General features: G+C 43.6%; 2 protein-coding genes across 7 annotated transcripts in view; one reads left to right on the top strand and one right to left on the bottom strand.

The window, feature by feature from the left end:
• Positions 1 to 10418, bottom strand: part of LOC128694183 (uncharacterized) — a 204651-nt gene extending 194233 nt beyond the window's left edge. The window contains exons 1-2 of one of the 5 annotated variants that reach the window (XM_070093782.1): positions 10266 to 10418; positions 8972 to 9046 (exon numbers count right to left, since the gene is read on the bottom strand). In XM_070093782.1, coding sequence (XP_069949883.1) covers positions 8972 to 9024 — 53 coding nt within the window. In that variant the 5' untranslated portion in view covers positions 9025 to 9046; positions 10266 to 10418. Of the gene's footprint in view, positions 1 to 164; positions 447 to 8971; positions 9047 to 10142 lie in introns of those variants that run through there. The other 4 variants (XM_070093783.1, XM_070093787.1, XM_070093786.1 and 1 more) reach the window with 4 other exon arrangements.
• A 23745-nt stretch (positions 10419 to 34163) lies between these two features.
• Positions 34164 to 102658, top strand: LOC128694182 (uncharacterized). Of its 2 annotated transcripts, none has more exons than XM_053784161.2 (3): positions 34164 to 34312; positions 49630 to 51956; positions 95090 to 102658. In XM_053784161.2, exons 2-3 carry the CDS (start codon positions 50001 to 50003, stop codon positions 97250 to 97252), a joined length of 4119 nt encoding a protein of 1372 aa, XP_053640136.2. In that variant the 5' UTR covers positions 34164 to 34312; positions 49630 to 50000; the 3' UTR covers positions 97253 to 102658. The 2 variants fall into 2 exon arrangements, with proteins under 2 accessions (XP_053640136.2, XP_053640137.2); XM_053784162.2 differs by having other exon boundaries at positions 34307 to 34425.
• Positions 102659 to 144179: the final 41521 nt, after the last annotated feature.

Here is a 144179-nt window from a genome sequence, read left to right as displayed (position 1 = left end):
TAGTAAACAATGGTAGTAGTTAACAATGATAGTTAACATTGGTAGTTAACAATGATAGTTAACAGTGGTAAACAATAAAAGTAGTTAACAATGGCAGTTAACAATGGTAGTAAACAATGATAGTTAATGTTAGTTAACAAGGGTTGTTTATAAAGCACACTTACCGTCTCATAGAGCCCAGGAACTGGAGCTCAACTGAACACTGGGATTAAGTACTAGGGTTTGAGTGCTAGTTAAAGTAGAGCAATGCCAGAGTAGAGCAGTGCCAGTTAAAGTAGAGAGGTGTCAGTTAAAGTAGAGCAGTGTTAGAGCAGAGTAGAGCAGTGCCAGTAAGAGCAGAGTACAGTAGTGCCAGTTAAAGTAGAGCAGTGCTAGTTAGAGCAGAGTAGAGCAGTGCCAGCAAGAGCAGAGTACAGCAGTGCCAGTTAGAGCAGAGTAGAGCAGTGTCAGCAGACAACCAGCGTCTCAGAGTGTTAAGTGGCACTGTCTGGTCAGAGGGACAGTGCCACTACCCCGTCTCTGGCACCCCCCTTCATGACCCCTTTCTCTGCCTGTGTCTACTTCCTATTACCCCCTGCCACCCCACTGCCCCACCTGCCACCCTCCCCCCTGCCACCCTTGGCCTATCCCCAGGCACTCTACCCTTACTGCCATGACATCCTTTCGTGCTGTGTGTTGGTTCACCCCACTGGCACTCCCTTGCCACCCTCCTTGGCATCACTGGCACTAATGGCACCCCTGGCACCTGCCTACCCATCAATATTGGTACAGTAATAGTGCCCCAAATGCCACTTAGTCACTGCCCCCATTGTTACTACCCGTGTCACTACTAGTGTCACTACCAGCGTCACTACCAGTGTTACTACAAGTGTCACTACCAGTGTCACTAAAAGTGTCACTACCAGTGTCACTACCAGTGTCACTACCAGTGTCACTACCAGTGTTACTACCAGTGTTACTACCAGTGTTACTACCAATGTCACTACCAGTGTCTCTACCAGTGTCACTACCAGTGTCTCTACCAGTGTCACTACCAGTGTCACTACCAGTGTCACTACAAGTGTCACTACCAGTGTTACTACAAGTGTCACTACCAGTGTCAGTGTCACTACCAGTGTCAGTGTCACTACCAGTGTCACTACCAGTGTCACTACCAGTGTCACTACCAGTATCACTACCAGTGTCACTACCAGTGTCACTACAAGTGTCACTACCAGTGTCACTACCAGTGTCACTACCAGTGTCACTACCAGTGTCACTACCAGTGTCACTACCAATGTCACTACCAGTGTCTCTACCAGTGTCACTACCAATGTCACTACCAGTGTCTCTACCAGTGTCACTACCAGTGTCACTACCAGTGTCACTACCAGTGTCTCTACCAGTGTCACTACCAGTGTTACTACCAGTGTTACTACCAATGTCACTACCAGTGTCTCTACCAGTGTCACTACCAGTGTCACTACCAGTGTCACTACCAGTGTCACTACCAGTGTCACTACCAGTGTTACTACAAGTGTCACTACCAGTGTCACTACCAGAGTCACTACCAGTGTCACTATCAGTGTCACTACCAGTGTTACTACCAGTGTCACTACCAGTGTCACTACCAGTATCACTACCAGTGTCACTACCAGTGTCACTACCAGTATCACTACCAGTGTCACTACCAGTGTCACTACAAGTGTCACTACCAGTGTCACTACCAGTGTTACTACCAGTGTCACTACCAGTGTCACTACCAGTGTCACTACCAGTGTTACTACCAGTGTCACTACCAGTGTTACTACCAGTGTCACTACCAGTGTCACTACCAGTGTTAATACCAGTGTTACTACCAGTGTTACTACCAGTGTCACTACCAGTGTCACTACCAGTGTCACTACCAGTATCACTACCAGTGTTACTACCAGTGTTACTACCAGTGTCACTACCAGTGTCACTACCAGTGTCACTACCAGTATCACTACCAGTGTTAATACCAGTGTTAATACCAGTGTTACTACCAGTGTCACTACCAGTGTCACTACCAGTGTCACTACCAGTATCACTACCAGTGTTAATACTAGTGTTACTACCAGTGTCACTACAAGTGTCACTACCAGTGTCACTACCAGTATCACTACCAGTGTTAATACCAGTGTTACTACCAGTGTCACTACCAGTGTCACTACCAGTATCACTACCAGTGTTAATACCAGTGTTACTACCAATGTCACAACCAGTGTCACTACCAGTATCACTACCAGTGTCACTACCAGTGTCACTACCAGTGTCACTACCAGTATCACTACCAGTGTTAATACCAGTGTCACTACCAGTATCACTACCAGTGTTAATACCAGTGTTACTACCAGTGTCACTACCTGTGTCACTACCTGTGTCACTACCAGTGTCACTACCAGTATCACTACCAGTGTTAATACCAGCGTTACTACCAGTGTCACTACCAGTATCACTACCAGTATCACTATCAGTGTTAATACCAGTGTTGCTACCAGTGTCACTACCAGTGTCACTACCAGTGTCACTACCAGTATCACTACCAGTGTTAATACCAGTGGTACTACCAGTGTCACTACCAGTATCACTACCAGTATCACTACCAGTGTTAATACCAGTGTTGCTACCAGTGTCACTACCAGTGTCACTACCAGTGTCACTACCAGTATCTCTACCAGTGTTAATACCAGTGTTACTACCAGTGTCACTACCAGTGTCACTACCAGTATCACTACCAGTGTTAATACCAGTGTTACTACCAGTGTCACTACCAGTGTCACTACCAGTGTCACTACCAGTGTCACTACCAGTATCACTACCATTGTTAATAGCAGTGTTACTACCAGTGTCACTACCAGTGTCACTACCAGTGTTAATACCAGTGTTGCTACTAGTGTCACTACCAGTGTCACTACCAGTATCACTACCAGTGTTAATCCAGTGTCACTACCAGTGTCACTACCAGTGTCACTACCAGTGTTAATAGCAGTGTCACTACCAGTGTCACTACCAGTATCACTACTGGTGTTAATACCAGTGTCACTACCAGTGTCACTACCAGTGTTACTACCAGTGTCACTACCAGTATCACTACCAGTGTTAATACCAGTGTCACTACCAGTGTTACTACCAGTGTCACTACCAGTGTCACTACCAGTGTCACTACCAGTATCACTACCAGTGTTAATACCAGTGTTACTACCAGTGTCACTACCAGTGTCACTACCAGTATCACTACCAGTGTTAATACCAGTGTTACTACCAGTGTCACTACCAGTGTCACTACCAGTGTTAATACCAGTGTTGCTACTAGTGTCACTACCAGTGTCACTACCAGTATCACTACCAGTGTTAATACCAGTGTCACTACCAGTGTCACTACCAGTGTCACTACCAGTGTTAATAGCAGTGTCACTACCAGTGTCACTACTGGTGTTAATACCAGTGTCACTACCAGTGTCACTACCAGTGTTACTACCAGTGTCACTACCAGTATCACTACTGGTGTTAATACCAGTGTCACTACCAGTGTTAATACCAGTGTCACTACCAGTGTTACTACCAGTGTCACTACCAGTGTCACTACCAGTGTCACTACCAGTGTCACTACCAGTGTCACTACCAGTATCACTACCAGTGTTAATACCAGTGTTACTACCAGTGTCACTACCAGTGTCACTACCAGTATCACTACCAGTGTTAATATCAGTGTTACTACCAGTGTCACTACCAGTGTCACTACCAGTGTTAATACCAGTGTTGCTACTAGTGTCACTACCAGTGTCACTACCAGTATCACTACCAGTGTTAATACCAGTGTCACTACCAGTGTCACTACCAGTGTCACTACCAGTGTCACTACCAGTGTTAATAGCAGTGTCACTACCAGTGTCACTACTGGTGTTAATACCAGTGTCACTACCAGTGTCACTACCAGTGTTACTACCAGTGTCACTACCAGTATCACTACCAGTGTCACTACCAGTGTCACTACCAGTGTCAATACCAGTGTCACTACCAGTGTCACTACCAGTGTCACTACCAGTGTTACTACCAGTGTTACTACCAGTGTTAATAGCAGTGTCACTACCAGTGTCACTACTGGTGTTAATACCAGTGTCACTACCAGTGTCACTACCAGTGTTACTACCAGCGTCACTACCAGTATCACTACTGGTGTTAATACCAGTGTCACTACCAGTGTCACTACCAGTGTTACTACCAGTGTCACTACCAGTATCACTACCAGTGTTAATACCAGTGTCACTACCAGTGTTACTACCAGTGTCACTACCAGTGTCACTACCAGTGTCACTACCAGTGTCACTATCAGTATCACTACCAGTGTTAATACCAGTGTTACTACCAGTGTCACTACCAGTGTCACTACCAGTATCACTACCAGTGTTAATACCAGTGTTACTACCAGTGTCACTACCAGTGTCACTACCAGTGTTAATACCAGTGTTGCTACTAGTGTCACTACCAGTGTCACTACCAGTATCACTACCAGTGTTAATACCAGTGTCACTACCAGTGTCACTACCAGTGTCACTACCAGTGTTAATACCAGTGTTACTACCAGTGTCACTACCAGTGTCACTACCAGTGTTACTACCAGTGTTACTACCAGTGTCACTACCAGTGTTACTAACAGTGTCACTACCAGTGTCACTACCAGTGTCACTACCAGTGTCACTACCAGTGTCACTAGCAGTGTCACTACCAGTGTTACTACCAGTGTCACTACCAGTGTTACTACCAGTGTCACTACCAGTGTCACTACCAGTGTTACTACCAGTGTCACTACCAGTGTCACTACCAGTGTCACAACCAGTGTCACTACCAGTGTCACTACCAGTGTCACTACCAGTGTCACTACCAGTGTCACTACCAGTGTCACTACCAGTGTTACTACCAGTGTTACTACCAGTGTCACTACCAGTGTCACTACCAGTGTTACTACCAGTGTCACTACCAGTATCACTACCAGTGTCACTACCAGTGTCACTACCAGTGTCACTACCAGTGTCACTACCAGTATCACTACCAGTGTCACTACCAGTGTCACTACCAGTGTCACTACCAGTGTCACTACCAGTGTTACTACCAGTGTTACTACCAGTATCACTACCAGTGTCACTACCAGTGTCACTACCAGTGTCACTACCAGTGTCACTACCAGTGTTACTACCAGTGTCACTACCAGTGTTACTACCAGTATCACTACCAGTGTCACTACCAGTGTCACTACCAGTGTCACTACCAGTGTCACTACCAGTGTCACTACCAGTGTCACTACCAGTGTCACTACCAGTGTCATTACACCAGTCATTCTGTCATGTACTTTTTGCACTTTACCACTCTCTCATCTTACCTCACCTTTGGTATTTGTACAAAGGGTTCAACCACGCCCCGTGTAATACTTGCTGCATTTCTCATTATTAACTTGACGTACATAACAGCGAATGAAATGTGTATTACTATAAACTGCTTTTATTTTTCCTTGAACTCCAGCTTTTTTGCCTTTCATAACATCTGCACCATCAAATGTCTGAGCTATCAGTTTTTTCCTTGAAGGATTATATCTAATTCTTCTAGAATACACTTTGATGTGTTATCCGCAGTTTGATTTTGTGGAATAAAGAATCCCAAAAAATGCTCAAATATTTCTTCATTCAACACGTACTGTAGAACAATGACCATCTGAGTGTATTCCAAAACATCTGTTGTGTCATCAGCCATGACAGCTACAAAGGAAGCTTCTCTAACTTGGCTCACGAAATCGTAATGGCACGATAGCAAACAAACCATACCACGGGCGGGATTTGAACCCGCGATCAGAGAGTCTCAAAACTCCAGACCGTCGCGTTAGCCACTGGACCAGCTAGCCACTGGACCAGCTAGCTAGCTGGTCCAGTGGCTAACGCGACGGTATGGAGTTTTGAGACTCTCTAACCGCGGGTTCAAATCCCACCCGTGATATGGCTTGAAGCTTCTCTAATTTCTGTCCTTATCTCCTCATGGTATACTTGTAGCTGGCAGTCAATCATCTCATCCTGAATGATCTTACAAACACCTTTGAAGGCCATACTGGTTTCTAAGTGATTCTTCAAATCTGGATCTAATTTAGAGCAAAATTTATTAATCGTCTAATTACCCCTGAATTTACTGAATCATCTTTTTCATCATGTCCATATAAGGGAGTTTCAAAGTTTCCATAAAAGAAAACACAGTCTATGTTTTTGTATCATATTTCATGGTTCTTTTTAACCTTTATGTTATGTTCACTGACTGAAAGTCTGTATGACTCAGTAAGTTTCTCCTTAATATTTATGTTTCCTAAAAGTGACAGTGAAACCACATTTTCAACGTGCTTCTTTGACTTCTCATGTTTTTCAGTTTTTTCTTTCATTTTGTTTATATTTCTAAAACCGTCTTTTGTCAAAGTTATATCATCTCCGAACAGCAAACACGGGTAGCAAAACAGCTGCAAAGTCGACTTTTCCGTTGGTACAATTCAGAATTAAAGCTACGAATATACTTCTTGTTGTTGCTTATTCCTGGCCAAGATATTTGAATATCATGTGTTGAACAGCCTCTTTTCTTAACTGTAACTTTCTCATGGAGAGACAACTGTGAAAACTTAAGCTGTTGAAGTTCATTTACAATCACAGAACTTATTTCTTGGGGATGCAAGGAGGCCATGACTAAATTATTTAAATTTTCTGTAAAATAAAAGAACCAAAAAAAAAAACTATGAATTAAATAAAATAGCTGGAAGCATGATAATCACCTAATACTACATTTTATCACATTCAAGAACACGATACATGGTTTATAAGCACAACGCTTGCACAACAGAGTCAGCACTGCGTCAGTGACAGAGCTCTCTTTACCTACGTGCAGCGTCTTATCTCGAACATGTGCACATGCACACAAAGGCCAAACACTGAGTCGCTGTACTAGGGGATGGCTACTGACATTAAGCTTAAAAATTATATAATGTTAAAGCATAACGAAAGAATTAAAGAAAAAAAGACTCATTATATTGAATGTTATCGATAATATCAAGTGAAAATAGGGGTTGCTGCAGTTCCACGGTGCCTATACAAGAGCCACCACTGTCCGATACATTTTTAATGCCAGTGTCACTCCCAGTGTTACTACCAGTGTCACCATCAGTGTTACTACCACTTAATATTGTATCGTACTATTAACACATCGGCCGTTTCCCACCAAGGCAGGGTGGCCCAAAAAAGAAAAACTTTCATCATCACTCACACCATCACTGTCTTGCCAGAGGCATGCTTACACTATAGTTAAAAAACTGCAACATTAACACCCCTCCTTCAGAGTGCCGGCACTGTACTTCCCATCTCCAGAAATAAAATCCGGCCTGCCAGTTTCCCTGAATCCCTTCATAAATGTTTCCTTACTTACACTCTAATCGCATGTCAAGTCCTAAAAAACATTTGTCTCCATTCACTCCTATCTAACACGCTCACGCATGCTTGCTGCAAGTTCAAGCCCCTCACACACAAAACCTCCTTTACCCCCTCTCTCCAACCTTTACTAGGCCGACCCCTACCCTGCCTTCCCTCCTCTACAGATTTATACACTCTCGAAGTCATTCTATTTCATTCCACCCTCTCTACAAGTTCAAACCATCTCAATAACCCCTCCTCAGTCGTCCGGATAATAGTTTTAGTAATCCCGCACCTCCTCCTAATCTCCAAACTATGAATTCTCTGCATTATATTCACACTACACATTGCCTTCAGACATGACATCTCCAATGCCTCCAGCCTTCTCCTTGTTGCAACATTCACAACCCATTAGCAATCATCTCTTTTTTATCATCTGCACTACATCCACGCACATTCAAACATCCCAATTTTATAAAGTTTCCTTTTCCTTGTTTTTTTAGTAATTTATACAGAAGGGGTTACTGCCAGTGTCATCATCATTTTCAACATCATTGTCACCATCAGTGTCACCATCAGTATCACCATATGTGCCTTATTTAACCCAGGATAACCCAAGAACAAGCCTGGCTGTCTGAACAACACACCAGAGTTGACAGTTTGAAGTCAACAAGAAGAATCATTCTCCAAGTATTATCACACCAATTCCAATAATTCTTTTATAAACTGTAGCATGCTAAGAGTACGTTACATTTTATTTGGTGTGTAACACACACCCATATAGGCATGCCCTCCTGACCAGTGAACCAGGTGATAAGGGTATAACAAGTAGGGGCCCCATTGTTATGCTAGTACCTTGGTTCAACCAACCAATCACAAGGAAGCCTGCCAAAAATGCGAAGCGATGTGGGGTTCTCGTGAATCAACTTTGGCAAGCTTACCTCCCAGTCTGGTCACAACAGTTCTCGCTGTGTCTCTTGCTTGCATTTGCCTTATTGTATACATGTATATCCGCTGTATGTATCATACATACCTGATTACTATTTGGTGAAGGAAATGTAAGTATTTATTCTCTCTGCTGCCTTGTTGCACATTCCTCAATGATTTTGTGCTACAGCCAGGTGTGCAGGCCATTAGACTACACCTGTGTTCATAATATAAACTATCCAGGGTGCCATTCTAGGCACTATTCTGGCACTAAGATGCACCAGGCACTATTCTACACACAAAACAGTCAATTCTAGATTATTTTACACATACAATAATTACCTTTGGACTATTTTACACACAAAGTGTTCAATTTCCCACAATTTTACATAAAATATACATCATTTGGAGCTATACAGCAGAGGCTTTTGCAGACTATCTAAGCAAATACACGAAGCTGGAATCAGGGGTCAATAACTTTGCTCTTAGGGCACCTACACATGCCAAATTTTCCTAGAATCTAGCCCTAGTTACCCTAAACGAATGCTAAAAATTTCAAGCTGTGTAGATGAGGCATTCTCAAGTTACAAGAACTGGAACTGAACAACACTCACCTTTCATCTCTCTCGTAGAATTCTCTCTTGTTGGCTATACTGGTCGATGCCATTGTGACCGTCAGTGCCAACAACCTGCACCAACATGTATATTAACCAACTTTATAATAAACCAGCTGTATAATTAAACAACTTTAAAATTGACTAAGTCTATAATTAACCAGCTTTATAATTAACCAGCTCTATAATTAACCAACTTCATAATTACCTAACTTTATAATTAACCCAATTTGTAAATAACTTTATAATTGTAATAAAGTTGGTAGAACTACCGACAATATGTAAAGTAAAAGGACACAAGTGCAACTAATGTGACATTTTATTGTGGCAACGTTTCGCTCTCCAGGAGCTTTATCAAGCCATTACAGACTTATTGTCTGTAATGGCTTGATAAAGTTCCTGGAGAGCGAAACGTTGCCACAATAAAATGTCACATTAGTTGCACTTGTGTCCTTTAACTTTATAATTAGCTAACAATTTAATTAACCAACTCTGCAAATAACTTTACAATTACCTACCTTTATAATTACCTAACTTTATAATTAACTAACTTTATAATTACCTAACTTTATAATTATCTAACTTTACAATTATCTAACTTTATAATTATCTAACTTTATAATTATCTAACTTTATAATTACCTAATTTATAATTAACTAACTTTATAAATAACCAACTTTATAATTACCTAATTTATAATTAACCAACTTTATAAATAACCAACTTTATAATTATCTAACTTTATGATTATCTAACTTTATAAATAACTATATAATTACCTTTATAAATAACTATATAATTAACCAAGTTTATAATTAACTGTTTTGGGTTATCCTGGTGGATAATCTACATATATACTTCTATGTGTGATAATTTATGTAACTTTATTTACGTGTAAATGAATAAACTTACTAATTAACCAACTTTATAATTAAATTTATGATTAACAAACTTCAAAATTAACTAAATTTATAATGGAAAAAACTTTATAATTAATCATGGTAGATTTTAAATGATTATAGGTAAATTATTCCTGAATTATAGCAAATTATAGCTGATTATTGGTGAATTACAGCTGATTTTAGCTGATCAGAGGTGAATGACAGATATTATAGGTGAATTATTGCTGATTATATCTGGGTATAACTGACTGGGTGACTGTTGACCTACCTAGAGGCGTTATATTATGATGTATAACACGTAATGTGGTGTAATCAGCTGATTATAGCTGAATTATAGCAGATTATAGCTGAATATTGCTGGGAATAGCTGCCTGAGTGAATGCTGACGTACCTAAAGGCGTTATGCTCTGCTCTATAACAGATGATGTGGTGTAATCCCTGGATTATAGCTGAATTATTGGTGAATTATAGCAGATTATAGCTGAGAATAAGAGAGAGGTTGTTGTTGTTATTATGGTTGTTAGAGACAACTAAAACTCGTGTCACCATTGTTCTCCTCACTTACTCCAGTGTTATATACGTATTTTAACCTAAATATTGGAAGGAAATTTTAATTTTTACCCTGGCGGAGCTATCCGCAGCAACAGCACGACAATTGTGTGAGGTGGAGCCCTTGGTTAAACCCAATACAGGAAGATAAGTACTCACAAAGACTGCAGAAAGTGCCTGAGATGTCAACAACAGACTTTAATCTGCCTTAACATTCTCTCTCTCTCTCAAAACACACGACATGTCAGTCTCCAATTTTCACAAGAATTAACAAAAAATATATACAAAAAATTCGCAACAAAATCGTGAGTTCACTTTACCAACAACAATAATTATAATTATATAATTGATACTTTATATAATTAAAACTTTACTTGTATCTAAAAGAGTAATTGAAAAGACTGTTTATATCCTTTACTCCGTATTAAAAACTGACTTGGACTCATCATCATGACTAAACAAAAACAAATTCTAGCGTGATAATACATTATACAGTAGATTGTATAATACATTATATATTAGATTGCATAATACATTATATACTAGACTGTATAATACATTAAATATAACATTGTATAATTAATACATTGCATATTAGATTGTATTTATTTATTTATTTTATTTATTTATTATAAATTTGTGCACACATACAGAGGTACAAAAAAAATACAGATAAGAGCAGTATGCCAAAGCCACTTATACTATGCATAGCATTACGGGCTGGCTTAAAATTAACTTAAGATTAACTATGCATTAGATTGTATAATACATTATATATATATATATATATATATATATATATATATATATATATATATATATATATATATATATATATATATATATATATATATATATATATATATATATATATATATATATATATATATATATATATATATATATATATATATATATATATATATATATATATATATATATATATATATATATAATTCTATAATACAGTTTTTGTCATACAAAGAAAATGTTCACACTTACAACACACATGTATGATACATGAGATAAGAACATAAGAACGAAGGAACACTGCAGAAGGCCTACTGGCCCATGCGAGGCAGGTCCAAGTCTCCTACCGGCTTAAGCCAATGCACCCAACCTAGTCAGGTCAGGTCACATTGACTTAAGGGAGGAACACGGCAACCGACCTGGTAGCTCAAGCTATCAGGTCCAACTCACACCCACCCACATCCACTCATGTATTTATCCAACCTATTTTTAAAGCTACACAACGTTCTGGCCTCTATAACTGTACTCGAGAGTTTGTTCCACTCATCCACAACTCTATTACCAAACCAGTACTTTCCTATATCCTTCCTGAATCTGAATTTTTCCAACTTAAAACCATTGCCGTGAGTCCTGTCTAGGCTAGATATTTTCAGCACACTATTTACATCCCCTTTATTTATTCCTGTCTTCCATTTATACACCTCAATCACATCCCCCTTAATTCTACGTCTTTCTAGAGAGTGCAGATTCAGGGCCCTTAGTCTATCCTCATAGGGAAGGTTTCTGATACATGGGATCAACTTTGTCATCCTCCTTTGTACATTTTCCAGAGAATTTATATCCATTCTGTAATACGGTGACTAAAACTGTGCAGCATAATCTAAATGAGGCCTAACCAAGGATGTATAGAGTTGAAGAACAACCTGAGGACTCCTATTATTTATGCTTCTTGATATGAAGCCAAGGATTCTATTAGCTTTATTGCGAACACTTATGCACTGTTGTCTTGGTTTCAGATTACTGCTAACCAGAACTCCTAAATCTTTTTCGCAATCCGTAATATTAAGATCTACATTATTTAGTTTATATGTGGCATGGTTATTGTCCTGTCCAACATTTAGAACTTTGCATTTGTCTATATTAAACTGCATCTGCCACTTCTCCGACCACTGTATCAGTCTATTCAAATCTTCCTGGAGTGCTCGAATGTCCTCGTCAGAATGAATTCGACGGCCTATTTTGGTGTCATCGGAGAACTTGCCGATGTCGCTGTTTATGCCCTCATCTATGTCGTTTATGTAGATTGTGAACAGCAGGGGGCCCAACACTGACCCCTGTGGAACACCGCTCGTGACGCTTCCCCACTCTGATTTCTCCCCATTTATGCAAACTCTCTGCTGCCTATTTGTCAACCATGCCTCTATCCAGGAAAAAATTTCTCCTCCTATTCCATGTGCTTTAATTTTCCTCAATAGTCTCTGATGTGGGACCCTGTCAAAAGCCTTACTGAAGTCCATATACACAATATCATATTCATTACCATGATCTACCTCCTCAAATACCTTAGTGAAAAAAGTTAATAAATTCGTAAGGCAGGAACGCCCCTTTGTAAAACCATGCTGAGATTCGTTGATTAATTTATGCTTTTCAAGGTGGCTACGAACTGCCTCGGCAATTATTGATTCCATAAATTTTCCCACTATGGAGGTTAGGCTTATTGGTCTATAGTTCGAAGCTAAGGACCTGTCACCTGTTTTGAAAATAGGTATCACATTTGCCATTTTCCACTTATCTGGCACCATGCCAGTTTGTAGTGATATGTTGAAAAGATTAGCCAAAGGTGTGCTAAGCTCCTCTTTACATTCCTTTAGAACCCTTGCATACAGTTCATCAGGGCCTGGGGATTTGTTAGGTTTTAATTTATCTATTTGCCTAAGGACCATGTCACTTGTGACCCTAATCGTGCACAGTTTATTATCGTCCTGTTCTACATAATTTATCATTACTGGAATATCGCTGGTATCCTCCTGTGTAAAAACTGAGAGGAAGTATGTGTTAAAAATTCTACACATTTCCTTATCACTGTCAGTGAGCTGACCCGAGGAACTTTTGAGTGGGCCTATCTTGTCCCTGATCTTACTTCTGTATACCTGAAAGAATCCTTTTGGGTTAGTCTTCGATTCTCTTGCAACTTTAACCTCATAATCTCTTTTTGCTTTTCTAATTCCCTTTTTTATTTCTCTCTTTAACTGAATATATCGATTTCTTAATTGCCCCTCTCCTCTTTTGATTTGCCTATATATGCCTCTCTTTTGACCAATCAGATATTTTAATCTACTGTTCATCCATTTAGGATCATTTTTATTTGATCTGATTTCCCTATTTGGAACATAATTTGACTGAGCAGCTAGAACTATGCCCTGGAAAGCATCATATCGGCAACCATCACCACCTACCTGACCCTTAGTCAGGTCATTCCAGTTCAGCCCACCTAAGTAATTTTTCAGTCCTATGAAATCAGCCAAGCGAAAGTCAGGGACGGAGACTTGAGTGCCATTATTAGGGGAATTCCATGATATATTAAAACTGAGTGATTTGTGATCACTTTCCCCAAGCTCATCATTAACCTCAAGATTATTAATTAGTGTTTCCCTACTGGGAAGAACCAAGTCAAGGGAGTTATTTCCCCTAGTTGGCTCTGTCACAAACTGTTTTAAAAAACAATCCTGGATCGTATCAAGAAAGTCACCTGACTCTAAATTTCCTGTCAAATTGCTCCAGTCAATCTGTCTATAGTTGAAATCTCCCATTAGCACAACATTTTCGTATGTAGATGCCTTACGAATTTCGTCCCATAGAAGTTTACTGCACTCCCTATCAAGATTTGGGGCCCTGTAAATCACACCCAAAATTAGTTTTTCTCGGCCCTCGAGAAGCTGTAACCAAACAGATTCAGTGGCTGACGCTTCTAATTTAATATCTTGTCTAACACAACAATTTAAATTGTCTCTGACATACATCGCTACTCCACCACCTTTCCTGTTGACCCTGTCAGTGTGGAATAATTTATAGCCTTGTATGTGACATTCAGAGGGCATCTCTCTATCTTTCAGATCGAGCCAGGTCTCTGTTATAGCAATAATATCTATGTTTCCTGCACTTGCAATTAATCTTAGCTCATCTATCTTATTTCTTACACTCCTGCTATTAGTATAGTAAACCTTAAGGGAGCTAGTCCCTTGCTGCCCTCTGCTGTCCCCCTTTGTTTGCTGACCTGATCTATTGTCTTTATTTATAACTTCATGCTGAATGCCTTTTATACATTTACTGTTTCCAACCCTAGTGTTGCAACCTGCTTGTTTCCCACACACACCCATACCTCTATCTTCCATCAGTTTAAAATCATAGGCATTTCACCAATGGCCTTCTCAATCGAGTCTGCAAGTACTACCACCCCTGCCCCAGAGAGATGTACCCCATCCCTTGCATACATATCATGTTTGCCATAAAAGTTGTTCCAGTTGTCAATGAATGGGATTGCAAGTTCCTTGCAGTATCTGTCTAGCCAGCAATTTACACCAATTGCCCTAGACAACCATTCATTTCCTACTCCCCTTCTAGGCAAGATGCTACATATGATTGGGATCCCTCCCTTAGACTTAATGAAATCTGTAGCTGACCTGTACTTATCTAGCAGCTCTTCTCTCCTACCCTTCCCAATATCATTTCCACCAGCACTGAGACAGATAATGGGCTTGTTCCCATTACCTGACATGATATTATCCAGCCTGTTGACAATGTCCCCAACACCAGCTCCAGGGAAGCACACTCTATCTCTCATCTTCTTATTCCTATTACAAAAAGCACGGTCAATATATCTTACCTGAGAGTCACCAACCACAAGAATGTGCTTACCTCCATTAGCAGGGGCAGTAGTACCCTTACCTTCACTGGCCACTGAAGTACATTCATCCTGAAGAACAGAGAAGCGATTTCCTACCTTCAGATCTTCACTCTTAACTTTCCTTACTCTGATGCGCCTCCCATTACTGTGAACCACTCGCCACTTGTAGCAAGTGCTGGGCTGCACCTCACTGCTGGTAGCCGTTGCTACCCCCCCCCCAACTACAGCCTCCTCACAGCGAGAGACAGACTGCACCTCACTGCTAGAAGCCTCATTCCCCACAACTCCAACCACCTCACACTCTCTCCCAGACCCATTGAGGTGGACCTTCAGCCTCCTAATCTCCTCCTGGAGAAGCAAGACCTCCTCCTTCAACTCTCCAACCTCAATTTTTAAAACACTGCAGAAGCAAGCCATGCTTTGTAACCATCCACACTAATCCCCAAAGCAGCTCAGGGTCTGTGACCTCACGTGACGACTGACCACTGACCACAACTTTATTGCTTAGCCACTACTCATGAAAAAAAAAAACACAGAACGGATGAGGCTTGAACCCACGGCAAGCAAGTCCTAAAACTCATAGGCCAGTGCGTTGATGGTTACTTGTTGTTGAGCCCCATGCACAAATTCCATAGGTGAGATAGGGGTAAATAAGAGAGTGATATAGGGCCAGGAGGGCTGACTGTGGAACATAGTACCGTATCTTCGATAGTATGCCTACAGTCTTGGAAATTTTCTTAGAAATTTGTTGTATATGTGTATGAAATTTGAGTCTATTATCGAGGTGGATTCCTAGGAATTTTCCCTCTGTTAGCTTTGTGATAGGTGATCTGTTTATTGTTATGTTAAGAGGTACATCTGTAGCTCTGCTACCAAACTGAATGAAGTAGGTTTTGTCAATGTTTAGTGTAAGTTTGTTAGTCCTCATCCAGGTAGATATTTTCTGTAATTCGGTATTTACAGTATTGGCTAGCTTGACTGGGCTCGGGTGAGAGAAGACGTATGTAGTGTCATCTGCAAAAAGTGTGGGTTTGAGTAATTGCGAAGCATTTGGAAGGTCATTTATGTATAGGAGAAAGAGAAGAGGGCCAAGGACACTTCCCTGTGGGACACCAACTGTAATTGGTTGTGCGGAAGAGTTTGCCCCATTTGTGTACACATATTGGCTTCTGTTGCTGAGGTAAGACTTGACTGAGGTACTGACTACCTTCTATCATGACTGAGGTACTGGCTACCTTCTATCATGACTGAGGTACTGACTACCTTCTATCATGACTGAGGTACTGACTACCTTCTATCATGACTGAGGTACTGACTACCCTCTATCATGACTGAGGTACTGACTACCTTCTATCATGACTGAGGTACTGACTACCTTCTATCATGACTGAGGTACTGACTATCATGACTGAGGTACTGACTACCTTCTGTCATGACTGAGGTACTGACTACCTTCTATCTTGATTGATGTACTGACTACCTTCTATCATGACTGAGGTACTGACTACCTTCTATCATGACTGAGGTACTGACTATCATGACTGAGGTACTGACTACCTTCTATCTTGATTGATGTACTGACTACCTTCTATCATGACTGAGGTACTGACTACTTTCTATCATGACTGAGGTACTGACTATCATGACTGAGGTACTGACTACCTTCTGTCATGACTGAGGTACTGACTACCTTCTATCATGACTGAGGTACTGACTACCTTCTATCATGACTGAGGTACTGACTACCTTCTGTCATGACTGAGGTACTGACTACCTTCTATCATGACTAAGGTACTGACTACCTTCTATCATGATTGAGGCACTGACTACCTTCTATCATGACTGAGGTACTGACTATCATGACTGAGGTACTGACTACCTTCTATCATGAGTGAGGTACTGACTACCTTCTATCATGACTGAGGTACTGACTACCTTCTATCATGACTGAGGTACTGACTACCTTCTATCATGACTGAGGTACTGACTACCTTCTGTCATGACTGAGGTACTGACTACCTTCTATCATGACTGAGGTACTGACTACCTTCTATCATGACTGAGGTACTGACTACCTTCTATCATGACTGAGGTACTGACTACCTTCTATCATGAGTGAGGTACTGACTACCTTCTATCATGACTGAGGTACTGACTACCTTCTATCATGACTGAGGTACTGACTACCTTCTATCATGACTGAGGTACTGACTACCTTGTGTCATGACTGAGGTACTGACTACCTTCTATCATGACTGAGGTACTGACTACCTTCTATCATGACTGAGGTACTGACTACCTTCTATCATGACTGAGGTACTGACTAGCATGACTGAGGTACTGACTAGCATGACTGAGGTACTGACTACCTTCCATCATGACTGAGGTACTGACTACCTTCTGTTATGATTGAGGTACTGACTATCATGACTGAGGTACTGACTACCTTCTATCATGACTGAGGTACTGGCTACAACTATCATGACTGTATCCAACAGATACAGATACTAATGCCGGAAAAAAAATCCCCCCCCAGTACCAACAATACCACCAGTCCGAAAACATTCTTCTTTGCAAATATACAGGGTCTAAAGCCAGCAACAAACAACAAAATACCTTTCATCCGTGGACTGCTTGCAGAGGCAAAGGCAATGTTCGCGGCTTTCACTGAGACCCACATAAAGGATCACTTGGACAACGAAATATGGATCCCAGGTTACAACCTATACAGATGTGACAGAGTGAACAGGCAAAAGGGGGGGGTTGGCCTGTACATTGCAGAGTCACTTGTTTGCACAGAACTGCTTAATGCCTCAAATGATGTAGTGGAAGTTTTAGCAGTAAAGGTCGAGAACCAAAACCTAGTCATTGTGGTAGTCTACAAGCCTCCGGATGCAACATCCCAGCAATTCCAGGAACAGCTGTTAAAAATTGACCACTGTCTGGAAAATCTTCCAGCTCCTGCACCCAACATCTTGCTCCTGGGGGACTTCAACTTAAGGCACCTAAAATGGAGGAATATAGCAAATAATATTGTTGCAGTAATAACACCAGGAGGCAGCTCTGATGAAAACTCACACTCACACGAGCTTTTAAATCTCTGCACAAAATTCAATTTAAACCAGCAAATAATAGAGCCTACTAGACTGGAGAATACACTAGACCTCATCTTCACTAACAATGATGATCTGATAAGAAATGTCACCATATCAAAAACAATATACTCAGATCACAACATAATTGAGGTTCAGACATGTATGCGTGGAGCCCCAGACCGACATAATGAGACTAGTCACGAGGGAGCATTCACCAAATTCAACTTCAATAACAAAAACATAAAGTGGGACCAAGTCAACCAAGTCCTAACCGATATAAGCTGGGAAGATATACTAAGCAACACAGACCCAAACTTATGCCTAGAACAGATTAACTCGGTGGCACTCGATGTATGCACAAGGCTTATTCCTCTAAGAAAAAGGAGGAGTAGATGTAAAATAGAAAGAGACAGGCGCTCCCTTTACAGGCGACGGAAAAGAATAACAGAGTGGCTAAAAGAGGTCAATATATCTGAAATGCAAAGGGAGACACTGGTCAGAGAAATAGCAAGCATCGAACTTAAGCTAAAAGAATCCTTTAGGAGTCAGGAATCGCGGGAAGAACTAAAAGCCATAAATGAAATCGAAAGAAACCCAAAGTATTTCTTCTCCTATGCCAAATCAAAATCGAGAACAACGTCCAGTATTGGGCCCCTACTTAAACAAGATGGGTCCTACACAGATGACAGCAAGGAAATGAGTGAGCTACTCAAGTCCCAATATGACTCAGTTTTTAGCAAGCCGCTAACCAGACAGAGAGTCGAAGATCAAAATGAATTTTTTATGAGAGAGCCACAAAATTTGATTAACACAAGCCTATCCGATGTTATCCTGACGCCAAATGACTTCGAACAGGCGATAAATGACATGCCCATGCACTCTGCCCCAGGGCCAGACTCATGGAACTCTGTGTTCATCAAGAACTGCAAGAAGCCCCTATCACAAGCCTTTTCCATCCTATGGAGAGGGAGCATGGACACGGGGGTCGTCCCTCAGTTACTAAAAACAACAGACATAGCCCCACTCCACAAAGGGGGCAGTAAAGCAACAGCAAAGAACTACAGACCAATAGCACTAACATCCCATATCATAAAAATCTTTGAAAGGGTCCTAAGAAGCAAGATCACCACCCATCTAGAAACCCATCAGTTACACAACCCAGGGCAACATGGGTTTAGAACAGGTCGCTCCTGTCTGTCTCAACTACTGGATCACTACGACAAGGTCCTAAATGCACTAGAAGACAAAAAGAATGCAGATGTAATATATACAGACTTTGCAAAAGCCTTCGACAAGTGTGACCATGGCGTAATAGCGCACAAAATGCGCGCTAAAGGAATAACAGGAAAAGTCGGTCGATGGATCTATAATTTCCTCACTAACAGAACACAGAGAGTAGTCGTCAACAGAGTAAAGTCCGAGGCAGCTACGGTGAAAAGCTCTGTTCCACAAGGCACAGTACTAGCTCCCATCTTGTTCCTCATCCTCATATCCGACATAGACAAGGATGTCAGCCACAGCACCGTGTCTTCCTTTGCAGATGACACCCGAATCTGCATGACAGTGTCTTCCATTGCAGACACTGCAAGGCTCCAGGCGGACATCAACCAAATCTTTCAGTGGGCTGCAGAAAACAATATGAAGTTCAACGATGAGAAATTTCAATTACTCAGATATGGTAAACATGAGGAAATTAAATCTTCATCAGAGTACAAAACAAATTCTGGCCACAAAATAGAGCGAAACACCAACGTCAAAGACCTGGGAGTGATTATGTCGGAGGATCTCACCTTCAAGGACCATAACATTGTATCAATCGCATCTGCTAGAAAAATGACAGGATGGATAATGAGAACCTTCAAAACTAGGGAGGCCAAGCCCATGATGACACTCTTCAGGTCACTTGTTCTATCTAGGCTGGAATATTGCTGCACTCTAACAGCACCTTTCAAGGCAGGTGAAATTGCCGACCTAGAAAATGTAGAGAGAACTTTCACGGCGCGCATAACGGAGATAAAACACCTCAATTACTGGGAGCGCTTGAGGTTTCTAAACCTGTATTCCCTGGAACGCAGGAGGGAGAGATACATGATTATATACACCTGGAAAATCCTAGAGGGACTAGTACCGAACTTGCACACGAAAATCACTCACTACGAAAGCAAAAGACTTGGCAGACGATGCACCATCCCCCCAATGAAAAGCAGGGGTGTCACTAGCACGTTAAGAGACCATACAATAAGTGTCAGGGGCCCGAGACTGTTCAACTGCCTCCCAGCACACATAAGGGGGATTACCAACAGACCCCTGGCAGTCTTCAAGCTGGCACTGGACAAGCACCTAAAGTCAGTTCCTGATCAGCCGGGCTGTGGCTCGTACGTTGGTTTGCGTGCAGCCAGCAGCAACAGCCTGGTTGATCAGGCGCTGATCCACCAGGAGGCCTGGTCACAGACCGGGCCGCGGGGGCGTTGACCCCCGAAACTCTCTCCAGGTAAACTCCAGGTAAACTGACTACCTTCTATCATGACTGAGGTACGTAGTGGAGCCGGGGATGTATTACCGTTCAATTCTTTGTTGGGTTAAAAGAAAAGAAACATCGAGGAGCCGGGGATGTATTACCGTTCAATTCTTTGTTGGGTTAAAAGAAAAGAAACGTCGAGGAGCCGGGGATGTATTACCGTTCAATTCTTTGTTGGGTTAAAAGAAAAGAAACGTCGAGGAGCCGGGGATGTATTACCGTTAAATTCTTTGTTGGGTTAAAAGAAAAGAAACATCGAGGAGCCGGGGATGTATTACCGTTAAATTCTTTGTTGGGTTAAAAGAAAAGAAACATCGAGGAGCCGGGGATGTATTACCGTTTAACATCTTATGGAGAGGGAGCATGGACACGGGGGTCGTCCCACAGTTACTAAAATCAGCAGGCATAGCCCCACTCCACAAAGGGTGCAGTAAAGCAACAGCAAAGAACTACAGACCGATAAAAAATTTTCAAAGGGTTCTAAGAAGAAAGATCGCCACCCATCTAGATGCCCATCAATTACACAACCCAGGACAACATGGGTTTATAGCAGGTCGCTCCTGTCTGTCCCAACTACTGGATCACTACGACAAGATCCTGGATGCTGCAGAGGATAAACAAAACGTAGATGTAGTATACACAGACTTTGCAAAAGCCTATGACAGGTGTGACCATGGTGTAATAGTGCACACAGTGCGTAATAAAGGAATAACAGGAAAAGTTGGTAGATGGATCTATAATTTCCTACTAAATAGAATACAAAGAGAAGTAGTCAATAGAGTAAGTCTGAGGCGGCTACGGTAAAAAGCTCTGTTCCACAAGGCACAGTACTCGCTCCCATCTTGTTCCTCATCCTCATATCCGACATAGATAAGGATGGCAGCCACAGCACCGTGTCTTCCTTTGCAGATGACACCCGAATCTGCATGACAGTGTCTTCCATTGCAGACACTGCAAAGCTCCAGGCGGACATCAACCAAATTTTTCAGTGGGCTGCAGAAAACAGTATGAAGTTCAATGATGAGAAATTTCAATTACTCAGATATGGTAAACACGAGGAAATTAAATCTTCATCAGAGTACAAAACAAATTCTGGCCATAAAATAGAGCGAAACACCAACGTCAAAGACCTGGGAGTGATCATGTCGGAGGATCTCACCTTCAAGGACCATAACATTGTATCAATCGCATCTGCTAGAAAAATGACAGGATGGATAATGAGAACCTTCAAAACTAGGGAGGCCAAGCCCATGATGACACTCTTCAGGTCACTTGTTCTATCTAGGCTGGAATATTGCTGCACAATAACAGCACCTTTCAAGGCAGGTGAAATTGCTGACCTAGAAAATGTACAGAGAACCTTCACGGCGCGCATAACGGAGATAAAACACCTCAATTACTGGGAGCGCTTGAGGTTCCTAAACCTGTATTCCCTGGAATGCAGGCGGGAGAGATACATGATTATATACACCTGGAAAATCTTAGAGGGATTAATCCCAAACTTACACACGAAAATCACTCCCAATGAAAGCAAAAGACTCGGCAGGGGATACAACATCTCCCCAATGAGAAGCGGCCCGGTCTGTGACCAGGCCTCCTGGGTGGTAAAGGCTCGTGATAGGGGCTTCTTGCAGTTCTTGATGAACACGGAGTTCTATGAGTCTGGCCCTGGGGCAGAGTGCATGGGCATGTCATTTATCGCCTGTTCGAAGTCATTTGGCGTCAGGATAACATCGGATAGGCTTGTGTTAACCAAATTTTGTGGCTCTCTCATAAAAAATTCATTTTGATCTTCGACTCTCAGTCTGGTTAGCGGCTTGCTAAAAACTGAGTCATAATGGGACTTGAGTAGCTCACTCATTTCCTTGCTGTCATCTGTGTAGGCCCCATCTTGTTTAAGTAGGGGCCCAATACTGGACGTTGTTCTCGACTTTGATTTGGCATAGGAGAAAAAATACTTTGGGTTTCTTTCCATTTCATTTATGGCTTTTAGTTCTTCCCGCGATTCCTGACTCCTATAAGATTCCTTTAGCTTAAGTTCGATGCTTGCTATTTCTCTGACCAGTGTCTCCCTACGCGTTTCAGATATATTGACCTCTTTTAGCCGCTCTGTTATTCTTTTCCGTCGCCTGTAAAGGGAGCGCCTGTCTCTTTCTATTTTACATCTACTCCTCCCTTTTCTTAGAGGAATAAGCCTTGTGCATACATCTAGTGCCACCAAGTTAATCTATTCTAGGCATAAGTTGGGGTCTGTGTTGCTTAGTATATCTTCCCAGCTTATATCGGTTAGGACTTGGTTTACTTGGTCCCACTTTATGTTTTTGTTATTGAAGTTGAATTTGGTGAATGCTTCCTCGTGACTAGTCTCATTATGTCGGTCTGGGGCTCCACGCATACATGTCTGAACCTCAATTATGTTGTGATCTGAGTATATTGTTTTTGATATGGTGACATTTCTTATCAGATCATCATTGTTAGTGAAGATGAGGTCTAGTGTATTCTCCAATCTAGTAGGCTCTATTATTTGCTGGTTTAAATTGAATTTTGTGCAGAGATTTAAAAGCTCGTGTGAGTGTGAGTTTTCATCAGAGCTGCCTCCTGGTGTTATTACTGCAACAATATTATTTGCTATATTCCTCCATTTTAGGTGCCTTAAGTTGAAATTCCCCAGGAGCAAGATGTTGGGCGCAGGAGCTGGAAGATTTTCCAGACAGTGGTCAATTTTTAACAGCTGTTCCTGGAATTGCTGGGATGTTGCATCCGGATATCACGATATCAAGATATCACGAAATAGCGAAATTGAATTAACAAAACCAGATGAACCCCCAGCTTCCACCGACTGAAACAGCAAACAAACTCAATAATTTCTTCTCCACTATAGGAAAAAACCTTGCCAATAAAATCCCAAGCTCAGATACCCCACCCAATGACCCGGTGGCCTGGTGGCTAAAGCTCCCGCTTCACACACGGAGGTCCCGGGTTCGATTCCCGGTGGGTGGAAACATTTCGACACGTTTCCTTACACCTGTTGTCCTGTTCACCTAGCAGCAAATAGGTACCTGGGTGTTAGTCGACTGGTGTGGGTCGCATCCTGGGGGACAAGATTAAGGACCCCAATGGAAATAAGTTAGACAGTCCTCGATGACGCACTGACTTTCTTGGGTTATCCTGGGTGGCTAACCCTCCGGGGTTAAAAATCCAAACGAAGTCTTATCTTATCTTATCTCACTGGCAACTACCCGAACACACTGTTCCTAGCTCTGACTAACCCAACTGAAGTCTCCCTTATTATCAACACACTAAAAAACAAGACAGGAGATTTAAATACCTTACCACCCATTATATACAAAAAAGTGTCACAAGTACTATCACCAATCATTGCAACACTCTAACAAATCCATTGAATCCTCTACCTTTCCTACAGTTCTCAAAATAGCAAGAGTCACCCCGATTCATAAAGGAGGAGACCACACAGACTTGAATAATTATAGGCCAATATCCAACTTACACCCTCTCTCTAAAATCTTCGAAAAATTAATTCATATGCGAATCTATTCCTACCTCATCTCCCACAACATACTCAACCCCTGTCAATTTGGGTTCAGGCCTAATAAAAATACTAATGATGCTATTATACACATGCTAGAACATATTTATACAGCAATAGAGAAAAAAGAAGTCCCATTGAGGATCTTCATTGATTTACGTAAAGCTTTCGATACAGCTGACCACGACTTGCTCCACATAAAATTGTCACACTATGGTATAAGAGGGCACTCCCTCAACTACCTAAAGTCATACCTCAGCAACAGAAGCCAATATGTGTACACAAATGGGGCAAACTCTTCCTCACAGCCAATTACAGTTGGTGTCCCACAGGGAAGTGTCCTAGGACCTCTTCTCTTTCTCATATACATAAATGACCTACCAAATGCATCGCAACTACTCAAACCCACACTATTTGCAGATGACACTACATACGTCTACTCTCACCCGAGCCCAGTCACGCTAGCCAATATTGTAAATACCGAATTACAGAAAATATCAACCTGGATGAGGACCAACAAACTTACTCTAAACATTGACAAAACCTACTACATTCAGTTTGGTAACAGAGCTACAGATGTGTCTCTTAACAATGATAAATGGATCACCTATCACAAAGCTAACAGAGGGAAAATTCCTAGGAATCCACCTTGATAATAGACTCAAATTTCAAACACATATACAACAAATTTCCAAAATAAAATTCCAAGACCGCAGACATACTATCGAAGATACGGTACTATGTTCCACAGTCAGTCCTCCTGGCCCTATATCACTCACTTATTTATCCCTATCTCACCTATGGAATTTGTGCATGGGGCTCAACAACAATTAACCATCTCAGACCACTAATCACCCAACAAAAGGATGCAGTCAGAATAATAACAAATTCCCACTACAGGCAGCACACTCCACCAATATTCAAAACACTAAACCTACTCACAATACAAAACATCCACACTTATTATTGTACCTACTACATACATAGAACACTTAACTCTGATATAAACCCTCCCCTCAAACATCTCCTTACCAACCTCAACAGAACACATGACCATAACACAAGGCACAGATCACGAAATCTTATCACTCTTTGATGTTCCTCGTGTCCATCTCACGCTATTCAAAAACTCAATGAACATAAAAGGGCCTAAAATCTGGAATTCATTACCTGTGAATATAAAAGAAACACTGTTTATAAATTCAAGTCTCTTCTCAAAAATCTTATAGGAGTCAGGAATCGCGAGAAGAACTAAAAGCCATAAATGAAATCGAAAGAAACCCAAAGTATTTCTTCTCCTATGCCAAATCAAAGTCGAGAACAACGTCCAGTATTGGGCCCCTACTTAAACAAGATGGGTCCTACACAGATGATAAAGGCTAAAGTGTCATTTGAAAACAGGTGAATTTGTAAATGAAGTAATAAGCCTATAGAGGCAGGTGCCAGAAGTCGCCAGAAACTTACCACAGGTCAGCTGTTTTTAATAATCTTCCTGGCCTGCTAGTGTACTCGCATATAATCTAGTGATACCAGTGAATAGCAGAATACAGTGTTGTAGTAGCAACTAACCAGTATTATAATGGTACTTAGTGGAGTGGAGTGACTTTCATTAGTTTCTTTTTCTTGAAATACGAGACGTTACTGTGAATTTCATATAACCTGTAGTTACCAGCGGTCGCAATATACACAACGAGAAGCAATTATTACTACAGAAAAAGCGCCCTTCCTCCAAAATTTGCACCAGTCAACTATAGTGATAATATACCATTTATTGTGGTGGAGACGGAAAAAAAAAAAAAAAAAAAAAAAAAAAAAAAAAAAAAAAAAAAAAAAAAAATTAGAGAAGCTAGATACAGCGATTGATAAACAAAGGTGGAGGCTCGACCGTTCGTCATTGTAGGAGTGCCAGCAGTCACCGGCTCTTCAACACGCAAGTTATACTTTTGTATCAATCAAATCACATATTACTCGGGTAGATAATTTCCAGTAGATCCTTCATGTGTTAGCTCAAATCACCGACCAGTATGGTTTAAATAAGTGACCCACTGATCAGATCAGATAGACTGGTCCGAACCCTTGACTGGTCCGAACCCTTGACTGGTCCGAACCCTTGACTGGTCCGAACCCTGGACTGGTTTCAAACGGTTTCGTTGTGCACCACCTAGCAGGTTATTAATAGAATATTAAAGAGGTTGCTAGTAGAATTGCAGTAAAATAAACCATTCAAACCATTATGAAGCTGTGTGTAGTCTGTGGTCAGTCAAACAAACGGGCTTCCACATGCATAAATTGTCATTTCTGTGGAAATTGGTGTCACGCCCCTTGTGCAGATATCCAAGAACTAGCTACAAGCAGTATTAAAACAGGGAAGTGTTTTTGGGTATGCCCAAATGAGATAAATCTGTGGACTAAAATCACAAGGGTATTAAAAGAGGTCAACATCAAAGCTGCTTTCATAGAAAACCTGGAAGCTTTCTACAACAGATGGGAACATAAAAAGTCCGGGCTGAATGGTACTGCCCTTGATACTGGCCATGTAGTCAGAAACTGTAAGGCTGGAGATGATGTCCTGGTAGTCAGTAAATGGGGGGCTGATAGTGCTGTCCTGGGAGACAGTAATGGGGAAGCTGGAGGTGCTGTCCTGGGAGACAGTAATGGTGAAGCTGGAGGTGCTGTCCTGGGAGACAGTAATGGTGAAGCTGGAGATGCTGTCCTGGGAGACAGTAATGGGGAAGCTGGAGATGCTGTCCTGGGAGACAGTAATGGTGAAGCTGGAGATTTTGTCCAGGTAGTCGGGAATTATACGCAGGAAGGAATACATATGAATGACCGCATAGGGGACAGGAGCCATAGTAGGGAAACAAGTGTAGTCAAAGATAAGATAAAACCAATATTGCAAACTAGAAATACCGCAGGAAATAGCAAACAAGAGGACTCCACTAGCAATAGTGAGGATATATTACCAAAAACAAATGGTGGGAGCTCCATTGTTGGTGCTAGGGAGGATAGAAGTAAGACAGGGAAACATGCACCAACAGGGAATACAGTCACAGAAACCCAAGGCAAACGGAAACCAAGCCTGTGCACATACTATGCACTCGGTATCTGCTGGCATGGGAAATCTGGAAAAACAGATGGGACGTGCAACTATGACCACCCTAGGAAATGCCATGCCCATATGACAACAGGAAAATGCAAACTCCCTTCCTGTAAGCTTTTTCACGCTGAACTGTGTACCTCTTCAGTACAGGAAAGACTGTGCTATAAATTAAATTGCCAGGCATACCATCTAAAGGGGACAAAAAGATACAAAACATCCAGGCCATGGGAAAACCTGGGTAGCCACAGCCACTCAAGAGGGAGAGGTTTTTTAGTGCCAGGAAGGAAAAAAAACTGGCAGGAAATGGCAGAAATCGTACACCAAATCCAGTCATTCCTGGAGTGGAACCACAGTCGATGGCCTCCACTCCAAACCAACAGATACAGATACTAATGCCGGAAAAAAAATCCCCCCCCAGTACCAACAATACCACCAGTCCGATAACATTCTTCTTTGCAAATATACAGGGTCTAAAGCCAGCAACAAACAACAAAATACCTTTCATCCGTGGACTGCTTGCAGAGGCAAAGGCAATGTTCGCGGCTTTCACTGAGACCCACATAAAGGATCACTTGGACAACGAAATATGGATCCCAGGTTACAACCTATACAGATGTGACAGAGTGAACAGGCAAAAGGGGGGGGTTGGCCTGTACATTGCAGAGTCACTTGTTTGCACAGAACTGCTAAATGCCTCAAATGATGTAGTGGAAGTTTTAGCAGTAAAGGTCGAGAACCAAAACCTAGTCATTGTGATAGTCTACAAGCCTCCGGATGCAACATCCCAGCAATTCCAGGAACAGCTGTTAAAAATTGACCACTGTCTGGAAAACCTTCCAGCTCCTGCACCCAACATCTTGCTCCTGGGGGATTTCAACTTAAGGCACCTAAAATGGAGGAATATAGCAAATAATATTGTTGCAGTAATAACACCAGGAGGCAGCTCTGATGAAAACTCACACTCATGCGAGCTTTTAAATCTCTGCACAAAATTCAATTTAAACCAGCAAATAATAGAGCCTACTAGACTGGAGAATACACTAGACCTCATCTTCACTAACAATGATGATCTGATAAGAAATATCACCATATCAAAAACAATATACTCAGATCACAACATAATTGAGGTTCAGTCATGTATGCGCGGAGCCCCAGACCGACATAATGAGATTAGTCACGAGGGAGCATTCACCAAATTCAACTTCAATAACAAAAACATAAAGTGGGACCAAGTAAACCAAGTCCTAACCGATATAAGCTGGGAAGATATACTAAGCAACACAGACCCCAACTTATGCCTAGAACAGATTAACTCGGTAGCACTCGATGTATGCACAAGGCTTATTCCTCTAAGAAAAAGGAGGAGTAGATGTAAAACTGAAAGAGACAGGCGCTCCCTTTACAGGCGACGGAAAAGAATAACAGAGCGGCTAAAAGAGGTCAATATATCTGAAATGCGTAGGGAGACACTGGTCAGAGAAATAGCAAGCATCGAACTTAAGCTAAAAGAATCCTTTAGGAGTCAGGAATCGCGGGAAGAACTAAAAGCCATAAATGAAATCGAAAGAAACCCAAAGTATTTCTTCTCCTATGCCAAATCAAAATCGAGAACAACGTCCAGTATTGGGCCCCTACTTAAACAAGATGGGTCCTACACAGATGACAACAAGGAAATGAGTGAGCTACTCAAGTCCCAATATGACTCAGTTTTTAGCAAGCCGCTAACCAGACTGAGAGTCGAAGATCAAAATGAATTTTTTATGAGAGAGCCACAAAATTTGATTAACACAAGCCTATCCGATGTTATCCTGACGCCAAATGACTTCGAACAGGCGATAAATGACATGCCCATGCACTCTGCCCCAGGGCCAGACTCATGGAACTCTGTGTTCATCAAGAACTGCAAGAAGCCCCTATCACGAGCCTTTTCCATCCTATGGAGAGGGAGCATGGACACGGGGGTCGTCCCACAGTTACTAAAAACAACAGACATAGCCCCACTCCACAAAGGGGGCAGTAAAGCAACAGCAAAGAACTACAGACCAATAGCACTAACATCCCATATCATAAAAATCTTTGAAAGGGTCCTAAGAAGCAAGATCACCACGCATCTAGAAACCCATCAGTTACACAACCCAGGGCAACATGGGTTTAGAACAGGTCGCTCCTGTCTGTCTCAACTATTGGACCACTACGACAAGGTCCTAAATGCACTAGAAGACAAAAAGAATGCAGATGTAATATATACAGACTTTGCAAAAGCCTTCGACAAGTGTGACCATGGCGTAATAGCGCACAAAATGCGTGCTAAAGGAATAACAGGAAAAGTCGGTCGATGGATCTATAATTTCCTCACTAACAGAACACAGAGAGTAGTCGTCAACAGAGTAAAGTCCGAGGCAGCTACGGTGAAAAGCTCTGTTCCACAAGGCACAGTACTCGCTCCCATCTTGTTCCTCATCCTTATATCCGACATAGACAAGGATGTCAGCCACAGCACCGTGTCTTCCTTTGCAGATGACACCCGAATCTGCATGACAGTGTCTTCCATTGCAGACACTGCAAAGCTCCAGGCAGACATCAACCAAATCTCTCAGTGGGCTGCAGAAAACAATATGAAGTTCAACGATGAGAAATTTCAATTACTCAGATATGGTAAACATGAGGAAATTAAATCTTCATCAGAGTACAAAACAAATTCTGGCCACAAAATAGAGCGAAACACCAACGTCAAAGACCTGGGAGTGATCATGTCGGAGGATCTCACCTTCAAGGACCATAACATTGTATCAATCGCATCTGCTAGAAAAATGACAGGATGGATAATGAGAACCTTCAAAACTAGGGAGGCCAAGCCCATGATGACACTCTTCAGGTCACTTGTTCTATCTAGGCTGGAATATTGCTGCACACTAACAGCACCTTTCAAGGCAGGTGAAATTGCCGACCTAGAAAATGTAGAGAGAACTTTCACGGCGCGCATAACGGAGATAAAACACCTCAATTATTGGGAGCGCTTGAGGTTCCTAAACCTGTATTCCCTGGAACGCAGGAGGGAGAGATACATGATTATATACACCTGGGAAATCCTAGAGGGACTAGTACCGAACTTGCACACGAAAATCACCCACTACGATAGCAAAAGACTTGGCAGACGATGCACCATCCCCCCAATGAAAAGCAGGGGTGTCACTAGCACGTTAAGAGACCATACAATAAGTGTCAGGGGCCCGAGACTGTTCAACTGCCTCCCAGCACACATAAGGGGGATTACCAACAGACCCCTGGCAGTCTTCAAGCTGGCACTGGACAAGCACCTAAAGTCAGTTCCGGATCAGCCGGGCTGTGGCTCGTATGTTGGTTTGCGTGCAGCCAGCAGCAACAGCCTGGTTGATCAGGCTCTGATCCACCAGGAGGCCTGGTCTCAGACTGGGCCGCGGGGGCATTGACCCCCGGAACTCTCTCCAGGTAAACTCCAGGTAAACAGATGACAGCAAGGAAATGAGTGAGCTACTCAAGTCCTAATATGACTCAGTTTTTAGAAAGCCGCTAACCAGACTGAGAGTCGAAGATCAAAATGAATTTTTTATGAGAGAGCCACAAAATTTGGTTAACACAAGCCTATCCGATGTTATCCTGACGCCAAATGACTTCGAACAGGCGATAAATGACATGCCCATGCACTCTGCCCCAGGGCCAGACTCGCGGGGGCGTTGACCCCAGGAACTCTCTCCAGGTAAACTCCAGGTAAACAGAGAAGGTACCGTTGTACCAGCACAATAACGGACGATCATCACAGAGAACGTACCAGTGTACCAGTATAGTAATGGACCGTCATCACAGAGAACGTACCAGTGTACCAGCAAAGTAACAGACCATCATCATGGAGAATGTACCAGTGTACCAGCAGAGTAACGGACCATCATCACAGAGAACGTACCAGTGTACCACCAGAGTAACGGATCATCATCACAGAGAACATACCAGTGTACCAGCACAGTAACGGACCATCATCAGAGAGAACGTACCAGTGTACCAGCACAGTAACGGACCGTCATTACAGAGAATGTACCAGTGTACCAGCAGAATAACGGACCATCATCACAGAGAACGTACCAGTGTACCAGTAGAGCAATGGACCATCATCACAGAGAACGTACTAGCGTACCAGCAGAGTAACGGACCGTCATCACAGAGAACGTACCACTGTACCAGCAGAGTAATGGACCGTCATCACAGAGAACGTACCAGAGTACCAGCAGAGTAACGGACCATCATCACAAAGAATGTACCAGTGTACCAGCACAGTAATGGACCATCGATGGAAATAAGCAAAGGACCCCAATGGAAATAAGTCACTCTGTCTGACTTTTTTGGGTTGTCCTAGGTTCTCAACACATATGCTGCTATGTATGATAATTCTATGTAACTGTACTTGTGTATACCTGAATAAACTTACTTACTTACTTACTATCACAGAGAACGTACCAGTGTACCAGCAGAGTAACGGACCGTCATCACAGAGAATGTACCAGTGCACCAGCAGAGTAACGGATCGTCATCACAGAGAACGTACCAGTGTACCAGCACAGTAACGGACCATCATCTCAGAGAATGCACCAGTGTACCAGCAGAGTAACAGACCATCATCAGAGAGAACGTACCAGTGTACCAGCACAGTAACGGACCATCATCACAGAGAACGTACCAGTGTACCAGCAGAGTAACGGACCGTCATCACAGAGAATGTACCAGTGTACCAGCAGATAACGGACTGTCATCACAGAGAACGTACTAGTGTACCAGCACAGTAATGGACCGTCATCACAGAGAATGTACCAGTGTACCAGCAGAGTAACGGACCATCTTCACAGAGACCGTACCAGTGTACCAGCAAAGTAACGGACCGTCATCACAGAGAATGTACCAGTGTACCAGCAGAGTAACGGACCATCATCACAGAGAACGTATCAGTGTACCAGCACAATAACGGACCATCATCACAGAGAACATACCGTTGTACCAGCACAATAACGGACCATCATCACAGAGAACGTACTGTTGTACCAGCACAATAACGGACCGTCATCACAGAGAACGTACCGTTGTACCAGCACAGTAACGGACCATCATCACAGAGAACGTACCAGTGTACCAGCACAATAACGGACCATCATCATAGAGAACGTACCAGTGTACCAGCACAATAACGGACCGTCATCACAGAGAACGTACCAGTGTACCAGCACAATAACAGACCATCATCACAGAGAACGTACCGTTGTACCAGCACAATAACGGACCATCATCACAGAGAACGTACCGTTGTACCAGCACAATAACGGACCATCATCACAGAGAACGTACCGTTGTACCAGCACAATAACGGACCATCATCACAGAGTACATACCAGTGTACCAGCACAATAACGGACCATCATCACAAAGAACGTACCATTGTACCAGCACAATAACGGACCGTCATCACAGAGAACGTACCAGTGTACCAGCACAATAACGGACCGTCATCACAGAGAACGTACCGTTGTACCAGCACAATAACGGACCATCATCACAGAGAACGTACCAGTGTACCAGCACAATAACGGACCGTCATCACAGAGAACGTACCATTGTACCAGCACAATAACGGACCATCATCACAGAGAACGTACCGTTGTACCAGCACAATAACGGACCATCATCACAGAGAACGTACCAGTGTACCAGCACAATAACGGACCATCATCACAGAGAACGTACCAATGTACCAGCACAATAACGGACGATCATCACAGAGAATGTACCAGTGTACCAGCACAATAACGGACCATCATCACAGAGAACGTACCAATGTACCAGCACAATAATGGACCATCATCACAGAGAATGTACCAATGTACCAGCACAATAACGGACCATCATCACAGAGAACGTACCAGTGTACCAGCACAATAACGGACCATCATCACAGATAACGTACCAGTGTACCAGCACAATAACGGACCGTCATCACAGAGAACGTACCAGTGTACCAGCAGAGTAAAGGACCGTCATCACAGAGAACGTACCAGTGTACCAGCACAATAACGGACCGTCATCACAGAGAACGTACCAGTGTACCAGCAGAGTAAAGGACCATCATCACAGAGAATGTACCAATGTACCAGCACAATAATGGACCATCATCACAGAGAATGTACCGTTGTACCAGCACAATAACGGACCATCATCACAGAGAACGTACCGTTGTACCAGCACAATAACGGACCATCATCACAGAGAACATACCGTTGTACCAGCACAATAACGGACCATCATCACAGAGAACGTACCGTTGTACCAGCACAATAACGGACCGTCATCACAGAGAACGTACCGATGTACCAGCACAATAACAGACCATCATCAGAGAACGTACCGTTGTACCAGCACAATAACGGACCATCATCACAGAGAACGTACCAATGTACCAGCACAATAACGGACCATCATCACAGAGAACGTACCGATGTACCAGCACAATAACGGACCATCATCACAGAGAACGTACCGTTGTACCAGCACAATAACGGACCGTCATCACAGAGAACGTACCAATGTACCAGCACAATAACGGACCGTCATCACAGAGAACGTACCGTTGTACCAGCACAATAACGGACCATCATCACAGAGAACGTACCGTTGTACCAGCACAATAACGGACCGTCATCACAGAGAATGTACTGTTGTACCAGCACAATAACGGACCATCATCACAGAGAACGTACCGTTGTACCAGCACAATAACGGACCGTCATCACAGAGAATGTACCAGTGTACCAGGACAATAACGGACCGTCATCACAGAGAACGTACCGTTGTACCAGGACAATAACGGACCATCATCACAGAGAACGTACCGTTGTACCGTTGTAATAAACGCCGCTACAACAACAACAACTCCACCGTTGATGACGCTGCTCACAAAAGGTCAGTCAAACTCCATCAATAACTCATCAGTTACACCTTCCCAGCTAACTGCTAACTAAGCTCATCCCTCAGCTAACAACTCAAGCTCACCCCAGAGCTCACAACCAGCTCAGGTACCTGTTAACGGCGCCGTTAACGGTGAAATAAGACCAGGGGGTGACCCATGCCGTAACTAACATATCTCTTAGCTGGGTTTATTACCTTTGTTAGTTAACTAAGTTTTATTATCTTGTTAGATGATCAAACTTAATCTACAACTTGAAGTTGTGTCTAACTTATCTAATTGTTGTAACTAACACTATCTTAGTTACGTTGTTATATTCTAGGTTATGTTAGTTGTTTATTAGTGGTTATATCAGTTATATTATTTGTTAGTTAGTTGTTATATTAGTTACATTATTTGTTAGTTATATTAGTGGTTATATTAGTTACATTATTTGTTAGTTAGTTGTTATATTAGTTACATTATTTGTTAGTTATATTAGTGGTTATATTAGTTATATTATTTGTTAGTTATATTAGTGGTTATATTAGTTATATTTGTTAGTTATATTAGTTGTTATATTAGTTACATTATTTGTTAGTTATATTAGTTGTTATATTAGTTATATTATTTGTTAGTTATATTAGTGGTTATATTAGTTATATTATTTGTTAGTTATATTAGTGGTTATATTAGTTACATTATTTGTTAGTTATATTAGTTGTTATATTAGTTACATTATTTGTTAGTTATATTAGTTGTTATATTAGTTACATTATTTGTTAGTTATATTAGTTACATTATTTTTTATTTATATTAGTTGTTATATTAGTTACATTATTTGTTAGTTATATTAGTTACATTATTTGTTAGTTATATTAGTTATATTAGTTACATTATTTGTTAGTTATATTAGTTGTTATATTAGTTACATTATTTTTTTATTTATATTAGTTGTTATATTAGTTACATTATTTGTTAGTTATATTAGTTACATTATTTGTTAGTTATATTAGTTGTTAAATTAGTTACATTATTAGATACATTATTTGTTAGTTATATATTAGTGGTTATATTAGTTGTTATATTATTTACATTATTTGTTAGTTATATTAGTTACATTATTTGTTAGTTATATTAGTTACATTATTTGTTAGTTATATTAGTTACATTATTTGTTAGTTATATTAGTTACATTATTTGTTAGTTATATTAGTTGTTATATTAGTTACATTATTAGTTACATTATTTGTTAGTTATATTAGTAGTTATATTAGTTATATTAGTTACATTATTTGTTAGTTATATTAGTTGTTATATTAGTTACATTATTTGTTAGTTATATTAGTTGTTATATTAGTTACATTATTAGTTACATTATTTGTTAGTTATATTAGTTGTTATATTAGTTGTTGGTTATATTAGTTATATTACTTTTTAGTTATATTAGTGGTTATACTAGTTACATTATTTCTTAGTTATATTACTTGTTATATTAGTTACATTATTTGTTAGTTATATTAGTTGTTATATTAGTGGTTATATTAGTTACATTGTTTGTTAGTTATATTAGTTGTTTTATTAGTTACATTATTTGTTAGTTATATTAGTTGTTATATTATTTGTTATATTAGTTATATTGGTTGTTATATTAGTTATATTTGTTGTTATATTAGTTATATTGTTATATTAGTTATATTGGTTGTTATATTAGTTATATTGGTTGTTATACTAGTTATATTGGTTGTTATATTAGTTATATTGGTTGTTATATTAGTTATATTGGTTATATTAGTTATATTATATTAGTTATATTGTTATATTAGTTATATTGCTTGTTATATTAGTTATATTGGTTGTTATATTAGTTATATTGGTTGTTATATTAGTTATATTGGTTGTTATGTTAGTTATATTGTTAGTTATATTGGTTGTTATATTAGTTATATTGGTTGTTATATTAGTTATATTGGTTGTTATATTAGTTATATTGGTTGTTATATTAGTTATATTGGTTGTTATATTAGTTATATTGGTTGTTATATTAGTTATATTGGTTGTTATATTAGTTATATTGGTTGTTATATTATAGTTATATAGGTTACATTAGAAAATGTAGAGAACCTTCACGGCACGCATAACGGAGATAAAACGCCTCAATTACTGGGAGCGCTTGAGGTTCCTAAACCTGTATTCCCTGGAACGCAGGCGGGAGAGATACATGGTTATATACACCTGGAAAATCCTAGAGGGACTAGTACCGAACTTGCACACGAAAATCACTCACTACGAAAGCAAAAGACTTGGCAGACGATGCAACATCCCCCCAATGAAAAGCAGGGGTGTCACTAGCACGTTAAGAGACCATACAATAAGTGTCAGGGGCCCGAGACTGTTCAACTGCCTCCCAGCATACATAAGGGGGATTACCAACAGACCCCTGGCAGTCTTCAAGCTGGCACTGGACAATTACCTAAGGTCGGTTCCTGATCAGCCGGGCTGTGGCTCGTACGTTGGTTTGCGTGCAGCCAGCAGTAACAGCCTGGTTGATCATGCCCTGATCCACCAGGAGGCCTGGTCACAGACCGGGCCACAGGGGCGTTGACCCCCGGAACTCTCTCCAGGTAAACTCCAGGTATATTGGTTGTTATATTAGTTAGGTTAGTTGTTATATTAGGTTAGTTGTTATATTAGTTAGGTTAGTTGTTATATTAGTTAGGTTACTTGTTATATTAGTTAGGTTAGTTGTTATATTAGTTAGGTTAGTTGTTATACGTATTAGGTTAGTTGTTATATTAGTTAGGTTAGTTGTTATATTAGTTAGGTTAGTTGTTATATTGGTTGCAGTATGTTACAATATGTAACATCTATTAAATGAAGTTATCTCCATAGAATACTAGAAGTTATTGATCTCCCTCAGGTATCTAGCCTGTGTCAAGTATCTAGCATCTAGCCTGTGTCAAGTATCTAGCATCTAGCCTGTGTCAAGTATCTAGCATCTAGCCTGTGTCAAGTATCTAGCATCTAGCCTGTGTCAAGTATCTAGCATCTAGCCTGTGTCAAGTATCTAGCATCTAGCCTGTGACTAGTATCAAACATCTAGCCTGTGACTAGTATCTAGCATCTAGCCTGTGACTAGTATCAAACATCTAGCCTGTGTCAAGTATCTAGCATCTAGCCTGTGACTAGTATCAAACATCTAGCCTGTGACTAGTATCTAGCATCTAGCCTGTGACTAGTATCAAACATCTAGCCTGTGACTAGTATCTAGCATCTAGCCTGTGTCTAGTATCAAACATCTAGCCTGTGTCAAGTATCTAGCATCTAGCCTGTGTCAAGTATCTAGCATCTAGCCTGTGACTAGTATCAAACATCTAGCCTGTGACTAGTATCTAGCATCTAGCCTGTGACTAGTATCAAACATCTAGCCTGTGTCAAGTATCTAGCATCTAGCCTGTGACTAGTATCTAGCATCTAGCCTGTGACTAGTATCTAGCATCTAGCCTGTGACTAGTATCAAACATCTAGCCTGTGTCAAGTATCTAGCATCTAGCCTGTGTCAAGTATCTAGCATCTAGCCTGTGTCAAGTATCTAGCATCTAGCCTGTGTCAAGTATCTAGCATCTAGCCTGTGACTAGTATCAAACATCTAGCCTGTGTCAAGTATCTTGCATCTAGCCTGTGACTAGTATCAAACATCTAGCCTGTGACTAGTATCTAGCATCTAGCCTGTGACTAGTATCTTGCATCTAGCCTGTGACTAGTATCAATCATCTAGCCTGTGACTAGTATCTAGCATCTAGCCTGTGACTAGTATCAATCATCTAGCCTGTGACTAGTATCTAGCATCTAGCCTGTGACTAGTATCTTGCATCTAGCCTGTGACTAGTATCAATCATCTAGCCTGTGTCAAGTATCTAACATCTAGCCTGTGTCAAGTATCTAGCATCTAGCCTGTGTCAAGTATCTTGCATCTAGCCTGTGACTAGTATCAATCATCTAGCCTGTGACTAGTATCTAGCATCTAGCCTGTGACTAGTATCTAGCATCTAGCCTGTGACTAGTATCAAACATCTAGCCTGTGACTAGTATCTAGCATCTAGCCTGTGACTAGTATCAAACATCTAGCCTGTGACTAGTATCTAGCATCTAGCCTGTGTCAAGTATCTTGCATCTAGCCTGTGACTAGTATCAATCATCTAGCCTGTGACTAGTATCTAGCATCTAGCCTGTGACTAGTATCTAGCATCTAGCCTGTGACTAGTATCAAACATCTAGCCTGTGACTAGTATCTAGCATCTAGCCTGTGACTAGTATCAAACATCTAGCCTGTGACTAGTATCTAGCATCTAGCCTGTGTCAAGTATCTAGCATCTAGCCTGTGTCTAGTATCTAGCATCTAGCCTGTGTCAAGTATCTAGCATCTAGCCTGTGACTAGTATCTAGCATCTAGCCTGTGACTAGTATCAAACATCTAGCCTGTGACTAGTATCTAGCATCTAGCCTGTGACTAGTATCAAACATCTAGCCTGCAACTAGTATCTAGCATCTAGCCTGTGACTAGTATCTAGCATCTAGCCTGTGACTAGTATCTAGCATCTAGCCTGTGACTAGTATCAAACATCTAGCCTGCAACTAGTATCTAGCCTGCAACTAGTATCTAGCATCTATCCAGTGACTAGTATCTAGCATCTAGCCTGTGACTAGTATCTAGCATCTAGCCTGTGACTAGTATCTAGCATCTAGCCTGTGACTAGTATCTAGCATCTAGCCTGTGACTAGTATCTAGCATCTAGCCTGTGACTAGTATCAAACATCTAGCCTGTGTCAAGTATCTAGCATCTAGCCTGTGCCAAGTATCTAGCATCTAGCCTGTGTCAAGTATCTAGCATCTAGCCTGTGACTAGTGTCTAGCATCTAGCCTGTGACTAGTATCTAGCATCTAACCTTTGATTAGTATCTAATATCTAGCTTGGAGTTTACCTGGAGAGAGTTCCGGGGGTCAACGCCCCCACGACCTGGTCCGTGACCAGGCCTCATGGTGGATCATAGCCTGATCAACCAGGCTGTTACTGCTGGCTGCACGCAATCCAACATACGAGCCACAGCCCGGTTGGTCAGGTACCAACTTTAGGTGTTTGTCCAGTGCCAGCTTGAAGACAGCCAGGAGTCTATTGGTAATCCCCCTTATGTATGCTGGGAGGCAGTTGAACAGTCTCGGGCCCCTGACACTTATTGTATGGTGTCTTAACGTGCTAGTGACACCCCTGCTTTTCATTGGGGAGATGTTGAATCGTCTGCCGAGTCTTTTGCTTTCGTTGTGAGTGATTTTCATGTGCAAGTTCGGTACTAGTCCCTCTAGGATTTTCCAGGTGTATATAATCATGTATCTCTCCCACCTGTGTTCTAGGGAATACAGGTTTAGGAACTTCAAGCGCTCCCAGTAATTGAGGTGTTTTATCTCCACTATGTGCGCCGTGAAGGTTCTCTGTACATTTGTTAGGTCAGCAATTTCACCTGCCTTGAAAGGTGCTGTTAGTGTGCAGCCTGTGACTAGTATCTAGCATCTACCCTGTGTCAAGAATCTAGCATCTAGCCTGTGACTAGTATCTAACGTCTAGCTTGTGACTAGTATCTAGCATCTAGCCTGTGTCTAGTGCTGTAACAGCTTGTCAGAGAATATTCTAGTTATCCTGTAAATTATGTAGCTTCTCAATAGTGTTTTTTGGATTACAACTGAGTACAACCCAACAAAATAAAACTTGAGATATGTAATAACAAAGGTGTCAAGGTGGTAATAACAAAGGTGTTGAGGTGGTAATACCAAAGGTGTCGAGGTGGTAATAACAAAGGTGTCGAGGTTATAACAAAGGTGTCGAGGTGGTAATAACAAAGGTGTCTAGGTGGTAATGACGAGAGTGTCAAGATGGTGATAATGAAGATGCCAAGGTGGTAATAACAAAAGTGTAAAGGTGGTAATAACAAAGGTGTTGAAGTGGTAATAATGAAAGTGTCGAGGTGGTAATAACGAAAGTGTTGAGGTGGTAATAACAGAGGTGCCAAGGTGGTGCTAACAAAGGTGTCAAGGTGGTAATAACAAAGGTGTTGAGGTGGTAAAAACAGTTAATGTAGTGTAAATAATTGAGGAGATAAGCTCCTACACAATTCTTGGAGTATTAACCCTTTGACTGTCTTGGTCATATATATACATACGTCTTACGAGCCAGTGTGTTTGACATTTATATACTCAAAAATTCTAGCAGCTTCAAATCAAGCAGGAGAAAGCTGGTAGGCCCACATATGAGAGAATGAGTCTGTGCAGTCAATGTACACAGTATAAAAAAATCCTGCACCATGCAGTGCGTGAGAAAAAAACTCCAACTGTGTTTTTGGATTAAAACGCTGAATTTGAGGTGTATTTTGTATAGTATTCATGGTCGTATTCTTGTTTTCTTGGTCTCATTTGATAGAATGGAAAACATATTATAGAGATAAAAGTGATTTGATTGGTTTTACTATGAAAAGAATCTTGAAATGGAGCTCAAAGTGACAGAAATGTTCGATTTTTGCCAATGTTCAGAAGTATACAAATGACGTCATTGTCCAATAAATGTCCAACTAGCCATTCTAATACGCAGTCACAAATGGGTTGACGTTACAGGATTTATACAGTTATTACAATGTTGCAGTAGCCTGTATAACAGTATACTATTTTTTGTGTGAATAAAAATTCAAAATAGAAAGCAAGAATATTATAACAGGGGCCTGGAGACATGACTGATGAACAGAGAAAATATTATTTTAGTGCCAGGAATGTCTGCATTGTTCATTCTGGACCCTATTTTGAAATTTACATATTTTTTAATTTGCATGAATTTGGCCTAATTCATGCTTTATTGGGTAGTTGAAATCGGTAAATGGGCAGTTTCATGTACTCAATCAATAGAACAAATGGGGTTCTAAAGAAATAACTATGAGTTTGGTGGACTGGAACAATGGAATTGGCCGAAAATAGGGCTCAAAGTGGGTGAAATCACTAATGCGTAAAAGTCGCCTAGGTCGCTAACTTCATGAGAGCATAATTCCTTAAGTTTTCCATCAAATTTCGTAATTTTGGTGTCATTATCATTGGGAAAAGATTCTCTTATCATTTCATAAGAAAAAAAATAATTTTTTTTTTTTTTTTTTTTTCAAATATTTTGCGACACCAGGAGACACTTCAGGATTTGGGGTTGCGACAGTCAAAGGGTTAACTTGGAATACAGTACTTATGTATCGTAGTTATTATCTACTTATGATCATATGGTGCTGTGGGCACATTTGATAAAATACTGTACACTTTTAATAAGTACTGTCTTGTACATTGCTATGATGAGATGTAGTCATAAGTACAGACATCAAGTGTGTATGTGTGTGTGTGGGGAGGGTGTATGTGCTCAGATTGACTCGATTTAGACTTAGAATGTGACTGACAACAACGAGTCCCTAAATAAGCTGACTTCTGGACCATCGAGACAGACAGCTTGAACAGTGTAACAACCTATTAGCCAAACTACAGTAATACTCAAAGCATCAGAGAACAGCACAGTGTCAGGTAAGGAATCAAGGAGACCAGAAACAACCCTAACTAGACAACCATCAGCTGGGAAACTGGAATTACTGAAACTGAGTTCAGCAATTCCAATTTCCCAGCTACAACAGTGCATAGTGTCTCCACGAGACACAACCTCAGATCAAATATCACTACATCAAATGTCACTAAGTCTGAATAATGTTCTGTGAACAGAGTTGCACAGAGTTATATGTCCTGACTCACCATCAGAGGCATACTGTATCAAAAACAGTCTAAATAATATGAGCTGAAGAGAACAGCATCCCCCCAGAGAGAGCAGAGATAAGGTGATGTTTCCTCTACAAGGAGCAGTGAGAGAGAGAGAGGGAGAAACAGGGCTGGCAAATCGAACAACAGGTGACTCAGGTACTCATCAGCATGAGCATGACACGAACTGCAGAACAAGCAAGCAGGTAGTGTGCAGTGTTGGCAGCCAATCAGAACCTCTTTCAACAAGCACAATGAAAGATGTAGTTGTTATATCCTACCTGCATTCATAAGCTAATAATGTAAGTCAAATAATAATATAAAGTATGAAATTTCATTTTAGTTATTAATGAAAGCAGCCATATTAAATTATATGAAAAAGAAATATATACAGTATATTTATGGTGTCCTTTCTATGTAGTCACAATATAGTAGTTCCCCTGCAACTCCATCAACTAGTCTGTACTGGAGGACCTCACTTATACAGCAGGTTAGGTTCCAAGTTACCGCTGTAAAGCGAATCACCCCTTTTTTTTCACTTTGAATTGCATGTAAATGCCTAATAACATGTTTACATTATGATTTGTTAATTTAGCAATAGAACTAAGCTTAAAAAATTAAAATGCAAATACTGTATTACATTCATTACTTACCTTTAAAGATTTTTAGCCTTTACATAGGGTGAGAGGTGATAGTATTTATTGTATGAAGTCAGGACATGAAACCAGCCTCTGCTAGCTTCAAATTTATCTTCAGCAGTTTCCTCACCTCTCTCAGCCTTCAAAGAATTGAAGACAATTAGAGCCTTGGAGTGGATAATGGCTCAGTTTAAAGGCACGTTGTGACTAGTTTGATAAACCATACCATGGGTGGGGTTAGAACCCGCGATCAGAGAGTCTCAAAACTTTAGACCATTGTGACGGCCTGGAGTGTTGAGACTCTGATTGCGGGTTCTAACACTACCCGTGGTATGGTTTGTTTGCAATCGTGTCATTATGATTTCATGAGTCAGACTAGTTTGATCTTCACACCAGTAAAAGTTTTTCCATGTCAACAATGAAGGTATCACATTCTCTTATAACTTTAGTCTTTACTGGTGTAGAACTTTTAATTTCATGCAACACTTTCTTCTCAGAGTTCATTTAAAGTAAGAGCTTTACAACTTATTAACTTTAAAACATTTGAAACTTTGCTTAAGTTTCCAGACAGAACCAAGAGAGAGACAGAGCTCACGGCAACATCCAGTTTCACTTGTAGAAATAAATATTATTATTATTATTGTTATTATTATTATTATTATTATTATTATTATTATTATTATTATTATTATTATTATTAAACACTGTGGGGAGAGAGCTCCATAAATGTGTATACAGTGTCATCACCGTGCCAGTGTTTTGGGTGGGCAATCAGATTTATACGTAGAGTGGAACCTCTACTTATGAAGGCTTCCACATGTGAGTTTTTCCAGATATGAGCAGTCTCTCAGTCAATTTTTTGCTTCCAGACACGAGCGAAATTTCCAGGTTCAAGTGGGCCTCAAGGAAGGTTCCTTGATGCTGGTGAGGGGCCCTTGATGCTGGTGAGGGGCTCTTGATGCTAGTGAGGGGCTCTTGATGCTGGTGAGGGGCTCTTGCTCTTGATCTAGGGAATTGGATATCAGTTGTTTGTTGGACTGTCTTATTGAAATTTAGGCAATGTATGATGGAAAGATGCTTCTTAGCGTACACCAAAAATGAAAGAAATCGGACCATGAATAACGGAGTTCACTTCTCAGCCATTAGCCTCCCCTTAGCGATATATTTTCTTATGGTTTTTATGGTTGTATTGTCGTTTTTATGGTTTCATTTGATAGAATGGAAGATATACTACAGAAATAGATATGATTTTGATTGGTTTCACAATGAAAAGTACCTTGAAATTGAGCTCAAAGTAGCAGAAATGTTCGATTCTTTGGTGATGTTCAAGAGTAAACAAATGGCGTCACCATCCAATACCTGTCCGATTGGCACTGCCCTTCAACCTTCACATATTGGAAAGCTCTTCAACATGCTAGCAAAAGTGGGAGCAGACAACATGAGGTAGCCGTGGCAGACAACATGAAGCAGCAGTTGCAGACAACATGAAGCAGCAGTTGCAGACAGCATGAAGCAGCAGTGGCAGACAACATGAAGCAGCAGTTGCAGACAACATGAAGCAGCAGTTGCAGACAGCATGAAGCAGCAGTGGCAGACAACATGAAGCAGCAGTGGCAGACAACATGAAGCAGCAGTGGCAGACAACATGAAGCAGCAGTGGCAGACAACATGAAGCAGCAGTGGCAGACAACATGAAGCAGCAGTGGCAGACAACATGAAGCAGCAGTGGCAGACAACATGAAGCAGCAGTGGCAGACAACATGAAGCAGCAGTTGCAGACAACATGAAACAGCAGTGGCAGACAACATGAAGCAGCAGTGGCAGACAACATGAAGCAGCAGTGGCAGACAACATGAAGCAGCAGTGGCAGACATCATGAGGTAGCAGTGGCAGACATCAGTGAGGTAGCAGTGGCAGACATGAAGCAGCAGTTGTAAACGTAATGAGGTAGCAATGGCAGACAACATGATATTAAGGAAATTATTGAAGTATTTCCTGCTGCCAGGAATTCCAATGGAACAAATTAATTCCATTTCAATTAATTTAAAAGAGGAAGATTGACTGCGAACGAGCAAATCCAGATGCAAGCAAGGTCATGAAACAGATTAAACTCGTAAGTAGAAGTTCCATTGTATTTGACACATGTACACTGGCTGGTAGGTGTGTGTAGAATACACAACAGCAACACTCCCATTCTCATGCAACACACTTTTTAACCCTTTCAGGGTTTCGGATGTACTAGTATGGCTTATGCACCAGGGTTTTTGACGTACTAGTACGCCTAAATTCTAGCACCCTCAAATCTAGTGAGAGAAAGCTGGTAGGCCTACATATGAAAGAATGGGTCTATGTGTGCAGTATAAAAAAAATCCTGCAGCACACAGTGTGTAATGAGAAAAAAAAACTTTGACTGTGTTTTTGGATTAAAATAGCAACTTTGCACTGTATTTTCGTATGGTATTTATTGTTGTATTCTAGTTTTCCTGGTCTCATTTTATAGAATGGAAGACATATTACAGAAATTGAGATGATTTTGACTGGTTTTGCAATGAAAAGTACCTTGAAATTGAGCTCAAATTAGCAGAAATGTTCGATTTTTACCAAAGATCAAAAGTAAACAAATCATGCTAAGCGTCCAATACACGTCAACTGGTGAGTCTAATATTCTTTCACAAGTGAGCTAATATTATTTATACCATTTCTACACTAATGCAGTAGTCTGTATAACAGTAAATTTTCTATTTTTTTTGTGAGAATAAAAATTCAAAGTGGAAAGCAAAAGAAATGTAAGAGGGGCGTGAGGACGTGACTAATGAACAGAAAAAATGTTATTTTAGTGCCAGGAATGTCTGTCTTGTTTATTCTGGACCCTATTTAGAAATTGGCATCTTTTGAAATTTGTGTGAAATTGGCAAAATTGCCAATTTCTGACCACTTTATTGGATAGTTGAAATCGGTAAATGGGTGATTTCTTGTTCTCATTCAATAGAAAAAAATGGAGTTCTAGCGAAATGGTTGTGATTTTTGTCGACTAGTACATTGGAATTGGCCGAAAATGGGGCTCAAAGTGGGCGAAATCGCCGATGTGTAAACATCGCCAAGACCGCAGACTTTGCAAGAACATAATTCAGTAAGTTTTCCATCAAATTTCATACTTTTGGTGTCATTATGATCAAAAAAAGATTCTCTATCATTTCATAAGATTTTTTTTTTTCAAAAAAATTTCAACACTGAGAACAAGTTCAGGAGAGGGCCTCTTGACCCTGAAAGGGTTAATATCTGTCCAGTTTTGACTCAAACATGTAATGACATGAGTTTGCTAAGCATTTACTCAATACAAACTCAGTGTGTACAAGTTGTCTTCATGTTAGTGCAGTAGAATAAATATATAGCTACAAGTAAAGGCATATGAAAGGAATAATTTTCTACATTACCTCCAGTAATACCATTGTGTACACATTTTCTCTGGTGTTGGACTAGAGACAACATAATTCTTGCCATCAACTGCCTGGGTGCCACATCTCGTATTTATGTCAATTTATTCTACTGTGGTTACATGTATTATGTTTATATGTTATGTAGTGTGTTTCTTATCCATTTTTGAAAAGATATCATAGATTAATGAAAATGTCTATAATACGGTATCTTCAAGACTAATAAGACACTCATAGTTATTTTAATATGTACCTGCACACCAGCACAGTCTGTAAGTTTATTTAGGTACAGGTACACATAAAATACTCAATAACTTTAAAACACCTGAAATTTTGGAAAGTTTCCAGACATAATGGAGAGACAGGGAGCACATGGAGGATGTAAACAGAGTGGTGCACAGTGACTGTATTAGTGAGTCAGGTGGGGGGGGGGGAGCCTTGTAACGAATTTTTGCCATAATCTGACATGTCCATATTAGCAAAATGCCGTAAGCCAAAGATCATAAAGTGTGGCCCTACTGTATGTATATGTATACATTAGCCATTTCCCACCAAGGCAGGATGACCTGAAAAAGAAGAACACTTTCATCACTTAACCCATCGCTGTCTTGCCAGAGGTGTGCCGATACTACAGATCAAAAACTGCAACATGTCTCGACCCCTCCTTCAGAACACAGGCACCATACTTCCCACCTCCAGGACTCAAGTCTGGCTAACCTGTTTCCCTGAATCCCTTCATGAATGTTACCTTGCTCACATTCCAACAGCACGTCGAGTCATAACCATTTGTCTCCACTCGCTCCTATCTAACATGCTCACGCATACCTGTTGGAAGTCTTAGGCTCCTCACACAAAACCTTTACCCCTCCCTCCCTCCAACCTTGTATATATATTCATTTTTAGTAACACAAATTTTCTTGGAAATGCACTTGAGGCCAGTGCAGGGCTCTTGACTCGTGGAATTGGTATCCACAGTTCAAGGTATCCACCTACTGTGGATACCTGGAACTGTGGAAGCCGAATCTACACATATGGAGGTTCTACTGTTTTTTTTTTTCTTGTTTTTTTTTTTTTTTGGTATGTTGGTTATGTGAATCAAAATGTTCTTTAAGATCTTTAATAGTGTACGTGTTTCGCCGTACACTGATGTGCAGACACTTGTGTGTGTGTGTGTGTGTGTGTGTGTGTGTGTGTGTGTGTGTGTGTGTGTGTGTGTGTGTGTACTCACCTAGTTGTACTCACCTAGTTGAGGTTGCGGGGGTCGAGTCCGAGCTCCTGGCCCCGCCTCTTCACTGATCGCTACTAGGTCACTCTCCCTGAGCCGTGAGCTTTATCATACCTCTGCTTAAAGCTATGTATGGATCCTGCCTCCACTACATCGCTTCCCAAACTATTCCACTTACTGACTACTCTGTGGCTGAAGAAATACTTCCTAACATCCCTGTGATTCATCTGTGTCTTCAGCTTCCAACTGTGTCCCCTTGTTACTGTGTCCAATCTCTGGAACATCCTGTCTTTGTCCACCTTGTCAATTCCTCTCAGTATTTTGTGTGTCATTATCATGTCCCCCCTATCTCTCCTGTCCTCCAGTGTCGTCAGGTTGATTTCCCTTAACCTCTCCTCATAGGACATACCTCTTAGCTCTGGGACTAGTCTTGTTGCAAACCTTTGCACTTTCTCTAGTTTCTTTACGTGCTTGGCTAGGTGTGGGTTCCAAACTGGTGCCGCATACTCCAATATGGGCCTAACGTACACGGTGTACAGGGTCCTGAATGATTCCTTATTAAGATGTTGGAATGCTGTTCTGAGGTTTGCTAGGCGCCCATATGCTGCAGCAGTTATTTGGTTGATGTGCGCTTCAGATGTGCCTGGTGTTATACTCACCCCAAGATCTTTTTCCTTGAGTGAGGTTTGTAGTCTCTGGCCCCCTAGACTGTACTCCGTCTGCGGTCTTCTTTGCCCTTCCCCAATCTTCATGACTTTGCACTTGGTGGGATTGAACTCCAGGAGCCAATTGCTGGACCAGGTCTGCAGCCTGTCCAGATCCCTTTGTAGTTCTGCCTGGTCTTCGATCGAGTGAATTCTTCTCATCAACTTCACGTCATCTGCAAACAGGGACACCTCAGAGTCTATTCCTTCCGTCATGTCGTTCACAAATACCAGAAACAGCACTGGTCCTAGGACTGACCCCTGTGGGACCCCGCTGGTCACAGGTGCCCACTCTGACACCTCGCCACGTACCATGACTCGCTGCTGTCTTCCTGACAAGTATTCCCTGATCCATTGTAGTGCCTTCCCTGTTATCCCTGCTTGGTCCTCCAGTTTTTGCACCAATCTCTTGTGTGGAACTGTGTGGAACTGTGTCAAACGCCTTCTTGCAGTCCAAGAAAATGCAATCCACCCACCCCTCTCTCTCTTGTCTTACTGCTGTCACCATGTCATAGAACTCCAGTAGGTTTGTGACACAGGATTTCCCGTCCCTGAAACCATGTTGGCTGCTGTTGATGAGATCGTTGCTTTCTAGGTGTTCCACCACTCTTCTCCTGATAATCTTCTCCATGATTTTGCATACTATACATGTCAGTGACACTGGTCTGTAGTTTAATGCTTCATGTCTGTCTCCTTTTTTAAAGATTGGGACTACATTTGCTGTCTTCCATGCCTCAGGCAATCTCCCTGTTTCGATAGATGTATTGAATATTGTTGTTAGGGGTACACATAGCGCCTCTGCTCCCTCTCTCAATACCCATGGGGAGATGTTACCTGGCCCCATTGCCTTTGAGGTATCTAGCTCACTCAGAAGCCTCTTCACTTCTTCCTCGGTTGTGTGCACTGTGTCCAGCACATGGTGGTGTGCCCCACCTCTCCGTCTTTCTGGAGCCCCTTCTGTCTCCTCTGTGAACACTTCTTTGAATCTCTTGTTGAGTTCCTCACATACTTCACGGTCATTTCTTGTTGTCTCTCCTCCTTCCTTCCTTAGCCTGATTACCTGGTCCTTGACTGTTGTTTTCCTCCTGATATGGCTGTACAACAGTTTCGGGTCAGATTTGGCTTTCGCTGCTATGTTGTTTTCATATTGTCTTTGGGCCTCCCTTCTTATCTGTGCATATTCGTTTCTGGCTCTACGACTGCTCTCCTTATTCTCCTGGGTCCTTTGCCTTCTATATTTCTTCCATTCCCTAGCACACTTGGTTTTTGCCTCCCTGCACCTTTGGGTAAACCATGGGCTCATCCTGGCTTTTTCATTATTCCTGTTACCCTTGGGTACAAACCTCTCCTCAGCCTCCTTGCATTTTGTTGCTACATATTCCATCATCTCATTAACTGGCTTCCCTGCCAGTTCTCTGTCCCACTGAACCCCGTTCAGGAAGTTCTTCATTCCTATGTATGTGTGTGTGTGTGTGTGTGTATTTCAAAATGTTGATCTTGATTTTCTGTTGCAGGTTGAGTGGGTTATACAGAGCGCTACACTGTTGCAGAGTTTGTTCAGCTGAGGACTATAGTGTTGCAGAGTGGGTACAGGAGAGCCCAGGTCAGTGCTCATCACACTAGGTGTGCCCACTTAGCACTACCCAACATACCCATTATCGGATCCGACGCCAAGATTGGCCTTCACACTATACAAGATCCACTCATCCCCAGGAGTTGTCACACGAAACACGACAGAGATACGCCTGGACAAGGCTCTTCACAGACATTATTAAAATGTGGAGGCGAAAAAAAGGATAAATAGCACGGAGAAGGAGGAAGAGGAGGAGGAGAAGGAGAGAGCAGCACAGGAGGAGTAAACAATGTGTGTGTTGATGTGAGAGAGATGACACAACATGTTAACATGACCAACCAGAACAAAGGTGATAAATCTCCAGAGGAGAAGAGAGAGAAGATGGACTTGGACGATGGTGTGAGGAAGGAGGATGAGGGTTGTGACGACCCCAGGGAAGATGGTTGTCCTGTTGAAGACACCAGGGACACTCACCAAGACGCATTGACAAAACAAGATGGAGATGACGAGGAAGAATCGAAGGCTAGAGGAACGATGGATGGCGAGGATAACTGTGGTGATGTAAATGATGGTAATAAGCAACATAATGAAGATGAACACATGGCAAATGGTGAGGAAATGCCGGCTGAACAACAGGAGGTAGAGGTTGGTGAGAATGACAAGCAAAGTAAAGATAGACATGACAAGAATGATGAGACAGCAGAACGTCCAGATGATTCTGAGGTTAAAGAATTAGAGGTACAGGTTAGTAAAGACGAGAGAAAAGACGACGTATTTGAGGAGAGAAGTGACAGTAACGATGGTAACGAGCATGATGAAGTGGAATATGATGATCATGAGAGACGTGACAGCGCCGAGACAAACGAACCGAAGAGCAACAGTTCGGAGAAAGAGGATAAGAGCGGCAGCAGCGGTGGTGAGAAGGATGGTGGGTCAGCACTTCTCAGCCTGCAGCAGATGGACGATGCCATGGCCAAGTGTGGCAGCAGTGTTATGTATCACAATCTGGTGACACAGGACCCCACCGTTGCCCAACTCCTTGCTCAGTCTGCTGCAAGTCCCATCCAGTGGCCCAAGGACCGAATGCTGCCAACTAGACACGAGCATCTGATGAATGCTGCTGCCGCTGCCGAGCAGAAACCTTGGCCACTCGGCATAGACTTCCAGAGTAGCGAGCACGATAGTAAAACTACCCTCCTAACTACCAGCAGTGCCTCATTATACACCAGCAACTGTGTCGATGCTGCTGCCTTGGACTCAGAGAGCAGGAAGAGACGCCAGCTAGAGGTGGCAGCAGAGGTGGAGCGACAGCGTTTGCAAGCCTTGTTGCATCCCAGTCTGCAACACACATTATCACTGAATAAGAGTTCTTCCAGTGCCGCTGCTGCTGCTGCTGCTGCTGCCGCCGCCGCCGCTGCTGCCGCCACTATGGGTCTCCCCCCAACCTTCTCTAGTGCCAGTCTTCGAGCACTCATGGAAGAAACAGATGACAGGAGCAAAAAACAGCAGCAGCAGCTGGCATCAGATTCACACACGTTACGGCAGCTACAGTCTCTGCCGGGAACGTTAGATTTAGCAGCCAAGTCAATGAACACAAGCATGGATATGTCTGCCAGTCTACTGTCCCCCTGGGGTCCATGTTGGCCACGGCTTGATGACCCTATGAGAATAATGGAGAAGAGACATCTCGGCGAATCTCCCTTAGATCCCAGGACTCAGGAAAAGAAGCGCAGAAAGCTCGATGAGATAGTTTTTGGTCTGACGACTAAGGGTAAGAGCCCCGAGGCTGCTACTTCCTCGCACAAGGACACAAATCCTCTCTCTCTCCTCCATGGCTCCTCCCTCACACTACTAAACTCCCGTGACAGAAGCCAGGTAACCAACACATTGACCGCACCCAAACTCTCATCTAGCATAAGCATCACCCCCAGTGTGTCGAAGCGACCCATTGACACGAGGGTGGAGGATGGAGGAGGCGGAGCCTCTTCCAAAACAGCAACTAACTCCAGCGAGAGAGAGGGCAAGCCTGGGTTAGTGAAGCATTCGGACCTACCCCCAGGTGTGACACTGCCGCCAGGCATCGAGCTCTACCGTCCCACTGATGCCAAGGTGGACAAGTGGCTGGAGCAACACCAGGGACTGCTGGCTGACTCGTCCAGATTGACCAAGGATCTTAAGCGACGGAAGATTGATTTCAACACAATGGACTGGAGTCAATTCTCTGGTGATGAGCATGTCACCGTCATTAACACTACCACCGGACACAGGGTATGTATACTCTGGTTTTTCATACATATTTAGGCATATATACATATGCTTATATGTATTTACATTATACTGTATATGCATGAGACCAATGTATATTAGAACACCTGTGTAGACATAATGCCCTCTATATGTTACTGCATATGTGTGTGCATACATATATATACACCTACCATCCAACTTATAACCTGCTCAACATACGTCCACTCGACTTATGACCGTGCATCTGGCAGCTGGGCTGGGCCAGCTGATGCACACCCCTGTACAATATTTGACGATACTCGTGGTGGCAATGCATCATGCAGGCAGCATCAGTTTGAGTAACCCTGCCTTATCAGCAGCATCATACTGTATTAACTGTACTAACTGGACAGTAAATTTCACCATGGCCCCTAAGATGAAGTCTGAATCTTGCACTGGAGATTGTGGCAAGAAAGGCTCTTACTCTCGAACTCTCTATTTGTTTTCACTGTTGCACATAAACCTGTCTGTATCTGTCTGCCTGTATATCTGTGTCTGTCTGTATCTCTGTGTGTCTGTTTGCCTTTCTGTCTACCTGTGTGTCTGTCTACCTGTGTGTCTTTCTGTCTACCTGTGTGTGTATCCTGTCTACCTGTGTGTCTGTCTTTACGTCTACCTGTGTGTCTGTCTTTACGTCTACCTGTGTGTCTTTCTACCTGTGTCTGTCTTTACATCTACCTGTGTGTCTGTCTTTCTGTCTACCTGTGTGTCTCTGTCTACCAGTGTCTGTCTTTCTGTCTGTTTGTCTCAGAGCCACTCATTAAGAGTGTAATTGGTCTTGAAGATGCCATATTAATAATGATAATAACACAATAATAATCACTGAGGCGCATTAAATGTTTATAAAACATTAATATAGACATTTTGCTTAATCCAAATATGAGATGTTTTTCTGGTCGGCTTGACAGAGTGAACAGAAACCATTCGTGTCCGGGCTGGTAACAACTACAACAACGTTTGTTTACATAACTCGGGGACCTTCTACACTCTCATTCTCTCTCTTGTTTATTCATTTAATATTATTTACTCACCTCTCACTCTACATTAAGACTACAGATATTTTAAGGTAAGTAATAAGTTGTCACAATTATTATATTATGGTTTAATAATAGTGATGGAGTGAATGATGGTGAAAGTTTTTCTTTTTCGGGCCACCCTGCCTTGGTGGGAATCGGCCAGTGTGTTAATAAAAAAAATATTATTAATATTCATACATATGTATTATTGTAATAATAATACATAATAATTATTAATATTATTATTAATTTAGGGCACTGGAGCACAGATCCACTGTATAGTGCTTTGTCTGGATATTTTGGGTTATCCTAGGTAATTTATACTATATATGATAACTTTACTTACGTGTACCTGTGAGAGAGAGAGAGAGAGAGAGAGAGAGAGAAAGCCACATTCAGTCAGCCAGTCAGCCAACCACTCACCCACCCGGCCAGCCAGTCAGCCAACCACTCACCCACCCGGCCAGCCAGCCAGCCAGCCAGCCAGCCGGGTACGTATGACATGTTCCAGAGTTGTTTCTCTTTACTTAGGGTACAGGTTATACAACATCCTGGCAGGATGACACCACCAGTGGTATTCTCCCATTCCACTGTGTCGACAATATATAAAGATAACAGTAACGTATGATACTGTATGTGATGTAAAATTTATAATACAGTTCACTACCATGTATACATTATATACAGTACATAAATAATTAAAATATAACAATAAAAGTAAATTATGGTAAGAATGAAATAATGATTGTACATTACATTACAGTATTATGTAGGTAGTTTATATAGGAAACGTATGACATTATGCCCTACCCAGTATGTCAGCAATTTTCTAAGGTTCGACTTACGTCCATTTTGACTTATGACCGGTTGGTCGGAACCAAGCTTGGTTGTAAGTCAGATGGTACCTGCCTACCATCTGACTTACGACCTGCTCGACATACGACCACTCGATTTACGACCATGTTTTTTATGCAAATGTTCTGGGAAATAAACAAGTGTTTGTGTTATATACAGTGTGTTATACACTGTGTTTTACACAGTGTTTGTGTTATACACAGTGTTTGTGTTATTCACAGTGTTTGTTATACACAGTGTTTGTGTTATACACAGTGTTTGTGTTATACACAGTGTTTGTGTTATACACAGTGTGTTATACACAGTGTTTGTGTTATACACAGTATTTGTGTTATACAGTGTTTGTGTTATACACAGTGTTTGTGTTATACACAGTGTTTGTGTTATACACAGTATTTGTGTTATACAGTGTTTGTGTTTTACACAGTATTTGTGTTATACACAGTGTTTTTGTTATACACAGTGTGTTATACACAGTGTTTGTGTTATACACAGTGTTTGTGTTATACACAGTGTTTGTGTTATTCACAGTGTTTGTGTTATACACAGTGTTTGTGTTATACACAGTGTGTTATACACAGTGTTTGTGTTATACACAGTGTGTTATACACAGTGTGTTATACACAGTGTTTGTGTTATACACAGTGTGTTATACACAGTGTGTTATACACAGTGTTTGTGTTATACACAGTGTTTGTGTTATACACAGTGTTTGTGTTATACACAGTGTGTTATACACAGTGTTTGTGTTATACACAGTGTTTGTGTTATACACAGTGTGTTATACACAGTGTGTTATACACAGTGTATTATACACAGTGTTTGTGTTATACACAGTGTGTTATACACAGTGTGTTATACACAGTGTTTGTGTTATACACTGTGTTATACACAGTGTGTTATACACAGTGTTTGTGTTATACACAGTGTTTGTGTTATACACTGTTTGTGTTATACACAGTGTGTTATACACAGTGTTTGTGTTATACACAGTGTGTTTTACACAGTGTGTTATACACAGTGTGTTATACACAGTGTGTTATACACAGTGTTTGTGTTATACACAGTGTGTTATACACAGTGTGTTATACACAGTGTTTGTGTTATACACAGTGTTTGTGTTATACAATGTTTGTGTTATACACAGTGTGTTATACACAGTGTTTGTGTTATACACAGTGTGTTATACACAGTGTTTGTGTTATACACAGTGTTTGTGTTATACACAGTGTTATAATTTTGCACCAAAAGAACCTTAGAGAACTTACCTAACCTTATTATAATAAGTGCAATTTAATTTATCCTAATCCAACTAAATATATTTTAGATAAATTTACAATAATTTAATAATAAACAAACACAATGAAATATATTTTTTCATTAGGTTCAGGATGATTTTTGCAAAATTATTGCATGCCCAAATTTTCACTTGCCTTATTCGGCAAGAAGAGCATTGCTGTTTAAGCCAAAATTGCAAGTTTTACCTATTCAGCATTACACACACATATATATATATACACCTACCATCCGACTTATGACCGAGTTCGGTTCCGAGAAACCGGTCGTAAGTCGAAATGGACGTAAGTCGAATTTTACTACTGAATATCAACATCACATTTTTGTAATGACTTTATTTTATTGTTTTATTTTGATATTTCATGTTTTACTTTACTTTTTATGCTGTTAGTACTGTATTTCATACTGTAAGGTTTAGGATAAACACTGTACAACACAAATAGCTGTTTATTTCCCAGAAATTTGGCAAAAAAAACACGGTCGTAAGTCGAGTGGTCGTAAGTCGGGCAGGTCGTAAGTCGGATGGTAGGTGTATATACAGCCTCTCCTCACTTAACGGTGTACGTACTTGTTTACCCTCGCCTCAGAATATATTAGAGTATGTTAGAGCTGATTTCCTCTGTTTTGTTTATTTCAATATACAGTGGTACCCTGAGTTTCGAACAGCTCCCAACTCGACCAATTTAAGTGTATTATTGTAAGTGTATTGTGTAAGTGTATTATTGTAAGTGCTTTTGTAAGTATTTTTGGGAGTCTGAAACAGACTAATCTAATTTTCTTTATTCCTGATGGAAACAAATTCATTCAGTAACGGCACTGGAACAGTCTTCTGGAACAAAGAAAGTTTGAAACTCAGGGTACCACTGTACAGTACACTACTGTATAAACATTTAAAAATATACCAGAAATGTTATAAATGATGCAAAGGTGACATTAAAACAATATCAAAGATGGTTGACACAAACTCACTACCATTATAGTATGCTCCTCACTTAGTGACAAATTTGTTTTACAACGCGGTCTTAGGAATGGAACTCCATCGTTAAGTGAGGAGAGGCTGTATATAGCAATGCACCATGTAGAAACAAGCGGGTATATACAGAGAAACACTGCAGTCAGTAGGACTCGATACTGCTACTGCGGACGATCAAGATTCCCAGGCGCTCTTATGCACTCAGCCACAAATGCCACATAACAGTTTCGAGTCCTGCTGACTGTGATCTTTCTCTGTATATACCCGCTTGTTTCTGCGTGGTGCATTGATATAAAAATAGCTTGAGAGGTCAGAACATACAGGAAGAGATTGAAATAGCTTGAATCCATGCTTGAGGCTCACTGACGTGCCCGGGCTGGGAAAGAAACATGGCTTGTGAACCAGGCTGCCCAGTCTATGTGGCATTTGTGTGGCCGAGTGGACTAGAGCGCTGCCAGGGAATCTTGACTGTCCCCAGTAGCAGTATCAAGTCCTGCTGACTGCGGTATATATGTATTCAGTGGACCCCCGGTTTACGATATCATTTCATTCCAGAAGTATGTTCAGGTGCCAGTACTGATCGAATTTGTTCCCATAAGGAATATTGTGGAGGAGGGGTGTTAATGTTGCAGTTTAAAAACTGTAGTGTAAAGCACCCTTCTGGCAAGACAGTGATGGAGTGAATGATGGTGAAAGTTTTCCTTTTTCGGGCCACCCTGCCTTGGTGGGAATCGGCCAGTGTGATAAAAAAAAAAAAAAAAAGGAATATTGTGAATTAGATTAGTCCATTTCAGACCCCCAAACATACACATACAAATGCACTTACATAAATACACTTACATAATTGGTCGCATTGGGAGCTGATCGTAAACCGGGGGTCCATTGTGTATATATATGTGTGTGTGTGTGTGTGTGTGTACCTTGAAATTGTGCTCACAGTAGCGAAAATGTTCTATTCTTTAGCGAAGCTCAAGAGTAAACAAGTGACGTCACCGTCCAATACCTGTCCGCCTGCCAGTCTAAATTCCAGTACGGAGTCAAGAATAGGAAGAGCCAGTTGTGAGTGTGGGGGAAGTTCGTGAGGCAGTAGGTAAAATGAAAGGGGGTAAGGCAGCCGGGATTGAAGGGATAAAGATAGAAATGTTAAAAGCAGGTGGGGATATAGTTTTGGAGTGGTTGGTGCAATTATTTAATAAATGTATGGAAGAGGGTAAGGTACCTAGGGATTGGCAGAGAGCATGCATAGTTCCTTTGTATAAAGGCAAAGGGGACAAAAGAGAGTGCAAAAATTATAGGGGGATAAGTCTGTTGAGTATACCTGGTAAAGTGTATGGTAGAGTTATTATTGAAAGAATTAAAAGTAAGACTGAGAATAGGATAGCAGATGAACAAGGAGGCTTTAGGAAAGGCAGGGGGTGTGTGGACCAGGTGTTTACAGTGAAACATATAAGTGAACAGTATTTAGATAAGGCTAAAGAGGTCTTTGTGGCATTTATGGATTTGGAAAAGGCATATGACAGGGTGGATAGGGGGGCAATGTGGCAGATGTTGCAGGTGTATGGTGTAGGAGGTAGGTTACTGAAAGCAGTGAAGAGTTTTTACGAGGATAGTGAGGCTCAAGTTAGAGTACATAGGAAAGAGGGAAATTATTTCCCAGTAAAAGTAGGCCTTAGACAGGGATGTGTGATGTCACCGTGGTTGTTTAATATATTTATAGATGGGGTTGTAAGAGAAGTAAATGCGAGGGTCTTGACAAGAGGCGTGGAGTTAAAAGATAAGGAATCACACATAAAGTGGGAGTTGTCACAGTTGCTCTTTGCTGATGACACTGTGCTCTTGGGAGATTCTGAAGAGAAGTTGCAGAGATTGGTGGATGAATTTGGTAGGGTGTGCAAAAGAAGAAAATTAAAAGTGAATACAGGAAAGAGTAAGGTTATGAGGATAACAAAAATATTAGGTGATGAAAGATTGGATATCAGATTGGTGGGAGAGAGTATGGAGGAGGTGAATGTATTCAGATATTTGGGAGTGGACGTGTCAGCGGATGGGTCTATGAAGGATGAGGTGAATCATAGAATTGATGAGGGGAAAAGGGTGAGTGGTGCACTTAGGAGTCTGTGGAGACAAAGAACTTTGTCCTTGGAGGCAAAGAGGGGAATGTATGAGAGTATAGTTTTACCAACACTCTTATATGGGTGTGAAGCATGGGTGATGAATGTTGCAGCGAGGAGAAGGCTGGAGGCAGTGGAGATGTCATGTCTGAGGGCAATGTGTGGTGTGAATATAATGCAGAGAATTCGTAGTTTGGAAGTTAGGAGGAGGTGCGGGATTACCAAAACTGTTGTCCAGAGGGCTGAGGAAGGGTTGTTGAGGTGGTTCGGACATGTAGAGAGAATGGAGCGAAACAGAATGACTTCAAGAGTGTATCAGTCTGTAGTGGAAGGAAGGCGGGGTAGGGGTCGGCCTAGGAAAGGTTGGAGGGAGGGGGTAAAGGAGGTTTTGTGTGCGAGGGGCTTGGACTTCCAGCAGGCGTGCGTGAGCGTGTTTGATAGGAGTGAATGGAGACGAATGGTTTTTAATACTTGACGTGCTGTTGGAGTGTGAGCAAAGTAACATTTATGAAGGGGTTCAGGGAAACCGGCAGGCCGGACTTGAGTCCTGGAGATGGGAAGTACAGTGCCTGCACTCTGAAGGAGGGGTGTTAATGTTGCAGTTTAAAAACTGTAGTGTAAAGCACCCTTCTGGCAAGACAGTGATGGAGTGAATGATGGTGAAAGTTTTTCTTTTTCGGGCCACCCTGCCTTGGTGGGAATCGGCCAGTGTGATAATAAAAAAAAAATAAAAAGTCAAGAATAGATTGACATTATTTATACAATTATTACAATAATGCAGTAGTCTGCATAACAGTAAATCTTCTATTTTTTGTGTGAATAAAAATTCCAAATGGTAAGCAAGAGTAATATAAGAGGGGCCTGTAGCCATGACTAATGAACAGAGAAAATGTTATTTTAGTGCCAGGAATGTCTGTATTGTTTATTCTGGACCCTATTTTGAAATTGGCATCTGTTGAAATTTGTGTGAAATCGGCCAAATTGCCAATTTCTGACCACTTTATTGGGTAGTTGAAATAAGTGAATGGGCGGTTTCTTGTACTCAGTTAAGATAAGATAAGATAAGATTTCGTTTGGATTTTTAACCCCGGAGGGTTAGCCACCCAGGATAACCCAAGAAAGTCAGTGCGTCATCGAGGACTGTCTAACTTATTTCCATTGGAGTCCTCAATCTTGTCCCCCAGGATGTGACCCACACCAGTCGACTAACACCCAGGTACCTATTTGCTGCTAGGTGAACAGGACAATAGTGTAAGGAAACGTGTTGAAATGTTTCCACCCGCCGGGAATAGAACCTGGGCCCTCCATGTGTGAAGCGGGAGCTTTAGCCACCAGGCCACCGGGCCACCAGACTAGAAGTAAATAAGTTTATTTAGGTATACACAAATACAGTTACATAGTTTATCATACATAGCAGTGTATGTATAGAGAACCTAGGATAACCCAGAAAAGTCAGACAAAGTGACTTATTTCCAGTACCTGGCTTGGGCTTGCCATATATGATTTTTGGTAAATATTTTTTTTTCTCGGTTGTTTGTTGGGCTATCTCATTGAAACTTGGGCAATGCATGATGGAAAGATGCTTCTTAATGTACAACAAAAATAAAAAAGATGGACGATAAATAAGGGAGTTCACTTCTCAGCCATTAGCCGCCTCTTTGCAGTATATTTTCATATGGTTTTTTGGTTGTATTCTCATTTTTTGGACTCATTTGATAGAATGGAAGATATATTAGAGAAATAGACATGATTTTGATCGCTTTCATAACGAAAAGTACCTTGAAATTGAGCTCAAAGTAGCGGAAATGTTCGATTTTTGCTGATGTTGAATGAACTGTGTAAGTCAAGTTGGTTAATTTTATTAAGTGTATTGTAACCTAACCACTCTGTAATTCAGCAAACTCAGTAATCCAGCACACTACAGGTCCCAATGATGCCGGATTTGTGATGGAGGACCTGTACTGTATATAATGTATATACTCTATACACTCACTGTATTAAACACAATAACTGCACTAAAGTTATTATTGTAATATTGTTTACCACTATTGTTTACTACAATAAACATTCAGATTTATTTCTTCACTAGTAGTACATTAAAATTATATTTTCACAATGATGGGTTGCAGGAGCCTCTGTCATGCCTTGGTATTATGGGCGGACTTAATTTAATGTCTTACTGACTACTTATAACTAAAGAAATTATCATAGTTGTACAGTAGTTCTATTAATAATAAGTGAATCTAATTTACACAAACAAAATGATATATTCATGTATTCAAAAATGTTTTTTATGAAATATGATTCAGGAGTAGTTTACAGTAGTTGACAGTAGTTGACAGTAGTTGACAGTAGTTGACAGTAGTTGACAGTAGTTGACAGTAGTTGACAGTAGTTGACAGTAGTTGACAGTAGTTTACAGTAGTTGACAGTAGTTGACAGTAGTTGACAGTAGTTGACAGTAGTTGACAGTAGTTGACAGTAGTTGACAGTAGTTTACAGTAGTTTACAGTAGTTTACAGTAGTTGACAGTAGTTGACAGTAGTTGACAGTAGTTGACAGTAGTTTACAGTAGTTTACAGTAGTTTACAGTAGTTGACAGTAGTTGACAGTAGTTGACAGTAGTTGACAGTAGTTTACAGTAGTTTACAGTAGTTGACAGTAGTTGACAGTAGTTGACAGTAGTTGACAGTAGTTGACAGTAGTTGACAGTAGTTGACAGTAGTTGACAGTAGTTGACAGTAGTTGACAGTAGTTTACAGTAGTTGACAGTAGTTGACAGTAGTTGACAGTAGTTTACAGTAGTTTACAGTAGTTGACAGTAGTTTACAGTAGTTTACAGTAGTTGACAGTAGTTTACAGTAGTTGACAGTAGTTGACAGTAGTTGACAGTAGTTGACAGTAGTTTACAGTAGTTGACAGTAGTTGACAGTAGTTGACAGTAGTTGACAGTAGTTTACAGTAGTTTACAGTAGTTGACAGTAGTTTACAGTAGTTTACAGTAGTTGACAGTAGTTTACAGTAGTTGACAGTAGTTGACAGTAGTTGACAGTAGTTGACAGTAGTTTACAGTAGTTGACAGTAGTTGACAGTAGTTGACAGTAGTTGACAGTAGTTGACAGTAGTTGACAGTAGTTGACAGTAGTTGACAGTAGTTGACAGTAGTTGACAGTAGTTTACAGTAGTTTACAGTAGTTTACAGTAGTTGACAGTAGTTGACAGTAGTTGACAGTAGTTGACAGTAGTTGACAGTAGTTTACAGTAGTTGACAGTAGTTGACAGTAGTTTACAGTAGTTGACAGTAGTTTACAGTAGTTTACAGTAGTTGACAGTAGTTGACAGTAGTTGACAGTAGTTGACAGTAGTTTACAGTAGTTGACAGTAGTTTACAGTAGTTGACAGTAGTTTACAGTAGTTTACAGTAGTTGACAGTAGTTGACAGTAGTTGACAGTAGTTGACAGTAGTTTACAGTAGTTGACAGTAGTTTACAGTAGTTGACAGTAGTTTACAGTAGTTGACAGTAGTTGACAGTAGTTGACAGTAGTTGACAGTAGTTGACAGTAGTTGACAGTAGTTGACAGTAGTTTACAGTAGTTTACAGTAGTTGACAGTAGTTTACAGTAGTTTACAGTAGTTGACAGTAGTTGACAGTAGTTTACAGTAGTTTACAGTAGTTGACAGTAGTTTACAGTAGTTGACAGTAGTTGACAGTAGTTTACAGTAGTTGACAGTAGTTTACAGTAGTTGACAGTAGTTTACAGTAGTTTACAGTAGTTGACAGTAGTTTACAGTAGTTGACAGTAGTTGACAGTAGTTGACAGTAGTTTACAGTAGTTTACAGTAGTTTACAGTAGTTGACAGTAGTTTACAGTAGTTTACAGTAGTTGACAGTAGTTGACAGTAGTTGACAGTAGTTGACAGTAGTTGACAGTAGTTGACAGTAGTTGACAGTAGTTTACAGTAGTTGACAGTAGTTGACAGTAGTTGACAGTAGTTGACAGTAGTTTACAGTAGTTGACAGTAGTTGACAGTAGTTGACAGTAGTTGACAGTAGTTGAGAGTTTACAGTAGTTGACAGTAGTTGACAGTAGTTTACAGTAGTTTACAGTAGTTGACAGTAGTTTACAGTAGTTTACAGTAGTTTACAGTAGTTTACAGTAGTTGACAGTAGTTTACAGTAGTTTACAGTAGTTGACAGTAGTTTACAGTAGTTTACAGTAGTTGACAGTAGTTTACAGTAGTTGACAGTAGTTTACAGTAGTTTACAGTAGTTGACAGTAGTTTACAGTAGTTTACAGTAGTTTACAGTAGTTTACAGTAGTTTACAGTAGTTGACAGTAGTTTACAGTAGTTGACAGTAGTTGACAGTAGTTGACAGTAGTTTACAGTAGTTTACAGTAGTTGACAGTAGTTGACAGTAGTTGACAGTAGTTGAGAGTAGTTTACAGTAGTTGACAGTAGTTGACAGTAGTTTACAGTAGTTTACAGTAGTTGACAGTAGTTTACAGTAGTTTACAGTAGTTTACAGTAGTTTACAGTAGTTGACAGTAGTTTACAGTAGTTTACAGTAGTTGACAGTAGTTTACAGTAGTTTACAGTAGTTGACAGTAGTTTACAGTAGTTGACAGTAGTTTACAGTAGTTTACAGTAGTTGACAGTAGTTTACAGTAGTTTACAGTAGTTTACAGTAGTTTACAGTAGTTGACAGTAGTTTACAGTAGTTGACAGTAGTTGACAGTAGTTGACAGTAGTTTACAGTAGTTTACAGTAGTTGACAGTAGTTGACAGTAGTTGACAGTAGTTTACAGTAGTTGACAGTAGTTGACAGTAGTTGACAGTAGTTTACAGTAGTTGACAGTAGTTGACAGTTGACAGTAGTTTACAGTAGTTGACAGTAGTTGACAGTAGTTGACAGTAGTTGACAGTAGTTGACAGTAGTTGACAGTAGTTGACAGTAGTTGACAGTAGTTGACAGTAGTTGACAGTAGTTGACAGTAGTTTACAGTAGTTTACAGTAGTTTACAGTAGTTTACAGTAGTTTACAGTAGTTGACAGTAGTTGACAGTAGTTGACAGTAGTTTACAGTAGTTTACAGTAGTTGACAGTAGTTGACAGTAGTTGACAGTAGTTTACAGTAGTTGACAGTAGTTGACAGTAGTTGACAGTAGTTGACAGTAGTTTACAGTAGTTGACAGTAGTTGACAGTAGTTTACAGTAGTTTAGAGACTGCTACAATTTGGTGAAGGGTAATACTGATTTTGGTAGGTGTGTATACTTCTATGTGGTAATTTGTCAATATATGAGCTTGGTTGTCTAGTCATCAAGTTTTAAGATTTAGGTAATTGGTAAATTTATTGGTAGTGTTAGATATTGAGTATTGAGTATTTAGTCTAGGGTGATTAGGTGGCTTTTGAGAAGAGTCTTAAATTGATTTTCAGACCAGGTTACTTTGATATTTTCTGGTAATGAACTCCAAATTCTGGAGCATAGAGTTCTTACAGTGTGATATGGACACGGGGTACATGAAGAAGAAATCTGTCTTGTGTTATGGTCGTGTGTCCTGTTAAGGTTGGTGAGGAAAAGTTTGATTGGAGGGTTTATGTTTGCATGTATTGTTCTATGTATGTAGTAGGCACATGAATAAGTATGGATGTTCTTAATGGTGAGCAGATTTAGACTTTTGAATATTGGTGGAGTATGCTGTCTGCAGTGGGAATTTGTTATCATTCTGACTGCTGCCTTTTGCTGGGTTATTAGTGGGCTTAGGTGATTTAATGTTGTTGATCCCCATGCACAAATTCCATATGTGAGATAAGGGTAGATGAGTGAATGATACAGCACAAATGTTGTATAATACTAATGTTCTATTATATATTTACATATGTACAGTCACTGGACATGTTTCTAGAACTGCTGCAGCCTGTTAGGGTGAATGGTTATCAACAATGTGACATCTCGTTTGTCATGCCACTGTAATGCTATGATGTCATTGGCAGTAAACACCTGCACCTCACCAGCACGAGTGCCTGTGTTGAACCTGGGCATAGTTTACAATTAGAACGCACTGTGCCACACACATCTGTCATGTTCATTCACAAGAAATCACTGAGTAAAGGGCTTGTGTACCAGTTATCAGTATATAATGTATGCCTCTTAGCAAGATAAAGTGCCATCATGCTTCTCACTACATCACCTGAAATACCCAATAACATCCTGATATCTTTCAATGTTTTACTTCCTGTGTATACAATAATATCCAATACCAGGCCACTGTCACAGTCACAGAGTACAAACAGTTTTATACCAAAGTGTTTCCTCTTGCTCGGTATATACTACTTGAATGACAGTCTACCTTTGAACGAAATCAAACATTCGTCAATTACAAGATTCTTGAATGGATAAAAGTACATGTTGAACTTTTGTTTCAGATACATAAAAGCATTTCTAATCTTGTAAAACCTGTCACTTCTGTCAGGCCTGGTTTTGTCAGAGAAGTGCAACATACATAGCAGTAAGATAAACTTGTTCTCTGGGATGATTTCACTGAAGACTGGGGTACAAATTAGTTGATCTGTGGACTAGTATGCTTTTATATTATGCTTATAGACATGAGGTATAAGCATTATTGTTGCAAAAAGCAAATACATTTCAGCCACAGTTGTCTCTTTCCACCGGTGTAGTCTTGACTGTGGTGATATGATCATATTTGCCATGGTGTACTCAAAATACTTGTTACTTTCCCTGACAACATTTTCCATCAAGGGCTGGTCAAAGAATAGTTCAAAGAATTCCGGTTCATTTGCAGTGTTTCCAAGGGAACAAGTTCATAGGATTCCACTTTGAGAGTCATCAAACTGGTGGGACTTGGGAACAAAATTGGAATTTTGCTGCCAATCCCTGATGCAGTTTGCTGGTAGATACTGGACATCATAGGCTGGTTGTGGTTGTAGTTGTAGTTGTGGCGGGGTGGTGGCTGACACTCCGCTTTGTCCTTGAGCTGAGGAGTCAGTGGCGTGGGTCCCAGCCTGGGCTGGGACCCACATTACTATCACCATCATTACTGAAGTCTGAAGCCTGGCCACGTGAAAATATTAGTTTTCTCTTGCGATGAGGTACAACTGAATGTGACTGAGATGTGCCCACACTAGAGGTAGAAGGTTGAGGACCGTCAGGATTTTCTGCACTATTTTCGATATCCTGGTCATTTCTGTCGGTCACTAATTGATCAAAGCCATAGAATTCTTCTTCATTTCCACTTCCATCAGCGTCAGAACTATCAGTTACGAAGAGGAGAGTCCCAGTTCGCCTTGGAGTGAGAGCTGCCTTGCAGTGAGGCATGGTGAACAAAGGTAACTGAGGGGGCATTCCCACAATGCCATACGGGCGCCTAGAATTTTTGTTTACGGCGCGCACACATCATGCAGACCCTTTCTCACAGATGTAAGCCTACCAGCCTTCTCACGCTAAATTTGACACCGCTAGAATTTTGGTGTAGATCTACGATTTGGACCCTCAGCGTATAGCCGTAGAGTTCCATTCCTAAGACCACATCGGTAAACAAATTATCTATAAAACCTAATTCTCATTTTTATTTTGTTACTGTGACAGCAATAAATTTTCAAAGTTGTTCAAACATTACCTTATATTTTATACTCTTATTAGACACTTCAAAATCACCAACTTGTTTGCCTGAAAAGGTATAAAATTTTACTTTTTTATTTTGTTTATATTTTTACCCATCTTTTACTGTCCTCTGTTAGTATAGAAATACAGTGGACCCCCGGTTAATGATATTTTTTTACTCCAGAAGTATGTTCAGGTGCCAGTACTGACCGAATTTGTTCCCAAAAGGAATATTGTGAAGTAGATTAGTCCATTTCAGACCCCCAAACATACACGTACAAACGCACTTACATAAATACACTTACATAATTGGTCGCATTCGGAGGTAATCGTTATGCGGGGGTCCACTGTATACTGTATATTTTACTGTCTATCATGTGCAGTCTATAATAGTGCAATAACAATCCAAAGTTAGGTACTGTTAATTATAACCTTATTTTTTCCTGTGTACTGTATACAGTCTATAATAGCATTAGTGCACTAACACTTAGGTGCTATTGATATATCTAGTCTTAATTGTTCATTATATTTCATTAGTACTGTATCGCTATATGTTTATTAGTATGTACAATCTACTGGAACAGTATACACTTGCACCATTATTGTTCAGTCACCCCCTTATTACAGACATTAACCCTTTCAGGGTCCAGAGGCCAAACCTCAGAGTCACAGCCAGAGTCCAAGAATTTTTGTAAAACAAACAAAATTTTTTTCTTACAGAATTAAAGATAATGTTTTTCTATAGGTAATAAAACAAAAAAAAAATTCTGATCAGCACTTTCCAAGATTTAGAGATGTAAAGTTGACTCTCAATGACCAGGTGGTGGCAACATCCGTGACTTCCATAAAGTCGCATTTTTTTATTTTACTGTTTTGTTCCTTTTTTTCTTTTCTAATTTAGTTTTTTCCAGTAATGTTTGTGGCCTGTGAGACCGATATAATGTATAATGCATACATATACACTCCTTGTTTTCAGCATAATAACTGCACTAATATTTTCGTCTTTATTTTGTTCACAATAATTGTTTACAACAAAAAACATGTAAAAATGTTGTATATTAGTAATGTTCTATTATACAGTGGACCCCCGGTTAACGAACTTTTTTCATTCCAGTAGTATGTTCAGGTGCCAGTACTGACCGAATTTTTTCCCATAAGGAATATTGTGAAGTAGATTAGTCCATTTCAGACCCCCAAACATACACGTACAAACGCACTTACATAAATACACTTACATAATTGGTCGCATTTGGAGGTGATCGTTAAGCGGGGGTCCACTGTATATTTACACATGTACAGTCACTGGACATGTTGCTAGAATGCTGCAGTCTGTGAAAGTCTTTGAAACAAGGTGTCATACACAGTGGTGTCTTACTCATCTGTGGACCAGTATGATTTTATATTATGCCTATAGACATGAGGCATCAGCATTATTGTTGAAAAAAACAAATACATTCAGCCACAGTCGTCTCTTTCCATGGTGGATGATGCGCTTTGTCCTGGAACTGCTGAGTCAACACTGTCACTCAACAGCTTGGGTCCCAGACTCACTCCCAGTCTGGGCTGGTGCCACATACTGTACGCTTGCATGCTGTGTGCCTGTGGTCTATCCATCCCCATTGTAGCCACATCATTGTCACTTTCACTGTCTATTCCAGGTGTAGAGCCACAGGATGTACTCAGTTCCCTTGGAATTGCATATGGTATAGGGTACCATATGGTACATTGTACTATGTAGCACAGATGCAGGGACTCCAATGGAAATTAATCACTCTGACTTTTATGAGTTATCCTAGGATATTTACACATATGCTGCTGTGTATGATAATCTGTATAACTGTATTTGTGTATACCTGAATAAACTTATTCAAATGCATGTGGTGTCATAAGTAAGTTTATTCAGGTATACACAAATGCACAACAATGTACAGGTCTCCCTCAACATACGCGTTTTCCACTTTCGCAGTCTTCAAACATTCGCAAATTCCCAGCCGCCCAATCATATTTAAAATATGTCATTATGTATGTTAGGAATTGTGGGAATGGCAGAGTTTGTTTGGAGATAGGACAAGATAGTCCTTCAATATGACACTAATACCAAGTCTATGGCTTATTTATCTATCACAATTCATCTAATATGACATAAACAATATTAATAACATAGAAACATGACATATACTCTAGAGTGAATAAAATATGTCATTAAGTATGTCACGAGTGTTGTTGCAGTGTTGTTGTTGTTGGGTGTATAAGGGCCACTGAGAGCATAAGCTTTATGTAGTGGTGGTGGTGGAGGGAGGCAGCAGCAGAGGCAGTCGAGACGGTGGTGTTGTCAGTTGCCCAATATAACTCCAACACCATTGGAGGAGTTAGGTTCGTGCTGTCCTTTTTCTATTGATTAATTGGTTGACTTACTTGCTACACTGTTAATGCTACACTTTATCACTGGGTGGTGCAATAGCCTTCATCGATTCATACTGATTTCATGTCGTACATATCATAGAATCACTGAAGAAGGCACATTCTTCCCTCTCTCTTCCTCCTCCACTTTGGTACTCTGCTATGAATTCTTGAATTCTATGGCCTTTTTCACCTTCTTTACCAAAGGGCTGGCACTAGTATAATATTTTACGATGTTTTCATGTGTTTTATGATTGTTCATGGTTCAATAGGTTAAGGAAGCAGTATTGTATTATATTTCCCTACAATATATTAGGGCACCAAACATTCGCAATTTTTCAACATTCGCAAGGCTCTTGATCCCCTAACCCTTGTGAATGTTGAGGGAGACCTGTGTCTACCTCATCTACAAGGAAAATGATTGGATGGATATTGAAAACCTTCAAAACTAGGGATGCTAAGCCCATGATGATCCTCTCTCTAGGCTGGAATACTGCTGTACACTAATGGCCCCCTTCAAGGCTAGAGACATTGCAGACCTGGAGAGTGTACAAAGAACTTTCACAGCACACATAAGTACAATAAGGCACCTAAATTACTGGGAACGGTTGAAGGTCCTTGTTCGGTATTCCCTCGAACACAGGTGAGAGAGATACATGATAATATACACTTGGAAGGTCCTGGAGGGATTGGTACCAAACCTGCACACGAAAATCATTCCCTATGAAGGCAAAAGACTTGGCAGGAGATGTAACATTCCCCTGATGAAAAGCAGGGGCGCCACGAATACAGTGAGAGACAACACAATAAGTGTCCGGGGCCCAAGACTGTTCAATTGCCTCCCAGCATACATAAGGGGGATTACCGATAAACTCCTGGCTGTCTTCAAGCAGGCACTGGACAGGCACCTAAAGTCAGTACCTGGCCAGCCAGGCTGTAGTTTGTACGTCAGTTTGTGTGCGGCCAGCAGTAACAGCCTGGTTGATCATACCCTGATCCACGATGAGACCTGGTCTCAGACCGAGCCGCGGGGGCATTGACCTCCAGAGCCCTCTCCGGGTCAACTCCAGGTAGTGTGTGTGGAGAACCTAGGAACCCAAAAAAGTCAAACAAAGTGACTTATTTCCATATGGTACACTATACCATATGGTATTATGACTTATTTCCATATGGTACAGTGCACCATATGGTACATTGTGCCATATGGTACTTTGTACCATATGGTACAATGGTATCATATGGTACAATGCACCATATGGTTCAAAACCATAGAATTCCTCTTCAGATCCACTTCCATCAGTGTTAGAACTATAACTTGGGAAGAGGAGAGTCAGAATTTGCCGGGGAGTGAGAGCTTCCTTGCCGTGAGGCATGATGAACAAAGCGTACTGAGATGGTGTTCCCACAATGCAATGCGGGTGCCCCAATTTTTTGTTTACTGCGCACACTGACCACGCACACCCATTCTCTTAGATATAGGCATACCAACCTTCTCACTCTAAATTTGAAGCGTAAATTTTGGCATCAATCTATGGCTTTGACCCTGGCTTCAAAGCCGTAGATCTTCAGGATGGACCCTGAAAGGATTAATATTACCCCTTACCACACTTCTGCAATTCATAATCATTTAAATATTTACAAGTCAACCCTAAATGCTCAATGCTGACATCGACCCTAAACTGAATCTTTATAATCTAAATCCCAGTCAACATTTAACAGAAAGCAACTGCCTTTACTACACAGCAACAGAAGCCAGTACTGTCCTCACCAATGCCAGAAATATTACAGTTTTGAATTACAATGTTAAATCCCTAAATAATTACTATGATGACCTCCTGGCACTCCTAGACTCATTAGAGACAACCTTCTCCTGTATTATTCTTACTGAAACCTGGCTTAAGCAAGGCACAATAGACATCTACACACTACCAGGATACACAGTAATCCACAACTGCAGACCAGAACAAATGAGGGGAGGTATTGCCATCTATTATTCTAATGAAGTATCATGTAGCAAAACCAAATTTTTTAATGATGAATATGGTGAATATATATTTGCCAACTTCTCTGTAAAAAAAATTAAAAAACCTTATAGCAGTTGGGGCCATATACAGGATGCCTCATACTAATATCCCGGCCTTTAGTGATAAACTAAAAGCACTTATTACAGATACACAGATGAATAAGCACCAGCTACTACTAGCAGGAGACTTCGACATTAACCTTGACCTAACAGATGACCAGCGTGTAACTGACTTCATTAACAATATGAACAATAGACTACTCATACCAGCAGTTGCAAAACCAACAAGACTAACTGAGACGAGTGCAACCATAATTGACCATATATGGACAAACATACTCACTCCTGTAAAAGCAGGGATAATCACAGACAATGCTACTGACCACTACCCAACTTTCCTCCTAACAAGCATCTGTCAGCAACAAATGGAATATAATAAGTTCTCTTTTCAACTCCATGATGAGGCATCAGTAAGTAACTCATTGCAGAACTAAGCTCAGTTGACTGACCTACAGAATGTTCCAGTACTGTTGATATCAGTGAATGGGTAGACATATTTCTAAACAAAATACACAGACTGTATAACATTGTCCCATAAAAACTAAACAGATCACTTATAAAAGACTACGTTGCCCGTGACTTACTAACACCATCCTAAGATCCATCAATATGAAAAACAATATAGAAGGGGCTTAGCCCATTAACCCATAAACGGTCCAAACGTATATACATGTATACGTTTTCTACTGTAGTGCCTCAACTTTTTTGAGAAAAAAAAACGTTTATTTTTTAATAGGAAAAAAGAGCATATGGCACCCAGGCATCCCCAATTATTTTAATATGGCACACAGTGAGTGCACACACCCATTCTCTCATGTCTAGGCGACTCAGGCTTATCGTGGCAATGTTGAATGTATGACAAAAAAAACGTATATATACGTTTGGGGCACTAGCAGTAAAAACGTATATATGTATACGTTTGGACAGTTTACAGGTTAACTGTCCGTACGTAGATCTATGTTCTCTCGCCCAGCTCTCTGAATATTTTGAAAAAAAAAAAAGTTTTTTTTTAATTAAAGAGGGCAATTTTCTGTGTGTAATAAGACCAGAAAAAAAAAATTAAAGCCAGTACTTACCGAGATATAAGACCGCGAAGTTTGCGCTGGATGCTCACCTGATGGCAACATGGAGTCCTGCCACTTGCAGAAGTGTTGCCAATATACCTTTTTTCCTCCTTTTTTTATTTATATAATTTGAAGCATGATGTAAGACTTCTGAGTGTCTCTCCACTGCTGACAGTGCAGCAGTGGAGTCACTTGATGATCGTGCACTGCCTTGGCTTTGTTTGTTTTCACTGTTACATATAAATATGTCTTTTTAACTATCTGTTTGTCTGTCAGTCTGTCTGTCTGTGTCTATCTGTCTAGCTCTGTCTCTTTATCTCTGCTTATCTGTCTTTTTGTCTGCCTGTGTGTCTGCTTGTCTCTCTATCTCAGAGAGCCACTCATGAACTAACAGGTATTACATATGATGCAGAGTCATCATGTCTGATTCCTGAACAAGTGAAAATGCATATTACTTGCCAGTCATGCTTATTGTGCCTTATATCTACAAGCAGTATAGCACTTTGCCTGGATTTTTTTTGGGGTTATCCTAGGTAATTTACAGTATGTATAATTATCTATGTGTACCTGTGAGATACAGACAGAGACAGAGACAGATACAGAGACAGGTATAAATAGATAAAGACAGATAGATGGCGATAGAGACAGCCAATCAGCCACCTGGCCAGCCAGCCACCTGGCCAGCCAGCCACCTGGCCAGTCAGCCAGCCAGCCACTTGGCCAGCCAGCCAGCCAGCAAACACATATTACACATGTTCCAGAATGATTGATCTTTACTTAGGACATAGATTATAGGACATTCTGGCAGGATGACACTTACCAGTGGTATCAAAATTGAAAAGATGTTGCATAAATGTTGCACATAGGTTATTATCAAGGTTTTTGATATTTTCTCAACTGCTTGTGGCCACATGTTAATATGACATAACATCAGTGAATCCCTGGTGTTTGCCACGCTCTTTGCTCTAGCTGGCGCTCAATTGAACTGGTTCTCCCACAAGGTCCTCTTCAAGGGGGACTCCTTGGCGTGGTGAAGAGGCTCTTGGTCTGAGGAATTAGACCTGTCGGTCTTCTTCCTCAGACCGAACCTAATTACCCCCCAATCTCCCCTCCCCTATCCCATCCTCCCCATCCTCTCCTTTTTCCTTTCCTCCTCCCCATCCCTCCCTTTTGCCCTTCCTCTTTTTGGCCTTTGGGATTTCTCCCACAGGCGCGCTAGTTCCTAGGTAGGGGAAAGGATACCGGGGTCCATCCCATTCCGTTGAGGTTCTTGGCGGTGGCGTAGTTTGCCGTGGAATCTGGATCGCCTGGGGATGTCCCGATCCCTCTCCAGTATCCCGGAGTAGCTTTGGGTGTCTTTCGGGCGACGGGTGTATCTCTGGAAGCCACCTTTTGGATTCCGGGGGTGGTGGCCGAAGGAGGTATGCTTTGTGACGGATATCCGGCCGCCCTCTCTTTTGTCCACCGAGGTAGCTCAGCAGATGTGAGGTTGCTATCCCGGATTGTTAGTTTACTAGCATGATGGGTAGGGTATGGCACGGGTTCCATGCTGCATCTGCGCTACTTGCGGTGCTGAGGTCCTCTTGGGCGCGGAGGGAGATTTCTGGCCCTTTCATTCCTCCTAGGAACTATCCCTCCCCGGTCCCCCCTTTTTTTATTCTTTTTTTTATTTTTATTTTCTTTTCTTCTTTCTTTTTTTTTTCTTAAAAACAAAAAGATAGAAGTAACCTAACCATGGCAGCCCTAGTCCATGAACCTACTACCCCCGGGCCCCTTCTTGATACCGCACCCCGTTCTGACCCCGCCTCATCTTTGGACCACTCTTCAGACACTCCTCATGCCTCTGTACCTCTTGCCGGTGCTGTTTTCTCACCCGCTTCAGGTACTGAGGCCTCGACTGACTCCTTCGATTTATCGGACCTTCGCTCTCCTCTGACTATGCTTCCGGCCTCTCCCTCTACGGTGCAGCAATTTTCAAATCGCCGACCCATTCCACGTCAGACCAACTCTGGTCCCACGCCTAAACGACAACGACAATTACCTGCTGATGATACTTCTCCACCTTTTCGTTCTTCTCAGAAACGATCGACACGTCCTTCACTACCTTTCCACGCTCAGTTTCAGACTGAACAATGGACTAAATTCTTCACTTTACGACCGACTTCCTCTACTGCCTATCTTTCTGACCACAGTATTGGCAAGGCACTCCTACGCCATGTTGGTAAAGATATTTCTTTTCATGCTGTTAAGAGCGGTACACGCATCATCACCGTACAGAATGCTACCCAGGCTCATGAGCTCTCTCGTCTTTCCCATATCGATACTGTTCCTGTCACTCTTGAAAAACATCATTCCCTCAATTCTTGTAGTGGTACCGTCATTCTGCCCCATACCATAGTTCAACAAAATTTCCAGACATGTGGCACTGACATTCTAGAACAGCTGGAACTCCAAGATCTCCCAATCCTCAAGGTAGACACTTACGTTCTTCTTGCCCGCGGGCAGAGACGATACCCTAGCAATGTGGCTCGTTTAACTTTTGACAGCCGAGAACTCCCATCCTCAGTTTATATAGCAGGGCATCGGTTACAAGTTCGAAAGGTGATCCCTACACCACAACAGTGTAGAAATTGCTGGCGATTTGGCCATCCAGCGAAATATTGCAGATCTATCGCCGAATGCCCAGTCTGTGGTGCCGATGACCATTCTAATACGTCTTGCAATCGATCTCCCTCTTGTCTTAACTGTCATGAGGCTCACCCTTCGTACTCTCGCCGTTGTCAAGTCTATTTAAACGAGCGGGAAATCCGTTACCTCAAAGAGACAGAAGGTCTCCCTTATGCCATGGCAGTTTCTCATCTCCACCTCCAAGGGAGACTCCCACGTGTTTCTTATTCCCGTGTTTCAAAACGTCCCCCCACTTCTGGTATCCCATCTTCTACACCCACCTCTGTGGTTACCTCTCCCATAGTCACTCCTGTATCTAATCCTTTTGCTGTCCTCGGCTCAGACGTCCCTACTTCAACGTCTCAGTCTGATCTCGCTTCTTCGTGTTCTCTCTCACAAGCCTCAGTATCGACGAGACCTCGTACGACACCTCCTCCCAATCGTCCCTCTACTTCTCAAAAGTCAAAAAAAGGTCCGTTAACACCTCCTACCCATCTTCCACCTCCTCATTTTACCCTCCCTGTCTCTGCCCCTGGTTCTCCCCCTCTCACTGGCTCAGTTACAAGTGTAGAGGTTCACCCTCCTCCTTGTACTGTATCTTCCTCCCCTGTTCCCTCCCAAGTTTCTTCCTCTTCTGCCACCTCCCAGGTTTCTGCCTCTTCTGTCCCCTGCCACGCTTCTCCAGTTCCCTCCACCCTTTTGCCCCTCCCTACCTTGGTACAGTCCAATACAGTTCCAATCTTTACTCATCCTCCCCCTTCCATTTCCAATATTGTCTCCCATACGACGTCTCTGAATTCTGAAACACTTGAAGCAATCTCTGAATATATTGCAGAGACCAAACCATCAATGGACACTGATCCACCTTCCGCTCTTTCTCTCTCCTCTGCTCCATCTGCGCAACTCCTTTCTTCACAGCGCACCGTTCCTTCGCTGCTTGAATGTTTTCCACTGCCTCCGCATGTGGACTTTTCTAACCCCTCTAGTCCGTAGGAACCCTTACCTGCGGATTTCAAGTATCCTTATCATTGCCAATCATGGCCTATTTACAGTGGAATATACGCGGCCTCAGGGGTAATCGGGGTGAGCTTCAGATGTTACTCTCCCAGTTTGCCCCTGTTGGTGTTTGCTTACAGGAACCAAAATTACACTCTGCTGTTATTTCTCCCATCTCAGGCTATAATTTATTGTATTCTTCAGACCCTTTTCCTGATGGGACCTTTAATGAAAGTGCCCTTCTTCTCCGCACTGATATTCCGTACCATCAGCTATTTGTTCATACTTCGCTGCATTACACAGCAGCCCGTATCCACTTACATAGGTGGTATACGCTCTGTTCTTTATATCTCTCTCCTTCTCGGGCATTATCTATTCCGGATATTGCCTTTCTTGTTTCGTCATTACCGCCACCGATTCTGTTACTTGGTGATTTTAATGCCCACCATTTCCTCTGGGGGGGGTCTCACTGTGATTCCCGTGGAATTCAGTTAGAGGCTTTTCTTACCACCCACCCCCTCCATGTTTTAAATACAGGTACTCACACCCATTTTGATCCTCGGACTCATACTCTCTCTTGCATCGATCTCTCAGTCTGCTCTTCCTCCGCCGCATTAGACTTCACTTGGTCTGTTCTCCCGGACTTACATGACAGCGATCATTTCCCAATCATTCTTACTTCCCCTTCATATTCGCCACCTCTTCGCACCCCACGCTGGCAATTTGATCGGGCAAATTGGAACCTTTACTCACACCTAACTGTTTTTAAAGAGGTTCCTTCTTCGTCCTCCATCAATGAGCTTTTACACCTCTTCTCGTCCTCCGTTTTCACCGCAGCTTCTCATTCTATACCCCAAACTTCGGGCAGGCATTCTCAGAAATACGTGCCTTGGTGGTCTCCTGCTTGTGCTCGTGCAGTACGTTTGAAACGCGCTGCATGGGGCAGGTATCGGTACAATAGAACCACAGAGAGACTCCTTGATTTTAAACAGAAGCGTGCGATCGCTCGCCGTGTCATCCGTGACGCTAAACGCACTTGCTGGCGAGATTATGTCTCCACCATCACCTCTGCTTCCTCTATGAGTGCAGTCTGGAAAAAAGTACGAAAACTGAGTGGTAAATATTCTCCTGACCCGGCTCCTGTTCTGCGGGTTGCCGGTGTTGATATAGCAAACCCACTAGATGTTGCCAATGAAATTGGCAATCATCTGGTCCGTATTTCTCAGGGACTCCATCTATGCCCCTCATTTCTTTCCTCAAAGTCTGCCAGAGAGTTAGTGCCCTTGGACTTTTCTTCTCTCAGAGAAGAACAGTATAATGTGCCTTTTACACTTCAAGAACTGGAGGCAACACTCTCAGCTTGTCGATCAGCGGCAGCTGGGCCTGACGACATTCATATTCGTATGCTACAACATTTACATCGGTCAGCCCTTGCAGTCCTATTACGCCTTTACAATCTTATTTGGTCACAAGGAGTTCTTCCACAGCTGTGGAAATCTGCCATTGTTCTCCCTTTCCGCAAACCAGGCACTACGGGACATGAAACCTCCCACTATCGTCCCATTGCTCTTACCAGTGCAGTTTGCAAAGTAATGGAACGCCTAGTAAATAGACGCTTAGTGTGGTATTTAGAGACACACAACAGTCTCTCCACTCGTCAATATGGCTTTCGTAAGGGACGTTCTACCATAGACCCCTTACTACGCTTGGATACGTATGTTCGTAATGCCTTTGCGAATAACCACTCAGTTATTGCCATATTTTTTGACCTTGAGAAGGCATATGACACAACTTGGAGGTATAATATTTTAGCCCAAGCCCACTCCTTAGGCCTTCAAGGTAATCTACCATCCTTCCTTAAGAACTTTTTAACTGACAGGCATTTCCGTGTTCGGGTTAATAATGTGCTCTCCCCGGACTTTATCCAAGCTGAAGGTGTCCCCCAGGGATGTGTTCTGAGCACAACACTTTTTCTCCTTGCTATTAATGATTTGGCCCCTAGTCTTCCATCAAATATTTGGTCATCACTCTATGTTGATGACTTCGCTATTGCCTGTGCAGGCGCTGACTGTCACCTCCTTACAGTTTCTCTCCAACATGCAGTCGACCGTGTTTCCAATTGGGCCACCACACGTGGGTTTAAATTTTCCAGCACTAAAACCCACCAAATCACTTTCACTAGACGCTCTGTCATCTCCGATCATCCTTTGTACCTCTATGGCTCCCGTATCCCTGAACGTGATAGTCAAGTTTCTGGGCCTCCTCTTTGATCGTAGGTTATCCTGGAAACCTCACATTACCTCTCTGAAGGCAACTTGTCACAGCCGGCTGAACCTTCTTAAAACCCTTGCTCATCTTTCGTGGGGAGCTGATCGTCGAACCCTCCTTCACCTACATTCCACCCTTATTTTATCGAAACTTGATTATGGTGACCAGATCTATTCAGCGGCATCTCCTGCTACTCTCTCTAGCCTTAACCCCATTCATCACCAAGGATTACGTTTATGCCTTGGTGCTTTCCGCTCTTCCCCTGTCGAGAGCCTCTATGCAGAAGCGAACGTTCCATCCTTATCAGATCGCCGTGATGCCCATTGCCTGCGCTATTATGTACGCTCTCATGATCTCCGCAATCCTTCCATTTATAGAATGGTCACTGATATTAGTAGACATTCTTTATTTGTTCGCCGCCCCTGTTTACTCCGTCCCTTCTCTCTTCGCCTTCATTCGCTCTTGTCTTCTCTTCAACTACCACCTTTCTATGTACATGTAGCATCTCACTTTTCCCTACCCCCCTGGGAAGTTCCAGCTGTTCGAGTCTGTTCTTTCTCCCTCCCTTGCTCGAAAGCCCAACTGTCTACGGTCGCTTCCCGCTTTCTTTTTCTTGACCACTTTCACTCTCATTCTCATGCCATTGCTGTGTACACAGATGGCTCTAAGTCTTCTGACAGCGTAGGATTCGCAGCAGTGTTTCCGGACAGCGTCGTACAAGGGCATTTACTATCTTCGGCTAGTATTTTTACTGCTGAATTATATGCCATCCTTACAGCACTTATCCGTATTGCATCTATGCCTGTGTCATCATTTGTGGTTGTCTCAGACTCCCTTAGTGCTTTACAGGCTATACAAAAATTTGATACACCTCACCCCTTAGTCCTCCGTATCCAACTTTGGCTACGCCGCATCTTTACCAAGCATAAAGATATTGTTTTTTGTTGGGTCCCTGGTCATGTTGACGTACAGGGCAATGAACAGGCAGACACTGCTGCGCGGTCAGCAGTACATGACCTACCAGTTTCTTATAGAGGTATTCCATTTACGGACTATTTTGCTGCAATATCTTCCCACCTTCACACCCGTTGGCAACAACGTTGGTCTACTATGCTCGGCAACAAACTTCAGTCTATTAAACCGAGTATAGGTTACTGGCCGTCTTCTTATCACCAGTGTCGAGGTTGGGAGACTACTCTCTCCCGTCTTCGCGTTGGCCATACTCGTCTTACTCATGGATATCTCATGGAGAGGCGTCTTGCTCCTCTCTGTGAGAATTGCCAAGCTCCATTATCAGTCAGCCACATTCTGTTGGACTGCCCACTTTATCAACGAGCACGCAGAATTTACCTCTGTCGTCGTCTTCGCTCCGCTGCTCTCTCTTTACCTTCCCTTCTCGCTGATGGACCCACCTTTCATCCGGACTCTCTCATTGACTTTTTGACAACGACTGACTTACTTCACAAATTCTGATACCTTCAGCCCTTTCTACTTCAATCTCTTGCTACCCTCTACCCCCGTACTATCCCCTGCCCCGCTGTTTTCTGTAACCTGCTGATCATCCCCCCTCCCTTCTGCCGTCCAGTTCCCTTGCTTCCTTCCCTACCCTGCAGCGCTGTATAGCCCTTGTGGCTTAGCGCTTCTTTTTGATTATAATAATAATATTACGCTAATATCAACACTATGGATTATTTGCCTATCACAATTGATCTATGACATAATAAACAATATAAATAGCATAAAACATGTTAAATATTCCAGAATGAATAATATTTTAGCATAATATCAAGCAGTTTGACGGAGATATGAAGAGGATATGGGATACAAGTACCATCCACCTATCCCTGTCTTGGGGGCTTATATAAGAGAAAACAGAGTGTAGCACAAGGCTAACTGTGATATACACTAAAAGTGCACCATAAAACTGAAACACAAAAGCTATTTTTTCTACATAGATTATCATACATAGCAGCATATGTGTAGAGAACCTAGGATAATCCAAAAAAGTCAGACAAAGTGACTTGTTTCCAGTACCTGGCTTGGGCTTATTGTATATGATTTTTGGTAAATATTTTTTTCTCAGTCGTTTGTTGGACTGTCTTATGGAAACTTGGGCAATGTATGATGGAAAGATACTTCTTGTTAAGTAAGACACATATGCAACAGTTAGGTATCTTTATTTCGAAACGTTTCGCCTACACAGTAGGCTTCTTCAGTCGAGTACAGAAAAGTTGATAGAAGCAGAAGATAGTTGAAGATGATGTAATCAGTCCATCACCCTTAAAGTTTTGAGTTGGTCAGTCCCTCAGTCTGGAGAAGAGCATTGTTCCATAGTATGAAACAATATTGTTTCATTCTATGTTGCATATGTGTCTTACCTAACAACCTGTCGGTATTTTATACCATTTTAATGTTCAAGATACTTCTTAACCCCTAAATGGTCCAAACATATATGTATATACATTCTTACTGCTAGTGCCCCAAACTTATGTATATATACGTTTTATTTTTCCTGCCTCCAAATTTGGCACGATTGGCCTAAGATGCCTGGTTAGCATAGAGTGGGTCTTAACACTCGGTGTGCACCATATTAAAAAAATCTGGGACCACTTAGTACCTTGTGAGAGCGCCAGTTAAATTGAGCGCCAGCTCGAGCAAACAGTGCGGCAAACACCAAGGATTCACTGATGTGTTGTCATATTAACACTCCCCTTTTAAGAGGAAAGTAATGTTAACCTCAAGTTTAGGGTCTGTCTATATCTGTCTGTCTCTGTCTGTTTGTCTCTGTCTATCTGTCTCTGTCTATCTCTTTTTATCTGTCTCACAGGTATACACAAATACAATTATAAATACAGTGTAAATTACCTAGGATAGCCTAAAAAATCCAAAGTGCTATACTGTGCTTGTAGATATAATGCATAAGAATACCTGTTGGTTCACAGTGGCTCTCTCTGAGACAGAGAGAGAGAGAGAAGCAGAGAGACGGAAAGAGACAAGCGGACAGAGAGAATGATAATCAGAGACAGAGATACGAGCTCATCAAATGTCATTCTTTATCTCTGTACCCTCGCTGACGCCCATCAAATGTTATAGCTTATCTCATCTTATCTCTGTACCCTTGCTGACCCCCATCAAATGTTATAGCTTATCTCATCTTATCTCTGTACCCTCGCTGACGCCCATCAAATGTTATAGCTTATCTCATCTTATCTCTGCACCCTCGCTGGCATCCATCAAATGTCATCCCATATCTCATCACTGCCCTCCTGGATGTTTGTCACATTGCTTTAAGGGACCTTCTTCCTTCCTTCCCCCCCCCCCTCCTCCTCCTCCTCCTCCCTCCCTCCCTCCCTCCCTCCCTCCCTCCCTCCCTCCCTCCCTCCCTTCTTCCTTCTTCTATACTCCTGTGTATCCAAAATATTGCTGGGGCCTATAAATACATTGTATATATTCCTAGACAATAGTAAATGACCAAGACAGGTGTAATGTCCACCTGTCAGTGTGTTTGTGACAATTTGAGTACAATTTCAGTACCTAATACTAGTGTCAGAACAAAGATTGGTTATGAAATGAGAAGAACTACAATAAATTGTAGTTATCAGAACATAAAAATAATAGATGAATGGTTCAGAGAACCAACACGTTGCTTGTAGATGAATGGTTCAGAGAACCGACACGTGTCGGTTCTCTGAACCATTCATCTACAATCCTGTCAGACACTGCAACTTCTTGGGATCTTAATACTTGGGAATTCTTCGCTTGCCTAACCCTTGGGCACGACCTACTTCCACATTGAACAAATGTGACACCACCTACGACTGCTGCACCTCTCCTACCAACGGTTTATAAGCTCCTTCTCCGCACGTATGCCGTATTCTATTCAAGATTGATGGACTGACCACATTGACTCAAGGTTGAGGGACTGATTACCTCATTCCCCTCCTGTTCTTCAAGATTCTCCTTTGTATGGACTGATGAAGCCACTGTGTGGCGAAACGTTTCCTCAATAAAGATACCCAAGAGTTGCACATGTGTCTAATTTATCAACATAAAAATAATATAAAAACGAGAAAAAATGGTATACGTATTGGCAAAACTTCCTCAAGTGGCAGGACTGGATGTTGCCGTCAGGTGAGCATTAAGTGCCAACTTTGCAGCTTCATATCTCAGTAAATACTGACCCTAATTTTTTTATTTTAATCCTATAACTCTTAGAAAAATTATTCTCTTTATTTCAATGAAAAACTATTTTTTTTATTTTTCAAAATATTCAGGGCACTGGGGGGAGAGAATGTATATACAGTGGACCCCCGCATACCATTGGCATCACATAACGTTAAATCCGCATACCGATACATTTTATCGCTAAGATTTTGCCTCGCATACCGCTAAAAAACCCGCTCAACGCTATTCATCCGAGACGCGTCTATGTGAGGCCTGAGCCAGCCTCACATGTTCCGCCGGTGGCATTGTTTACCAGCCAGCCTCCACGGTAACATCCAAGCATACAATCGGAACATTTTGTATTATTACAGCGTTTTTGGTGATTTTATTTGCAAAATAAGTGACGATGGGCCCCAAGAAAGCTTCTAGTGCCAACCCTGTGGTAAAAAGGGTGAGAAATATTATCAAAATACTGTGGTACCATGGTCAACTGCTGATGCTGCTGCTGTTGTACCACCGTCAGCTGCTGCTGCTGTTGTACCACCATCAGCTGCTGCTGCTGTTGTACCACCGTCAGCTGCTGCTGCTGCTGTAGTACCGTCTGCTGGTGCTGTAGCACCGTCTGCTGCTGCTGTAGCACTGTCAGCTGCTGCTGCTGCTGTAGCACCGTCAGCTGCTGCTGCTGCTGTACCACCGTCAGCTGCTGCTGCTGCTGTTGTACAGTCTGCTGCTGCTGTAGCACTGTCAGCTGCTGCTGTAGCACTGTCAGCTGTTGCTGTAGCACTGTCAGCTGCTGCTGTAGCACTGTCAGCTGCTGCTGCTGCTGCTGTAGCACTGTCAGCTGCTGATGCTGCTGCTGCTGTAGCACTGTCAGCTGCTGCTGCTGCTGCTGTAGCACCGTTGTTGGTGTGGCTTATTGAGAATACCAAGAAACAATTAACCCCAGAGGGTTAGCCACCCAGGATAACCCAAAAGTCAGTGTCATCGAAGACTGTAACTTATTTCCATTGGGGTCCTTAATCTTAGTCTCCCAGGATGCAACCCACACCAGTCGACTAACACCCAGGTGAACAGGGAAAAATGCCTGGAACTAGTGCCCATATTGGTGAATTTAAAGCCAGCAAAGGTTGGTTTTGAGAGATTTAAGAATCGTAGTGGCATACACAGTGTGATAAGGCCTGTTCTGGAAGAAAATGCCAAACAGGACCTACAGTACTCAGGAGGAAAAGGCACTCCCAGGACACAGTGTCTCATCAGTCATTGCTGCATCTTCAATAAAGGTAAGTGTCATTTATTCTTCATTTAGTAGAGTAGTACATGCACAATATATATTGTGTATGTACTACTCTACTATTGTGCATGTATCCTTCTCTTTGTGTGTAGGAAAATGTATATTTCATGTGGTAAAAAAAATTTTTTCATACTTTTGGGTGTCTTGCACGGATTAATTTGATTTCCATTATTTCTTATGGTAGAGTTATAATTGAAAGAATTAAGAGTAAGACGGAGAATAGGATAGCAGATGAACAAGGAGGCTTTAGGAAAGGTAGGGGGTGTGTGGACCAGGTGTTTACAGTGAAACATATAAGTGAACAGTATTTAGATAAGGCTAAAGAGGTCTTTGTGGCATTTATGGATTTGGAAAAGGCGTATGACAGGGTGGATAGGGGGGCAATGTGGCAGATGTTGCAAGTGTATGGTGTAGGAGGTAGGTTACTGAAAGCAGTGAAGAGTTTTTACGAGGATAGTGAGGCTCAAGTTAGAGTATGTAGGAAAGAGGGAAATTTTTTCCCAGTAAAAGTAGACCTTAGACAAGGATGTGTGATGTCACCGTGGTTGTTTAATATATTTATAGATGGGGTTGTAAGAGAAGTAAATGCGAGGGTTTTGGCAAGAGGCGTGGAGTTAAAAGATAAAGAATCACACACAAAGTGGGAGTTGTCACAGCTGCTCTTTGCTGATGACACTGTGCTCTTGGGAGATTCTGAAGAGAAGTTGCAGAGATTGGTGGATGAATTTGGTAGGGTGTGCAAAAGAAGAAAATTAAAGGTGAATACAGGAAAGAGTAAGGTTATGAGGATAACAAAAAGATTAGGTGATGAAAGATTGAATATCAGATTGGAGGGAGAGAGTATGGAGGAGGTGAACGTATTCAGATATTTGGGAGTGGACGTGTCAGCGGATGGGTCTATGAAAGATGAGGTGAATCATAGAATTGATGAGGGAAAAAGAGTGAGTGGTGCACTTAGGAGTCTGTGGAAACAAAGAACTTTGTCCTTGGAGGCAAAGAGGGGAATGTATGAGAGTATAGTTTTACCAACGCTCTTATATGGGTGTGAAGCGTGGGTGATGAATGTTGCAGCGAGGAGAAGGCTGGAGGCAGTGGAGATGTCATGTCTGAGGGCAATGTGTGGTGTGAATATAATGCAGAGAATTCGTAGTTTGGAAGTTAGGAGGAGGTGCGGGATTACCAAAACTGTTGTCCAGAGGGCTGAGGAAGGGTTGTTGAGGTGGTTCGGACATGTAGAGAGAATGGAGCGAAACAGAATGACTTCAAGAGTGTATCAGTCTGTAGTGGAAGGAAGGCGGGGTAGGGGTCGGCCTAGGAAGGGTTGGAGGGAGGGGGTAAAGGAGGTTTTGTGTGCGAGGGGCTTGGACTTCCAGCAGGCATGCGTGAGCGTGTTTGATAGGAGTGAATGGAGACAAATGGTTTTTAATACTTGACGTGCTGTTGGAGTGTGAGCAAAGTAACATTTATGAAGGGATTCAGGGAAACCGGCAGGCCGGACTTGAGTCCTGGAGATGGGAAGTACAGTGCCTGCACTCTGAAGGAGGGGTGTTAATGTTGCAGTTTAAAAACTGTAGTGTAAAGCACCCTTCTGGCAAGACAGTGATGGAGTGAATGATGGTGAAAGTTTTTCTTTTTCGGGCCACCCTGCCTTGGTGGGAATCGGCCGGTGTGATAATAAAAAAAAAAAAAATATTTCTTATGGGGAAAATTCATTCGCATAACGATAATTTCGCATAACAATGAGCTCTCATGAACGGATTAATATCGTTATGCGGGTCCACTGTATATGTTTGGACCGTTCAGGGGTTAATTTACACCAAAAATGAAAAAAACTGGACGATAAATAATGGAGTTCACTTCTCCGCCATTAGCCTCCCCTTAGCGATAAATTTTTTATGGTTTTTACGGTTGTATTTTTTTTTTTTTTTTTTTTTTTTTTTTGATAGAATGGAAGATATATTACAGAAATAGATATGATTTTGATTGGTTTCACAACAAAAGGTACCTTGAAATGTTCAATGAAATTCTTGTGTAAGTCAAGTTGGTCAGCTTCATTAAGTGTGATGAATGGTTTTGAAAACTGACAAGTTGAAGATTGAGACGCTTATGCAACATGTGGGAATCTTTATTATGGAAATGTTTTGCCACACAGTGGCTTCATCAGTCCAATACAAAGCAGCGTGCTGTATAGTCCTTGTGGCTTAGCGCTTCTTTTTTTATTATAATAATAATAATAATCAATACAAAGCAGAAATGTGTAAGGAGACGATGAGTTTGAGGTAATCTTGACAGAAAGAATTCTTCAATACACTGAAACCCCGGGTTTCAGACGCCCTTGGAATCAGCCGCTTCAGGTTTTGCCTGCTTTTTTCGGCCAAATTATGTCCCGCATTTCGGCCGTTGCCCCGGGTTTCAGCCCGCGTACCAGACCTGTCCACCTGAAAGCGCAGCCATCGTCAGCCAGTCTAGCGTTGTTTATCCTTGAGTGAACATTACCCTACGCTCTCATCCTGCCAGCCAGCCAGCCAGCCAATTAGCCAGCCAGCCAGCCATCCAACCAGCCAGCCATCCAGCCATCCAGAAAGTCATCCAGCCATCCATGCAGCCTGCCAGGCAGCCAGCCAGCCAGCCATCCATCCATCCATTCATCCAGCCAGCCATCCATTCATCCATCCAGCCAGCCATTCATCCAAGCAGCTAGCCAGCCAGCCAGCCATCCATCCATCCATCCATCCAGCCAGCCAGCCAGCCAGCCAGCCAGCCAGCCATCCAGCCAGCCAGCCAGTCATCCATCCATCCAGCCAGCCAGCCAGGCAGCCATACAGCCAGCCAGCCAGCCAGCCATCCATCCATCCAGCCAGCCAGCCAGCCAGCCAGCCAGCCAGCCATCCAGCCAGCCAGCCAGCCAGTTAGCCAGCCAGCCAGCCATCCAGAAAGTCATCCAGCCATCCATGCAGCCAGGCAGCAAGCCAGCCAGCCATCCAGCCAGCCAGTCAGCCATCCATTCATCCAGCCAGCCATCCAGCCAGCCAGCTAGGCAGCCAGCCAGCCAGTCACCCAGCCAGTCACCCAGCCAGCCAAACAGTCACCCAGCCAGGCAGCCAGCCAGCCATCCAGCTAGCCAGCCAGGCAGCCAGCCAGCCAGCCAGGCAGCCAGCCAGCCAGCCAGTCAGCCAGCCAGCCAGCCAGCCAGCCAGCCAGCCAGCCAGCCAGCCATGCAGGCAGCCATCCAGCCATCCATCCAGCCAGTCAGTCACCCATACAGCCAGCCAGCCAGTCACACAGCCAGTCACACAGCTAGCCAGTCACCCATCCAGCCAGTCACCCATCCAGCCAGCAAGCCAACCAGTCACCCATCCAGCCAGCAAGCCAGCCAGTCACCTATCCAGCCAGTCACCCATCCAGCCAGTCACCCCATCCAGCCAGTCACCCCATCCAGCCAGTCACCCCATCCAGCCAGTCACCCCATCCAGCCAGTCACCCCATCCAGCCAGTCACCCATCCAGCCAGTCACCCCATCCAGCCAGTCACCCCATCCATGCAGGCAGCCATCCAGCCATCCATCCAGCCAGCAAGCCAACCAGTCACCCATCCAGCCAGCAAGCCAGCCAGTCACCCATCCAGCCAGTCACCCATCCAGCCAGTCACCCCATCCAGCCAGTCACCCCATCCAGCCAGTCACCCCATCCAGCCAGTCACCCCATCCAGCCAGTCACCCCATCCAGCCAGTCACCCCATCCAGCCAGTCACCCCATCCATGCAGCCAGTCATCCAGCCATCCAAAGCACTTTTGAAACACTTCTTTTGTGTAGAGTTTTTTGAAGTTAGGAATGACCTGCTGGTCCATGGGCTGGAGGAGAGGAGTGGTGTTAGGAGGCAAGAAGTTCACTGTGATGAAACTAAAGTCCCTAAACACTTGGTCTTGCAAGTCTGGAGGATGTGCAGGAGCATTATCCAGTAACAGGAGGCACTTGAGTGGCAATTTCATTTCCAGGAGGTATTTTTTCACACTTGGGCCAAACACATCATTAACCCACTCTTTGAAAATTTACCTTGTGACTCATGCCTTATAATTAGCTTTCCACATCACACACAATCTGTTCTTCATGACATTGTTTTTCTTAAACACTCTGGGATTTTCTGAGTGATACACAAGTAAAGGCTTCACTTTGAAATTCCCACTAGTATTACCACACAACAAAAGAGTAAGCCTGACTTTCATAGGCTTGTGTCCTGGCAGTGCCTTTTCCTCCTGGGTAATGTAGGTCCTGTTTGGGATTTTCTTCCAAAACAGGCCTGTTTCATCACAATTGAATACTTGTTGGGGTTTGAATCCTTCAGCCTCTATGTGCCCCTGGAATTCCTGCATGAATTTTTCAGCCTTACATTTATCAGAACTTGCAGCCTCACCGTGCCTTACAACACTGTGTATGCCACTATGCTTCTTAAATCTATCAAACCATCCTTTGCTGGCACTAAATTCACAAACTGCAGCACTTGTTCCGGGCATCTTCTTTGCAAGATTCTCACGCAACTGCCTTGCCTTCTCACAAATAATCAACTCCACAACATAGTCTCCCACTAATTCTTTTTCCTTAATCCACAATAATAATAACTTTTCCATTATTGGTGGCCTTTGTTTAGTTAGAAAAGTTACTTCTTTTGCAACATTAGCATCCTTGATTTGTTCTTTCTTTGCCAGGATGGATGTAATTGTTGATTTATTCTTGCTCTACATCCTGGCAAGTTCCACCACCTTCATACCACTCTCAAACTTTTCTGTCACTTCACGCTTTAATTCCATGGTGTTTCTGACTTTCTTTACCACAGGAACTTTACTAGGAATTTTCTTTGGAGCCATCTTTACTTATTTCACAGTTGCACTGCAAGAAAAACCACTAAAAACAATGGTAAACAAGCGAAATGTTTGGATGTATGAGCAGAAGCTTCCTCAGCCACTGAGAGACAAAGCTAAACTGAAGCACAAGCTGCCCCAGCCGGCGGATGGATGCGTCCAAAATGGCCGATAACCGAACGAACAGTCAATAACTGGGCGCCGAAAAACCCGCCGATAACCGAGTTGGCCAATAACCAAACCAGCTTATAACCGGGGGCCACTGTACTTGTCCAACCTTGGGATGAAGACCTACTTAGAGTAGCAGATGGTTCTGCTATAACCCTGCCTTCTCCTGCTTCAACTCACCTGACTGCAGTATATAAGCCACTTCTCCGGCCATATGCTGCACTTTCTACAAGAGTGATGGACTGAACACCGATTCTAGGCTGAGGGACTGATTACCTCAAACTCCTCTGTTCCTTACACATTTCTACTTTGTATTGGACTGAAGAAGCTACTGTGTGGCAAAATGTTTCCATAATAAAGATTCCCATGTGTAGCACAAGTGTCTTAGTCTTTATTAACCCTTAAACGGTCCAAACAGATTGACGTTCAAATTCGTAGCTACAAAAGTAGGTCTACTTTTTTTATCATATTTTCAAATATAACAAAACAAAAAATGTAGATGAAAGTTCTTTTACACGTTTTCAAATGTAAAACAAAAAAGACGATCTACATTTTTTTACATACTTTCTGATGTTGAAAAAACGTATATATACGTTTGGACCATTTAAGGGTTAAGTGTCTTCTAACCTAACCACTCTGTAATTCGGCAAACTCAATAATCCGGCACACTACAGGTCCCAGTGATGCCGGATTTGTGATGGCGACCTGTACTTACTAAACCAAATGAACTGAAACCCCAGCCTATTGATACAGCTAATGAGATAAATGACTTCTTCTCAAACATGGGATCAAATCTCACCAGTAAAATTCCAATTACCAGTGCCTGAGCCAATGATTATCTAGATGGAAACTTTTCGTCATCCTTCTATCTTACACCAACAGAGCCCATTGAGGTAACCGTGATTATTAAGTGTCTAAGAAGCAAATCAAGAAATGTAACCCAAGTGCCACCACTACTGTACAAATGAGCGGCTCAAATCCTTTCACCCACCATTTCATTACTCTTCAACAAATCACTAGAAACTAACACTTTCCCAGCATCACTCAGAATAGCAAGTATTACACCAGTACACAAAGGTGGTGACCCAACAGATGTAGCAACTATAGGCCAGTATCAAACCTGCCTTTACTTTCCAAAATCTTTGAGAATCTCATACACACAAGGTTATACACCTCCGTAACATCACAAAGCATCCTCAACCAGTTTGGCCTCAGGAAAAACAAAAGCACAAATGATGCAATAAAAATGCTAGACCTAATTTACACAGCACTTGAAAAAAAGGAATACTTGCTTGGACTCTCTATTGACCTTAAGAAAGCTTTTGATACAGTAGACCACAGCATCCTATTCCTCAAGCTTGATCATTTTGGTATAAGAGGACATGCACTTGCATACATGAAGTCGTACCTTACTAATAGAAAGCAGTGTGTGTCTATCAAGGACACTACCTCCTCAACAAGACCCCTGGACACTGGTGTACCACAGGGAAACATTCTTGGCCCCCTCCTTTCCCTTTTATACATCAACGACCTTCCAGGTGTGTCACAGCAACTTATGCCTGTTCTCTTTGCTGATGACAAGATTTTTGTCATCTGCCACCCTAATTTAGCCTCACTCAATACTGTTCTTAATGAAGAGCTCGCAAAAATAGCAACCTGGATGACTGTTAATAAACTTACACTGAATATAGACAAAACCTTTAATTTATGTTTGGGAGTAGAGCAAGTGAGGTCCAACTAAACATTATGCTTATCAGCATCTTTATTGCTAAACATAATGAGGGAAAATTCCCAGGTCTGCACCTTGACAGCAACCTCAAATTCAACACCCATATCCAACACATAACAAAACAAGTATCTAAAACAGTTGGCATCCTCTCAAAAATACGTTATTATGTACCACAAACAGCACGACTTACGCTATACTGTTCACTGATCTACCCCTACCTCTCCTATGCTATTTGTACTTGGGGTTCCACAATGACAAATCACCTAAAGCTAATACTAACCCAACAAAAAGCTGCAGTGCGAATGATCACACAATCTACAGCTAAACAACCTCCTCCCCCCCCCCCCACACACACACACACTTTACAAAGAGCTAAACCTATTCGCTGTACAAAACATTCATTTGTAATACTGAGCCACCTACATTTACAGAACAGTCAATTCTGATGTAAATCCCAACCTGAAGCACTTTCTTGACAGTTGCAATAAGACTCGTGGACACAATACGAGACACAAAAATCTCTATGACATTACCTGTGTCAGGTTAAATCTTGTCAAAAATTCAATGTACATAAAATGACTCAAAATCTGGAACTCTCTGCCAGAAATCTCCAGAACCACTGACTCAGCATTTTTAAAACTACACTTAGAAAACACTTTATCTCCTTAACTTATCCCAGCCCATCATAAATAAATATATAAAAACTATATTTGCATTTGCTCTATACCATGAACATAGTTAAAACTTTATGATCAATATATACTTACTCTCAATATGTGTAAACAAATGTTAATCATTCCATTCTCAACCTTAGTTTATAATTCTTTACCAAATCTATTAAAGGCATACAACATGATCTAATAGAATGTTAGGTAAGACACATATGCAACAGTTAGGTATCTTTATTTCGAAACGTTTCGCCTACACAGTAGGCTTCTTCAGTCGAGTACAGAAAAGTTGATAGAAGCAGAAGATACTTGCTTGCTTCTATCAACTTTTCTGTACTCGACTGAAGAAGCCTACTGTGTAGGCGAAACGTTTCGAAATAAAGATACCTAACTGTTGCATATGTGTCTTACCTAACAATCTGTCGGTATTTTATACCATTTTAATGTTCATGATCTAATTGAATATTCAATTCTAATGACCATATGTACAATTACTGCATTGTTATAGCCTTATTGATCTTAAGTTAGTCTTAAGTTTGCCAGAAATGATCTGCATATAAAGGAGCTTTTGGTATGTACACCCAGTTGTTACACTCCTTTGTACAAACATCTATCATGCTGAAATAATAATTATTATTATTATTATTGTTATTATTATTATTATTATTATGCAGAGCATTCAGAATATAGAGTTTAGAAGAGAACATGAGATGGGATTACTAGAAGAATGTATAAATATGTAATGGAGGGAGGGAAGGATACGTGGTCATCTCAGCCTGGGTCAACATACTATCATCAACCACCAGACCCATAGCCTGGTGGCAAAAGCTCTTGCTTCACGCAGTGAGGGGTCTGGGTTCAATTCCCAGTGAGGGTTGAAACATTAAGCTTATTTCCTTACAGGTTGTCTATGTTCACCCAATGGGTACTTGGGTGTTAGTGGACTGGTGTGGGTCACATCCTGGGTGTTAGTGGACTGGTGTGGATCACATCCTGGGTGTTAGTGGACTGGTGTGGGTCACATCCTGGGTGTTAGTGGACTGGTGTGGGTCACATCCTGGGTGTTAGTGGACTGGTGTGGGGTCACATCCTGGGTGTTAGTGGACTGGTGTGGGTCATATCCTGGGTGTTAGTGGACTGGTGTGGGTCACATCCTGGGTGTTAGTGGACCGGTGTGGGTCACATCCTGGGTGTTAGTGGACTGGTGTGGGTCACATCCTGGGTGTTAGTGGACAGGTGTGGGTCACATCCTGGGTGTTAGTGGACTGGTGTGGGTCACATCCTGGGTGTTAGTGGACTGGTGTGGGTCACATCCTGGGTGTTAGTGGACTGGTGTGGGTCACATCCTGGGTGTTAGTGGACTGGTGTGGGTCACATCCTGGGTGTTAGTGGACTGGTGTGGGTCACATCCTGGGTGTTAGTGGACTGGTGTGGGTCACATCCTGGGTGTTAGTGGACTGGTGTGGGTGGCATCCTGGGTGTTAGTGGACTGGTGTGGGTCACATCCTGGGTGTTAGTGGACTGGTGTGGGTCACATCCTGGGTGTTAGTGGACTGGTGTGGGTCACATCCTGGGTGTTAGTGGACTGGTGTGGGTCACATCCTGGGTGTTAGTGGACTGGTGTGGGTGGCATCCTGGGACAAAACTGACCTAATTTGCGGGAAATGCTCAGCATAACAAGTGACTTTCTATATAGTAGTATGTCACTGATGTCAGCTATGATCTGTATACCTTGTACATGTACTTGTATACCTTGTACATGCACTTGTATACCTTGTACATGTACTTGTATACCTTGTACATGCACTTGTATACCTAGTACATGCACTTGTATACCTTGTACATGTACTTGTATACCTTGTACATGTACTTGTATACCTTGTACATGTACTTGTATACCTTGTACATGCACTTGTATACCTTGTACATGCACTTGTATACCTTGTACATGTACTTGTATACCTTGTACATGCACTTGTATACCTAGTACATGCACTTGTATACCTTGTACATGTACTTGTATACCTTGTACATGCACTTGTATACCTTGTACATGTACTTGTATACCTTGTACATGTACTTGTATACCTTGTACATGTACTTGTATACCTTGTACATGTACTTGTATACCTTGTACATGTACTTGTATACCTTGTACATGCACTTGTATACCTTGTACATGCACTTGTATACCTTGTACATGCACTTGTATACCTTGTACATGTACTTGTATACCTTGTACATGCACTTGTATACCTTGTACATGCACTTGTATACCTTGTACATGCACTTGTATACCTTGTACATGTACTTGTATACCTTGTACATGTATACCTTGTACATGCACTTGTATACCTTGTACATGCACTTGTATACCTTGTACATGTACTTGTATACCTTGTACATGTACTTGTATACCTTGTACATGTACTTGTATACCTTGTACATGCACTTGTATACCTTGTACATGCACTTGTATATCTTGTACATGTACTTGTATACCTTGTACATGTACTTGTATACCTTGTACATGTACTTGTATACCTTGTACATGCACTTGTATACCTTGTACATGTACTTGTATACCTTGTACATGTACTTGTATACCTTATACATGTACTTGTATACCTTGTACATGCACTTGTATACCTTGTACATGTACTTGTATACCTTGTACATGCACTTGTATACCTTGTACATGCACTTGTATACCTTGTACATGTACTTGTATACCTTGTACATGCACTTGTATACCTTGTACATGTACTTGTATACCTTGTACATGTACTTGTATACCTTGTACATGTACTTGTATACCTTGTACCTGTACTTGTATACCTTGTACATGCACTTGTATACCTTGTACATGTACTTGTATACCTTGTACATGCACTTGTATACCTTGTACATGTACTTGTATACCTTGTACATGTACTTGTATACCTTGTACATGTACTTGTATACCTTGTACATGCACTTGTATACCTTGTACATGTACTTGTATACCTTGTACATGTACTTGTATACCTTGTACATGTACTTGTATACCTTGTACATGTACTTGTATACCTTGTACATGCACTTGTATACCTTGTACATGTACTTGTATACCTTGTACATGTACTTGTATACCTTGTACATGTACTTGTATACCTTGTACCTGTACTTGTATACCTTGTACATGCACTTGTATACCTTGTACATGTACTTGTATACCTTGTACATGCACTTGTATACCTTGTACATGTACTTGTATACCTTGTACATGCACTTGTATACCTTGTACATGTACTTGTATACCTTGTACATGTACTTGTATACCTTGTACATGCACTTGTATACCTTGTACATGTACTTGTATACCTTGTACATGTACTTGTAGAAATAATGTTGTTATTATATTATTATTATTACTGTGATAAACATACTTGCCTGCAATGCAGACTACCAACAGCAACAGCCCATCTGATCAGTTGGTAGCAAATCCTGACCCCAGACCAGGCTACCAGGCTGGAAAACCATAGCTCTGACACTAACTGGTGCCAAACAACGGTATGGCACTCTCTAGATGACCATTGCAAGTGCCAGTCCTTGGCACTGGTTGTGCACTCCCCTGAAGTGCTGTCCTGAAGACACTGTCTGTCTGTCACTGAGGGAGACTGATGCCACGAAGAATAAATACATCCACCATCATTCATCTAGTGACTGGATTGACGGAAATATGTTGATATCACTCTGAACTGTGACATCACTACTCATCCTTCAGAGTACAGACACTGTACTTCCCACTGCCACTCATCCTTCAGAGTACAGGCACTGTACTTCCCACCACCACCACCACTCATCCTTCAGAGTGCAGGCACTGTACTTCCCACCACCACCACCACTCATCCTTCAGAGTGCAGGCACTGTACTTCCTACCACCACTTATCCTTCAGAGTACAGGCACTGTACTTCCCACCACCACCACTCATCCTTCAGAGTGCAGGCACTGTACTTCCTACCACCACTTATCCTTCAGAGTACAGGCACTGTACTTCCCACCACCACCACCACTAATCCTTCAGAGTACAGGCACTGTAATTACCACCACCACCACTCATCCTTCAGAGTACAGGCACTGTAATTACCACCACCACCACCACTCATCCTTCAGAGTACAGGCACTGTACTTGCCACCACCACCACCACTCATCCTTCAGAGTATAGGCACTGTAATTACCACCACCACCACTCATCCTTCAGAGTACAGGCACTGTACTTCCGACCACTAATCATCCCTCAGAATGCAGGCACTGTAATTCTCACCACCACCACTCATCCTTCAAAGTACAGGCACTGTACTTCCCATCAGCACTCGTCCTTCAGAGTACAGGCACTGTACTTATCACTGCCACTCATCCTTCAGAGTACAGGCATCAAGAGTACAGAGTACACCACTCATCCTTCAGAGTGCAGGCACTGTACTTCTCACCACTAATCATCCTTCAGAATAAAATACAGGCACTGTACTTCCCATCACCGTTCATCCTTCAGAGTACAGGCACTGTACTCACTACCACCACTACCCATCCTTCAGAGTACAAGCATTGTACTCACTACCATCACTACCCATCCTTCAGAGTACAGGCACTGTACTCACTACCACCACTACCCATCCTTCAGAGTACAGGCACTGTACTCACTACCACCACTACCCGTCCTTCAGGGTACAGGCACTGTACTTCCCACCTCCAGGAACCAAGTCCACCTAACCAGTTTCCCAGTGTCCCTGCATATTACTTTGCTCAGACACCAACAGCACACCAAATCACAAAACCCACTTCCTTCCACTCACTCCTATCATGAATCTTCAGCTTGTATAGTAATGCATTTTTGTTTTTGCAGATAAGTGGGCAGGATGCCCCTAAACTGAAGTACTTGGCGCAGTGGCTGATGGAGCATGCTAACTACGATGTGGACCCCCAGTGGGCAGACATTGTGAAGGAGCGTAGTAGTAGTAGCAACACCAGCAGTGCTGCGTTCCTCTCTGATTACCACAAGAAACTAGCAAGCGCTGAGAGAAAGCACAGTGCCAGCCATGCTTCCTACATTGCCTCGATGTCCAACTACCTTCATGGCAGCACCTACTCCAGCAGCACCATGACGTCGCCACAGTTCCTGCCATCTGGGTCCAACACCACAACCACGTCCACTTCGGCAGCCCGGGGCAGCACCTGTGCCCTCCCTCCCTCCTACCACTCCTTCAGAGGTATGCCATATGACCCCAAGAGCCTCCAAGTGCCAGACCCTAAGACCTCTCTAAATGCTGCAGCTTTTGCTGGTTTAGATCCAAAACTCTTGGGATTTGATCCTAAACTACTAGGAAGCCTCGATCCAAAGGCTCTCAGTGTAGACCCAAAGCTGCTACCTCCACTGGACCCAAAGCTGCTACCTCCATTAGACCCTAAGTTAATAGCAGCTATGGGCCCACTAGACCCTAAGGTACTAGCAGCTATGGGTCTAGACCCTAAACTAATGGGACTGGATGCCAAGCATCACGAGGCTGCCAAACACCATGAGAAGGAAGTCAAACCTTCCTCTTCTCGAAGCTCTGACTCAAAATCCTCCCTACTCAATATTGACCCTAAATTATTAGGCTTTGATCCAATGTTGTTAGCAGGATTGGATCACAAAACATTAGCTTCCCTTGATCCCAAGTTGCTTGCAAGTTTAAGTGGACTGGATCCCAAGGCTATGGCAGGAGTGAATCCTAAGCCCTTGGCTGGTCTTGATCCTAAATCCCTAACTGGAATTGATCCTAAGTTCCTCGCTGGTCATGATCCTAAAATGTTAGCAGGCCTTGATCCCAAGCTCTTTGGCAGTCTTGATCCAAGATCACTAGGAGGGTTAGATCCCAAGCTCTTAGCTGGCCTAGATCCAAAATTGCTTGGAGGTTTGGATCCTAAATTGCTTGGTGGCCTGGATCCACGATTACTAGGTGGGATTGACCCCAGATTACTAGGAGGTCTTGATCCTAAGCTACTGGCAGGATTGGATCCCAAGATGATGTATTTAGATCCCAAGATGCTTGGCTTGGATCCTATGATGTTTGGCGGTATTGATCCCAAACTGTTGGCGAGCTTGGATCCGAAGCTTCTAGGAGGATTGGATCCCAAGGCTCTTGGTGGTCTGGACTCTAAGTTGTTGGCCAGTATGGGTTTGGATCCTAGCATGATGATGATGGCTGGCTTTGGTGGCTTGCCAGGTATGGCTGGATTAGCAATGGCAAATCCTCTGTTGGGTGGCTTGGCTGGGTATGGGTTACCTGGCTTGACAAACCTCAATGACTTTCCATCGACCTCCAAGAGCAAGGACCACAGAAACGCCGCTGCCACTTCGGCGGCTAATTTGCAGTTTCCAGGAATGTTCGGTGGTGCCAGCACTGCTGGGCTGATGTACCCACCCATGGGGCTCGGCGGTCTGGGCTCCTTCCAGTTACCCTCCATGTCATCGGCCGTCTCAAGCGCCATCCTTAACGGCCTTCCTGCTAGCATAATGTCCATGGCTGGCACCTCACGGCACGTCAACCAGGCAGCGACCACCACCATCAGCAGCAGCACCAGCAGCAGCAGCAAGTGGAAACAGGACCAGCGACGACCTCGTGACACCAGGGAGGATAACCGTAGCAGGATGGAGAGACCTGATGCATCGACTGAGATTGAACGTGGACTGAACCTCCGTAAGGAGAAACTGAAAGAACAGTCTGGGCTCTCAAAGGAGGAACTCTACCTCTTAAAACAAATGAAGGCCGAGCGGTTAGCTCGGGAGATCGAAGCTAGGGGAAGCCACGACCCGTATGCTGCTCACCTGGATTTGCCGCTAAACTGGAATCAAGAGAGCCACCACAGCGAGAGGACTCAAGACACACCAGAGAACCTGAGTCGGGATTTCGAGCCCGCCACATACGCACAAGGAGCAGATGCTCAGAATCTGAGCACAAGGGAGGTTGAGAATGGCGAGAAAAGTGACACAAACTCAGAAGCGGAGGACGAGGAAGAAAAATCTTAGTGTGGGGTGGTAGTGTGACTATTAACCAGATCCTCGACTTACAAACATCTGTGCTTACAGTAAGATCTGCGCTTACAGTAAGATCTGTGCTTACAGTAAGACCTGGCTTACAGTAAGATCTGCACTTACAACTATAAGATCTATGTTTACGAACCTAAGATCTATGCTTTCAGCCATAAGATTTGCGCTTAAGAACATAAGATCGGCGCTTATTAATAGCGGTTAGGCACGGTTTAATTTTTAAAAGCGCTGAGGTGCTGTTTGGATGTGGGAGACAAATAACCGTCCTTTGTTCTGTGTGTGCAAACAACTTGTTTGTCAACTGGAACACAAGCATTGCACGTTTTGTAAGTCAAAACACCAGCAACACAAATGTTTTAAATCGGAACACCAGAATGTGTTTGTAAATCGGAACACCAGCAATGTGTTTGTAAATCAGAACACCAGAATGTGTTTGTGAATTGGAACACCAGCAATATGTTTGTAAATTGGAACACCAGCAATGTGTTTGTTAACTGTAACTGGAACACCAGCAATGTGTTTGTTAACTGGAACACCAGCAATGTGTTTGTTAACTGGAACACCAGCAATGTGTTTGTTAACTGGAACACCAGCAATGTGTTTGTTAACTGGAACACCAGCAATGTGTTTGTTAACTGGAACACCAGCAATGTGTTTGTTAACTGGAACACCAGCAATGTGTTTGTTAACTGGAACACCAGCAATGTGTTTGTTAACTGGAACACCAGCAATGTGTTTGTTAACTGGAACACCAGCAATGTGTTTGTTAACTGGAACACCAGCAATGTGTTTGTTAACTGGAACACCAGCAGTTTGTTTGTAAATTGAGGATCTCTATTTTTAAATCTATTTTAACTAATTTTGAAAGTGCCGATTCTGTTCGTGTTTAGTGCGCCCTAGAGACAATTATTTTAGATAATATTAATGAAGAGAACATGTATGAGCACAGAGAACATGTACCAGCACAGAGAACGTGTACGAATGCATAGAACGTGTACGAACACTGAGAATGTGTACGAATGTTTACTTTGTTTCACAGACTGTTCCACAACCTTCGAGGTGACGGGTACAACCTCGGGTCGTACCTGATTTCCTCCCATGCCCCACACCCACCCACCCCAGGCGCCACACGACTCCTAGGGGTTTAGCGCTCCCCCCCCACGAATTTTTCGAATGTTCGCACCAGAGAACTTTGACCCCTGACATAAATCTGTGATAATTCCCTTCAATATTTATCCATTGTGGTGGGCAGATAACAATACTCGGCAGTCAGCTCTATTAGGAGCTTCTCAGCTCTGTTATAAGCTACCCTACTATCAGCTTCTCTACTATCAGCTCTTATAGCCTCCTCTATCAGCTGTTACAAGCTCCTCCACTATCAGCTCTCTCATAAGCTCCTCCACTCAGCTCTGACACTTATAACATTTGGACTTAAGCTCATTCCTTAGGCCTACAAGACACTGCTGCTTTCCACTAAGAATTTCTTGTCTGAGAAACATTTCTGTGTCTGAGTTAATAATTTTTTCCCTGACTCTCCAGGCTGAAGGTATCCCTCAGGGACTGTCAGTGACCTTGACTATGTTCAAAGACTATAAGTGACCTTGACTTGAAGGACTATCACTGATGTTGACTGTTCAGGGACTATCAGTTACCTTTACTTAGGGACTATCAGTTATATTGACTGTTCAGGGACTGTCAGTGATCTTGCCTCTGTTCTCCCATCTAATATTTGGTTGTCACTTTATGTTGACTTTGCTGTAGGTTGTGCAGGCACTGACTGTTACCTGGTAGCAGCCTCTCTCCTGAATGCCATCAACTGTGTGTTCCACTCGGCCACTATTCATGGCTGTAAGTTTTCTGTTGCTAAAACACATTGGATAACTTTTACAGGATGCTGTATTGTCTCTAATGTCGCGTTATACCTGCATAATTCCCATATACCTAAACGAGCCTTCTATTTGGTCTCTGGATGTCCTGGAAACCTCACATAACCTCTCTGCAAGCAACTTGCCATAGCCAGCTGAGCCTCCTTAAAACTCGTCCATTTTTCTTGGACGGCTGATAAATTAACTCTAAATCTTCATTCTGCTCTAATCTTATCAAAACTGGATTATGGTGACCAAATATATTCTGCAGCTTCTTCCACAAAACTGGATCCCATTCATCATTAAGTGTTGCATTTGTGTCAAGCTACTTTCTATTCCTCCCTGATCGAGAGTCTGTATGCAGAGGTGAATTTTCCATCTTTGTAAGGTTGATGTGATGTCCATTGTCTCTTATTTTGTTGTCTCTCATCACCTTCATGATCCTTCAACATACAGAATGGTAACACATTAGTAGAAGTTCTCTGCTGCTGCTCTTTACTACATCCTTTTTCTTTATATTCACTCTTATTTACTCTATCCATCCAGCTTCCTATTTTTCTCTTTCCCCTTGGGAAGTTCCATTGATTCTTGTCTGTTCTTTTCACTTCCATGAAGAAAGCTCAGTTATGTACTGTAGCTTCTCACTAACTTTTTCTTAACCATTTGCAATCTCATTCTCATGTCATTGTACAGCCTTTCCTCACTTAGCAATGTACTTGTTTACCAAAGACTCGGACTTACGACGGGCTCTCTGACCAGTGTGCATACCTAAATAATGTATATTATGACTGATTTCCTCTATTTTTATTTATTACATTATACAGCAGACTACTGTAAAAACATTTTAAAATATACTAAAAATGTTATAAATGGTGCAAAGGTGACATTATAACAATATCAAAGATGGTTGACACAAACTCACTACCATTATAGTACAGGTCGGTCATCACTAATCTAGCATCTTTGTGACCTGTAGTGTGCCGAATTAGTGAGTTTGCTGGATTACACAGCGGTTATGTTAGAATACACTTAATTAACTTTCTGCTATATCTTCCTCATTTTCATCACTGCTTTCTCCTCCACTGGCTTGTTGCTGTGGATTTATAACCATCTGCACAATTTCTGAGTCAGTATAATGATGAAATTTGAAATTATGCCAGCCGAAATTGGTGCCGGATTACTGATGGAACCGGATAACTGATTGCCGGATTAGTGATGGTCGACCTGTATGCTCCTTGCTTAGCGACAAATTCGTTTACCAATGTGGTCTTAGGAACAGAACTCCATCGTTAAGTGAGGGGAGGCTGTAGTTTACGCTGGTGGTTCTAAATCCTCTGATAGTGTCGGGTTTGCAGCAATTTTTCTGGACAGTGTTGTACGAGGTCACTTATTTGACTCGGCTGACATTTCTACAGCTATGTTGTATGCAGTCTCATGGCTGTTGTGCTTGTTGCATTCCTACCTCAACATTTGTAGTAGCTTTAGACTACTGCATTATAGGCTATCCAGATATTTGTTTTTCATCCCGTTGTTCTATATGCACAACTTTGGTTATGTCACATTACGTACTTGTAAACACAAAGTCATTTTCTGCTGGGTCCTACTTGGTCCTGCTGGATCCTACTGGTTCCTACTGGATCCTGAGTCCTACTGGGTTCCCCTGGGTCTTACTGGGTCCCTGGACATGTGGACGTTCAGGTCAACAAGCAGGCAGACTCTGCTGCATGGTCAGCAGCAGGCAAACTCTGCTGCATGGTCAGCAGCAGGCAAACTCTGTTGCATGGTCAGCAGTTCATGATGTTTCATACAGTGGTGTTCCATTCTCAGAGTAGACAACTTTACAACTGTTGGCAACAATGGTGGTCCGAGATGATCTATTTAAATTGTGTTGTGTCAAACCTTGTTTGTGTTTCTGGTCTTTTTGTCATTGCTGTGTTAGACTACACTCTCCCACCTTTGTATGAGACATGTCTCACTCTGACATATGAGATGTGTCTCTTATGTACAAGACACATGTCACCTGATGTGTGAGACACATGTCACCTGACATATGAGACATGTCACCTGATGTATGAGACATGTCACCTGACATGCGAGACACGTCACCTGACGTATGAGACACGCATCACGACGTATGAGATACACGCCACCTGATGTATGAGAAACGTCACCTGATGTATGATTACACACTTCATATGACGTATGAGACACATCACCTGGCATATGAGACACACGTCACCTGATGTACGAGACACGTCAGCTGACGTATAAGACACATGTCACTTGACATACGAGACACACGTCACCTGACGTACGAGACACACATCACCTGACGTACAAGACACATCACCTGACGTACAAGACACACGTCACCTGACGTACGAGACACATCACCTGATGTATGAGACACACGTCACCTGACGTACAAGACAGGTCACCTGATGTACGAGAAACACGTCACCTGACGTACAAGACATACGTTACCTGACATATGAAACACACATCACCTAACGTACGAGACACATGTCACCTGATATATGAGACACACGTCACCTGACATCATTGCCGACAACCCCAGCTTTAACACAGATTTCCTCTTTAAGTCAGTGACTGATTTATTACACTGACTTTATTTATACTATGCTTCTTATGACTTCCATTCCTCTTACTGACTCTTACACACTCTTGACTCTCAGCGACTCATACACACTCTTGACTCTCAGTGACTCATACACACTCCTGACTCTCAGTGACTCATACACACTCTTGACTCTCAGTGACTCGTACACACTCTTGACTCTCAGTGACTCGTACACACTCTTGACTCTCAGTGACTTACACACTCTTGACTCTCGTCTTCATATAGTCTGCAGTGCTTTATGACCCTTGTGGGTTTAGTGCTTAGTTTTCTTTGTAACAAGAATAATAATATTTGAGAACTGACTGTATATACAGGAGCCTCATAAGAGAACTGACTATACAGAGGAGCATTATAAATAAGAGATCTGACTATATAGAGGAGCCTTATAAGAGAACTGACCATATAGGGGCACTTTATAAAAGGTGACTATGTAGAGGAGCTTTATAAGCACAGTCTGACAGTAACACATTTCTCCACTCAGTGTTTAAAGATGTATCACCTTTATTTTGCAGTACTCTTAAGGTAGTTGATAGACTGTCCTGTCCTCGCCAAGTTGTCTCTGCGGGGAGTCGAGCTGCCGCCCCCCAGGTGACAAACGGACCCCCTACGGACGCGTTCGCGATGCGAAGAACATGAACGCTGGTTTCACAGAGCGTAAACCTCCCAAGAAGTGCTTTACCAGTGAAGTACAAGACTGGAACATAGACCAGGAGGATCAATAATCCCTGGTGGGATTTACAAGGATAATCCCCCCTACCTGGGACTCCCTTGTGTGTGTGTATATACCACTATATTAAGTCAAGTATATATGTAAGTCGATTTTTGTAAAAGTTCGTTGTAAACTCAAGTTCAGTAATATTAAAGCAGCAGTTTAGTGAACTGTGTTTATAATTTAAGTTCCTTCAAGTTCCTTCAAATTCCTTTGAGTTCCTTCAAGTTCCTTAAAACTTTCATTTTCTTGTCCCTGAAATGAAACTTGCTCTCAGTGTCCAAAAAAAATCCCCCCCCCCCCTCCAAAAAACATCTGAGATTTGAGAAAGTTTCTTTTTTGAAGGTAACAACATCAAATATACAAAAATTTGGTGGAAAACTTAGGGAATTATGCAGATGCAAACTTATGCACCAGAAATTTACATGTCAGCAATTTTGTCCTCTTTGATTCCTATTTTAAGCTAATTCCATTGGTTTCCAGTCGTCCAAATCCTTGGCTATTTGCTTAGTATGTCTTCCAGTCTATCAGGTGAGCACAAGAAACTGCCCATTCAGCTATCACAACTAGTCCATAAAGACTGTACACACTGCTGGCACTAAGACAACATTTCCTCAATAGTCATGTCCCCAGGCTGCCTCAGGCCTCCCCAGGCTGCCTCAGGCCTCCCCAGGCTGCCTCAGGCCTCCCCAGGCTGCCTCAGGCCTCCCCAGGCTGCCTCAGGCCTCCCCAGGCCACCTCAGGCCTCCCCAGGCCACCTCAGGCCTCTCCAGGCCACCTCAGGCCTCCCCAGGCTGCCTCAGGCCTGCCCAGGCTGCCTTAGGCCTCCCCAGGCTGCCTCAGGCATCCCCAGGCTACCTCAGGACTCCCCAGGCCCCCACAGGCCTTCCCAGGCCACCTCAGGCCTCTCCAGGCTTCCCTAGGTGAAGGGTCCTTATATGCACAATGAGTTCTTACAAAGATTAACTCGGACACAGGGAATGCCATAGAGATTTTTGTGTCTACTATTATGTTTATGAGTTCTGTGCCATTTATTAAGAAGGTGTTGTAGGGTAGGATTGATATTACAGCTTATTGTTCTGTATATATAGAGCACAGTAGTAAAAGTGAATGTTATGTATATTAAGTGTGTTGTCTGGCAGTAGAATAAAGAGTGGTGGACTGTGTTGTCTGGCAGTAGACTGAAGAGTGGTGGAGTGTGTTGTCTGGCAGTAGACTGAGGAGGGGTGGAGTGTGTTGTCTGGCAGTAGACTGAAGAGTGGTGGAGTGTGTTGTCTGGCAGTAGACTGAAGAGCAGTGGAGTGTGTTGTCTGGCAGTAGACTGAGGAGGGGTGGAGTGTGTTGTCTGGCAGTAGACTGAAGAGTGGTGGAGTGCATTGTCTGGCAGTAGACTGAAAAGTGGTGGAGTGTGTTGTCTGGCAGTAGACTGAAGAGTGGTGGAGTGTGTTGTCTGGCAGTAGACTGAAGAGCGGTGGAGTGTGTTGTCTGGCAGTAGACTGAGGAGGGGTGGAGTGTGTTGTCTGGCAGACTGAACAGCGGTGGAGTGTGTTGTCTAGCAGTAGACTGAAAAGGGGTGGAGTGTGTTGTCTGGCAGTAGACTGAAGAGTGGTGGAGTGTGTTGTCTGGCAGTAGACTGAAGAGTGGGGAAGTGTGTTGTCTGGCAGTAGACTGAAGAGTGGGGAAGTGTGTTGTCTGGCAGTACACTGAAGAGTGGTGGAGTGTGTTGTCTAGCAGTAGACTCAAAAGGGGTGGAGTGTGTTGTCTAGCAGTAGACTGAAGAGTGGTGGAGTGTGTTGTCTGGCAGTAGACTGAAGAGTGGTGGAGAGTGTTGTCTGGCAGTAGACTGAGGAGGGGTGGAGTGTGTTGTCTGGCAGTAGACTGAACAGCGGTGGAGTGTGTTGTCTGGCAGTAGACTGAAGAGTGGTGGAGTGTGTTGTCTGGCAGTAGACTGAAAAGGGGTGGAGTGTGTTGTCTGGCAGTAGACTGAAGAGTGGTGGAGTGTGTTGTCTGGCAGTAGACTGAAGAGTGGTGGAGTGTGTTGTCTGGCAGTAGACTGAAGAGTGGTGGACTGTGTTGTCTGGCAGTAGACTGAAGAGCAGTGGAGTGTGTTGTCTGGCAGTAGACTGAGGAGGGGTGGAGTGTGTTGTCTGGCAGTAGACTGAAGAGTGGTGGAGTGTGTTGTCTGGCAGTAGACTGAAAAGTGGTGGAGTGTGTTGTCTGGCAGTAGACTGAAGAGTGGTGGAGTGTGTTGTCTGGCAGTAGACTGAAGAGCGGTGGAGTGTGTTGTCTGGCAGTAGACTGAAGATGGGTGGAGTGTGTTGTCTGGCAGTAGACTGAAGAGTGGTGGAGTGTGTTGTCTGGCAGTAGACTGAAAAGTGGTGGAGTGTGTTGTCTGGCAGTAGACTGAAGAGTGGTGGAGTGTGTTGTCTGGCAGTAGACTGAAGAGCGGTGGAGTGTGTTGTCTGGCAGTAGACTGAAGAGCGGTGGAGTGTGTTGTCTGGCAGTAGACTAAAGAGTGGTGGAGTGTGTTGTCTGGCAGAAGCCTGAAGAGTGGTGGAGTGTGTTGTCTGGCAGTAGACTAAAGAGTGGTGGAGTGTGTTGTCTGGCAGTAGACTAAAGAGTGGTGGAGTGTGTTGTCTGGCAGTAGACTGAAGAGTGGAGGAGTGTGTTGTCTGGCAGTAGACTGAGGAGTGGTGGAGTGTGTTGTCTGGCAGTAGACTGAAGAGTGGTGGAGTGTGTTGTCTGGCAATAGACTGAAGAGTGGGGAAGTGTGTTGTCTGGCAGTAGACTGAAGAGTGGTGGAGTGTGTTGTCTGGCAGTAGACTGAAGAGTGGTGGAGTGTGTTGTCTGGCAGTAGACTGAAGAGTGGTGGAGTGTGTTGTCTGGCAGTAGACTGAAGAGTGGGGAAGTGTGTTGTCTGGCAGTAGACTGAAGAGTGGTGGAGTGTGTTGTCTGGCAGTAGACTGAAGAGTGGTGGAGTGTGTTGTCTGGCAGTAGACTGAAGAGTGGTGGAGTGTGTTGTCTGGCAGTAGACTGAAGAGTGGTGGAGTGTGTTGTCTGGCAGTAGACTGAAGAGTGGTGGAGTGTGTTGTCTGGCAGTAGACTGAAGAGTGGTGGAGTGTGTTGTCTGGCAGTAGACTGAAGAGTGGTGGAGTGTGTTGTCTGGCAGTAGACTGAAGAGTGGTGGAGTGTGTTGTCTGGCAGTAGACTGAAGAGTGGTGGAGTGTGTTGTCTGGCAGTAGACTGAAGAGTGGGGAAGTGTGTTGTCTGGCAGTAGACTGAAGAGTGGTGGAGTGTGTTGTCTGGCAGTAGACTGAAGAGTGGTGGAGTGTGTTGTCTGGCAGTAGACTGAAGAGTGGTGGAGTGTGTTGTCTGGCAGTAGACTGAAGAGTGGTGGAGTGTGTTGTCTGGCAGTAGACTGAAGAGTGGTGGAGTGTGTTGTCTGGCAGTAGACTGAAGAGTGGTGGAGTGTGTTGTCTGGCAGTAGACTGAAGAGTGGATAAGTGTGTTGTCTGGCAGTAGACTGAAGAGTGGGGAAGTGTGTTGTCTGGCAGTAGACTGAAGAGTGGGGAAGTGTGTTGTCTGGCAGTAGACTGAAGAGTGGGGAAGTGTGTTGTCTGGCAGTAGACTGAAGAGTGGTGGAGTGTGTTGTCTGGCAGTAGACTGAAGAGTGGGGAAGTGTGTTGTCTGGCAGTAGACTGAAGAGTGGTGGAGTGTGTTGTCTGGCAGTAGACTGAAGAGTGGTGGAGTGTGTTGTCTGGCAGTAGACTGAAGAGTGGTGGAGTGTGTTGTCTGGCAGTAGACTGAAGAGTGGTGGAGTGTGTTGTCTGGCAGTAGACTGAAGAGTGGTGGAGTGTGTTGTCTGGCAGTAGACTGAAGAGTGGTGGAGTGTGTTGTCTGGCAGTAGACTGAAGAGTGGTGGAGTGTGTTGTCTGGCAGTAGACTGAAGAGCGGTGGAGTGTGTTGTCTGGCAGTAGACTGAAGATGGGTGGAGTGTGTTGTCTGGCAGTAGACTGAAGAGTGGTGGAGTGTGTTGTCTGGCAGTAGACTGAAGAGTGGTGGAGTGTGTTGTCTGGCAGTAGACTGAAGAGTGGTGGAGTGTGTTGTCTGGCAGTAGACTGAAGAGTGGTGGAGTGTGTTGTCTGGCAGTAGACTGAAGAGTGGTGGAGTGTGTTGTCTGGCAGTAGACTGAAGAGTGGTGGAGTGTGTTGTCTGGCAGTAGATTGAAGAGTGGTGGAGTGTGTTGTCTGGCAGTAGACTGAAGAGTGGGGAAGTGTGTTGTCTGGCAGTAGACTGAAGAGTGGTGGAGTGTGTTGTCTGGCAGTAGACTGAAGAGTGGTGGAGTGTGTTGTCTGGCAGTAGACTGAAGAGTGGGGAAGTGTGTTGTCTGGCAGTAGACTGAAGAGTGGTGGAGTGTGTTGTCTGGCAGTAGATAGAAGAGTTGTGGAGTGTGTTGTCTGGCAGTAGATAGAAGAGTTGTGGAGTGTGTTGTCTGGCAGTAGACTGAAGAGTAGTGGAGTGTGTTGTCTGGCAGTAGATAGAAGAGTTGTGGAGTGTGTTGTCAGGCAGTAGATTGAAGAGTGGTGGAGTGTGTTGTCTGGCAGTAGATAGAAGAGTTGTGGAGTGTGTTGTCTGGCAGTAGACTGAAGAGTAGTGGAGTGTGTTGTCTGGTAGTAGATTGAAGAGTAGTGGAGTGTGTTGTCTGGCAGTAGACTGAACAGTGGGGAAGTGTGTTGTCTGGCAGTAGACTGAAGAGTGGTGGAGTGTGTTGTCTGGCAGTAGATAGAAGAGTTGTGGAGTGTGTTGTCTGGCAGTAGACTGAAGAGTAGTGGAGTGTGTTGTCTGGCAGTAGACTGAAGAGTGGGGAAGTGTGTTGTCTCTCAGTAGACTGAAGAGTGGTGGAGTGTGTTGTCTGGCAGTAGACTGAAGAGTAGTGGAGTGTGTTGTCTGACAGTAGACTGAAGAGTGGTGGAGTGTGTTGTCTGGCAGTAGACTGAAGAGTGGGGAAGTGTGTTGTCTGGCAGTAGACTGAAGAGTGGTGGAGTGTGTTGTCTGGCAGTAGACTGAAGAGTGGGGAAGTGTGTTGTCTGGCAGTAGACTGAAGAGTGGTGGAGTGTGTTGTCTGGCAGTAGACTGAAGAGTGGGGAAGTGTATTGTCTGGCAGTAGACTGAAGAGTGGTGGAGTGTGTTGTCTGGCAGTAGACTGAAGAGTAGTGGAGTGTGTTGTCTGGCAGTAGACTGAAGAGTGGGTAAGTGTGTTGTCTGGCAGTAGACTGAAGAGTAGTGGAGTGTGTTGTCTGGCAGTAGACTGAAGAGTGGGGAAGTGTGTTGTCTGGCAGTAGACTGAAGAGTGGGGAAGTGTGTTGTCTGGCAGTAGACTGAAGAGTGGGGAAGTGTGTTGTCTGGCAGTAAATTGAAGAGTGGTGGAGTGTGTTGTCTGGCAGTAATCTGAAGAGTGGTGGAGTGTGTTGTCTGTCAGTAGACTGAAGAGTGTTGGAGTGTGTTGTCTGGCAGTAGATAGAAGAGTTGTGGAGTGTGTTGTCTGGCAGTAGACTGAAGAGTAGTGGAGTGTGTTGTCTGGCAGTAGACTGAAGAGTGGGGAAGTGTGTTGTCTCTCAGTAGACTGAAGAGTGGTGGAGTGTGTTGTCTGACAGTAGACTGAAGAGTGGTGGAGTGTGTTGTCTGGCAGTAGACTGAAGAGTGGGGAAGTGTGTTGTCTGGCAGTAGACTGAAGAGTGGTGGAGTGTGTTGTCTGGCAGTAGACTGAAGAGTGGTGGAGTGTGTTGTCTGGCAGTAGACTGAAGAGTGGTGGAGTGTGTTGTCTGGCAGTAGACTGAAGAGTGGGGAAGTGTGTTGTCTGGCAGTAGACTGAAGAGTGGTGGAGTGTGTTGTCTGGCAGTAGACTGAAGAGTGGTGGAGTGTGTTGTCTGGCAGTAGACTGAAGAGTGGTGGAGTGTGTTGTCTGGCAGTAGACTGAAGAGTGGTGGAGTGTGTTGTCTGGCAGTAGACTGAAGAGTGGTGGAGTGTGTTGTCTGGCAGTAGACTGAAGAGTGGTGGAGTGTGTTGTCTGGCAGTAGACTGAAGAGTGGTGGAGTGTGTTGTCTGGCAGTAGACTGAAGAGTGGTGGAGTGTGTTGTCTGACAGTAGACTGAAGAGTGGTGGAGTGTGTTGTCTGGCAGTAGACTGAAGAGTGGTGGAGTGTGTTGTCTGACAGTAGACTGAAGAGTGGTGGAGTGTTGTCTGGCAGTAGACTGAAGAGTGGTGGAGTGTGTTGTCCGGCAGTAGACTGAAGAGTGGGGAAGTGTGTTGTCTGGCAGTAAACTGAAGAGTGGTGGAGTGTGTTGTCTGGCAGTAGACTGAAGAGTGGTGGAGTGTGTTGTCTGGCAGTAGACTGAAGAGTGGTGGAGTGTGTTGTCTGGCAGTAGACTGAAGAGTGGTGGAGTGTGTTGTCTGGCAGTAGACTGAAGAGTGGTGGAGTGTGTTGTCTGGCAGTAGATTGAAGAGTGGTAGAGTGTGTTGTCTGGCAGTAGACTGAAGAGTGGTGGAGTGTGTTGTCTGGCAGTAGACTGAAGAGTGGTGGAGTGTGTTGTCTGGCAGTAGACTGAAGAGTGGTTGAGTGTGTTGTCTGGCAGTAGACTGAAGAGTGGTGGAGTGTGTTGTCTGGCAGTAGACTGAAGAGTGGTGGAGTGTGTTGTCTGGCAGTAGACTGAAGAGTGGTGGAGTGTGTTGTCTGGCAGTAGACTGAAGAGTGGTGGAGTGTGTTGTCTGGCAGTAGACTGAAGAGTGGTGCAGTGTGTTGTCTGGCAGTAGACTGAAGAGTGGTGGAGTGTGTTGTCTGGCAGTAGACTGAAGAGTGGTGGAGTGTGTTGTCTGGCAGTAGACTGAAGAGTGGTGGAGTGTGTTGTCTGGCAGTAGACTGAAGAGTGGTGGAGTGTGTTGTCTGGCAGTAGACTGAAGAGTGGTGGAGTGTGTTGTCTGGCAGTAGACTGAAGAGTGGTGGAGTGTGTTGTCTGGCAGTAGACTGAAGAGTGGTGGAGTGTGTTGTCTGGCAGTAGACTGAAGAGTGGTGGAGTGTGTTGTCTGGCAGTAGACTGAAGAGTGGTGGAGTGTGTTGTCTGGCAGTAGACTGAAGAGTGGTGGAGTGTGTTGTCTGGCAGTAGACTGAAGAGTGGTGGAGTGTGTTGTCTGGCAGTAGACTGAAGAGTGGTGGAGTGTGTTGTCTGGCAGTAGACTGAAGAGTGGTGGAGTGTGTTGTCTGGCAGTAGACTGAAGAGTGGTGGAGTGTGTTGTCTGGCAGTAGACTGAAGAGTGGTGGAGTGTGTTGTCTGGCAGTAGACTGAAGAGTGGGGAAGTGTGTTGTCTGGCAGTAGACTGAAGAGTGGTGGAGTGTGTTGTCTGGCAGTAGACTGAAGAGTGGGGAAGTGTGTTGTCTGGCAGTAGACTGAAGAGTGGTGGAGTGTGTTGTCTGGCAGTAGACTGAAGAGTGGGGAAGTGTGTTGTCTGGCAGTAGACTGAAGAGTGGTGGAGTGTGTTGTCTGGCAGTAGACTGAAGAGTGGTGGAGTGTGTTGTCTGGCAGTAGACTGAAGAGTGGTGGAGTGTGTTGTCTGGCAGTAGACTGAAGAGTGGTGGAGTGTGTTGTCTGGCAGTAGACTGAAGAGTGGGGGAGTGTGTTGTCTGGCAGTAGACTGAAGAGTGGTGGAGTGTGTTGTCTGGCAGTAGACTGAAGAGTGGTGGAGTGTGTTGTCTGGCAGTAGACTGAAGAGTGGTGGAGTGTGTTGTCTGGCAGTAGACTGAAGAAGAGTAGACTGAAGGGTGGTGGAGTGTGTTGTCTGGCAGTAGACTGAAGAGTGGTGGAGTGTGTTGTCTGGCAGTAGACTGAAGAGTGGTGGAGTGTGTTGTCTGGCAGTAGACTGAAGAGTGGTGGAGTGTGTTGTCTGGCAGTAGACTGAAGAGTGGTGGAGTGTGTTGTCTGGCAGTAGACTGAAGAGTGGTGGAGTGTGTTGTCTGGCAGTAGACTGAAGAGTGGTGTGTTGTCTGGCAGTAGACTGTTGTCTGGCAGTAAATTGAAGAGTGGTGGAGTGTGTTGTCTGGCAGTAGACTGAAGAGTGGTGGAGTGTGTTGTCTGGCAGTAGACTGAAGAGTGGTGGAGTGTGTTGTCTGGCAGTAGACTGAAGAGTAGTGGAGTGTGTTGTCTGGCAATAGACTGAAGAGTGGTGGAGTGTGTTGTCTGGCAGTAGACTGAAGAGTGGTGGAGTGTGTTGTCTGTCAGTAGACTGAAGAGTGTTGGAGTGTGTTGTCTGGCAGTAGACTGAAGAGTGGTGGAGTGTGTTGTCTGTCAGTAGACTGAAGAGTGGTGGAGTGTGTTGTCTGGAAGTAGACTGAAGAGTGGGGAAGTGTGTTGTCTGGCAGTAGACTGAAGAGTGGTGGAGTGTGTTGTCTGGCAGTAGACTGAAGAGTGGTGGAGTGTGTTGTCTGGCAGTAGACTGAAGAGTGGTGGAGTGTGTTGTCTGGCAGTAGACTGAAGAGTGGTGGAGTGTGTTGTCTGGCAGTAGACTGAAGAGTGGTGGAGTGTGTTGTCTGGCAGTAGACTGAAGAGTGGTGGAGTGTGTTGTCTGGCAGTAGACTGAAGAGTGGTGGAGTGTGTTGTCTGGCAGTAGACTGAAGAGTGGTGGAGTGTGTAGTTTTGCAGTAGACTGAAGAGTGGTGGAGTGTGTTGTCTGGCAATAGACTGAAGAGTGTGGAGTGTGTTGTCTGGCAGTAGACTGAAGAGTGGTGGAGTGTGTTGTCTGGCAGTAGACTGAAGAGTGGTGGAGTGTGTTGTCTGGCAGTAGACTGAAGAGTGGTGGAGTGTGTTGTCTGGCAGTAGACTGAAGAGTGGGGCAGTGAGTTGTCTGGCAGTAGACTGAAGAGTGGTGGAGTGTGTTGTCTGGCAGTAGACTGAAGAGTGGTGGAGTGTGTTGTCTGGCAGTAGACTGAAGAGTGGTGGAGTGTGTTGTCTGGCAGTAGACTGAAGAGTGGTGGAGTGTGTTGTCTGGCAGTAGACTGAAGAGTGGTGGAGTGTGTTGTCTGGCAGTAGACTGAAGAGTGGTGGAGTGTGTTGTCTGGCAGTAGACTGAAGAGTGGTGTAGTGTGTTGTCTGGCAGTAGACTGAAGAGTGGTGGAGTGTGTTGTCTGGCAGTAGACTGAAGAGTGGTGGAGTGTGTTGTCTGGCAGTAGACTGAAGAGTGGTGGAGTGTGTTGTCTGGCAGTAGACTGAAGAGTGGTGTGTTGTCTGGCAGTAGTGTGTTGTGTGTTGTCTGGCAGTAGACTGAAGAGTGGTGGAGTGTGTTGTCTGGCAGTAGACTGAAGAGTGGTGTAGTGTGTTGTCTAGCAGTAGATTGAAGAGTGGAGTGTGTTGTCTGGCAGTAGACTGAAGAGTGGTGGAGTGTGTTGTCTGGCAGTAGACTGAAGAGTGGTGTAGTGTGTTGTCTGGCAGTAGACTGAAGAGTGGTGGAGTGTGTTGTCTTGCAGTAGACTGAAGAGTGGTGGAGTGTGTTGTCTGGCAGTAGACTGAAGAGTGGTGGAGTGTGTTGTCTTGCAGTAGACTGAAGAGTGGTGGAGTGTGTTGTCTGGCAGTAGACTGAAGAGTGGTGGAGTGTGTTGTCTGGCAGTAGACTGAAGAGTGGTGGAGTGTGTTGTCTGGCAGTAGACTGAAGAGTGGTGGAGTGTGTTGTCTGGCAGTAGACTGAAGAGTGGTGGAGTGTGTTGTCTGGCAGTAGACTGAAGAGTGGTGGAGTGTGTTGTCTGGCAGTAGACTGAAGAGTGGTGGAGTGTGTTGTCTGGCAGTAGACTGAAGAGTGGTGGAGTGTGTTGTCTGGCAGTAGACTGAAGAGTGGTGGAGTGTGTTGTCTGGCAGTAGACTGAAGAGTGGTGGAGTGTGTTGTCTGGCAGTAGACTGAAGAGTGGTGGAGTGTGTTGTCTGGAAGTAGACTGAAGAGTGGTGGAGTGTGTTGTCTGCCAGTAGACTGAAGAGTGGTGGAGTGTGTTGTCTGGCAATAGACTGAAGAGTGGTGGAGTGTGTTGTCTGGCAGTAGACTGAAGAGTGGTGGAGTGTGTTGTCTGGCAATAGACTGAAGAGTGGTGGAGTGTGTTGTCTGGCAGTAGACTGAAGAGTGGTGGAGTGTGTTGTCTGGCAGTAGACTGAAGAGTGGTGGAGTGTGTTGTCTGGCAGTAGACTGAAGAGTGGTGGAGTGTGTTGTCTGGCAGTAGACTGAAGAGTGGTGGAGTGTGTTGTCTGGCAGTAGACTGAAGAGTGGTGGAGTGTGTTGTCTGGCAGTAGACTGAAGAGTGGTGGAGTGTGTTGTCTGGCAGTAGACTGAAGAGTGGTGGAGTGTGTTGTCTGGCAGTAGACTGAAGAGTGGTGGAGTGTGTTGTCTGGCAGTAGACTGAAGAGTGGGGAGTGTGTTGTCTTGCAGTAGACTGAAGAGTGGTGGAGTGTGTTGTCTGGCAGTAGACTGAAGAGTGGTGGAGTGTGTTGTCTAGCAGTAGACTGAACAGTGGTGGAGTGTGTTGTCTGGCAGTAGACTGAAGAGTGGTGGAGTGTGTTGTCTGGCAGTAGACTGAAGAGTGGTGGAGTGTGTTGTCTGGCAGTAGACTGAAGAGTGGTGGAGTGTGTTGTCTGGCAGTAGACTGAAGAGTGGTGGAGTGTGTTGTCTGGCAGTAGACTGAAGAGTGGTGGAGTGTGTTGTCTGGCAGTAGACTGAAGAGTGGTGGAGTGTGTTGTCTGGCAGTAGACTGAAGAGTGGTGGAGTGTGTTGTCTGGCAGTAGACTGAAGAGTGGTGGAGTGTGTTGTCTGGCAGTAGACTGAAGAGTGGTGGAGTGTGTTGTCTGGCAATAGACTGAAGAGTGGTGGAGTGTGTTGTCTGGCAGTAGACTGAGTGGTGGAGTGTGTTCTCTGGTAGTAGACTGAAGAGTGGTGGAGTGTGTTGTCTGGCAGTATACTGAAGAGTGGTGGAGTGTGTTGTCTGGCAGTAGACTGAAGAGTGGTGGAGTGTGTTGTCTGGCAGTAGACTGAAGAGTGGTGGAGTGTGTTGTCTGGCAGTAGACTGAAGAGTGGTGGAGTGTGTTGTCTGGCAGTAGACTGAAGAGTGGTGGAGTGTGTTGTCTGGCAGTAGACTGAAGAGTGGTGGAGTGTGTTGTCTGGCAGTAGACTGAAGAGTGGTGGAGTGTGTTGTCTGGCAGTAGACTGAAGAGTGGTGGAGTGTGTTGTCTGGCAGTAGACTGAAGAGTGGTGGAGTGTGTTGTCTGGCAGTAGACTGAAGAGTGGTGGAGTGTGTTGTCTGGCAGTAGACTGAAGAGTGGTGGAGTGTGTTGTCTGGCAGTAGACTGAAGAGTGGGGAAGTGTGTTGTCTGGCAGTAGACTGAAGAGTGGTGGAGTGTGTTGTCTGGCAGTAGACTGAAGAGTGGTGGAGTGTGTTGTCCGGCAGTAGCCTGAAGAGTGGTGGAGTGTGTTGTCTGGCAGTAGACTGAAGAGTGGTGGAGTGTGTTGTCTGGCAGTAGACTGAAGAGTGGTGGAGTGTGTTGTCTGGCAGTAGACTGAAGAGTGGTGGAGTGTGTTGTCTGGCAGTAGACTGAAGAGTGGTGGAGTGTGTTGTCTGGCAGTAGACTGAAGAGTGGTGGAGTGTGTTGTCTGGCAGTAGACTGAAGAGTGCTGGAGTGTGTTGTCTGGCAGTAGACTGAAGAGTGGTGGAGTGTGTTGTCTGGCAGTAGACTGAAGAGTGGTGGAGTGTGTTGTCTGGCAGTAGACTGAAGAGTGGTGGAGTGTGTTGTCTGGCAGTAGACTGAAGAGTGGTGGAGTGTGTTGTCTGGCAGTAGACTGAAGAGTGGTGGAGTGTGTTGTCTGGCAGTAGACTGAAGAGTGGTGGAGTGTGTTGTCTGGCAGTAGACTGAAGAGTGGTGGAGTGTGTTGTCTGGCAGTAGACTGAAGAGTGGGGAAGTGTGTTGTCTGGCAGTAGACTGAAGAGTGGTGGAGTGTGTTGTCTGGCAGTAGACTGAAGAGTGGTGGAGTGTGTTGTCTGGCAGTAGACTGAAGAGTGGTGGAGTGTGTTGTCTGGCAGTAGACTGAAGAGTGGTGGAGTGTGTTGTCTGGCAGTAGACTGAAGAGTGGTGGAGTGTGTTGTCTGGCAGTAGACTGAAGAGTGGTGGAGTGTGTTGTCTGGCAGTAGACTGAAGAGTGGTGGAGTGTGTTGTCTGGCAGTAGACTGAAGAGTGGTGGAGTGTGTTGTCTGGCAGTAGACTGAAGAGTGGTGGAGTGTGTTGTCTGGCAGTAGACTGAAGAGTGGTGGAGTGTGTTGTCTGGCAGTAGACTGACGAGTGGTGGAGTGTGTTGTCTTGCAGTAGACTGAAGAGTGGTGGAGTGTGTTGTCTGTCAGTAGACTGAAGAGTGGTGGAGTGTGTTGTCTGGCAGTAGACTGAAGAGTGGTGGAGTGTGTTGTCTGGCAGTAGACTGAAGAGTGGTGGAGTGTGTTGTCTGGCAGTAGACTGAAGAGTGGTGGAGTGTGTTGTCTGGCAGTAGACTGAAGAGTGGTGGAGTGTGTTGTCTGGCAGTAGACTGAAGAGTGGGGAAGTGTGTTGTCTGGCAGTAGACTGAAGAGTGGGGAAGTGTGTTGTCTGGCAGTAGACTGAAGAGTGGTGGAGTGTGTTGTCTGGCAGTAGACTGAAGAGTGGTGGAGTGTGTTGTCTGGCAGTAGACTGAAGAGTGGTGGAGTGTGTTGTCTGGCAGTAGACTGAAGAGTGGTGGAGTGTGTTGTCTGGCAGTAGACTGAAGAGTGGTGGAGTGTGTTGTCTGGCAGTGTGTTGTCTGGCAGTAGACTGAAGAGTGGTGGAGTGTGTTGTCTGGCAGTAGACTGAAGAGTGGTGGAGTGTGTTGTCTGGCAGTAGACTGAAGAGTGGTGGAGTGTGTTGTCTGGCAGTAGACTGAAGAGTGGGGAAGTGTGTTGTCTGGCAGTAGACTGAAGAGTGGTGGAGTGTGTTGTCTGGCAGTAGACTGAAGAGTGGGGAAGTGTGTTGTCTGGCAGTAGACTGAAGAGTGGTGGAGTGTGTTGTCTGGCAGTAGACTGAAGAGTGGGGAAGTGTGTTGTCTGGCAGTAGACTGAAGAGTGGTGGAGTGTGTTGTCTGGCAGTAGACTGAAGAGTGGTGGAGTGTGTTGTCTGGCAGTAGACTGAAGAGTGGTGGAGTGTGTTGTCTGGCAGTAGACTGAAGAGTGGTGGAGTGTGTTGTCTGGCAGTAGACTGAAGAGTGGTGGAGTGTGTTGTCTGGCAGTAGACTGAAGAGTGGTGGAGTGTGTTGTCTGGCAGTAGACTGAAGAGTGGTGGAGTGTGTTGTCTGGCAGTAGACTGAAGAGTGGTGGAGTGTGTTGTCTGGCAGTAGACTGAAGAGTGGTGGAGTGTGTTGTCTGGCAGTAGACTGAGGAGTGGTGGAGTGTGTTGTCTGGCAGTAGACTGAGGAGTGGTGGAGTGTGTTGTCTGGCAGTAGACTGAAGAGTGGTGGAGTGTGTTGTCTGGCAGTAGACTGAAGAGTGGTGGAGTGTGTTGTCTGGCAGTAGCCTGAAGAGTGGTGGAGTGTGTTGTCTGCCAGTAGATTGAAGAGTGGTGGAGTGTGTTGTCTGGCAGTAGACTGAGGAGCGGTGGAGTGTGTTGTCTGGCAGTTGACTGAGGAGTGGTGGAGTGTGTTGCCTGGCAGTAGACTGAAGAGTGGTGGAGTGTGTTGTCTGGCAGTCGATTGATTGGTGGTGGAGTGTGTTGTCTGGCAGTAGACTGAGTGGTGGAGTGTGTTGTCTGGCAGTCGATTGAAGGGTGGTGGAGTGTGTTGTCTGGCAGTAGACTGAGGAGTGGTGGAGTGTGTTGTCTGGCAGTCGATTGAAGGGTGGTGGAGTGTGTTGTCAGGCAGTAGACTGAGGAGTGGTGGAGTGTGTTGTCTGGCAGTAGATTGAAGAGTGGTGGAGTGTGTTGTCTGGCAGACTGAAGAGTGGTGGAGTGTGTTGTCTGGAAGTAGACTGAACAGTGGGGAAGTGTGTTGTCTGGCAGTAGACTGAAGAGTGGGGAAGTGTGTTGTCTGGCAGTAGACTGAAGAGTGGTGGAGTGTGTTGTCTGGCAGTAGACTGAAGAGTGGTGGAGTGTGTTGTCTGGCAGTAGCCTGAAGAGTGGTGGAGTGTGTTGTCTGGCAGTAGATTGAAGAGTGGTGGAGTGTGTTGTCTGGCAGTAGACTGAGGAGTGGTGGAGTGTGTTGTCTGGCAGTAGACTGAGGAGTGGTGGAGTGTGTTGTCTGGCAGTAGACTGAAGAGTGGTGGAGTGTGTTGTCTGGCAGTCGATTGAAGGGTGGTGGAGTGTGTTGTCTGGCAGTAGACTGAGGAGTGGTGGAGTGTGTTGTCTGGCAGTAGATTGAAGAGTGGTGGAGTGTGTTGTCTGGCAGTAGACTGAAGAGTGGTGGAGTGTGTTGTCTGGCAGTAGACTGAAGAGTGGTGCAGTGTGTTGTCTGGCAGTAGATTGAAGAGTGGTGGAGTGTGTTGTCTGGCAGTAGACTGAAGAGTGGTGGAGTGTGTTGTCTGGCAGTAGACTGAAGAGTGGTGGAGTGTGTTGTCTGGCAGTAGACTGAAGAGTGGTGGAGTGTGTTGTCTGGCAGTAGACTGAAGAGTGGTGGAGTGTGTTGTCTGGCAGTAGACTGAAGAGTGGTGGAGTGTGTTGTCTGGCAGTAGACTGAAGAGTGGTGGAGTGTGTTGTCTGGCAGTAGACTGAAGAGTGGTGCAGTGTGTTGTCTGGCAGTAGATTGAAGAGTGGTGGAGTGTGTTGTCTGGCAGTAGACTGAATAGTGGTGGAGTGTGTTGTCTGGCAGTAGACTGAAGAGTGTTGGAGTGTATTGTCTGGCAGTAGACTGAAGAGTGGTGGAGTGTGTTGTCTGGCAGTAGACTGAAGAGTGGTGGAGTGTGTTGTCTGGCAGTAGACTGAAGAGTTGTGGAGTGTGTTGTCTGGCAGTAGACTGAAGAGTGGTGGAGTGTGTTGTCTGGCAGTAGACTGAAGAGTGGTGGAGTGTGTTGTCTGGCAGTAGACTGAAGAGTGGTGGAGTGTGTTGTCTGGCAGTAGACTGAAGAGTTGTGGAGTGTGTTGTCTGGAAGTAGACTGAAGAGTGGTGGAGTGTGTTGTCTGCCAGTAGACTGAAGAGTGGTGGAGTGTGTTGTCTGGCAATAGACTGAAGAGTGGGGAAGTGTGTTGTCTGGCAGTAGACTGAAGAGTGGTGGAGTGTGTTGTCTGGCAATAGACTGAAGAGTGGGGAAGTGTGTTGTCTGGCAGTAGACTGAAGAGTGGTGGAGTGTGTTGTCTGGCAATAGACTGAAGAGTGGGGAAGTGTGTTGTCTGGCAGTAGACTGAAGAGTGGTGGAGTGTGTTGTCTGGCAATAGACTAAAGAGTGGTGGTGTGTGTTGTCTGGCAGTAGACTGAAGAGTGGTTTAGTGTGTTGTCTGGCAGTAGAGTGAAGAGTGGGGAAGTGTGTTGTCTGGCAGTAGACTGAAGAGTGGTGGAGTGTGTTGTCTGGCAGTAGACTGAAGAGTGGATAAGTGTGTTGTCTGGCAGTAGACTGAAGAGTGGGGAAGTGTGTTGTCTGGCAGTAGACTGAAGGGTGGTGGAGTGTGTTGTCTGGCAGTAGACTGAAGAGTGGGGAAGTGTGTTGTCTGGCAGTAGACTGAAGGGTGGTGGAGTGTGTTCTCTGGCAGTAGACTGAAGAGTGGTGGAGTTTGTTGTCTGGCAGTAGACTGAAAAGTGGTGGAGTTTGGTGTCTGGCAATAGACTGAAGAGTGGGGAAGTGTGTTGTCTGGCAGTAGACTGAAGAGTGGTGGAGTGTGTTGTCTGGCAATAGACTGAAGAGTGGGGAAGTGTGTTGTCTGGCAGTAGACTGAAGAGTGGTGTAGTGTGTTGTCTGGCAGTAGACTGAAGAGTGGTGGAGTTTGTTGTCTGGCAGTAGCCTGAAGAGTGGGGAAGTGTGTTGTCTAGCAGAAGACTGAAGACTGGTATAGTGTGTTGTCTGGCAGTAGACTGAAGAGTGGCGGAGTGTGTTGTCTAGCAGTAGACTGAAGAGTGGTGGAGTGTGTTGTCTGGCAGTAGACTGAAGAGTGGGGAAGTGTGTTGTCTAGCAGTAGATTGAAGAGTGGTGGAGTGTGTTGTCTGGCAGTAGACTGAAGAGTGGTGGAGTGTGTTGTCTGGCAGTAGACTGAAGAGTGGTGGAGTGTGTTGTCTGGCAGTAGACTGAAGAGTGGTGGAGTGTGTTGTCTGGCAGTAGACTGAAGAGTGGGGAAGTGTGTTGTCTAGCAGTAGATTGAAGAGTGGTGGAGTGTGTTGTCTGGCAGTAGACTGAAGAGTGGTGGAGTGTGTTGTCTGGCAGTAGACTGAAGAGTGGTGGAGTGTGTTGTCTGACAGTAGACTGAAGAGTGGTGGAGTGCGTTGTCTGACAGTAGACTGAAGAGTGGTGGAGTGTGTTGTCTGGCAATAGACTGAAGAGTGGATAAGTGTGTTGTCTGGCAGTAGACTAAAGAGTGGTGGAGTGTGTTGTCTGGCAGTAGATTGAAGAGTGGTGGAGTGTGTTGTCTGGCAGTAGATTGAAGAGTGGTGGAGTGTGTTGTCTGGCAGTAGACTGAAGAGTGGTGGAGTGTGTTGTCTGGCAGTAGACTGAAGAGTGGTGGAGTGTGTTGTCTGGCAGTAGACTGAAGAGTGGTGGAGTGTGTTGTCTGGCAGTAGACTGAAGAGTGGGGAAGTGTGTTGTCTGGCAGTAGACTGAAGAGTGGGGAAGTGTGTTGTCTGGCAGTAGACTGAAGAGTGGTGGAGTGTGTTGTCTGGCAGTAGACTGAAGAGTGGTGGAGTGTGTTGTCTGGCAGTAGACTGAAGAGTGGGGAAGTGTGTTGTCTGGCAGTAGACTGAAGAGTGGTGGAGTGTGTTGTCTGGCAGTAGACTGAAGAGTGGTGGAGTGTGTTGTCTGGCAGTAGACTGAAGAGTGGTGGAGTGTGTTGTCTGGCAGTAGACTGAAGAGTGATGGAGTGTGTTGTCTGGCAGTAGACTGAAGAGTGGTGGAGTGTGTTGTCTGGCAATAGACTGAAGAGTGCGGAAGTGTGTTGTCTGGCAGTAGACTGAAGAGTGGTGGAGTGTGTTGTCTGGCTGTAGACTGAAGAGTGGGGAAGTGTGTTCTCTGGTAGTAGACTGAAGAGTGGTGGAGTTTGTTGTCTGGCAGTAGACTGAAGAGTGGGGAAGTGTGTTGTCTGTCAGTAGACTGAAGAGTGATGGAGTGTGTTGTCTGGCAGTAGACTGAAGAGTGGTGGAGTGTGTTGTCTGGCAGTAGACTGAAGAGTGGGGAAGTGTGTTGTCTGGCAGTAGACTGAAGAGTGGGGAAGTGTGTTGCCTGGCAGTAGACTAAAGAGAGGGGAAGTGTGTTGTCTGGCAGTAGACTGAAGAGTGATGGAGTGTGTTGTCTGGCAGTAGACTGAAGAGTGGTGGAGTGTGTTGTCTGGCAGTAGACTGAAGAGTGGTGGAGTGTGTTGTCTGGCAGTAGACTGAAGAGTGGTGGAGTGTGTTGTCTGGCAGTAGACTGAAGAGTGGTGGAGTTTGTTGTCTGGCAGTAGACTGAGGAGTGGTGGAGTGTGTTGTCTGGCAGTAGACTGAAGAGTGGTGGAGTGTGTTGTCTGGCAGTAGACTGAAGAGTGGTGGAGTGTGTTGTCTGGCAGTAGACTGAAGAGTGGTGGAGTGTGTTGTCTGGCAGTAGACTGAAGAGTGGGGAAGTGTGTTGTCTGGCAGTAGACTGAAGAGTGGTGGAGTGTGTTGTCTGGCAGTAGACTGAAGAGTGGTGGAGTGTGTTGTCTGGCAGTGGGCTGAAGAGTGATGGAGTGTGTTGTCTGGCAGTAGACTGAAGAGTGGTGGAGTGTGTTGTCTGGCAGTGGGCTGAAGAGTGGTGGAGTGTGTTGTCTGGCAGTAGACTGAAGAGTGGGTAAGTGTGTTGTCTGGCAGTAGACTGAAGAGTGGTGGAGTTTGTTGTCTGGCAGTAGACTGAAGAGTGGGTAAGTGTGTTGTCTGGCAGTAGACTGAAGAGTGGTGGAGTGTGTTGTCTGGCAGTAGACTGAAGAGTGGTGGAGTGTGTTGTCTGGCAGTAGACTGAAGAGTGGTGGAGTGTGTTGTCTGGCAGTAGACTGAAGAGTGGGTAAGTGTGTTGTCTGGCAGTAGACTGAAGAGTGGTGGAGTTTGTTGTCTGGCAGTAGACTGAAGAGTGGGGAAGTGTGTGGTCTGACTGTAGACTGAAGAGTGGTGGAGTTGTTTGTCTGGCAGTAGACTGAAGAGTGAGGAAGTGTGTTGTCTGGCAGTAGACTGAAGAGTGGGTAAGTGTGTTGTCTGGCAGTAGACTGAAGAGTGGTGGAGTGTGTTGTCTGGCAGTAGACTGAAGAGTGGGGAAGTGTGTTGTCTGGCAGTAGACTGAAGAGTGGGGAAGTGTGTTGTCTGGCAGTAGACTGAAGAGTGGGGAAGTGTGTTGTCTGGCAGTAGACTGAAGAGTGGGGAAGTGTGTTGTCTGGCAGTAGACTGAAGAGTGGTGGAGTGTGTCTGGCAGTAGACTGAAGAGTGGTGGAGTATGTTGTCTGGCAGTAGCCTGAAGAGTGGTGGAGTGTGTTGTCTGGCAGTAGACTGAAGAGTGGTGGAGTGTGTTGTCTGGCAGTAGACTGAAGAGTGGTGGAGTGTGTTGTCTGGCAGTAGCCTGAAGAGTGGTGGAGTGTGTTGTCTGGCAGTAGACTGAAGAGTGGTGGAGTGTGTTGTCTGGCTGTAGATTGAAGAGTGGTGGAGTGTGTTGTCTGGCAGTAGACTGAGGAGTGGTGGAGTGTGTTGTCTGGCAGTAGACTGAAGAGTGGTGGAGTGTGTTGTCTGGCAGTAGACTGAAGAGTGGTGGAGTGTGTTGTCTGGCAGTAGACTGATGAGTGGTGGAGTGTGTTGTCTGGCAGTAGACTGAAGAGTGGTGGAGTGTGTTGTCCGGCAGTAGACTGTGTGATCATTTGTACCGCAACTTCTTGTTAAGTTATTATTGGCTTATTAAGGTGATTTGCCATTGTTGATCCTCAGGTACAAATAGCACAGGTGAGGTAGGGATAGATTAGAGTGTAGTATAATGTAAGTAGTACTGACTGTGGTACATAATAATGTATCTTACAGAGGATACTAACTGTTTTGGACACTTTTTGTAATGTGTAGGATGTGGGTGTTTAATTTGAAGATGTAATCAAGGAACAGGTCCAGAAATTTTCTTTTGCTGTGTTTAGCAATGGGAGAACTGTTATTCATAGCATTCAGTTTTACATTTGTTACACTGTTGCTAAACATTATGAAGAAAGTCTTGTCAGTGTTAAGTGAGTTTATTGGTAGTCATCCAGGTTGATATTTTTAGAGTTCTTCTTTAACAATGGTGTTGAGGGAATCTGTATTTGGGTGGAAGATGACGAAAGTTGTGTTATTAGCAAAGACAACTGTTCTAAGTATGTGTGTATGAAGCACATACCACTGAGGGAACCCAGAAGAAGATCAGATATAGAAAGAGAGTATAGGAGATGGTACAGAAGAAGAAAACATGTTACTGGATTGCTTAAAAACACAAATATGCTGCAACAGAGGAAAGATAGTTTTTGCCGAGAGATCACTGAATTAGAGCATACCTCACAGAAGAAGTACAAAGAGAACAAAGGGCCATACAGGATAGTACAGCAATCTCAAATATTTCATTCCTATGTAGAATCCAAGCTAAGAACACCCTTTAGATTTGGACCATTATTGAGAAGAACAGGAAATGAGTGAAATCCTAAAAGAACAGTATGAATGTGTGTTCAGCAACCCGCTAAATAACAGCAAGATAGAATATGCAGAAACATTTTTCGCTGCAGCAGAAGGCTGCACTGACCAACTAACTGACAGTACAAATCCCACTCGCTCAGCACCTGGACCAGATTCATGGAATGCCCTATTTATAAAGAAGTGCAAGAGAAAGAGCTTAGATCTAGGTGAAATACTGGAGGCTTTAAAGAGTGCAGACATAGCTCCTTTTCATAAGGGAAGTAGTAGAGCACTAGCTAAAAATTATGGACCAGTAGCCCTAAATTCTCACATCATAGTGGAGTGGAGTGACTTTCATTAGTTTCTTTTTTTTCTTGAAATACCAGACGTATACTGTGAATTTCATATAACCTGTAGTTACCAGCGGTCGCAATATACACAACCAGAAGCAATTATTACTCCAGAAAAAGCGTCCTTCCTCTAAAATTTCCACCAGTCAACTATAGTGATAATATAGCATTTATTGTGGTGGAGACGGAAAAAAAAAATAGAAAAGCTAGATACAGCGATTGATAAACAAGGGTTGAGGTCGACCGTTCGTCATTGTAGGAGTTGCCAGCAGTCACCGGTTTCTTCAACACGCAAGTTATACTTTTGTATCAATCAAATCACATATTACTCGGGTAGATAATTTCCAGTAGATCCTTCATGTGTTAGCTCAAATCACCGACCAGTATGTTTTAAATAAGTGACCCACTGATCAGATCAGATCGACTGGTCCGAACCCTGGACTGGTCCGAACCCTGGACTGGTCCGAACCCGGGACTGGTTTCAAACGGTTTCGTTGGAGAATAAAGCAGACTGTAAACGGATCGGGTTGTAGGCGCCCTTATAAACACAAACATTAAATATAAATCAGGAACGTGCACGGTAAGCTGTCCAATATACAAAAACAGTTAGAAACAGAAATACAAATAGCTAGAGCTTCATTTAAGGAGGTTATTAATAGAATATTCAAGAGGTTGCTAGTAGAATTGCAGTAAATCAACCATTCAAATCATTATGAAGCTGTGTGTAGTCTGTGGTCAGTCAAACAAACGGGCTTCCACATGCATAAATTGTCATTTTTGTGGAAATTGGTGTCACGCCCCTTGTGCAGATATCCAAGAACTAGCTACAAGCAGTGTTAAAACAGGGAAGTGTTTTTGGGTATGCCCAAATGAGATAAATCTGTGGACTAAAATCACAAGGGTATTAAAAGAGGATAACATCAAAGCTGCTTTCATAGAAAACCTGGAAGCTTTCTACAACAGATGGGAACATAAAAAGTCTGGGCTGAATGGTACTGCCCTTGATACTGGCCATGTAGTCACAAACTGTAAGGCTGGAGATGAAGTCCTGGTAGTCAGTAAATGTGGGGCTGATAGTGCTGTCCTGGGAGACAGTAATGGTGAAGCGGGAGGTGCTGTCCTGGGAGACAGTAATGGTGAAGCTGGAGGTGCTGTCCTGGGAGACAGTAATGGTGAAGCTGGAAATGCTGTCCTGGGAGACAGTAATGGTGAAGCTGGAGGTGCTGTCCTGGGAGACAGTAATGGTGAAGCTGGAGATGCTGTCCTGGGAGACAGTAATGGGGAAGCTGGAGATGCTGTCCTGGGAGACAGTAATGGTGAAGCTGGAGATTTTGTCCAGGTAGTCGGGAACTATATGCAGGAAGGAATACATATGAATGACCGCATAGGGGACAGGAGCCATAGTAGGGAAACAAGTGTAGTCAAAGATAAGATAAAACCAATATTGCAAACTAGAAATACCGCAGGAAATAGCAAACAAGAGGACTCCACTAGCAATAGTGAGGATATATTACCAAAAACAACTGGTGGGAGCTCCATTGTTGGTGCTAGGGAGGATAGAAGTAAGACAGGGAAACATGCACCAACAGGGAATACAGTCACAGAAACCCAAGGCAAACGGAAACCAAGCCTGTGCACATACTATGCACTTGGTATCTGCTGGCATGGGAAATCTGGAAAAACAGATGGGACGTGCAACTATGACCACCCTAGAAAATGCCATGCCCATATGACAACAGGAAAATGCAAACTCCCTTCCTGTAAGCTTTTTCACCCTAAACTGTGTACCTCTTCAGTACAGGAAAGACTGTGCTATAACTTAAATTGCCAGGCATACCATCTAAAGGGGACAAAAAGATACAAAACATCCAGGCCATGGGAAAACCTGGGTAGCCACAGCCACTCAAGAGGGAGAGGTTTTTTAGTGCCAGGAAGGAAAAAAAAATGGCAGGAAATGGCAGAAATCGTACACCAAATCCAGTCATTCCTGGAGTGGAACCACAGTCGATGGCCTCCACTCCAAACCAACAGATACAGATAGTAATGCCGGAAAAAAATCCCCCCCCAGTACCAACAATACCACCAGTCCGATAACATTCTTCTTTGCAAATATACAGGGTCTAAAGCCAGCAACAAACATCAAAATACCTTTCATCCGTGGACTGCTTGCAGAGGCAAAGGCAATGTTCGCGGCTTTCACTGAGACCCACATAAAGGATCACTTGGACAACGAAATATGGATCCCAGGTTACAACCTATACAGATGTGACAGAGTGAACAGGCAAAAGAGGGGGGGGTTGGCCTGTACATTGCAGAGCCACTTGTTTGCACAGAACTGCTTAATGCCTCAAATGATGTTTACCTGGAGTTTACCTGGAGAGAGTTCCGGGGGTCAACGCCCCCGCGGCCCGGTCTGAGACCAGGCCTCCTGGTGGATCAGAGCCTGATCAACCAGGCTGTTGCTGCTGGCTGCACGCAAACCAACATACGAGCCACAGCCCGGCTGATCCGGAACTGACTTTAGGTGCTTGTCCAGTGCCAGCTTGAAGACTGCCAGGGGTCTGTTGGTAATCCCCCTTATGTGTGCTGGGAGGCAGTTGAACAGTCTCGGACCCCTGACACTTATTGTATGGTCTCTTAACGTGCTAGTGACACCCCTGCTTTTCATTGGGGGGATGGTGCATCGTCTGCCAAGTCTTTTGCTTTCGTAGTGGGTGATTTTCGTGTGCAAGTTCGGTACTAGTCCCTCTAGGATTTTCCAGGTGTATATAATCATGTATCTCTCCCTCCTGCGTTCCAGGGAATACAGGTTTAGGAACCTCAAGCGCTCCCAATAATTGAGGTGTTTTATCTCCGTTATGCGCGCCGTGAAAGTTCTCTGTACATTTTCTAGGTCGGCAATTTCACCTGCCTTGAAAGGTGCTGTTAGTGTGCAGCAATATTCCAGCCTAGATAGAACAAGTGACCTGAAGAGTGTCATCATGGGCTTGGCCTCCCTAGTTTTGAAGGTTCTCATTATCCATCCTGTCATTTTTCTAGCAGATGCGATCGATACAATGTTATGGTCCTTGAAGGTGAGATCCTCCGACATGATCACTCCCAGGTCTTTGACGTTGGTGTTTCGCTCTATTTTGTGGCCAGAATTTGTTTTGTACTCTGATGAAGATTTAATTTCCTCATGTTTACCATATCTGAGTAATTGAAATTTCTCATCGTTGAACTTCATATTGTTTTCTGCAGCCCACTGAAAGATTTGGTTGATGTCTGCCTGGAGCTTTGCAGTGTCTGCAATGGAAGACACTGTCATGCAGATTCGGGTGTCATCTGCAAAGGTAGTGGAAGTTTTAGCAGTAAAGGTCGAGAACCAAAACCTAGTCATTGTGGTAGTCTACAAGCCTCCGGATGCAACATCCCAGCAATTCCAGGAACAGCTGTTAAAAATTGACCACTGTCTGGAAAATCTTCCAGCTCCTGCACCCAACATCTTGCTCCTGGGGGATTTCAACTTAAGGCACCTAAAATGGAGGAATATAGCAAATAATATTGTTGCAGTAATAACACCAGGAGGCAGCTCTGATGAAAACTCACACTCACACGAGCTTTTAAATCTCTGCACAAAATTCAATTTAAACCAGCAAATAATAGAGCCTACTAGACTGGAGAATACACTAGACCTCATCTTCACTAACAATGATGATCTGATAAGAAATGTCACCATATCAAAAACAATATACTCAGATCACAACATAATTGAGGTTCAGACATGTATGCGTGGAGCCCCAGACCGACATAATGAGACTAGTCACGAGGGAGCATTCACCAAATTCAACTTCAATAACAAAAACATAAAGTGGGACCAAGTAAACCAAGTCCTAACCGATATAAGCTGGGAAGATATACTAAGCAACACAGACCCCAACTTATGCCTAGAACAGATTAACTCGGTGGCACTCGATGTATGCACAAGGCTTATTCCTCTAAGAAAAAGGAGGAGTAGATGTAAAATAGAAAGAGACAGGCGCTCCCTTTACAGGCGACGGAAAAGAATAGCAGAGCGGCTAAAAGAGGTCAATATATCTGAAATGCGTAGGGAGACACTGGTCAGAGAAATAGCAAGCATCAAACTTAAGCTAAAAGAATCCTTTAGGAGTCAGTAATCGCGGGAAGAACTAAAAGCCATAAATGAAATCGAAAGAAACCCAAAGTATTTCTTCTCCTATGCCAAATCAAAGTCGAGAACAACGTCCAGTATTGGGCCCCTACTTAAACAAGATGGGTCCTACACAGATGACAGCAAGGAAATGAGTGAGCTACTCAAGTCCCAATATGACTCAGTTTTTAGCAAGCCGCTAACCAGACTGAGAGTCGAAGATCAAAATGATTTTTTTATGAGAGAGCCACAGAATTTGGTTAACACAAGCCTATCCGATGTTATTCTGACGCCAAATGACTTCGAACAGGCGATAAATGACATGCCCATGCACTCTGCCCCAGGGCCAGACTCATGGAACTTTGTGTTCATCAAGAACTGCAAGAAGCCCCTTTCGCGAGCCTTTTCCATCCTATGGAGAGGGAGCATGGACACGGGGGTCGTCCCACAGTTACTAAAAACAACACAAAGGGGGCAGTAAAGCAACAGCAAAGAACTACAGACCAATAGCACTAACATCCCATATCATAAAAATCTTTGAAAGGGTCCTAAGAAGCAAGATCACCACCCATCTAGAAACCCATCAGTTACACAACCCAGGGCAACATGGGTTTAGAACAGGTCGCTCCTGTCTGTCTCAACTATTGGATCACTACGACAAGGTCCTAAATGCACTAGAAGACAAAAAGAATGCAGATGTAATATATACAGACTTTGCAAAAGCCTTCGACAAGTGTGACCATGGCGTAATAGCGCACAAAATGCGTGCTAAAGGAATAACAGGAAAAGTCGGTCGATGGATCTATAATTTCCTCACTAACAGAACACAGAGAGTAGTCGTCAACAGAGTAAAGTCCGAGGCAGCTACGGTGAAAAGCTCTGTTCCACAAGGCACAGTACTCGCTCCCATCTTGTCCCTCATCCTCATATCCGACATAGATAAGGATGTCAGCCACAGCACCGTGTCTTCCTTTGCAGATGACACCCGAATCTGCATGACAGTGTCTTCCATTGCAGACACTGCAAGGCTCCAGGCGGACATCAACCAAATCTTTCAGTGGGCTGCAGAAAACAATATGAAGTTCAACGATGAGAAATTTCAATTACTCAGATATGGTAAACATGAGGAAATTAAATCTTCATCAGAGTACAAAACAAATTCTGGCCACAAAATAGAGCGAAACACCAACGTCAAAGACCTGGGAGTGATCATGTCAGAGGATCTCACCTTCAAGGACCATAACATTGTATCGATCGCATCTGCTAGAAAAATGACAGGATGGATAATGAGAACCTTCAAAACGAGGGATGCCAAGCCCATGATGACACTCTTCAGGTCACTAGTTCTATCTAGGCTGGAATATTGCTGCACACTAACAGCACCTTTCACGGCAGGTGAAATTGCTGACCTAGAAAATGTACAGAGAACCTTCACGGCGCGCATAACGGAGATAAAACACCTCAATTACTGGGAGCGCTTGAGGTTCCTGAACCTGTATTCCCTGGAACGCAGGCGGGAGAGATACATGATTATATACACCTGGAAAATCCTAGAGGGACTAGTACCGAACTTGCACACGAAAATCACTCACTACGAAAGCAAAAGACTTGGCAGACGATGCAACATCCCCCCAATGAAAAGCATGGGTGTCACTAGCACGTTAAGAGACCATACAATAAGTGTCAGGGGCCCGAGACTGTTCAACTGCCTCCCAGCATACATAAGGGGGATTACCAACAGACCCCTGGCAGTCTTCAAGCTGGCACTGGACAATTACCTAAGGTCGGTTCCTGATCAGCCGGGCTGTGGCTCGTACGTTGGTTTGCGTGCAGCCAGCAGTAACAGCCTGGTTGATCAGGCTCTGATCCACCAGGAGGCCTGGTCACAGACCGGGCCGCGGGGGCGTTGACCCCCGGAACTCTCTCCAGGTAAACTCCAGGTAAACTTGCTAAAGTTCTTGCCATTAAAGATTTCCTATCATGAGGAACTGGGTAATCTCTTCAATGTTTCCTAGGCATGATAGGATTTTACAGAAGATTCTGAAAGAATTTTTCAGGCATTGTAGCCCCTCTTACCTCTCACCAGTCACAAAGTTCCTTTTAATTGGAGCCCAGAATGTCAAAGTGCTTTTGATAAAGCAAAAAGATTGTGTACTGCACCCATTCTTTTGTCTCCAGATTTCTCCAAACCTTCTCATTACAGGTTGATGCTTGTGAGTCTGGGGTTGGGGCAGTACTGTTGCAAAACGGGGTCAAGAAGTTGCAGCCTGTAGCCTACTTCTCTGCCAAGTTCCAGCCGCATCAGAGGGCTTACTCTACCATTGAAAAAGCCCTCGCGCTGGTACTGGTTTTAGAGCACTTTGATGTATACGTGGGACAAACTTCGCAGGTGGTCACTGTCTAGAGTGATCACAATCCTCTAGTATATCACAATCCTCTAGTATATCTCCAAACTATGAAGAACCACAACACAAGGCTCATGAGATGGACGCTGAGACTGCAACCATATTTTTTGAAAAGTGTACATATTGCCGGCAAAGAAAATATTTTAGCAGACTCTTTATCAAGAGTAACAATGTTATTTATAATTATATATTAGGCTAGGATGTGTTAGGTTACTTGTGGTAACCCTTTCCAAGCTTTTTTTTTATCCCCTGGTGTGGGTTTTTTTTCTTTAGTGAGGGGATGCGGGCTACCGTCCGCCAGTGTCTTGGACCTAAGCTAGCCCGACTGTTTGCTGTCTCGCTCTGAGTTGGATGGTTGAGACGAAAGGCGGTCCCATTATTTTGTCATGGCGGCACGGTTACCACTGGGAGGTGGGAGCCTAGTCCTGACCCTTCTCGGGGTGTGGCATGCAAAGAGTACGTAACCTTTATTCGGCGCATGTACACACCCTCATTTACAGGCTATCTCCCCCAACCAGCGAGCCAGGTGACTGAGGGTTGACGATGGGGCCCCGTCGTTCAACCAGTACCCAGGTTCCAGCCAATGAGAAGATGGTTTTGCCAATCGCAGAGGTTATGTGGGTACCACTCTCCTGTCTGCCCTTGTCATTCCCAATCTAGAGCTGGTTGAAGCACGGTCTGCTCTCTAGTGGCTTCTATTCTGCCTTGCTTACCGTGGAGTGCACTAATACCTATTGCTGTACATAGTGTATATAGTGTACATACTTCTGTTCTAAATTGGTGAAGGATAATATAAGTCAAAAGTTTTCTGCTATGTTTATTTTGCTCCCTTGACACCCAGGATAACAGGCCATTTGGACTTCTGGGTTGTAATAGCGTTTCAAAAATTTTAGATAACAATGGAAAGTTAGATATTGGCCTATAGTTATTTACATCAGTTGGGTCACCATCTTTGTGTGCTAAAGTCTTGCTGTCCCGAGTAATGTTGGGAGTGTTGGTCTGCATATCAGTGGTCCAGTAGTTGTGAGAGCAGTAGTGACTATCCAAGACCATGTCCTAGTGCTTCAGTAGTTGTGAGGGGCAGTAGTGACCATCCAAGACCATGTCCTAGTGGTCCAGTAGTTGTGATAGTAGTGACCATCCAAGACCATATCCTAGTGGTCCAATAGTGAGACTAGTAACCATCCAAGACCATGTCATAGTGCTCCAGTAGTTGTGAGAGGCAGTAGTGACCATCCAAGACAATGTCCTAGTGGTCCAGTAATGAGAGGGAGTAATGACCATCCAAGACCATGTCATAGTGGTCCAGTAGTTGTGAGAGACAGTAGTGACCATCCAAGACCATGTCAAAGTGGTCCAGTGGTTGTAAGAGGCAGTAGCGACTATCTAAGACCATGTCATAGTTATCCAGTAGTTGTGAGAGGCAGTAGTGACCATGCAAGACCATGTCCTAGTGGTCCAGTAGTTATGAGAGGCAGTAGTGACTATTCAAGACCATGTCATAGTGATACAGTAGTTGTGAGAGGCAGTAGTGACCATACAAGACCATGTCAGTGTTCCAGTAGTTGAGAGGCAGTAGTGACCATTCAAGACCATGTCATAGTGGTCCAGTAGTTGCGAGAGGCAGCAGTGACTATCCAAGACCATGTCATAGTGATCCAGTAGTTGTGAGAGGCAGTAGTGACCATCCAAGACCATGTCATAGTGGTCCAGTAGTTGAGAGGCAGTAGTGACCATCCAAGACCATGTCCTAGTTGTCCAGTAGTTGTGATAGTAGTGACCATCCAAGACCATATCCTAGTGGTCCAGTAGTGAGTAGTAACCATCCAAGACCATGTCATAGTGCTCCAGTAGTTGTGAGAGGCAGTAGTGACCATCCAAGACCATGTCCTAGTGGTCCAGTAGTTGTGATAGTAGTGACCATCCAAAACCATATCCTAGTGGTCCAGTAGTGAGAGTAGTAACCATCCAAGACCATGTCATAGTGCTCCAGTAGTTGTGAGAGACAGTAGTGACCATCCAAGACCATGTCATAGTGATCCAGTAGTTGTGAGAGGCAGTAGTGACCACGCAAGACCATGTCCTAGTGGTCCAGTAGTTGTGAGAGACAGTAGTGACCATCCAAGACCATGTCATAGTGATCCAGTAGTTGTGAGAGGCAGTAGTGACCATCCAAGACCATGTCCTAGTGGTCCAGTAGTGAGAGGGAGTAATGACCATTCAAGACCATGTCATAGTGGTCCAGTAGTTGTGAGAGACAGTAGTGACCATCCAAGACCATGTCATAGTGGTCCAGTAGTTGTAAGAGTCAATAGTGACCATCCAAGACCATGTCATAGTGGTCCAGTGGTTGTAAGAGGCAGTAGTGACCATCCAAGACCATGTTATAGTGGTCCAGTGGTTGTAAGAGTCAATAGTGACCATCCAAGACCATGTCATAGTGGTCCAGTAGTTGTAAGAGTCAATAGTGACCATCCAAGACCATGTCATAGTGGTCCAGTGGTTGTAAGAGGCAGTAGTGACCATCCAAGACCATGTCATAGTGATCCAGTAGTTGTGAGAGACAGTAGTGACCATGCAAGACCATGTTATAGTGATCCAGTAGTTGTGAGAGGCAGTAGTGACTATCCAAGACCATGTCATAGTGATCCAGTAGTTGTGAGAGGCAGTAGTGACCATCTAAGACCATGTCATAGTGGTCCAGTAGTTGTGAGAGACAGTAGTGACCATCCAAGACCATGTCATAGTGGTCCAGTAGTTGTGAGAGAGTAGTGGCCATCCAAGACCATGTCATAGTGGTCCAGTAGTTGTGAGAGGCAGTAGTGACCATCCAAGACCATGTCATAGTGGTCCAGTAGTTGTGAGAGACAGTAGTGACCATCCAAGACCATGTCATAGTGATCCAGTAGTTGTGAGAGGCAGTAGTGACCATCCAAGACCATGTCATAGTGATCCAGTAGTTGTGAGAGGCAGTAGTGACCATCCAAGACCATGTCATAGTGGTCCAGTAGTTGTGAGACTCAGTAGTGACTATCCAAGACCATGTCATAGTGATCCAGTAGTTGTGAGACTCAGTAGTGACTATCCAAGACCATGTCATAGTGATCCAGTAGTTGTGAGACTCAGTAGTGACCATCCAAGACCATGTCATAGTGATCCAGTAGTTGTGAGACTCAGTAGTGACTATCCAAGACCATGGCATAGTGATCCAGTAGTCCAGTAGTTGTGAGACTCAGTAGTGACTATCCAAGACCATGTCATAGTGATCCAGTAGTTGTGAGACTCAGTAGTGACCATCCAAGACCATGTCATAGTGATCCAGTAGTTGTGAGACTCAGTAGTGACCATCCAAGACCATGTCATAGTGATCCAGTAGTTGTGAGACTCAGTAGTGACCATCCAAGACCATGTCATAGTGATCCAGTAGTTGTGAGACTCAGTAGTGACTATCCAAGACCATGTCATAGTGATCCAGTAGTTGTGAGACTCAGTAGTGACCATCCAAGACCATGTCATAGTTATCCAGTAGTTGTGAGACTCAGTAGTGACTATCCAAGACCATGTCATAGTGATCCAGTAGTTGTGAGACTCAGTAGTGACTATCCAAGACCATGTCATAGTGATCCAGTAGTTGTGAGACTCAGTAGTGACCATCCAAGACCATGTCATAGTGATCCAGTAGTTGTGAGACTCAGTAGTGACTATCCAAGACCATGTCATAGTGATCCAGTAGTTGTGAGACTCAGTAGTGACCATCCAAGACCATGTCATAGTGATCCAGCAGTTGTGAGAGGCAGTAGTGACCATCCAAGACCATGTCATAGTGGTCCAGTAGTTGAGAGGCAGTAGTGACCATGCAAGACCATGTTATAGTGGTCCAGTAGTTGTGAGAGACAGTAGTGACCATCGAAGACCATGTCATAGTGATCCAGTAGTTGTGAGAGGCAGTAGTGACCATCCAAGACCATGTCATAGTGGTCCAGTAGTTGTGAGAGACAGTAGTGACCATCCAAGACCATGCCATAGTGGTTCAGTAGTTGAGAGACAGTAGTGACCATCCAAGACCATATCATAGTGGTCCAGTAGTTGTGAGAGACAGTAGTGACCATCCAAGACCATGAGTGGTGACTATGAGTGGTGACGTGTACTTAGCTCTGTGAAGACCTGTTTTTGTGCTCTCTGTGAATCTCAACCAGGATGCCCTCTCTTGAGCAACTTTACCAGCAGCTGAGAGAGGAGCTCAGAGTTGCTAAGCTGGAGATACGGCGATTAACGGAGGAGAACAAGAGGATTCGTAGTAATCCTCCTGTTGTGAGTCCCCAGGTTAAGAGGGGAGCTTGGTCAGTGGCCGGGCAACATGGAACCAAGCTGAGGATCAAGAAAACGGTTGGAGAGGCAGAAACAACGAGAAACCAGAAGACTACCGTGGAAACTTCCAACCCATTCTCCGTGCTGCCTGACGAATGTGAGTGTTCTACTGGGAATGCCACAACGAGCACCAAGGAAGCATTGGCAGACGTGAGTGAGACATCCCTAGAAACCCCAACGAAGACCATCGAGAACGTCTTGACGAATTCCACAAGTGGTGTAATGCTACCTGACGAATGTGAGTCGACTACTGGGAGCATCACGAAGGACGACACCAAGGAAGGTAAAAACATTGTTGTTGTTGGGGATAGCCAAGTTAGGTACATGGATAGGGCATTCTGCTTGAAGGATAGGAGTAGGAGGCAGAGAGTGTGTTTTCCTGGGGCTGGGATGGAGGATATTGTTAGCCGTCTGGATGACATCATGAGAGGTAATGGGAGCAATCCTATTATCTGTCTCAATGCTGGAGGCAACGATGTTGGCAGACGTAGGAGTGAGGACCTGATTAGCAGGTATAGGTCAGCAATAGAGATAATTAGGAGGAAGGGTGGGAAACCTGTCATATGTGGTATTTTGCCAAGGAGAGGAGTTGGAAATGAATGGTTGTCCAGAGCAACTGGTGTCAATTGCTGACTGGACAAATACTGTAAGGAAAATGCGGTAACATTCATTGACAACTGGGACCTCTTCTATGGTAGTTAGTTATTTAGTTTAATATGTTTATTATGCACCCCATACCCATCCTGTGGGCGGTAGTCAAAAGATTACAGAGGTACATAATGGGTCCAGGGACTGGGCCTCAAAGTTTTGATAGCTGAGCAAGTTACAGAGGTAATGAATTCAAAATTTACAAAGGTAATGAACTCACAATTTACAAAGGTAATGAACTCCAGGTAGGTCTAGTCACAATCATGACAAGTTACAAAGGTATTTACAGATTACAGAGGTACACAATGGGTCCAGGGACCGGGCTCCAAAGTTTTGATGGCTGAACTAGGTACAAGGTAATGAACTCACAAGTTACAAAGGTAATGAACTCACAAGTTACAAAGGTAATGAATACTGTAAGAATGGTTACTTACGTTTATACATGGCTGCAATCATGAACAAATTTTAGAGTAATGAGCAATTCACACTTCCACACCCGGTCACAACTGTAGTGAGTTATTGGTGCAAATGTTGATTGCTGAGTCTCTCTCTCTCTCACACACACACACACACACACACACACATACAAATTCACACACACACACACATAAACACACACACACACACACACACACACACACACACACACACACAAACTCATACACACACACGCACACACACTCATACACACACACAAACTCATACACACACACAAGGATCAGATGAGAATGGTTCTGGTAGGGAGGAGTGGATGGAGGAGCAGTGGAAAAGGATGGAACAAGAGTGGGAGAGAAAATTAGGAGAGCTTTCTGAAAAAATGGAGAAAGAGCTCTCTGTGAAATTGGAAAAGAGGTTGGAGAAGGAGACAAAGAATTGGGAGGCACAAGTCGAAACTGCAGTAGCCAAGATAAGGGTCCTAGAAGTTGAGATAAATAGGCTGAAGCGAGTTACAGGGGCAGTGACCAGAGAAGACACAGCATATGAAGCTGCGAGGCCGAACAGGAAGGAAGGAATTATGAATTATGCTAAGGTCATATCAGCCTCCCAAGGAGGACCAAGGAGTGAAAGGGAAGAACAGCTGGTTGCAGATGGAGAGGGTGATAGGTCGAATGCTGAGGCACAACCAGGCTATCAAGAGCCACTGGAAAAATCAATGGAGAAACTGACCACATACAGGCAGGATCCAGAGTCACAGAGGGTGAGGCAATGGGAGGAAGAAAGGGCAAAATCAGTGTTTATCCATGGGCTTCAGGAGAGAGAGGAAAGGACACACACTGAAAGGCAGCAGGAAGAAAGAAAGGAGATTGAGAAAATCATCACGGAAATAGGTGAAGAGATGGACGAGATTGTAAATTTTCAGAGAATAGGGGGGTACTCGAAGGGGAGAAACCGACCAATCAAGCTGATTCTCAGGACGGAAACAGTGCGGAACAGGATCCTCCAAGAGAAACCACGATTGAAATACTCGGAAGAGTACAAGAGGGTGTTCCTAGACAGAGACAGAACAAAATCAGAACGACAGCAGCTGAGGGAGAGGACAAAAAAGCGAAAGGAGCTAGGAAAAGAGACAAGGATGGAACCAGCAGAGGTCAGTCAGAGCAGAACAGAACAGCAAGGGCAAGCACACACACAACTATTCTCAGAACCATACAACCTATCACACCATCCCAACACACACTACAATCCATACCCACAGCCTCCACCCAACACCGAGCTATAGAATCCCACAGTATGCCACCAGGTCTCCCACCCTCACAGGCCCCCCAAACCACAGTGTTGGAAAGGAAACTGAAGGTATGGTACACAAACGCTGATGGAATAACAAATAAGTGGGAGGAGTGGCATGAAAGAGTCAAAGAAGCATCACCGGACATCATAGCTCTCACAGAAACCAAGCTTACAGGTATGATAACAGATGCCATCTTTCCACCGGGATACCAAATCCTGAGGAAAGACAGAGGGAACAGGGGGGTGGAGGAGTGGCATTGCTGATCAAAAATAGCTGGAATTTTGATGAGCTGGAGAGAGGAGACAGCAGAGAAGAAAGTGATTACATAGCGGGAACACTTCACTCTGGAGGTCCCAAGGTGGTAATAGCAGTGATGTATAACCCACCACAGAACAGCAGGAGGCCAAGACAAGAGTACGACGAGAGCAATAGAGCGATGGTTGACACACTGGCTAGAGTGGCCAGAAGAGCTCATGCATGCAGGGCAAAGCTCCTGATCATGGGTGACTTTAACCACAAGGAGATCGATTGGGAGAACTTGGACCCACATGGGGGCCAAGATACATGGAGGGCTAAGATGATGGAGGTGGTACTGGAAAACTTCATGTGCCAACACGTAAGGGACACTACAAGAGAGAGAGGAGAGGATGAACCAGCAAGGCTGGACTTAGTATTCACCTTGAGTAGTGCAGATATCGAGGACATCACATATGAAAGACCCCTTGGGGCCAGTGACCATGTGGTTTTAAGCTTCGAATACACAGTAGAGCTACAAGTGGAGGGAGAAGCAGGAAGGCCAGGACGAATGAAGCCAAACTACAAGAAAGGGGACTACACAGGAATGAGGAACTACCTGAACGGGGTTCAGTGGGACAGAGAACTGGCAGGGAAGCCAGTTAATGAGATGATGGAATATGTAGCAACAAAATGCAAGGAGGCTGAGAAGAGGTTTGTACCCAAGGGTAACAGGAATAATGAAAAAGCCAGGATGAGCCCATGGTTTACCCAAAGGTGCAGGGAGGCAAAAACCAAGTGTGCTAGGGAATGGAAGAAATATAGAAGGCAAAGGACCCAGGAGAATAAGGAGAACAGTCGTAGAGCCAGAAACGAATATGCACAGATAAGAAGGGAGGCCCAAAGACAATATGAAAATGACATAGCAGCGAAAGCCAAATCTGACCCAAAACTGTTGTACAGCCACATCAGGAGGAAAACAACAGTCAAGGACCAGGTAATCAGGCTAAGGAAGGAAGGAGGAGAGACAACAAGAAATGACCGTGAAGTATGTGAAGAACTCAACAAGAGATTCAAAGAAGTGTTCACAGAGGAGACAGAAGGGACTCCAGAAAGACGGAGAGGTGGGGCACACCACCAAGTGCTGGACACAGTGCACACAACCGAGGAAGAAGTGAAGAGGCTTCTGAGTGAGCTAGATACCTCAAAGGCAATGGGGCCAGATAACATCTCCCCATGGGTATTGAGAGAGGGAGCAGAGGCGCTATGTGTACCCCTAACAACAATATTCAATACATCTATCGAAACAGGGAGATTGCCTGAGGCATGGAAGACAGCAAATGTAGTCCCAATCTTTAAAAAAGGAGACAGACATGAAGCATTAAACTACAGACCGGTGTCACTGACATGTATAGTATGAAAAATCATGGAGAAGATTATCAGGAGAAGAGTGGTGGAACACCTAGAAAGGAACGATCTCATCAACAGCAGCCAACATGGTTTCAGGGACGGGAAATCCTGTGTCACAAACCTACTGGAGTTCTATGACATGGTGACAGCAGTATGACAAGAGAGAGAGGGGTGGGTGGATTGCATTTTCTTGGACTGCAAGAAGGCGTTTGACACAGTTCCACACAAGAGATTGGTGCAAAAACTGGAGGACCAAGCAGGGATAACAGGGAAGACACTACAATGGATCAGGGAATACTTGTCAGGAAGACAGCAGCGAGTCATGGTACGTGGCGAGGTGTCAGAGTGGGCACCTGTGACCAGCGGGGTCCCGCAGGAGTCAGTCCTAGGACCAGTGCTGTTTCTGGTATTTGTGAACGACATGACGGAAGGAATAGACTCTGAGGTGTCCCTGTTTGCAGATGACGTGAAGTTGATGAGAAGAATTCACTCGATCGAAGACCAGGCAGAACTACAAAGGGATCTGGACAGGCTGCAGACCTGGTCCAGCAATTTGCTCCTGGAGTTCAATCCCACCAAGTGCAAAGTCATGAAGATTGGGGAAGGGCAAAGAAGGCCGCAGACGGAGTACAGTCTAGGGGGTCAGAGACTACAAACCTCACTCAAGGAAAAAGATCTTGGGGTGAGTATAACACCAGGCACATCTCCTGAAGCGCACATCAACCAAATAACTGCTGCAGCATATGGGCGCCTAGCAAACCTCAGAACAGCATTCCGACATCTTAATAAGGAATCATTCAGGACCCTGTACACCGTGTACGTTAGGCCCATATTGGAGTATGCGGCACCAGTTTGGAACCCACACCTAGCCAAACACGTGAAGAAACTAGAGAAAGTGCAAAGGTTTGCAACAAGACTAGTCCCAGAGCTAAGAGGTATGTCCTACGAGGAGAGGTTAAGGGAAATCAACCTGACGACACTGGAGGACAGGAGAGATAGGGGGGACATGATAACGACATACAAAATACTGAGAGGAATTGACAAGGTGGACAAAGACAGGATGTTCCAGAGATTGGACACAGTAACAAGGGGACACAGTTGGAAGCTGAAGACACAGATGAATCACAGGGATGTTAGGAAGTATTTCTTCAACCACAGAGTAGTCAGTAAGTGGAATAGTTTGGGAAGCGATGTAGTGGAGGCAGGATCCATACATAGCTTTAAGCAGAGGTATGATAAAGCTCACGGCTCAGGGAGAGTGACCTAGTAGCGATCAGTGAAGAGGCGGGGCCAGGAGCTCTGACTCGACCCCCGCAACCTCAACTAGGTGAGTACAACTAGGTGAGTACACACTCATACACACACACACACACACACAGGTAGAAATGACATGTATGCCAGGGATGGGATTCACTTATCTAGGTGTGGGGTGGGAGCACTGGCCAACGCAGTGGAGGGAGCTGTTAGGTCTTTAAACTAGGAATAGTTAGTGGTATGGGTTTTGGCGGGAAAACTGTGAAGTCGCAGGGTAGTAATATGAGTACTAGGAGAACTAGTAATAGGCAAAATGAGGTGGATATTGGAAAGCCAGTGGCACTAATTGACAATGACAGTAATAGGTTTAGTGGAATAACAGAAAGGAGCAAGAAGGGTAAAGAGAACGGAGGGTCTTTAAATATTTATTACACAAATAGTCGCAGAAACCCAAAGTATTTCTTCTCCTATGCCAAATCAAAATCGAGAACAACGTCCAGTATTGGGCCCCTACTTAAACAAGATGGGTCCTACACAGATGACAGCAAGGAAATGAGTGAGCTACTCAAGTCCCAATATGACTCAGTTTTTAGCAAGCCGCTAACCAGACTGAGAGTCGAAGATCAAAATGAATTTTTTATGAGAGAGCCACAAAATTTGATTAACACAAGCCTATCCGATGTTATCCTGACGACAAATGACTTCGAACAGGCGATAAATGACATGCCCATGCACTCTGCCCCAGGGCCAGACTCATGGAACTCTGTGTTCATCAAGAACTGCAAGAAGCCCCTATCACGAGCCTTTTCCATCCTATGGAGAGGGAGCATGGACACGGGGATCGTCCCTCAGTTACTAAGAACAACAGACATAGCCCCACTCCACAAAGGGGGCAGTAAAGCAATAGCAAAGAACTACAGACCAATATCACTAACATCCCATATCATAAAAATCTTTGAAAGGGTCCTAAGAAGCAAGATCACCACCCATCTAGAAACCCATCAGTTACACAACCCAGGGCAACATGGGTTTAGAACAGGTCGCTCCTGTCTGTCTCAACTATTGGATCACTACGACAAGGTCCTAAATGCACTAGAAGACAAAAAGAATGCAGATGTAATATATACAGACTTTGCAAAAGCCTTCGACAAGTGTGACCATGGCGTAATAGCGCACAAAATGCGTGCTAAAGGAATAACAGGAAAAGTCGGTCGATGGATCTATAATTTCCTCACTAACAGAACACAGAGAGTAGTCGTCAACAGAGTAAAGTCCGAGGCAGCTACGGTGAAAAGCTCTGTTCCACAAGGCACAGTACTCGCTCCCATCTTGTCCCTCATCCTCATATCCGACATAGACAAGGATGTCAGCCACAGCACCGTGTCTTCCTTTGCAGATGACACCCGAATCTGCATGACAGTGTCTTCCATTGCAGACACTGCAAGGCTCCAGGCGGACATCAACCAAATCTTTCAGTGGGCTGCGGAAAACAATATGAAGTTCAACGATGAGAAATTTCAATTACTCAGATATGGTAAACATGAGGAAATTAAATCTTCATCAGAGTACAAAACAAATTCTGGCCACAAAATAGAGCGAAACACCAACGTCAAAGACCTGGGAGTGATTATGTCGGAGGATCTCACCTTCAAGGACCATAACATTGTATCAATCGCATCTGCTAGAAAAATGACAGGATGGATAATGAGAACCTTCAAAACTAGGGAGGCCAAGCCCATGATGACACTCTTCAGGTCACTTGTTCTATCTAGGCTGGAATATTGCTGCACTCTAACAGCACCTTTCAAGGCAGGTGAAATTGCTGACCTAGAAAATGTACAGAAAACTTTCACGGCGCGCATAACGGAGATAAAACACCTCAATTACTGGGAGCGCTTGAGGTTTCTAAACCTGTATTCCCTGGAACGCAGGAGGGAGAGATACATGATTATATACACCTGGAAAATCCTAGAGGGACTAGTACCGAACTTGCACACGAAAATCACTCACTACGAAAGCAAAAGACTTGGCAGACGATGCACCATCCCCCCAATGAAAAGCAGGGGTGTCACTAGCACGTTAAGAGACCATACAATAAGTGTCAGGGGCCCGAGACTGTTCAACTGCCTCCCAGCACACATAAGGGGGATTACCAACAGACCCCTGGCAGTCTTCAAGCTGGCACTGGACAAGCACCTAAAGTCAGTTCCTGATCAGCCGGGCTGTGGCTCGTACGTTGGTTTGCGTGCAGCCAGCAGCAACAGCCTGGTTGATCAGGGGCTGATCCACCAGGAGGCCTGGTCACAGACCGGGCCGCGGGGGCGTTGACCCCCGAAACTCTCTCCAGGTAAACTCCAGTGCTAGGAATAAGACGGACGAGTTGAGACTAGTTGCTAGTGCAGGTAACATTGATGTATTTGCCATTACTGAGACGTGGTTTAATTCAAAAAGTCGGGACATGCCTGCAGAATGTCACATTCAGGGTTTTAAATTGTTCCAAGTAGATAGAAGTATCGGGAAGGGGGGGTGGGGTGGCATTGTATGTCCGAGATCGCTTGAACTGTTGCATAAAAACGGGTATTAAGTCTGAAGTAACACATACAGAGTCTGTTTGGATAGAATTTTCAGAGGGGCATGAAAAATTAATTTTAGGTGTGATATACCGTCCCCCAAATTTAGATAGGGACCAGGGGAGACTACTATGGGAGGAAATTGTTAGGGCCACAAGGCACGATAATGTAGCAATTCTAGGAGACTTTAACTTTAGTCATATTGATTGGAATTTCTTGACTGGGAATTTAGAATCATACGACTTCTTAGAAGTAGTTCAGGATTGTTTTTTGAAGCAGTTTGTGACAGAACCTACAAGGGGTAATAACCTGCTTGACTTAGTTCTGGCAAACAATGAATCCCTTGTTAATAATTTAGAAGTTTCAGAGGAACTGGGTGCTAGCGACCACAAATCAATTACATTTAGCATTGAATGGAAGTATGATAGTAGGGATAACTCAGTAACAGTCCCAGATTTTCGCTTAGCAGATTACGATGGGCTTAGAGAACACTTATCATCTGTTGACTGGGGTAACGAAGTGAGATATCAATATGACAGTTTTCTGAACACTATACATGCTGCTCAAAGAATGTTTATCCCTTATAAAGAAATTAGATCAAATAGAAATGACCCAAAATGGATGAATAATAGGCTGAAATATCTACAAGGGCATAAGAAAGGAATTTATAGGCGTATCAAAAGAGGCGAGGGTCATCTTATGAATCAGTATATTGACATTAAGAGAGACATTAAAAAGGGGATAAGAAAAGCTAAAAGGGACTATGAAATTAAAGTTGCTAGGGATTCTAAAACTAACCCAAAAAGTTTTTTCCAGGTATATAGAACAAAAGTCAGAGATAAGATAGGTCCCCTTAAAAATAATTATGGCCATCTTACTGACAAAGAGAATGAAATGTGCTCGATTTTAAATAATTATTTTCTCTCGGTTTTTACACAGGAAGACACTAATAATATTCCGGTAATTAATTTTTATAGTGGGCCAGAAGAAGATAAATTATGTAACATCACAGTCACTAGTGAAATGGTTGTGAAGCAGATAGACCGACTGAAGCAAAATAAGTCACCGGGTCCTGATGAGGTTTTTTCAAGGGTTCTTAAGGAATGCAAAATGGAAGTCTGTGAACCATTAACTAATATTTTTAAATTATCTCTTCAAACAGGTGTAGTGTCTGATATGTGGAAGATGGCTAATGTAATTCCTATTTTTAAAACAGGGGACAAGTCGTTACCGTCAAATTACCGCCCAATAAGCCTGACCTCAATTGTAGGCAAATTACTAGAGTCAATTATAGCTGAGATTATAAGAAGCCATCTCGATAAGCATAGCTTGATTAATGATACTCAGCATGGATTCACAAGAGGCCAGTCTTGTCTAACTAATTTATTAACTTTCTTCAGTAAAGCTTTTGAGGCTGTTGACCACGATAAAGAATTTGATATTATTTACTTAGATTTTAGTAAGGCTTTTGATAGAGTCCTGCACCAAAGACTGTTGCACATTGACCTCATCGCTTTATTGCCGTGAGGTTGTGCTGTGCACACGCTCCTGGTTGAGAGGCCTTCCTGCGCAGATTGATTTTCACAAGATGGCGCAGACTATCAGAAGGCGCGTCAACACTGTGTGCTTTGATTTAGTGCGGGGTGTAGTTACGCCTCAGTCCGCACAGGTGCTTCTACCTTTGATTATTCGCGACACATACGGCATTGCTGATCAAGATTTGTATGGAGTATCGCTCAACGGGGCTTACCGAATATTCGTTAAGCTACGATCGACGGCAATGTATGAGCGCCTGGTGGAGCAGTATGAAGATGGTTGTGTGGACGTAAACTCGGCAATACGAGTTCGTTTAATTGATGTGTCGCGACACTACACTTGGGTGAAGGTACGCAACGTGCCTTTCGAAGCTGACGAGGCAGATATACGGAACGTTTTTGAACGTTATGGTACTGTGCATCTGGCAACGGCAGGTACCTGGGTGGATGGGGCATACACCGGCTGGCCGGAGGGTACGTTCAACCTAAAGATGACACTGAGGCATCCCATCCCGTCGTTTGTCATCCTGGACGACTTTAGGATGCAAGTGATGGTGTATTATGCAGGGCAGCGCAAGACCTGCAGGCTATGTGGTGCTTATGACCATATGGCAGCACAGTGTGAGAGGCAGCAGCAACGACAGGTTACAGACAGAAGGACGGAGCGAGGGCCTGACCCGAAGGCGGGGCCTGCCAGCGGGACGTGTGTAAAGGGCCATAGTTCATCTTGGAGCGAGGAGGTGGAGAGAGAGTTCCCGACGGTGGGGTCGAGCCCATCAATGCCTGTAGGATCTACGGTCTCTGCTTTGGTGGAAGGGGAGACCAAGTTGAGTGGAGGAGAACGAGCAGAGGATGTGGCTTTGGAGCAGTTGACGGAAAAGTTTTTGGAGACGAAGAGAGCTGGAGATGATGTACAATTGGTGGTGGGACCTGAGGAGAGTGAGGACGAGAGGAGAGACAGCCAGCTGACTGCAGGTGCCTCTTCTACGGGAATGGTGACCGTGGTCGAGGTGGCGGCGGAGGTGCATTGTGAGGCATCCCCCGACCAGACCATGGATGCAGAGAGTGTTCGGCGGAAGAGGGCGGCAACGCACTCTGATTCCGATGATGTCTTGACCCCGGCGCAAAGACCGGGGAAGAAACCGTGGGCTGATGTGGTGAGTGGAGGCACCACAGGTGTGTCCGGTCAGGTGTTCGACCGGGGAGGGAATAGAGCTCAC

Source organism: Cherax quadricarinatus, chromosome 43, assembly GCF_038502225.1.
Source record: "Cherax quadricarinatus isolate ZL_2023a chromosome 43, ASM3850222v1, whole genome shotgun sequence".
Classification (NCBI taxonomy): domain Eukaryota; kingdom Metazoa; phylum Arthropoda; class Malacostraca; order Decapoda; family Parastacidae; genus Cherax; species Cherax quadricarinatus.
This window is presented reverse-complemented; position numbering and strand designations above follow the sequence as displayed.

Coding starts and splice junctions, on each gene's coding strand:
- LOC128694182 (XM_053784161.2), top strand. CDS start 50,001: ATGACACAACATGTTAACATGACCAACCAGAACAAAGGTGATAAATCT. Junction 51,957..95,089: donor ACACTACCACCGGACACAGG/GTATGTATACTC, acceptor TTGTTTTTGCAG/ATAAGTGGGCAGGATGCCCC.